Source organism: Gymnoscopelus microlampas (assembly GCF_963454915.1).
Source record: "Gymnoscopelus microlampas genome assembly, chromosome: 17".
Lineage (NCBI taxonomy): Eukaryota > Metazoa > Chordata > Actinopteri > Myctophiformes > Myctophidae > Gymnoscopelus > Gymnoscopelus microlampas.
Window position 1 is genome coordinate 7,455,032 of NC_139954.1, and position 127,956 is coordinate 7,582,987.

General features: G+C 43.2%; 6 protein-coding genes across 13 annotated transcripts in view; 5 read left to right on the forward strand and 1 right to left on the reverse strand.

The window, feature by feature from the left end:
* Positions 1-17,513, forward strand: part of LOC311065027 (titin-like) — a 223,490-nt gene extending 205,977 nt beyond the window's left edge. For all 7 annotated transcript variants that reach the window (XM_084085185.1, XM_084085189.1, XM_084085191.1 and 4 more), the window contains 15 exons: positions 209-496; positions 884-1,183; positions 1,479-1,784; positions 1,918-2,220; positions 2,486-2,767; positions 2,950-3,133; positions 3,436-5,933; positions 6,164-6,463; positions 6,603-7,178; positions 7,499-7,804; positions 7,999-8,381; positions 9,158-9,368; positions 9,701-15,463; positions 15,616-15,942; positions 16,191-17,513. In XM_084085185.1, the coding sequence (XP_083941311.1) occupies positions 209-496; positions 884-1,183; positions 1,479-1,784; positions 1,918-2,220; positions 2,486-2,767; positions 2,950-3,133; positions 3,436-5,933; positions 6,164-6,463; positions 6,603-7,178; positions 7,499-7,804; positions 7,999-8,381; positions 9,158-9,368; positions 9,701-15,463; positions 15,616-15,942; positions 16,191-16,483 (12,320 nt within the window). In that variant the 3' untranslated portion in view covers positions 16,484-17,513. The remainder of the gene's footprint in view (positions 1-208; positions 497-883; positions 1,184-1,478; positions 1,785-1,917; positions 2,221-2,485; positions 2,768-2,949; positions 3,134-3,435; positions 5,934-6,163; positions 6,464-6,602; positions 7,179-7,498; positions 7,805-7,998; positions 8,382-9,157; positions 9,369-9,700; positions 15,464-15,615; positions 15,943-16,190) is intronic.
* A 2,570-nt stretch (positions 17,514-20,083) lies between these two features.
* Positions 20,084-22,749, forward strand: LOC311065031 (titin-like). Its single transcript, XM_084085198.1, has 3 exons — positions 20,084-20,222; positions 20,667-22,265; positions 22,403-22,749. The coding sequence occupies exon 2, from the start codon at positions 20,795-20,797 to the stop codon at positions 22,262-22,264; it is 1,470 nt and encodes a 489-aa protein (XP_083941324.1). The 5' UTR covers positions 20,084-20,222; positions 20,667-20,794; the 3' UTR covers position 22,265; positions 22,403-22,749.
* Positions 22,750-29,926: 7,177 nt separating this feature from the next.
* LOC311064253 (GPN-loop GTPase 3-like) lies at positions 29,927-30,730 on the forward strand (the record flags this gene model as incomplete). Its single annotated transcript, XM_084084087.1, has 1 exon — positions 29,927-30,730. The coding sequence occupies one exon, from the start codon at positions 29,927-29,929 to the stop codon at positions 30,728-30,730; it is 804 nt and encodes a 267-aa protein (XP_083940213.1).
* Positions 30,731-32,964: 2,234 nt separating this feature from the next.
* Positions 32,965-49,601, forward strand: creb1b (cAMP responsive element binding protein 1b). Of its 2 annotated transcripts, none has more exons than XM_084084509.1 (8): positions 32,965-33,135; positions 38,136-38,248; positions 42,088-42,249; positions 43,148-43,248; positions 43,761-43,933; positions 44,956-45,138; positions 45,831-45,987; positions 47,031-49,601. In XM_084084509.1, exons 2-8 carry the CDS (start codon positions 38,144-38,146, stop codon positions 47,173-47,175), a joined length of 1,026 nt encoding a protein of 341 aa, XP_083940635.1. In that variant the 5' UTR covers positions 32,965-33,135; positions 38,136-38,143; the 3' UTR covers positions 47,176-49,601. The 2 variants fall into 2 exon arrangements, with proteins under 2 accessions (XP_083940635.1, XP_083940636.1); XM_084084510.1 differs by having other exon boundaries at positions 33,127-33,135; positions 42,092-42,249.
* Positions 49,602-55,872: 6,271 nt separating this feature from the next.
* On the forward strand, positions 55,873-92,507 carry ccnyl1 (cyclin Y-like 1). Its single transcript, XM_084085203.1, has 10 exons — positions 55,873-57,029; positions 65,302-65,376; positions 68,511-68,554; positions 70,979-71,079; positions 73,114-73,149; positions 73,766-73,817; positions 74,507-74,626; positions 76,822-76,988; positions 88,190-88,352; positions 90,653-92,507. Exons 1-10 carry the CDS (start codon positions 56,870-56,872, stop codon positions 90,767-90,769), a joined length of 1,035 nt encoding a protein of 344 aa, XP_083941329.1. The 5' UTR covers positions 55,873-56,869; the 3' UTR covers positions 90,770-92,507.
* Positions 92,508-95,704: 3,197 nt separating this feature from the next.
* On the reverse strand, positions 95,705-101,389 carry fzd5 (frizzled class receptor 5). Its single transcript, XM_084085211.1, has 2 exons — positions 97,665-101,389; positions 95,705-97,357 (listed from the first exon to the last, which is right to left on the reverse strand). The coding sequence occupies exon 1, from the start codon at positions 100,209-100,211 to the stop codon at positions 98,466-98,468; it is 1,746 nt and encodes a 581-aa protein (XP_083941337.1). The 5' UTR covers positions 100,212-101,389; the 3' UTR covers positions 95,705-97,357; positions 97,665-98,465.
* Positions 101,390-127,956: the final 26,567 nt, after the last annotated feature.

The window sequence follows — 127,956 nt, forward strand, 5'->3', positions numbered from 1 at the left end:
GCTGGGGTAGGTAAGGAGGGGCGTTCCCGACCCCCAAATCACCCTGAGTATCCTATAGTGTGAGCCCAGCATTTCTCAGTTTCACCATTAAGCCCATTCTTAGTCTGTGTGCTCGTAATTCAGCATTATAAATATTCATATAAGTGATCATATATCATGGAACTGTTTAGCATTTCAAAACACCCTAACCCTGTTGTTCGTCCCCCAGGTCCTCCCAAAGCAGAGCTATCAGGTCTGATAGGAGAGACAGTGACCGTCACAGCGGGCTCAGACGTGATTCTGGACGCCGCCGTCGGAGGTAAACCAGAACCCAAGGTGTGGTGGTCTAAAGCAGACAAGGTTCTGGACCTGGGAGAGAAATACTCCATGACCTACACCGCCACCAGAGCCATGGTCGTCATCAAGAGCTGTGACAGATACGACACAGGAAGATACATCCTCACTGTGAAGAACGCCGGCGGCATCAAGACGGCTGCCGTCAACGTTAAAGTCCTGGGTAAGAAAAACAACGCAACCTCCTCATGAAAGACAGAAATGGTTTTATACGTTGGTAAATAATAGCAATCCCCTTTGTTGGTCTGGTTGACAAACTACATAATCTTGTTGAGCATTCAATTTAGTGCTTTTCAAGATACTCAAAGTCGCTTCACAAAACTACAGAACTAGTAAGAAACAAAGTGTAAAAACTGAGCAAAAAACATCTAAAATGGTTACAATTAGAAAGTTAAAAAAGGGGAAATTGAATTAAGTGGGGAAGGCAAGTATGAAGAGGTGGCTTTAAAGGAAGAGAGGGTGGAGGCAAGCTTTGATGTGAGTTGGGAGTGTCTCTCTGTCTGTCTGTCTTTGTCTGTGGTCTGACCATGTTTGTGTCCTCTACCTCCAGACACTCCCGGGGCTCCGGCAGACAAGATCGCCATCAGCAGGGTGACTGAGGAGAAGTGCACCGTCACCTGGAAGATCCCCCTGGAGGACGGCGGCGACAGCGTCACGCACTACGTGGTGGAGCGCCGCGAGACCAGCCGCCTCAACTGGGTGATCATGGAGAACGAGTGCAAGACGCTGTCGTGCGTCAGCTCCAAGCTGATCAAGAGCAACGAGTACGTCTTCAGAGTGCGGGGAGTCAACAAGTTCGGAGTGGGAGTCGGTCTGGAGTCCGAGCCCATCATCGCAAGGAATGCATACAGTAAGTTGACAACCTGAGCATTGAAATGGTAGACTCTAGACTGACTGATTGATTCACTCATTCTTTTCTGTTATCCTCTGCCGTACGGACGTCAGATAAATAACAAATAAATATCACCACCACTTCCTACACATAGCAGAACTTAGGCCGTCGCGTTGGGCCATTGGAGTGCCATGGGTGCTTCAAGCAGAAAACACGGCCCTTTATGCTATCATATTAACATTTGAGGTTGAATGGGATGTACATGTAAGTGTACAGTACATGATTGTGACGTGTTGTGTTTGTGTGTTTTCAGCCATTCCAACGCCCCCAGGAGCTCCTGAAGCCACAACCGTAGCTAAGGAGCACGTCATCATCGAATGGCTCAAACCTGAGAGCGACGGAGGAAGCGAGATCAGAACCTACCTGGTGGACAAACGAGAGAAGAGCAGCACCAGGTGGACCAGGGTTAATAAGACCTACACCATCTATGACACTCGTCTGAAGATCACCGGTCTGCTGGAGGGCAGCGACTACCAGTTCAGAGTGACGGCGGAGAACGCTGCCGGCTGCAGCCAGGCCAGCGACATCTCGCCTTACATCCTCTGCAAAGACCCCACCTGTAAGAAGAACAACAATCTTACCTCTTTCATTTGATCATTTCTATTCACGTCAAGGGTAGAACATTCATACCCTAATACCAGCCGCTGAGCACAGATTAAAGCCGTTGTATGTGTCCATTTTTCCTCCCCCAGATACCCCTGCTCCCCCCTCGACGCCCCGCATCACGGACACCACCAAGCACAGCATCAGCATGAGGTGGACCAGACCCATGTACGACGGAGGCTGTGACGTCACCGGCTACGTGGTGCAGATCCTGGAGGAAGGCACCACGCAGTGGTACCGCGCCACCAACCAGGCCATCACCGCCAACACGTACGTGGCGGGCGGCCTGACGTCCAACAAGCAGTACATGTTCCGCGTGGCCGGCGTGAACGCCAACGGCACCGGAGAATTCAGTGACCCCAGTGCCATCACAGAGCCTTTGGAGAAAATCGGTAAGTTGGAAAACATGAAAAAGACAGATTGGTGTTGATTGGTAAAATATAGTGGTTGTAATCAGTGGTTTAAAGTAACAAAGTACATTTTAGCAAGTACTACACTTAAGTACGATTTTGAGTCCTCCTATGATTTTCTTATATTAAATATTTCATAAAAGCAAAGGTTAAAGCCTCAATGTGCAATTTCTTCAACTGTTTGGCTGTATATGTAGAACAGCAAGAACAGAATGTTCATCTCTTCTATCTCTCTGTCCTGAACCAGACATGCCAGACCTGGAGCTCGCAGAGGACCTGAAGAAGACGGTGTGCCTCCGAGCCGGAGGAACCCTCAGGCTGTTTGTGACGGTGACGGGACGGCCCACGCCCGTGGTGGGCTGGAGGAAGGAGGGCGTAGAGCTGCAGACGCGCGGCTTCATCGAGACCACCGACACGTACACCTGTCTGATCGTAGAGAAGGTGGACCGTAACGACTCCGGAAAATACGTCCTGGAGGCCGAGAACCCCTCTGGCAAGAAGATCACCACCATCCTGGTGAAAGTCTACGGTAAGATGATGATGATGATGATAATAATAATAATGTCATTAAACAGCAGCAAAATATGAGTTATCATACATTTTAATTCTAGACTATTAGAATCGTTTCATTTGATAAACTAGAAGACATTATTATTTTTAAACTTCAAAACGAATCTTTTGTAATCCTTGTTGCCCCTGCTCTGCCCTCAGACACCCCTGGACCTCCTAGTTCAGTGAAGGTGAAGGACTATACCAAGGAGAGTGTGGTCATCACCTGGGACGTCCCAACCATCGATGGAGGAGCCCATGTCAGCAACTACATCATAGAGAAACGCGAAGCTAGCATGAAGGGCCACAAGACAGTCACCACAGAGTGCAAGAAGACCTTGTACAGGTAGGCCCCATAGCAATTATTACATACATCACCTGATCGCAGCTATCTTGTTTTCTTGCTACATAATTTCTTTGTATATTTAAGGTATTTGTCATATGCACTGTGCAACTCTTGTTTAAAAGCTTAAAATCCAAAAAGATTTGTTCAGTGCCAAAAACACTTTGTTTTATGAGTTGTAAATCCCTTCTGTTTAATTTGGAAAGCACAATCATGCAGAATGTGTAATGTAACTTACTGACATAAAATGCATTTTAAATGTAGCAATTTAATGAAAACTAATGACAATAATTTAATACAATCAGGATCACCGGCCTGGAAGAGGGGGTCCACTACTTCTTCAGAGTCCTGCCAGAAAACATCTACGGCATCGGGGAGGGCTGCGAGACCGCCGAGGCCGTTCTGACCTGCGAGGTGCCGTCCGTTCCAGTCGACCTGCAGATCACGGACGTTACCAAGTCCACGGTGAGCCTGTACTGGGTGAGGCCGCATCACGACGGCGGCAGCAGGCTGAACGGCTACATCATCGAGGCCTGCAAGGTGGGCACGGACCGCTGGGCCACCGTGGCCACGGTCAAGGCCTCCATGTCCAAGTACACCGTCCAGGGGCTGACGGAGAACGAGCAGCTGCTGTTCAGGATCCGAGCCACCAACAGCAGAGGAGCCGGTCAGCCCATGGACCAGCCCGTGCCTGTCACCATCCAGGACATCACAGTTCTGCCAAAGATCGACATGGCCGCCCTGCCTCAGAAGATGCTGATGGTGCACCATGGCAAAGCCATCGACCTCAACATCCCCATCCAGGCCAAGCCGGCGCCCGTCTGCACCTGGTCCTTCGGAGGCCAGAAGTTGAAGGACAGCCTGGACCGCATCAAGATCGACAGCAACGGCACATACACCCGTCTGGTGGTCAGGGAAACCACCATCAACGACACCGGTAGCTACACCCTGGAGGTGAAGAACGCCCTTGGCACGGCCAGGGAGGTCATCAAAGTCATCATCCTGGACAAACCCGGCCTCCCGCTGGGTCCAGTGAGAATAGACGAGAACGATGGCGTCTCAGTGACGGTGAGCTGGGATCCGCCGGAGAAGGACGGTGGCGCCAACATCAGCGGCTACGTGGTGGAGGAGCGCGAAGCCCACCGCCCCGGCTGGAGAACGGTGTCTGAGTCGGTGACCAGGCCCTGCTTCAAGTTCACCAGGCTGAACGAGGGAACCGAGTACGTGTTCCGCGTGGCCGCCATGAACCGCTTCGGCGTGGGCAGATTCCTGCAGTCTGAGGTGGTGGAGTGCAAGAGCGCCAAGACCATCCCCGGACCTCCCAGCACACCGGAGGTTGTCGACGTCAACCACGAGGGCATGACGCTGACGTGGAACGCCCCGGAGGACAACGGCGGCTCCACCATTGCCGGCTACATCATTGAGCGCAAGGAGGCGGGCTCTGACCGCTGGATGAAGATCAGCAAGAACCCGGTCACCATGACACGCTTCAGGTCATCGGGTCTGATCGAAGGCCTGGAGTACGAGCACAGGGTCACCGCCATCAACTCCAGAGGAGAGGGCAAACACAGCCAGACCTCTGAGATCGTCGTGGCCATGGATCCCATTGAGGCACCAGGCACTCCAGTGGAGCCCAGAGTGACAGACACCACCAGGACATCCGTGACACTGGCCTGGTCGCCTCCCGAGGAGGAAGGGGGCGCCGCGATCACCGGTTACCTCATTGAGATGCAGAGGGTGGACCAGGAGGAATGGACCATGTGCAACACCACCCCCATCAAGATCCTCGAGTACACCCTCACCCACATGCCCCAGGGGGCCGAGTACAAGTTCCGCGTCAGGTCCTGCAATGCCGGAGGAGCCGGCGAGGCCACGGAGGTTCCCGGAGTCGTCAAAGTACAGGAAATGCTCTACTATCCCGACTACGAGCTGGATAGCAAATACGAGGACTGCTATGTGGTCAGACAGGGCGGAGTCATCCGTCTATCAGTGCCCATCAAGGGAAAACCCTTCCCCACCTGCAAGTGGACCAAAGATGGCCGTGACATCTCTCACAGAGCCATGATCGCCACGCACGACGACATAACCGAGCTGGTCATCAAGGAAGCATACAAAGAAGACACAGGAACCTATGACCTACTGATGGAGAACAAATGTGGCAAGAAGACCGTTTACATCAAGGTGAAGGTGATCGGCAGTCCGGACGCTCCCGAGGGTCCTCTGGAGTTTGACGACATCCAGGCGCGTTCCGTCAGGGTGAGCTGGAGGCCCCCATCTGACGACGGCGGCTCCGACATCCTGGGCTACATTGTGGAGAGACGAGAGGTCCCCAAGGCCGCCTGGTGCACCGTGGACTGCAGGGTCACCGAGAGCTCGCTGGTGGTGAAGGGGCTGAAGGAGAACGTGGAATACCACTTCAAGATCACCGCCGAGAACCAGTTTGGCGTCAGCAGATCTCTGAAGTCTGACGAAGCTGTGATGCCAAAGACCCCACTGTGCCCACCAGAACCTCCGGGCTACCCACCAGAGATCATGGACGTGACCAAGACCACCATCTCTCTGTCCTGGGCCCGGCCCAGAGACGACGGAGGCTCCAGGGTCACTGGCTACTACGTGGAGAGGAGGGAGGTGTCCACGGAGAAGTGGGTGCGTCACAACAAGACCCACATCACCACCACCATGTACAACGTCACCGGACTCATCCCAGATGCAGAGTACATCTTCAGAGTGGTGGCTCAGAGTGACATAGGACAGAGCGAGCCAGGTCCAACCTCCGACCCTGTGGTCTGCAAAGATCCATTCGGTGAGTGTTTTTTATTTTTTATTTTTGGAAATCTGAATGAAAGACTTTGAATGAGACATGACAATAAATGTACGCAAGTTATTCTAATTGAGTGTATTAAGCAAGGGATCATTATTTCATTATTGAGAAATAAGAGTGACCCCTTTAGCCATTAGTTTAAACTCTTTAAGCCATTAGTTTTATTTCCACCATGAATCTCATATCTGTATGTGCTAATATGTGTGTTCCAGACAAACCCAGCCAGCCAGGAGAGATCGACATCATATCCATCACCAAGGACTGCATCACGATCCACTGGCTGAGGCCGGAGACCGACGGAGGCAAGGAGATCCTGGGCTACTGGGTAGAGTTCAGACAGGCTGGAGAGAGCGCCTGGAAGAAGTGCAACAAAGAGCGCTCCAAGGACCGCCAGTTCACCATGGGCGGACTGATGGAGGCCACTGAGTACGAGTTCAGAATATTGGCAGAGAACGAGACGGGCATGAGCAGACCTCGCAGGACGGCCATGGGCATCAAGACCAAGCTGAGCGGTGAGTTGACCTCTTATATTTTTTGATTCAAGTACTGCATGGGACCATAGCTTATATATTAGGACAATAAACAAAGGAAATATTAACGAAAAACAGAATAGAGGTTTGTAGTCTAAATCCTTTCAATGCAAACCAACAGTCGGTGAGGCTCCAGCCCTGAAGGAGGATGTCCAGGACGTCACCACCAAACTGGGCGAGTCCGGCACTCTGACCTGCGCCATCATCGGCAGACCTCTGCCCGAGATCAAATGGTACCGCTACGGCAAGGAGCTGATCCAGAGCCGCAAGTACAAGATGAGCTCCGACGGACGCAACCACTCCCTGTCCGTCCTGACGGACGAGCAGGAGGACGAGGGCAACTACACCTGCAGAGCCGTCAACGAGGCCGGAGAGGTGGAGACCAGCGGCAAGCTGCGCCTGCAGGCCGCCCCGGCTTTCCACACCGGCTTCCCACTGAAGGAGAAGTACTACGCCGGAGCGGGAACCAGCCTGAGGCTCCACGTGGTCTACATCGGACGTCCCATCCCGCAGATCATGTGGTTCTACGGCAAGAAGCCCCTCAACGCGTCGGCAGATGTGGTGATCGAGAACACGGAGAGCTACACTCACCTGGTGGTGAGGAACGCCCAGAGGGCCACCAACGCCGGCCGCTACAAGGTGCAGCTCAGCAACGTGTATGGAACCGTCGAAACCACGCTGCGCGTTGAAATCCAAGGTGACTATCTGAAGGCACATGCATCTGTGTGTGTGTGTGCGTGCGTGTGTGTGTGTGTGTGTGTGTGTGTGTGTGTGTGTGTGTGTGTGTGTGTGTGTGTGTGTGTGTGTGTGTGTGTGTGTGTGTGTGTGTGTATATATACAATATATACATACACACTGCCATAAATGTTTGAATATTGCATTGTTTGGTGTAGTTGTAAAACAGAGTTGAATAATATTGCTGATCATACTACTCAGCCAAATCAAAATTCTTTACCTTGATTGAAAAACCTTTCACAAAGCTTTAACAATCCTTTATGTGTGTGTGTGCGCCTCTAGACAAGCCATGCATCCCAGAGGGTCCCATCGTCGTGGATAAAATGCTCAAGAGCTCCGTCATCATCAGCTGGAAGCCTCCCAAGGACGACGGAGGCTCCATGATCACCAACTACATCGTGGAGAAGCGTGAGGCCAAGGAGGGCGAGCTGTGGCACCTGGTGTCCTCGTCTGTCTCCGGTAACACCTGCCGTGTCCCCAACCTGAGCGAGCAGGCCGGCTACTACTTCAGAGTGTCCGCCCAGAACCAGTATGGAGTCAGCGAAGCTCTGGAGATTCCTGCTGTTCTCATCATTAAGAGTCCATTCGGTTAGTGTTCACATTAATTCTAATGGAGAGATGGTTGGCTGTTGTCAAATGATGTCAAATCTTTGCACAGATGATCATTTGTATTTTGATGCCGGAACGGTAATGCTCACAAGCTCCACTCAAATGCGATGCAATTATGGCAAGACCTATTGATGACATGACTGACATTCCTGTTTCATTTCCGGCTTTTTCAGAGAAGCCTGGCATTCCTCAGCAGCCGTTCGTCACCAGTTCGACCAAGGACTCCTGCGTCGTTTGCTGGAAGGCGCCGGCCAGCGACGGAGGAGCCAGGATCACAAGCTACTACCTGGAGAAACGCGAGAAGAAGCAGAACAAATGGATGTCGGTCACCTCCGAGAAGTTTGTGGAGACCACCTACGAGGTCACGGCCATGCTGGAGGGCTTCGAGTACGACTTCCGCGTCAAGTGCGAGAACATGGGTGGCGAGAGCGACTGGAGCGAAAGCTCTGCGCCCATCACCCCCAAGTCGGACCAGGCTCCTCGCGCTCCCGTCTTCAGGGAGGAGATCAGGAATATGAATGTCAAATATCTCTCCAATGCCACCTTCGTTTGCAAGGTGAGTCGTCTTTACTAGGGCTCATTCTGACTGTCTTTCCTATTCATTTGAGCTAAATATCAATACACGTAATAGTATATCGTCACTGCCGGGGGAAACCTGTGTTCCAATTCATCCAATCCAATGTGGTTATTATTTAGTCGCAAGCTCCTATTTTCTCTTGTCTTATAAAACCCACAGACACACTTTTCAGAAATAGCAGTTTGAGCTGTTAAAGGTAGGGTAAGTGATATTTTTTGGTTAAAACAAAAAGTATTTTCTTAAAAGGTTAAAATACTATATTCTGATAGTGATCATTGCTATAGAGTGTTTGTTCAGTAACAGGAGTCTCCCTGTCTCTCCAGCTCTTAATAAACAGAAAATACATTTTTCGGTAGGTGTCAAAATCTCAGCCAATCAGAAGAAAGTACCCATTTTTAAGCTTAATTTGTATAGTGTTCCAGTTCCAATTTTGCATACTCATTTCTTAGTGTCATCACTTCCAATTTCACTTGTTTAATCTGTATCCTGATTGAGTTCTCTGTCCTGGTTGGATAAAATTGGAAATTAAACTGAAACTGAAACGAAAATGTATTTTCTGTTTAATAAAGAGGTGGAGAGACAAGGAGACTCCTAATACTGAACAAACACTCTATAGCAATGAGTACTATCAGAATATAGAGCTATTTAACAATTATTTTAACCAACGCAAATCACTTACCCTACCTTTAAGTACTGTATGTTGAAAGGTCCAATCCAGGAAAAGTGTGTATTAACATTGTTCGTCTCATTCCAAGGTGGTGGGATATCCCAAGCCTCTGGTGAAGTGGTATCGTGGCGGAAAGGAGATCGAGGCTGACGGAACAAAGATCAAGGCCCAGGAGTTCAAGGGAGGCTACTACCAGCTTGTCATCACCACTGCTAACGAGAGTGACGTGATGGCTTACCAGATCAGAGCCACCAACCCTTCAGGATCTATCTCCACTACAGCTCAGCTGGACGTGGAAGGTATGAAAGAATAACATTTATTTCACATTACATTTAAACTGTTAATTTAATCATATAACTGGACTTGTGTTTTCAACTTTTTCCACATATGATTCTTTTACAAATAATGAGAAGGGGTGTGACACACACACACACACACACACACACACACACACACACACACACACACACACACACACACACACACACACACACACACACACACACACACACACACACACACACACACACATATGAGACAAGATGGTAATAAAGAGAAAAGTAGATTTTACATTCACACAGATTTCATGGCACTTAGCTCACTGTGGTCTTTCTCAAATTTTGTCTTCCAGTTCCTGCAAAGATCCATCTGCCCCTAGAGCTCCAGGGCATGGGAGCGGTCAACGCCGTCCGCGGCCAGGTCGTCACCGTCAAGATCCCTATCACCGGCAAGCCTGAGCCAGCCATCACCTGGCAGAAGGGACAGGAGATCATCTCCAACTCTGCCTACCACCAGGTCATCAACACCAGGTCCTTCACATCCCTGGTCTTCCTGAAGGGAGTCCAGAGAAAGGACACTGGCTACTACATCATCCAGGCCAAGAACCGGTTCGGACAGGACAAGCAGACCATTGAGATTGCGGTGGCCGACGTGCCCGATGCTCCCAAGGGAATCGTGATTTCGGAAATTGGCCGCGACTCCATCACTCTGGCCTGGGAAGCCCCCGGCTTCGACGGCGGAGTCCCCATTACCAAGTACATTGTGGAGAAGTGCCCCTTAAATGGTGACAGGTGGATCCGTACGGGTCACTCCGAGGTCTGCAGCTTCACCGTCATGAACGTCTTTGGAAAGACCAAGTACCAGTTCCGCGTCATGGCCGAGAACCAGTATGGCGTGAGCGAGCCTTGCAAACCAACGGAAGCCATCACCACCAAGGAAGACACCTCCATCCTGAGGAACTATGACGATGAAGTGGACGAGACCAGGGAGATCACCAAGGAGGAGGCTCTATTCTACAAAGTGAAGGAGCTGTCCTCTAAATACGTCATCTCTGAGGAGCTGGCTCGCTGCCAGTTTGGAGTGGTCCACCGCTGTATGGAAATCGCAACTAAGAAGACCTACATGGCCAAGTTCATTAAGGTCAAAGGAACGGACCGTGAGCTGGTCCTCAGGGAGATTGAGGCCCTCAACCTGGCTAGGCACAAGAATGTCATCTACCTGCACGAGTACTTTGAGAGCATGGAGGAAATCATCCTGATCTTCGAGTTCCTCTCAGGCGTAGACATCTTTGAGCGTCTAGGCATAGGCAACTTCGAGCTCACAGAGCAGGAGATTGTCCGCTACCTGAGACAAGTCTGCTCTGCACTCCAGTTCATGCACAGCCATAACTACGGCCACCTTGAAATCCGCCCTGACAACGTTGTTTATACCACCAGGAGAAGCACTGAAGTGAAGATCATTGAGATGGGCCAGTCCAGGCTGCTGGTGCCAGGAGAAAACATCAGATTGACGTTCCATAATCCAGAGTACTGTGCTCCCGAGGTTCACCGCCATGACCTGATCACCACGGCCACTGACATGTGGTCTGTTGGTGTCATGGCTTATGTCCTACTCAGCGGCCTCAACCCCTTCGCCGCAGAGTCCACCACTAAGATGATTGAGAACATCTCTAACTGTGAGTACTTCTTCGACAGCGAGGCCTTCAAGGACACCAGCTTGCTGGCCATGGACTTCATTGACAGACTGCTGGTTAAGGACAGAAAGCTCCGTATGACGGCTCAAGAGGCTCTGGATCACCCATGGCTGAAGATGAAGATTGAAAATGTCAGCAACAAGACCATTAAGACACTACGACACAGGAGGTACTACCAGACCTTGGTTAAGAAGACTGAGACCATTGTCTCAGCGTCTCGCGTAGCCTTCGGTGGTGCCTTCAAGAACCAGAGAAGCCTGGCCATCGGTAGAGTGAAGATTGGAACCGAGTACCGTGGCCTGCGTGCTGGCCCAGTTCTGCACGGCTCAGCCGAAGAGGGCGGACATGTCCGATTCACCTGCAACATCTACAACTATGACAAGAGCACACAGGTGTCATGGTTCTTTGGCAACCGTCAGCTACACGCAAGCACCAAGTTTGAGATTACCTACAGCAATGGTTTTGCCAGCATCTATGTGAAGGACATCCAGGAGTCTGATGATGGTGTGTACAGATGCAAGGTGGTCAGTGATGACGGAGAGGACAGTGCCTATGGAGAGATCTTCGTTGAGACAGTGAGGTGCATCAGGGAGTTCTACCTCAACCGCTCTGTCAAGAAACTGAGGAGGAAGGTTGACAAATCTAAGCTGCTGCAGCGGCCACCTGAGTTCACTCTGCCTCTCTATAACCGCAGTGCTTACATTGGAGACGATGTGCGCTTTGGCGTCACTATCACCGTGCACCCAGAGCCCCATGTGGCATGGCTGAAGAATGGCCAGAGAATCAAAGCAGGTGAAAATGACAGCAAATACACCTTCACCAGTGACAAGGGTCTATACCAACTGATGATCCACAACCTGGACATGGATGATGATGCTGAATACACCGTCATGGCCAACAACAAGTTTGGAGAGGACAGCTGCACGGCCCGCCTCACTGTGGCTCCTCACCCCGTGTCAGAGGACACCATGAGACCCATGTTCAAGCGCCTGTTGGCCAACGTTGACTGTGTGGAAGGAGACAGCGTCCGCTTTGACCTCCGGGTGTCGGGACTCCCCGCACCTACTCTGAAATGGGAGAAGGATGGCCAGAGACTGAAGATGAGTTCAAAGATTGCAGTGGTCCAGGAAGAGGCTGAATACCACGTGCTGCACATCAGAGAGACCTTACTGGAGGACTCTGGTGTGTACAAGGTCACTGCAACCAACGCTGCTGGCTCTATTACCTGCCATGCCGCCCTGAAGGTGGACCGCCTTACTTACCACAGGAGAGAGTACAAGAGTGAGGAGGAGAGACAGAGATATGTCCTGAAACAAATTGAGAAGACCAACAAGATGGCAATGCGTATTGCTGCCACCGAGGAGACGGTTCCACTGAACCCCACAGCCCTGGATGCTCTCAAATTTGCTGCAGATATCTACAAGCCTGCAGTGAGCACCAAGAACGTGGAGGGAGAGTTCGATATCACAGAGGAGAAGTCAGAGACCAAGAAGTTGGAGGAAGAGAGGAGGATCTTTATGCCTTATGAGGTTCCTGAACCTGTGGTGCACGATCCCAGAGCTCTGGAAGAAGACAAAACTATCAAACAGTTTGTGCCTCTGTCAGACATGAAGTGGTACAAGAAGTTGAGAGATGAGTATCATGTTCCTGAGAGAATGGAGAAGATTGTGCAGAAGAGACAGAGACGCATCCGCCTATCCAGGTGGGAGCAGTTCTATGTCGTGCCCCTCCCCAGAATCACAGACCAGTACAGGCCAAGATGGCGCATTCCCAAAGTGAGCCTAGATGATCTGGAAACAGTCAGACCTGCCCGCCGCTCCCCATCACCTGGAAGCGAGTCTATGGTCTCGTTCAGATCCAGGAGGAGATCTCTGGGAGACCTGAGTGATGAGGAGGTGATGATGCCCGTGGATGACTACCTGTCCATGAGGAGAACTGAGGAGGAGAAGATGATGCTGGAGGATGAACTGGAGCTGGGCTTCTCTGCCTCTCCTGTCGGCAGCCCTGTCCGCTATGCTGCAGAGAAGGTGGAGAGAAGGCAGGTGGTCAGGCACGAGGTCGAGGAGGTCACAGAGACAAAGAAGAAACGCACTTTATCTCAGTTTATGAGAAGAAGGAGGTCCTTGTCGCCAACATACATCGAGCTGATGCGTCCAGTCTCTGAGCTGATCAGAGCACCACGTGCCCGGCCTACTGTGGAGGTGGAGGGAACAGCAGTGGAGAGGAGGTCCCCCACCCCTGAGAGAACCCGTGCCCGCTCCCCCAGCCCCATCAGGTCTGTGGAGAGATCCTCTCGCTCTTCCTCGAGGTTTGAGAGGACTGCCCGCTTTGACATCATGTCCCGTTATGAGGCCAGGAAGTCTGCTCTGAAGGCAGAGAGGACATACCAGGTGGTTAGCCAGACACCCTTCAGCCTGGACCACGCTCCCCGCATCACTGTCAGAATGCGCTCCCACCGTGTACCGACTGGCCAGGACACCAGATTTACCCTGAACGTCCAGGCCATGCCCGAGGGCGAGATCACCTGGTACCACAACGGCGTTCAGATCTCTGAGAGCAGCAAATACGTCTTCACCAATATGACTGGGGTCTTGACCATCGCTATCCTGGATTGTCAAGCAGAGGACAGCGGCACCTACCGCTGCATGTGCACCAACGCCAAGGGAGAGGCCTCAGACTACGGCACCCTGGATGTGACCAGAGGAGAGTTCACCACCTACTCATCCCGCCGCAAGGATGAGGACTCTGCAAAGGCATATGTCCCTGAAATGACCAAGGTTGACCACTACCACCACTCTCAATTCAAGGCTGGCTACTCCTCCAAGACTGAGTTTGCAGTGGAGGAGACCAAGACGAAGATGACAGAAACATATGAGACGCGTGAGAGATACTCCTCTGATGAGAGGTTTGGCTCCGTCGAGAGGTATGGCTCATCTGTTAAGTATGCCTCCGCTGAATACCTGTCCTCCGCTTCCTCCTATTCTGCCTCCTCTGAAAAGTTATCCCTGACTGAGAAACAAAGCTTGTCTGAGACTAAGGTGAAGTCTACTACTACTACCGCTGCCGTGAAGTCTACTACCGCTGCCGTGAAGTCTACTACCGCTGCCGTGAAGTCTACTCTCGCAGCCAAGATCCTCACCAAGCCCCAGTCTCTGGTCCTGTCGGAGGGAGAGACGGCTCGTTTCTCCTGCGACATTGACGGGGAGCCAGCACCAACTGTCGCTTGGATCCAAGTGACAGGCAGATCTATTGTAACCTCTCACCGCATCCAGGTCACCACCACCCAGTACAAGTCCACCCTGGAGATCTCCTCTGTGACGTTCTCTGATGAGGGTGACTACAAAGTGGTGGTGGAGAACTCAGAGGGCAGGCAGGAAGCTCACTTCACCCTGACCATTCACAGACCTGCTCCCAAAGAGGCAGCCAAGGCTACGGTGAAGTCACCTGAGCCTTCAGTCACATCACCTGCTCCCTCTGTAACTTCTCCAGTGCCCAGTGTCAAATCACCTGAACCTAGCATTAAGTCCCCTGCACCGAGTAGTGTAGCATCTCCCGTTCCGAGTGTGAAGTCACCTACGCCAAGTGTGACATCTCCCACTCCAAGCGTGAAGTCACCTACACCCAGCGTGAAATCACCTGAACCAGAGGGAGTCAAATCTCCAGGGGTGAAGTCTCCTGAGCCATCTGTGACCTCTCCTGCACCCAGTATCAAATCACCAACTCCAAGCCTCAAATCCCCAACTCCTAGCGTGAAATCCCCTGAGCCTGAGGGACTCAAGACACCCAAGGGTCTCAAGTCTCCTGAACCCATTGCGTCTCCTCCCAGAGTCAAGTCCCCTGAACCTGAGGGAATCAAATCCCCCAGGGGGCTCAAATCACCAGAGCCTGCAGGACTTAAATCACCACGAGGACTCAAGTCCCCAGAACCCTTCGGCGCCAAGAAGCCAATGGGTCTCAAGTCACCAGAACCAGCCGGAATTAAGTCCCCCAGGGGTCTGAAATCCCCTGAGCCCGAGGGACTTAAGTCACCCCCGAGGATGAAGTCGCCTCCCCCCATCATGTCGCCCAAGAGGGTCAAATCCCCAATTGCCAAACCTCCCAAGGTGCTGAGCCAGGTGACCGCCGAGGCTTCCGAGGACACCGTGAGAATGTCATGTGTGTGTGAGAGCAGCGTGAGGGAGGTGACATGGTACGTCAACGGGCGAAGGCTGTCCCAGAGCAGCCGATTTGAGATGCATTACTCTGAGGGCTCCTGCAGCCTGGTGATCCACGAACTGGCGGACAGCGACCAGGGAGAATACACCTGTGAGATGACGGCAGAGGGAGGAGTCTCCAAATCCGTCTTCGCCTTCACTGGCCAGACGTTCCAGTCCATTCGCATGAAGGTCACAGCGTACCAAGAACAGAAAGTGGCACTTAAAGGTAAGAGACATGTCTAGTGACATCTAATGATGTAAAACAGAAAACTGCTTTGTCACAAAGTATTTAAACAGAGAACAAGAATTAAATATAACTGCCCAACTCTGTTGTTGAGCTCCTCTTAATCCTCTCTTCCTCCTCTTCTCCTACTCCAGGATCAGGATCGATGATGATGAGCCAGAAGGAGTCATCATCATCATCCATGATGATGAAGAAAGAAATGCACATGGAGGAGAGCTCCTCCGCCTTTTCGTCCTCCTCCTCCTCCGCCCAGCAAGCTATGATGTCCTCCTCCGCCCAGCAAGCCATGATGTCATCATCCATGATGGAGTCCAGCTCCTTCAGCAGCATGGCGGCTGAGATGAAGTGTGAGACAATGTCCATGTCCAGCATGTCCTCCATGACCTCCGAGACGTACGCCATGAGCTCCAGCAGCCATGAGATGTCCGCACTGATGGAGGGCTCCACCTTCAGATCAATCAGTAAGCGCTTAAGATTAACTCAACACGATGAAAGAGACAGGAGTCATACAGGAGTCAAAACATCAACTCTTATTTGTTACTTTACCTGTTATCTATTGTATGAACACCGTTGCGATGGTTTATTATGTCCTTTCATATTGGGTTTAGGTTGATTGGTTTAGATTTCCATGGCCACACACAGTGCGCTTGTGTGTGCACCATTGGTCCAGCTTCATATTTTCTAACGTATTCTTGTGTTGTGTTTCCAGGCTGTGCACCCAGGATCGAAGCCCTGCCTGAAGACATCAGCATCGAGACGGGCAAAGTCCTGACGGTCACCTGCGCCTTCTCCGGAGACGCCAGAAACATTGAGTGGGCCCGGTCTGGCAAAAGCATAGAGGTGACGCCTGGCGGACGCTTCCACATCGAGACCCAAGAGGACCTGACCACCCTCATTATCACTGGCGTGAAGCAGGAGGACGCTGGAGCCTACACCCTTAGACTGTCCAACGAGCTGGGATCCGACTCAGCCACTGTTTCCATTAGTATTCGATCAATGTAAAAAAAAAAATCGTATCTTCCAATCTCGACCCATCCCCTTTTCCCTACTTCCACAACTTTTTATTTATTAATTTAAGCAAGCTAATCTTACTTGACAAAGACATGGATTTTTGTAAATATGAACTATTTTTATACCAAACTTGACATTAATTTATGCCAAACTAGACTAAAGTCGAAAGTTGTTATAAAATGTGCCATATTGGATAAATATGACTTAGGATTTTTGATCCATTTTTCTGTGACATGTACATAATGTATATAGCCGAATTTAACGGTTATGGGAAATGTATGAATTGTTATTTATGACAATATTAACTGAAACAAAATGAAACAAAAGGAGAAAGTTTCTCGTGAAACGAATACCCTGTTACTAAAACACTGTGCCTCAACGGTATGTTGAAGTCTAAGATTGCCTCAGCAGGTAGAGAGGCTCCCTGCTGAAGTTTTACTAAATCAGCGAGACAATATTAAGCACTGTATATAAAACGATGCAGTGCTGTTTACGGTACTCCTATGAATTATAACACGACCATAAGACCCTGAGTGCTGTTTGCATAATACCCTCATGTAAGCAGCATGAACTGGTCTTGTGTTCTGACTTGACTATGTCATACCACCATTTTGATGACATGCTCACAGTGCGAGCGGCCTTTGCACTCCCTGAGCACAAGTGTTCTTTTTGTGCTTCGCTTCTGGCAAGTGACCGCTTGTCGTGGACTCTCACCTGGCCAAATAAAAATGAGAGTCCATCATGCGCTTGCTTGCAGAGGCGGGGCCATCTCTTGGAGGTGTTGCAGTGTGTTTGTGTGTTAGCATTAGAAGTTCACCGGTCAACCATCAGGGCGCTGCTTAAGTGTTAGGACCACAGCCGCAACAACTAGCTGTGTTTAAACCAAAACATGAAGGAGACAGGAGTGTTACAAGCAGTCTGCCCTGCACTGGTTTGATCGAATTTAGATTTGTAGCGATTTTCCGCAGCCTCCTCGAGCTTTATCCATTATTGATTTAATAAAGCATGATTATCAGCACTATACTACTTTTCTGTGTGTTTATTATTTGTGTCCATTCTTTGTATCAATGATTTCACATGCATTAAGTATATACACTAAGGCACTGGATCTCGCCGACCACCAGGGGTCCAAATTGATCTGTAACGCAGAAATTGTAGAAGTAGAGCCTTACGGGTACATTTAGTTCCATTTGTACAGGGTTGCCACCTTTCAAAAATTGAAATAAAGGATACTTATTCCGGCCACACGGCTTTGCCCCGCGGGCAAACATTTTTGGGGGGAGCCAGGCCCCTGAAAAAATGCATAGAAAGCTATGCATTTCGAAACAGTTATACCTATAACACACAACAACACAAACGCTACAGGTTTTACACCTGCATTACTGCATTACATTTTCTGTAACATGGTTGTAACAAGTCCAATTCATACCATAATCACAAGGAAATGCAGTGCTTCAGCCATACATCACACAGGTATTGTGTGTTTTGCAGTTTGAAATTGGTAGTCCAAAATCCAGAATATAAAAAAGTTAATAAAAACAATGCTTTGGAAAATTGTATGAAATAATGTCAAATATGCATGATTTGAACCTGCAGAATTTACCCTTCAACTTGTATAGTACTAGAAGTTCGGGCCGCTACGCGGCCCGAACGTCTAGCGTGACGCGTCGTTCACTTTGCAGTGCCACCTTACAGGCACCTCACAGTGTGAGAGAGAGTTTTGTGCTCTCCTAAATCCACGGCAGGCTTTGAAAGTACCCACTTCAGAAAGAGGTGACGTGCATCACCTCTCCAATGACCAAAACCCACTTTGTGATTACTCAGACCTGGTATGGCAGACCTGTGGGGAGTGTGCAGTGGTGTACAATGTGAAAAGATAGTTGAAATCGCAGGAGATGAAGTTAGCAGTTTATTTGTGTAAAGGGTCGTCGGCGTGGGTTGTGTTGAGGATGGAAGCCGTCGAACTGGTGCATCCTACCTATTTATAGGTAGGATGTGATGTCATGCTGTCGTGAGATTACGTCACACTGGCGTGTCTCATCGTGATGTCACGACCGTGATGTCATATGACGTCACACTGGCTACATACATACATACATACTGACAACCGACATGGCGCAGGATTCAAATTGTATATATAGATAGTTGAAATTAGGTCTTAAATGTAAAATGTTTTAGCATGTTCAAATCATGTATACTTTGCCTTATTTCAGACCATTTTCCAAAGCATACAGGCTTCTCAGGTGACCACTCTTCTGGTTACCCAGGAGGAGTTTAACCAGTCATATTTGCATACTATATAGGTAACAACAACCACAGTTGGGTTTTAAAAACAAAATGCCTTGATTTAATTGACATGATTTCACATACCAAGCCATTTGGGGGTTCCCTTGTCGCAGACAAGGGAACTGTGTCAGTGTTCCCTGGGCCACAGAAAACATTCGCCGACATACTTTACAGTACACTTTGTAATCATCTCCACTGACGCTGTCAAACCAAGGGTTATGCTGAATAAATGAATGAAAGGAGAAAGGCAGAGACAATGACAGGAGAAATATTTGTTCATTGGTGGGTCATTAATCATCAGAGCCCATCTCAGTTACATGATCACAGTATGAAGCTTTCACTGTCAGTGGTGGAAGAAGTAAAAGTAGCATATACCAATGGTTCTCAAACTTTTTCACATCAAGGACCCCTAGATTAATGTGTATTTGGCCGCAGACCCCTTTCTGAAAAGATTTTGTGGTGTGAACATTTTCAAAAATATGCAGACATTTTCAAAGAATGTCAAGATGTTTTGAAAATAGCTGATATAGGGCCATGGGGGACCCCACTTTTAGAACCCCTGCATTAGACCACCGGACCATCATAACTCTGAGAGTGTACAAATGGAACCAAATGACCGAGAACCAATGGCATATACCACACTGTTACAAGTAAGAGGCATAATATAATATATTGAAAATAGTGTTTTCAAGCAATATTTGCCTCTGAGATATGTATACAGTATTGAAGACTGGAAATACTCATGTAAAGTAAACAAACAAAAAAAGAAACTGTACTTGAGTACAGCTAGCTTTCCACCACTGGAAGCTAAAGCAGACAATTCAGGACATGTAAGGTTGAAAATACCTGATTTCATTGGCAGGACACATGACCACATGACCTCCAAAACCTGTTGCCTAACTGATATAAATAGAACTCCAGAGGGTGGCTCCAACTTGCTGTGGCCAGTCAGACTTATTTTGTACTGCTTGACTACGTTTTAAAACATTATAGTCTTAAGAAAAGGTATCACAATGAAAGATACTGGCCAGCTTATACAGTAGTAGACCTTATCAAAGACTACAAAAAGAAAATATTGATAGAATGATCAAGAGTCAAGACATTGGCCAGTTTATAGGCTACAGTAGACCTTTATACTACAAAAAAACTAAAACAGTATAACAAAAATGTATTGATAGAAATGTTTTAGAGACACACTCACAGTTCTCATAGTATACCCCTTTAATGGAACTTGACCCATCTATTCATGCAGTTCAAATGAGTCACACGCCCCAAATGTAATCAGCTGTCAGCCTGCTTTGGTACCAGTGAGGCAGGCAGTAAACAGCTCCCGGCACAGATCGGTGAAGTTGTACCGTCTGAAGGCGCATAGGAATACATAACTAATGAATTCTACAAAATCCAAACAAACTATTATTTTTCCTGTTACATCTACAAATACTGGGTGAGTTTAAATTAACATTATTACTCAAAAGCTCTCAACTGACTACTTCACAAGAGCAAAATGCATTTAGCCAGCTGTTTTACATTTTAATTAGAATGTTTTATGTTTACCTAAGAGAATGTTAGCCTCCAACTCTCAGCTATCAAACAACAAGCTCAATCAGGTTTTATTTTTTTTATTATAATCTCTAAACAGTTGTCAGAAAGCCCATAGTATTAATGATGGCCATTGGGGGGCACTGTTCAGACTGCAGTCTCCCAAACAAGAACAACAAAGTGAAAATAAATTGGGATAAATTATGAAGGAAATCTAACAAAGGATCAAATACACTTTGTGGACAAGAAAGCATGCAGGAAAACCATAGTTTCTGGGTTTATGACAGACAACCAGATAAGAGACATGTCACAACAACAGGTAGTCTTCATATTGTCTGTTTGTCTTCAGTTTTTCACAGCGTGGCTCTGAGAAGCTGCTGATGCCTGTGGATGACCTTACTTACACCAGGAGAGAGTAAAAGAGTGAGGAGGAGAGACATAGTTACATCCTGAAACAAATTGAGAAGACTTAACAAGATGGCCCAGCGCATTGATGCCACTGAGACGGTTCCACTGAACCCCACGGCCCAGGCTGCTCTCGATTATGCTGCAGAGCTCTACAAGCCTGCATGGAGCACCAAGAACGTGAAGGGAGAGTTCGATATCACAGAGAAGAAGTCAGAGACCAAGAAGGTGGAGAAGATGAAGATCTTTATGCCTTATGAGGTTCCTGAGCCTGTGGTGCACCATCGCAGAGCTCTGGACGAAGACAAAACCATCAGACACTATGTGCCTCTGTCAGACATGAAGTGGTACAAGAACAAGTTGAGAGACCAGTATGACCAGTATGAGGTTCCTCAGAGAATGGAGAGGACTGTGCAGAAGAGACAGAGACGCATCCCTCTGTGTGGGTTGGAGCAGTCCTACGTCGTGCCTCGCCCCAGAATCACCGACCAGTACAGACCAAGATGGCGCATTCCCAAAGTGAGCCTGGATGATCTGGAAACAGTCCGACCTGCCTGCCGCTCCCCTTCACCTGAGTCTGGGGCCTCCTTCAGATCCAGGAGGAGATCTCCTGGTCCGGAGGATGACTACCTGTCCATGAGGAGAACTGAGGAGGATGAACTGGAGCTGGGCTTCTCTGCCTCTCCTGTCGGCAGCCCTGTCCGCTATGAGCGCACCGCCCTGCGTGCTGCAGAGAAGGTGGAGAGTAGGCAGGTGGTCAGGCACGAGGTCACAGAGCCAAAGAAGAAACATACTTTGTCTCAGCTCATGAGGAGAAGGAACAGGTCATTGTCTCCCACATACATCGAGCTGATGCGTCCAGTCTCCGAGCTGATCAGACCACCACGTGCCCGGCCTCCTGTGGAGGTGCAGGGAGAAGCAGTGGAGAGGGGAGAGTCCCCCACCCCTGAGAGAACCTGTGCCCGCTCCCCTAGCCCCATCAGGTCTGTAGAGAGATCCTCCCGCCCTTCCTCCAGTTTTGAGAGCTCTGCCCACTTTGACAGCACGTCCCCTTATGAGGAGGCCAGGAAGTCTGCTCTGAAGGCAGAGATTACGTACCAGGAAGTCACCCAGACACCATTCAGCCTGGACCACGCTCCCCGCATCACTGTCAGAATGCGCTCCCGCCGTGTAGCGACTGGCCAAAACACCAAATTTACCCTGAACATTCGGGCTAGGCCTGAGGCCGAGGTCACCTGGTGCCACAACAGCGTTCCGATTTCTCAGAGCAGCAAATACGTCTTCACCAATATGACTGGGGTCTTGTCCATCGCTATCCTGGATTGCCAAGCAGAGGACAGCGGCACCTACCGCTGCATGTGCACCAATGCCAAGGGAGAGGCCTCAGACTACGGCACCCTGGATGTGACCGGAGGAGAGTTCTCAGCCTTCTCATCCCGCCGCAAGGATGAGGAAGCTGCAAAGGCATATGTCCCTGAAATGACCAGAGTTGACCACTACCACCACACTCACTTCAAGGCTGGCTACACCTCCAAGAGATAGGGTCAGAACATGTTATTTAACAACTGTTATTTCAATGTATTAATTTACCTTTTATTAGATTACCTGTTATAGGCTACTCTACTGTATTCACCTATGCAATGATGATGATTCTACCATAACCTTATGTTTTACTTCCAGGCTGTGCTCCCCGGATCGAAGCCCTGCCTGAAGATATGAGCACTGAGATGGGTAAAGGTCAACTGGTACTAAAGTATAATCGGTGCCTTGTTTGGAGAAGCCAGAAACCCTGAGTGGGTCCCGGTCTGGTAGAAGCAGTGACGAGCTGCAAATCCAACAGAGTGACTGTTTCCATTAGTGTTTGATTTGATTCGATTTTTTAAAAGCCTTATCATCTTTTTTTAAGCCTTATCATCTTATCTCGACCCTTCCCCTTTTCCCTACTTCCATCACAGTGCAGTTTGCCCTGCACTTTCATTTGATTGAATTTAGATTTGTGTAGCGATTTTCACAGCCTCTCTGAGCTTTGTCCATTATTGATAATAATAATAAAGCATGATTATCAGTGCTATTGAACTGATTGATGTTTTGTGTCAGTTGTTATGCACAATATTTTGCACAAAACATGAGAATTTGCTGAAAGTTGTGTGATTAATTTGCTTTAAATCAAACGTTTGTCATGTTTGTGTTCTTTACAAATAGGGTACCATTTTAAAGAAAAATAAACAGACTTTCCAACAGTATTTAAACGTTATTGCCAAACAAAACATTGCTACAATAGAGAAATAATCTATCAAACACAAATTTACAAACTTTTTGATGTGTTTTCAGATGTGTCTCAACCATAACATGCCAACTCCGCAACCGCAAATCCTTCTAAATCCAAACTAATTTAAAATGATGGTTAATTTTATTTTTATTTTATTAGCATTAAGAGAACATTTTGTCAACTCCATAAGACGTCAACTTTGTCAGAAATGCCATCTTATGTAGTTGTGGGAGGTTCATCAGAGGTTGGCCCATGCATTACATGGTTTAATAGTCAACACTTTGATCTTTTAAAATATAATTTCCAGACTTAATTAAAGAGTTTTCTTTTTTTTTGTATTTGAGGTTTTGTCCTAATGCGAGAGAGAGAGAGAGAGAGAGAGAGAGAGAGAGAGAGAGAGAGAGAGAGAGAGAGAGAGAGAGAGAGAGAGAGAGAGAGAGAGATCCCATAGCTCATGCCAATTAAGGTAATTAGACAGATCACACAGCTGATCCCAAACAAAGCTAACTGGACAAAACAAGAGCGAGTGGACCATGGAATAAAAAATAAGTAGCCTAGTGGACAGGTCTGGGAATCGTTGCATCGAAATGTCAGTCACTCTTATTTCTACCATCACCTTAACGGAAAAAAGGCTTTAATTGTCCGAGCTGCACCCTTATTTTTAACTCTATGGCTGCACCAGACAGTGTGAATTCTCTTCTACAGCTGCTCCTGTGATGACGCACTGTGGGGGACTGACTCTTTCTTCTATTGTCTGGTGAGTGTGTCAGCCTGGAACTTCAACCTGGTGTTTGCACTTTTCCCTTTTTGGCCCGTACGATCTACATAAACGTTCATATTTCAAATATAAAGTGCTTACCCCATGGCCACGGATGTTACAACTATATACAGCCCCTCAGAAGTACCCTTATATTACGTATTGTTCAATAAAAAAGCATTTTAATCCGACCGGTGGCCATTTCTCCGTATTCTCTCCATATGCTTTCAACTACGTGCCCCTATCGGTTGGGAGGTGTATTGTACTCTGATACATTATAACTCTATGAGAAAATGGCCACCGATCGGATTAAAATGCTTATTATTGAACAATACGGAAGATAAGGGTACTTCGGAGGACCCGTACAGAATTGTAACATCAGTGGCCATGGGTAAAGCACTTAATATAGAGAAATGTTTAAGGGCCATTGAGGTTCTAATCTGTCGTGTTGGTGGTTTGTGTTGGTAGGGTGGTGAAAGACTTGTAGCGTGGGAAATTAATAATATAAAACCATAATTTCATCCCCAAACCTCTAATTTCGTAATCTTGGACTCACTTTTAGGTCAAGTTCTCAATTTAAACATCTTGATGTCAAGGACCCTCGTCCAAATTATACATGTATTTGGCCCCGGGCCCCCATTTGAAAATAGTGTGCCAGGGACCCCATTAAAATCAAGATTTGTCCAAAAAAAGAAATTAAAAGGCAGATGCAATGCTATTATATGCTTGGAACAACGTTGCCACCTTGTGGGTGCATAAAGACATGACATGGTTAAGAGAACGAAAAGTCACCCTTGTCAACCTGTGATGTGACAAAGATGATTCTGAGTAATTACAAAACGCTTATCACTATGAGGGTGGATTATTATTACACGAAATGACTTGTTTTATGGCTGAATTATCCTTTTTTCAGGATGTTGAGGTTTTGTTAATGAAAATGTGATTGTAGCCTACTTGTTTTGGTGGCTTTGTAACCCCCCCCCACCCCCCCTCTCCTTTTTTTTTGTTGTTGCTTTACTTAGACACAAGATGAGGAGCCATATACACCCAGAGAACTTATCTATGAATAATGATGACGTTGATGAGGTTGGGTTCTCGAACCATCAACATGGAAGATTTTGATAGCTTGGTAGTGGACACACCATCTCCAGTGCCTATTCCTGCGCCACGTCCAGCTCCAGTTACAGCTCCCACTCCACCTCCAGGTTCATGCACCTGCACATGCACAACTCCAGCTGCGGCTCCAAAGGAGGCGGGGCTCAGAACTAGGCCTTAATTTGGACAATGTGCTTGACAAGCGAAGGGAGGCTGGACCGGTGAGAAAGGGATGCTATCATTGAGAGACTATCTGGCGAAAATGACGCCTGTGGTCTATGTCCTCCATCCAGAATCTATAGGCACAGAGGTATTCCAAGACGGCTGCGAGGTAAACCGGAGAACCTGATTCAGAATCTCGGCACAGAGGTATTCCAAGACAGCTGCGAGGTAAACCGGAGAACCTGATTCAGAATCTCGGCACAGAGGAATTCTAATATGGCTGCAAGGTAAACCGGAGAATCTCAGCCAGAATCTCAGCACACAGATACTTAAATACAGCGGCGAGGTAAACTGGAGAGTCTGAGCCAGAATCACAGCAGTCATGTAAACCGAAGAATCTGAGCCCAAGAGAGTGGCCATATTTTTATGTCAACCACGCTATCATGTGCTGTGGTGGATTTTGGGCCAATTCGTAGGCAAGAAACGTGTGCACTTACATTGCGCCACAGGGTTTCAAGCGAGCCCTAGACTCCTTGGTCCGTGTTTCAAGACAGGTCTGGTGGGTAGCCGACATCGTCGCCGACCCTTAGCACCCACTGTACGAGGGCCAGTCCCCGCAGGACGCACTGGGGGCAGTCCGTCCAGGTGGACAGTCGCACCGGGGGCGGGGGGCCCCGCGCCCGACCGGGCAGGACTCAGAGATACCTCAGTCCACGGCCCTGAGGGGAAACGGCGAAGTCTGGGTCGGCCAGAGCCGGTCGCGACGCACCGCCCGGCGGGGCGCGACACGCCCAAGGCGGGGTCCCCCGAAGGGGATCCTCGGCAGCCTAGTTATAGCTTAAATGGCTTTTAAGTTAAGACTTACACATTAATAAAATGTAAGTTGTTGCACTACACACATTAGTAATAACGTATCTCTAACTAGAGATACTCACTCCTACAGTAGGAGTAACTATTAACATGGCAGACCGTATTTATTTTATCGATAAATTCATTGAATATAACGAACAACCCCATCCTCACCAACGCATTTTGCGAGACAGATTACATCTACTGGACAATTATGAAGATGACATCTATGCCAGACTACGCTTTAAGAGAGACGGCATTATGAAAATAACAGACATGCTAGCGGCAGACCTACAGCACAACTGCGACTTGAACGGTGCGCTTCCCCCGAGTCTTCAAGTGTGCGTTGCCCTGCGTTACTTTGCAACGGGGTCCGTGCAAAATGTAATTGGTGATACCATCCAAATACACAAGTATACCGTGTGCAGGGCAGTGCGCAGGGTTGCGCTCGCCCTGTGCACGCGCAATGATTTTGTGTACAAGCCAGTGGATAACAAAAAAACAGAATTACACCAGACACAAGTTCCATACTGTGGCAGGCTTTCCAGACTTGATTGGATGTATAGATGGGACCAAAATAAAAGCGTCAGTGGATGAGAATGCATACGTGAACCGAAAGGGTTTCCATTCAATCAATCCACAAGTGGTTTGTGACGCTGATCTTCACAAACAGCTTAATCCTAAAACGATCCAGCATATGGGATGAATTTGAGGCTGAACAGTTTTCAGGGATGCTACTGGGGGACTCCGGCTACCCACTGAGAAAGTGGCTCATGACACCTTACTTGAACCCATCCTACAGGGCAGAGGAGAAATACAACTATGCCCACTGCAGCACTAGATCTGCAGTTGAGAGGAGTATAGGAGTTTTGAAGTGGAGATGGTCGTGCTTGCACAGGGGTATCAGGTTTAATCATGCATGTCAACTATGCTGGCAAATTTGTCATTTGTAACTTAATTTGTAAATAAAGAAATATATATTTGTTGTACGATGTCAAGCAGTCTCAGGTTTTGTCATGTATTAATTGTTTAACTTTTAATTGACGTTCTCACTACGAAGACTTCATGCACTAGAGATGTAAGGGCAGTTCTCAAATGGGCTCTAGGAGTTACCCTGCACAAATTGGGAATGGTTAAGTTCATCTATTTCACTGAATGTACAAAGTGTATGGGGTCCCATGGCATGTTAGTACAATTCTTTCCTCCAATGGGATGGCAGCCTGAAACCATTAATAACTAGAAAAAGTGCTCCTCGGAGCACAGGTCTCCGCCAGGTCAGGTAGGCTATTGTGGCCTCCTGGTGGCGCTATAATAGGCCAACATGAAAAGGTTGCCATTTCTTCTTAGGCCTTGCACGACAATCGGACACTGACTGCATTCATGATTTGAGGCATTTTGTTAAAAACATGTTTAGCTAAATTAGACCTGTTGGTGGCGCTATAACAGGCCAATGTTAAAAGGGTGGCATTTGTTCCTCAACTTAGTGTGTATGTGCGTGCAAAGTTTGAGCACAATTGGACGGTGCGTTCATGATTTGCGGAATTTTGTTCAAAACAAGCCAATAATGCAAACTTTAGATGTCAATCTTAGCCAATCAGTATGGCATATGAAAAATCAAACACATCCGTCGTGATCACATGACTATAGAGATCATGTGTACCGATTTGCGTGAAATTTTGATAAAATTGGAAGGAGTAGTATAAAATAATGTGTTTTACATAAGTCGGCCTCCTGGTGGCGCTATAAAAGGCAGATGTGAAAAATGCAGGGCAAAGGTTTTTCCTTGACCTCTAGGGAGTGTGCATACAAAGTTTTACACAAATCGGTGCAATTATAGGTAAAAACACGAACCGGCCTGTTATAGCGCCACCATGAGGCTGATTTGAAAATTTTCAAATGGTAGTTTTTCCTCGGCCTAATGGGAATGAGCGTGCAAAATTTCACGGAAATTGCATGCTGTGTTCATGATTTGAGGCATTTTGTTCAAAACGGAGCACTCCTGCAAACTTTGGAAGATATTTTTAGCCAATCAGGATGGAATATGAGAAATCTGAAAGACCCGTTTCGTTTAATGACTACAGAGATACTGTGTACCGATTTGCGTGATTTTTGGACAAAATCTGTAGGAGTACTGTGAAAAAAATGTGTTTTGCACAAATCGGCCTCCTGGTGGCGCTATAAAAGGCCCATGAGAAAAAATTGGGGCAAAGGTTCTGAATTGGCATCCAGGGAGTGTGTGTGCACAGTTTCGCTGCGATCAAGCCAACGGTGCCGGAGATTAGCTGGTCACAGACGGACGGACACACACACACACACACGGACACACGGACGGACGGACGGGGTGGAAAACATACTCTCTCGCCATGCCTTTCGGCCTGGCGGAGACAATTAACTTTATGTGCAGAGTGAACTGGAAAAGCATATTGTTCTACTGTAAGTTTACAAGATCCAGTAAGACACCAAAGAGTTTACTTTTACATTTTATTAAAGTGTACTAGCATGGACCTCTTGTGTCGTATAGTTCAGGTAGAGGCAAATCATTCAAGGGTGAAATCTTATTCTCAAGACAAAATGGAAATGCATCTGCTATAGTCAGTGGGCCCAAGCCAGGAGAAACTGCAATAGTAATGTCATAGTCTTTATTGGTCCTTAATACCCTACTACATAGTAAAAGTTTACCTTCATGGATTTATTCGAACATTATTTTGTTCAGAGGTAGGGGTCTGGCTAAAATGGTGTTAATTATTGGAGGGTTTATGCAACATATTGTTGCTATCAGGCAGAAAACATTGGATCTCCATATTTGTCATCATTGTGTAGCACAAAAGTAGTGAAGTTAGCAGATCTACAAGCTCACAACACGTTGCGACGGGTTGTGAGCTTGTAGATCTGCTATTTTCACTATTTCAAAATGTTTTTAAAATGATATAAAACAGTTTTGGACATACAAGGTTTCCACCTATGGTATTCAGTGTCAGTGTCAATCTTTCTAATGAAACATTTGCAGAGGATATTTTAACGTCTGATGCCTGTGTTTGGGTTACCGCTTTTCTTTTTTTGGCGATATTTTGTAATTAGTTTGTGCCACACTGCTCCTATGGGTGTAAAATGGTGTAAACCTGGTATGTAAGTTGTTCCTTAATAGTCATTCAAACTATATCAGCAGTGTAGAAGTGTGTCATTCAGGTGCATATTTTTGTGGTTCCTTCCCACCACTGAAAAGTTGCCTGCGTCCGTTTTTACAGCATGGCTCTGTGTGTGTGTGTGTGTGTGTGTGTGTGTGTGTGTGTAAGTGTGTTTGTCAATCTCGCAAACCACTTTTATTTTGCTGCCAGTAGGTGAAGTACCTCCATGTGTCGTTGCTGTTGGGTGGAAACCTTGTGTATGTAGGGTAAGGTAATTACGTGAGCTTGTAGATCGGATGTGCGATTCTCTTATGAAGTAGGGCCTTAATTCATGGAGGAAAAAAACATAAAAAGTTTAAATATGGAGATAAAGGTTTCTGCCTGACAGCAATGACATGTTTTTCTTTTTCTTTTAAATGTTTAACTTTAATCTTATAAAAATAGAAGTCAGTGAAGGTCGTATCAGGCTGAAACCTCATGCAAGTATGGAGTCACCCAAATATGGAGTCATGATGTCATAGATACGTCATAGACAACTGACATCACACACTGGCCTCATTGAAGTTGGAGGTCCCACATGGGAGCCTCGACAAAACAGCAGGATGTCTGAATGTGCATAGTAGAATAACATCTAACTTTGTCACCGCTAAATCTGTGACATTACATTACATCACAGTCATTTAGCAGACGCTTTTATCCAAAGCGACTTACAATAGGTGCATTCAACACAGATAGGCAAGAAAACTACTAATCACCATACATCTTAAGTGCATTCTCTTCTAAGAGTATACCTAGCGCTAAGGTAAAAGTGCAATATATCAGCTACCTACTTTCTTAAACAGATGAGACAAAGAGGGAAATCAAATGAGCAAGAGTTAAAACTAATAAGTGTATCAAATAAACAAGATCCAATAAAACAAGAGCTGTGAGGAGGAAGAAGAGGCAAGATGCCTCGTTATGCACAACTAGTGATTGGACCAGCCGGAAGTGGAAAGAGTACCTACTGTTCCACCATGATCCAACACGCAGAGGCCATAAAACGCTCCGTTCAGGTGGTGAACCTGGACCCGGCGGCCGAGCACTTTGACTATCCGGTCACGGCGGATATCCGCGAGCTGATCCGGGTGGACGACGTGATGGAGGACGAGTCTCTGAGGTACGGCCCCAACGGGGGCCTGGTCTTCTGCATGGAGTACCTCGCCCAGAACTTTGACTGGCTGGAGGAGAACCTCGGCCAGGCGGAGGACGACTACATCCTCTTCGACTGCCCCGGTCAGATAGAGCTGTACACCCACCTCCCCGTGATGAGGCAGCTGGCGGAGCAGCTGCAGCGCTGGGAGTTCAGGGTGTGCGGCGTCTTCCTGGTCGACTCCCAGTTCATGGCGGAGCCTTTCAAGTTCGTCTCGGGAGTCATGGCCGCCTTGAGTGCCATGGTGTCGCTGGAGATTCCCCAGGTTAACGTCATGACCAAGATGGACCTGCTCAGCCCCAAGGCCAAGCGGGCCTTAGAAAAGCACCTGGAGCCCGACACGTACTCCATGATGGGGGTCGACTCCGTCACGCTACGGGGCAAGAAGTTCAGGAAGCTGACTAAAGCTATCTGTGGTCTAATCGATGACTACAGCATGGTGAGATTCCTGCCGTTAGATCATAGAGAAGAGGAAGAGATCAACGATGTGCTGCAACACATTGACTTGACAATACAGTATGGAGAGGATCTGGAGGTCAAGGAGCCAAAGGAGGCTCCTTGACCTCATGAAACCAAACCACTGGGTTTGAGAACCCAGTGGTTCTCAAAACTTTTTCATGTCAAGGACCCCCAAATTGATATGTATTTGGCGGCAGACCCCCATCTGAACACATGTGCCAGGGATCCCCATGCATTTTGGTTTAACCATTGTGTTAACCACATGAACTTGTGATGTGCTATGAGCTTGTAGATCTTCTGTTTTAGCTGTTAAGGTCATTACACACCGGCGATTATGCGAATATACGCAAAATTCGGACTCGTTCCGAATAATTAAAAGACGCTTTTTCGCTCCATGGAAGCTTGCATTGACTTTATAAGGTTTTAAAAAAAACGTATTATTCGCATGAAAAAAATCGCCCCCGGTGTGTAAGGAGCTTTAAGATTTGGTGTAGAGGGAAAAAGGAGGGGCCTGGTATAGACCCCTGGGAACTCCGGTCAATGTAAAGAGAACTCTATATTTAGGCAAGTGACATCTGCCATCTATGACGTATCTACTGTGCAGTATAATGCCTGGAATGCCTTGTATGGGATGAGGAGGGTGTGCAAACTTGACATGGTAGATGAACTCAAGAGGATGTTCCTCGTGGCTACAATCAAGAACAAGCAACCCCCCGCCCAGAGATTTTCAGCTACTACTTTCAACGGTGTGACCTGACCACGTTCTCTTTCTATATATAGAATCAGAACTGCTGTAGGGGGCCGAGACATAGACAGTAGACACTCAAAACAGGCCTACAGCAGGACAAGGCCCTGGATAGTGTGATGAGTAGGTCTACTTTTATTTGAATTTTTGTACTGCTTTTGCCTTTGTACTTTTACTAAAGTAAAACTTTGAATGAAGGACTTTTACTTGGAACAGAGAGTATAAAAACTGAGTAGCCTAGCCTACCTCTTCCACCACAGCAGCCCCCCCACACACACACACACACACACACACACACACACACACACACACACACACACACACACACACACACACACACAAGGCACTAGACCAGTTCTACCTCAATGCTAAATTGACTATTCTTTTACCAAAAAAATAAAAATAATCAATAAATTAAAAAAAGTAGTATACATGATGAGAACATTTGACATTCGGCCTATAATATTTCTACAATTGCTACAAATGAATACAAAACCTGTCAGTCATTTTGGGCATAAACAAGAGATAATGAATGATATGATGTACTGTGCATGTTCAAAATCATGTATGCTTACCATTGACCATTTTGCAAATGTAACATTGAGGTGCCCACTCTTCCTTTTATCCCTCCAAAGTGCCCAGTTTTGTTAATTTTCAACTGCCCACCCCCACCCTCACAAGCACTTGGATTTGTAGGCATTTAGTTTGACTCAGTTCCACAGATAAATAAATATTGTGAAATATTGTGAAAATAGCCCACACAATGCCTCACTGCCAGGCGTTGTTGTTATTCAGGTATTTGTTGTAACAAGCCTGAGCTTTTACAACAAATAACTTGTTATTCGAGTTGTAGATAGGCTATTTTCAGAATGTTTGCCTCTTTCTTACGTAATATTTGACTATTTGGTTTTAAAAAGGTCTTAAGTCATAAAATTGTCACTTTAGAAATGTGCATTATACCCCTACATTAATACTGTATGTTGTATGTTGTTGTTTGTTTACTGTTGAGTGAGAAAACAATGTTGCACAATGCACAATAAGTAGTCTCGCGTAGCCAGACAACTATTCCACACAATCTCCAAAATGCTATTTGAAAATTGTGGGAGGCAACAGTCTGACTCTGACCACGCGAGACTACACATTAAGCTAATCATTGGGGACCCCACTGCGCCCCCTACAGATCTTGTCAATAGAAGAATTCCATTGACCAGATCTGTAGGGGGCACGGTGGATGTTTTCCTTCCGGTGAAATGTTTTTCTTTTCTGGCCAAAAAGTGCATGTTAGACGTGAGGTGGGGGGCTCCGAGGGTTCCCACTAAGGAAAGTAGGCTTTCAACATCTTAAAACCGTCATTGTTTTGGTGAGTACCGAACGTTTATTGTTTAGTTTTTACTACAGACGCAGCCTTTGCTTCCGGGGGGTGTGCGGGCAACGGCATGAAAGTAACGTAGCGTTCTAACGCTATGAACCAGCGTTAAGTAGACCAGGGCGTTTCGGCACAACTCGTCCAGCTTCGGGGGGAACCTTCGTCTACTTCCGTAAACGCTCGGAGCTTCGCGTAGCCCCCTCGTCAACGTCATTCGGCTCTTCCCGCCTGCTAGTGACTGTGCCGCCTGAGCCTCTCCAATCGTCCGTGTTGTTGTGAGTTCTCTCGGTGACGCGGCGGAGGTGTAACAGCCTGACGCGGGCTCTTACGTGTCGGCCGGAATAAAAGTGGAGCTCCGGAGGACCGGGAGTGACGAAGCAAAGGGGAGTCCGTATCGGTAAGAGAAGGATCGGATCGTCCGGGGTGGAGGGATAAGGAGAGAGAAGCCTACCCGGGCCTTTAGATTGCGGGGCTAGTTTGCTCGGGTTCGGCCCGGTGGAAACAAAGAGATCATGGCGTCTCGGTGGGCTTGTAGTGTTAGGATGGAGGGGAGGCTGGCTGAGCTGCGGCTGGCTGGGTGGGGGGAAAAAACACACTATGCCCAGATTGAACCGTCATTGAGGCAGACGGAATGGAAGCCTCCCTCCTGCATGTTTAGACAGTGTGTGACGGGCGGCGTGATTTGACGGTGAAATGATGATGAGGATGATGATGAATGGAGGGGCTTCTTCCTCTGTCTCAGTCTTTGTGCGGCTTGCTGCGGCCACTGTCTGCCGGCTAGGGCTTCTTACATTTGGCGCATTATTTTTTGTTCTCCATTCTTTCTACCAATCGCGCCTTAAAATGCAATTGGACTGATTCCATTAGCTGTGCGCCTGACTCCCATCACTTTATGTATATATATTTGTTTAAATACGTTTAAATCTCTTACGTATGCCCCTTTTGATATAAGTCTAGATGTTGTCTTGTTATCTTGCCCTGATAAATTGTAGGCTATTTGTGGGCTTGATCGACACCGAGGCTTATTATACAGGCCTATTAGACTGTGGGGGAAAGGAACACCATAACACAATGGACTGGATGTGAGATATTGTCGTTCTGTGGTCATATAGTAGACAGTAGACACTGTAACAGCCCAGACCCAGACAGACGGAGTGAAGATGAGAATGAGTGAATTGGAGGGAAAGGCATGACTGCCGGGGGGCGTTGCTCCACCATGTGCTACACATGTTTAAACATGTAGTGTACAATCTGAAACTACTGCCTCATTCTTTCAGTGCTGGTTGTCAAAGTGAGGTTCAGGGACCATCTGGGGTCCTTGAGGGGGGTTCCAAATGGACCCTTGAGGCCTGCAACTCTTGAGAGTGTGCATTTGTAAAAAGGGTTCATACTGAGATTCCCTGACTCATAAAATATCACATTGTTGAGATCAGACTTTAAGAGATGAGTCATTGTTGGCACATGCACAGGTTCACTGATTCTTCTGGTGAAAATAGAACATTTGTTTGCACATTAAACTGGGCATAGTACAGTGTGTGACTTTGCACTGTGTTTACATAAAAAACACAATAAATGCATTCTATAACCAATCATTTCACTCTATAGTCGATATGCCAGCAGTTCTCAGCTAGTGGACTGGAGTAGTGTAGTGGTGTTTACTTGCTGAAACACATTGCCCTCTCTGTAATTCTTCTCTTTTGTTTTGGTTGCCCAAAAACATCCTGTCTACCAAAACAAACGGTGAAAACACCAAAATACAGTGAGAGAGCAGTGTGTTTCTGCAGGTACATGTCAGATGTGAATTAATGACATCAATAAACAGAGGAAACTTCTCATTATAATAGTATTTGGGTTTATTTCAGGGAAGAGATCTTACAAGTATCGGAAAAGTATGGTTCCAGATATATTCTTCTGAAGTTTTAACAGATACATAGTTTTATACAGATAACGTGGGGTGGCGCCTTCCGTCATCATGTCAGCCGTGTCCCAACTTGCTCCGTTTCCTGGGCAACCAGGGTTGTGATGACATTTATGCACAATGTTTATAACAACAAATCTTTGAGGCAACAAGGTTAACCTGCCATCTAATATTGACTTGACTTATACTAGGAGCCATCAAACAAAAACTAAGTTTCAGGCACTGCCTGGGGTACCTTGGAAGTTCAACAAACCTGACACACAATGTCACACAGCTAGTTAACTTGACATTGTATTGCATTTTGCAATGTAATTCATCTACGTGCAGACTTGTGTTTATAGTGTCCGTATGGATACATTTGGTATCCCAGCATGCAATTTTCTGTTTAATAGAGAGCTGGAGAGAGAGAGAGAGACCCCTGTGACTTATCAAACACTATAGCAATGATTACCATCAGAATAGAGCTCCAGGGTGGGGGGTGGGGGGTAGTTATCAGTGAGACCCCATCGTAAAAACAGGTTTATCAAGCTGTGGTGGGCTAGCTCACAGAGGGCACTTGGAGACATTTTGCATTGAAATGGCTGGGATTCAACAAAAGAAAAGGTGGGTGGTGGGGGAATGACATTAACATTGAGGTCAATGAAAGCACCTGGGTGCAAATCAAGTCAAGGACCCCCACATTGATATGTATTTGGCCGCAGACCCCCCCCCCCCCATCTGAAAAAGTTTTGTGCCAGAGACCCAGAAGAGAAGATTTATGTAAAAAATATTGATATTTTAGTGCGGCACGAATTGACACACTGTGAGCTTGCACATCTGCTATTTTTGAATAGCCAACATATAAGTGGATAAAGTGGTTAAAATGATTGTGACGCAATGTTAACTACTTTGCCTGGAGACCCCTTGGAATCCCCACAAGGACCCCTGGGGGTCCCCGGACCCCACATTGAGAACCACTGTACTAAGCGACAAAGTGCAAGATCAGAGTAAAGGGCATTAACCCTAGTCAACAAGCAACACGGTTAATAGTCATGTAAATGGAGTGCAATCGTCAAATCTAAGCCTCCGTTTAATCTGATCTACAAGCTGAGATTTGTAGATTTGCTATTTTCACTAGCCTGGGTCCTGGGGAGACATCAAATGTCTCTTTTGGTTCTCGAGATAAAAGGTTTGGGAGCCACTGGTTCTGAAGAGGTGTGTGTTCACTGTTCAGACTGCATCGGAGCCAGTCTGACCTCATAGGCTTCATAAGGGAGTATTATTACCCTGCAACACACATCTGTTAGACACATTTAATGAAGGCTACACACACACACACACACACACACACACACACACACACACACACACACACACACACACACACACACACACACACACACACACACACACAGACTATCGCACAACATATCACACAATCCTCTTTGAATTGGTTTAATGATCCAGTCCAGCATGGCAATATGAGTTTCCTTTTGGAAACGTTCTCCCTCCCCGACTGTTTAGGAAAAAGATGGTCATTTAGCTATTGTTAGCCTCAGCAGTTTCTCTGCCCCTTCTGTGTCCACTTGTCCCTGTTTGAGCAATCTGTCTATGTATGTGATGAATCTACATCTGTCTATCCATTATACAGTTATCAGTGATATTCTCCTTTCCTTGACTGTCTCCTCACCGAACGGTTAAACCATTCCAAACATACTAGCTTGTGGTTAATCGCTGCCACCCAGCAGTTATACATTACGTTGACAAGTTGTCAGAACATGTACAGTGGTTGCCTGGCCTGGCACTACATTTACATTTGAGGGCCTCACATTATAAAGCTGCCGATGTATCACTTTAAGTTGAAAGTATGTTTGATGAACTATTAAATGTACATCATTTTCAGCAGGGACATATTGCCCAGGCCATTGCTCCCTGTGCCTTAACCACATGAACCCTAAAATGTACAATTTAGGCATTAAGCAGACGCTCGTATCCAGAACCACTTAGGAAGTGCAAGAACAGAGTAAATATGACATGAGCCCAGGTCACAGGTCAAATGGTCACGTAAAATGGAGTGCATAGAAAATATTTCATTGTTACAAAGTGGGGTCCGAGAACCCCCAGGAGTCCTTGAAGGGTTCCAGGAGGTCCCCTGCAAAATGAGCTATTATTGCATCAAAACCAGTTTAACAAATTCAAACGTAAATACATCGCACCGTGAGCTTGTAGAGCTGCAAAAAATATTGGAGAACATTTTCAGATGTGGGTCGGTCCAGGGGGGTCCCCAGCAAAAGCAGTTCATGGTTCTCGAGTGTCACAATCATTTTAACCACTTGATCCATGTATATCTATGTTGGCTATTTTTTGAATAATTTTGAATCTTCTCTTCTGGGGTGTCCCTGGCACATTTTCAGATGGGGGGTCCACGGCCAAATTGATATCATTTTGGGGGTCCTTGACATGAAAAGGTTTGAGAACCACTGCTCTCTAGGAGCCAACACTTGGAGTGTTGGCCGGGGTGTGGTAATGAAGGGAGGAATGCTTGTCCTGTTTTAGCTGATCTATAAGTGTTCAGGAAGAGGTGTAGGGCTGTGACTCATGTCCTGAAACTAAGGGATTCAACATTGGTAACATATAAATAAATAAATTACATTTCTGTTTGCTTTTGGGCTTTGTAAACACATTAAAAAGGGTTGATAAGCAATGTAAATATCGTTGCTGTCGGGCAGAAACCTCTTATCTCCATCTTTTATAACTTTTTGTGTTTTTTCGTAAATTAACGCCATACTACAGCGTCACACAAAAGCTTCAAAAGTAGCAGATCCACAAGCTCTAAGCGCAGTGCGAAGCGACACGCTTTGAGCTTGTAGATCTGCTACTTTTGCTATTTTTGAATTTGAATGCTGAAAAGTAAGTTTTGGACATATGGGGTTTCCACCCGACAAAGACGATATTAAAGGTATGGTAAGTGATATCGTTTTGTTAAAATAAGTGTTAAATAGCTCTATATTCTGATTGTAATCATTGCTATAGTGTGTTTGTTGAAGTAACAGGGGTCTCCCCGTCTCTCCAGCTTTAGTGAACGGAAATACATTTTACATCCAATCAGGAGAGAGAACCCATGCAAGATACAGGAGGATAAATCATTGAAATAGAACATATAACACAAAGAAATGAGCAGACCAAATTAGAACCGGAACTCTCCTGATATGTATTTTCTGTTTACTAAAGAGCTGGAGAGATGGGGAGACCCCTGTCACTGAACAAACACTCTATATAGTAATGATACTATCTCACAATATAGCGCTTTAACATTTTAACAAAAAACATTTTGTTTTAACTAAAAAATATCACTTGCCCCACCTTTAACCATACTATTTATAATATTATATAATATTCCACTATGTGAATGTGCCAGTGATGTTCTGTAGGCCATCGTAGGGATCTGAAAGGCCTAAAAAAAACTTGGTTGGTGATTTTAACGACACATCTCTCCACAGCTCAGCCAATGAGGATGGAGTCCGCAGTAGAGGCCCAGCAGGGGGTGGAGACTGCTGTGTCAGAGACAGAGACCCAACAGATCACACAGGCCCAGATCGCCACGCTGGCACAGGTGACTACTTCTAATATTACTACTGGTACTTTTACTGGTACATACTGTTAATACTACTACCACTACAGCTACGCAGCAAAAATTTAGCACTCTCAGTGTTAAACTAACACTCAGTCACTCAGGCTACTGTTGTCAACGTGAAAACCCGGCGGCGCTGTGATTGGTCAGTAGTCGCTGTGATTGACAGTTCTCGTTTTTGCTACTATGCCTATACCTAACCCTAACCCTAACCCTAACCTCAGTAAGACTATGCCTAAACCTAACCCTAACCCTAACCCTAACCTCAGTAAGACTATGCCTAAACCTAACCCTAACCCTAACCCTAACCTCAGTAAGACTATGCCTAAACCTAACCCTAACCCTAACCCTAACCTCAGTAAGACTATGCCTAAACCTAACCCTAACCCTAACCCTAACCTCAGTAAGACTATGCCTAAACCTAACCCTAACCCTAACCCTAACCTCAGTAAAACTATGCCTGCCAGGGAGCCAATCAGACACGTAAGGCGGGTCTAAATCCTGGAGCGTTGGTGGAATCCATAATCAGGCGACCTGGGCGATATGACATCAAATTAATATCACGATAACTTTTGCCTAGATTACAATTAATTAATAAAAAATCACACCCTGTGTGAAGGTAGCGGCGCCTTTGAATACATTATGTCATCGATATGTGTTTATAATGTGTTTATAGCCATGTGTCATGTGAAGCTTGACCAATCACTTTGTTGACGGGTCTGACCAATCAGAGCGTCGACGACAGATAAAGTTAAATTGAGGATCTAACTTTAAATAACTTACCTAGAAGGAGACTTTAGCCAAATAAAAATATATACAAAAAAAAACATGAGGAAATAAAAAATAAACCTTGACATCATAGTGATGTCATGAATAGTCCCCTTGCCTGACAAATCACAACCTTGACGGGCCTGACCAATCAGAACCTTGACGGGCCTGACCAATCAGAACCTTGACGGGCCTGACCAATCAGAACCTTAACGGACTCTTGGATTCTCGATCGTCTCTATCAAACCATTCTGTCATAACGGATGACTGGGTCCCGAACTCAGACTTTCTATACATTCACCCTTCATCTGTTCTTGTATCTTTCTCTTTCTATTCGTCATATTAACTTTAAATAACTTACCTAGACGGAGACTTTAGCCAAATGAATAATAAGATGAAGTCATTGTCATCGTTTATATAGACATCGAATTCTATATTCATGACATCATAGTGATGTCATGAATAGTGACCAATCACAACTTTGGCGCACCTGACCAATCAGAACGTTGACGCACCTGACCAATCAGAACGTTGACGCACCTGACCAATCAGAACGTTGATGCAAAAGCCAGGCATAGAGGGCTAATATCCGCTCTATACCTAAAGGTATAGAGCGGCTAGCGCCGCTAAAAAGAAATATATATATATATATATATATATATATATATATATATATATATATATATATATATATATATATATATATATATATATGTGAAAATAGCGTACCATTGTACAACAGTGGTTAATCGGACTAATTGGTTTAGCCAATTATAGAACATTTATATTAAAATAAATATTGATATATAAGACATTAAAAAATATATATATCGCAAAAAACCCTGCTTCTCGATTAATCGATTAACCCACATTGAGCACGATTAAGCCGGTTATTGGGTTAAAATTTCGTTTTTTATATATTTTTGGTGAATTCCCCAGCCGTAGTGCAGTAACCAGAGGAATGTGCCTGCCAGGCAGGTCATGCCAGGCTAGCAGTGACAGAGCCCTGCTGTGTTGATGCTGGCAGGCAGGGCCCACACTCCCCACCTTCCTACCAAACACATGCTATTTATATCCTGGTTCTTCAATAACGCTGTGTGTCTCCACGTAGGCTGTAATGACTGACTGACCTTACTGACCTACTGTCTGCCTGCTGAGTACAGGAACGCGCTGACAACGCACGCACGCGCACGCACACACGCACGCACGCACGCACGCACGCACGCACGCACGCACGCACGCACGCACGCACACACACACACACACACACACACACACACACACACACACACACACACACACACACACACACACACACACAGGTGTTTCAGAAGAAAAACTAGGTTGTGGCAAAAAAGTGTAATATATAATATTTATATGGCACCATTTTGGTCTATTCACTCTGCCTCAGAGGAGGGCTGTGCCTGTGGATAGTTCAGAAACCTGCCTACCAGTGACATCATCGATGGGGAATCCAAGCTAATAGAAACTGCAGGCTTCCTATTCCTGGAAAGTTAGCATGCTATTAATGGAAGCCATTGTTCTGGCGTTACAAAAAAATTCTGTCTGAAAAAAAGTCTGAAAGCTTGTAGATCTGCTATTTGTCACCATTTAAAAGACAGTCCAGGACTCCACACCAATGCAACTCCTTGCTACTCCTTGCAACATGCAACTTAAGTGTCAACTACTTCCAAGGACTTGCGACTAGTTGCACTGGTGAGGTCTGGCCTTAAAAGAAATGTTTGAAAAATGCGTATGACCAAAATAGGGACACCAGGTTGAAAGTGATTAATTAATGTGTGTTTGCACACAAGAAAACATGTAACGTGTGTCACGTGTCACGTGTAGATGGATGACTGTGGATAATATAATTGAGATTAATCTACAAAATAATATATACATAAAATAACTGAATTTGAGGTTAAATGCAAACTATAGGGGGTGGCATTTGCCATCGCCTGGGACCCCAAATGACACACGCACGCATGCACGCGCGTGTGCACACACACACACACACACACCCAGCCAGGCTCAATCTGTCCCTCCATCTACAGTCTCCCCACCTGAACCTCAATATCAAGTTTGTCGAGTTATGAACTAACTGTGACATGATAGTAGGAAGTGTATTTGTGTGTGTGTGTGTGTGTGTGTGTGTGTGTGTGTGTGTGTGTGTGTGTGTGTGTGTGTGTGTGTGTGTGTGTGTGTGTGTGTGTGTGTGTGTGTGTGTGTGTGTGTGTGTGTGTGTGTGTGTGTGTGTGTGTGTGTGATTCCAGAAATAGCCATACTGTAGTATGGAAGCCTAGCCCTAAAGCCAAGAGAAGTGGATTACTGCTCGTATGACTAAAGCAATATGTACAGAATATGTTATTGATACTTTTATATTCATACCTGTTTTTATACCTTTTTCATGTATGTGTGTAGAGTTGAATCATGCTGCATTGATAGTTGGGGATTTGTTTCATGTACCACTGAGGGGTCGGACAAAATGTCATTGTACACTGTGCAGCGACTCTAAAGGCATTCTATTCTATATGACGAGACTAATCAGGCCTATCTATATGATATAGATGTTATTGAACAATTTAATTAAAAGGTTAAAGGGATCGTTTACCCCCCAAAAAATGTTTTGTTTTTGTCGCATTCCTAAGCCAATAATTTGATGACTGCCGGCGGCTCCGGTAGGACACTTAACTCTCTCAGTGCCAAACCCCGAGTTATCCCGAGTTTTTAAATAAAAAAAAATAATGTTTTTTTTAAATAAATGTTGGCACAGTTCGCAATAATGTTTTTATTTCATTGGCACTGAGAGAGTTAAAGTGTCAACTTTGAGTCTCCTACCGGAGACATTAGCATCTTTCCGCCGGTCCCACAGCAACAATAGTGTAGCAAGTATTATTCTTGTAAGATAAGTTTCAAATATATTAGACAAATACAGGTACTCACAGACCAGAAGTATAAAAAAAGGGAAATTGTTAAGATTGTCTGCACCGTTTTTTTGTTGACCTGAATGTTGGCCCTGATATGATACTAAACACTGTGAATATGGATGAAAGGAAGGTTGTATGTTTCAGGTGCAGATGGCGGCCGGCCACGGCGCGGCGACGGGCCCCATTACGCTGGTCCAGCTGCCCAACGGGCAGACGGTGCAGGTCCACGGCGTGATCCAGGCGGCGCAGCCTTCCGTTATCCAGTCACCGCAAGTCCAGGCCGTACAGGTGACCACACTTCTTCTTTTCTCTCTTTGACCACTTACTGTAAGTAAGCCTGTCACAGTTATTACATAATCGCCTAATCCAGGGGGTCTTCAACAGGTGCCCCTTAGGGGGTCCTCAGAGCTACTTTAGGGGGTCCGCCAAATCTTTGTGTGATAGGATTTAGTTTTTTTTACATTAACCACTTGAACCCTAAAATTCCTTTTCTGAGGGGAACATTAGCCGAAAATAGCAGATCTACAAGCTCTCAACGCCTCGCGCTGCGAGGCGTTGAGAGCTTGTAGATTGGCTATTTTTGGCAAAGAGGCTATAGGTGTAGAGGGAAAAAATAGCAGACTAAGTAAACAAAAAAAGTATAATCTGAAACACAATTTTATACAATATAGAGTAGGGGATCCCTGCTTCATCTTTCTCAGCTAGGGGGTCCTTGGCCTGAAAAAGCGCAAAGCGACACGTTTTGAGCTTGTAGATCTGCTACTTTTGCTATTTTTGAATCTGAATCCTGAAAAATAACAGACATTATGAGGTTTCCACCCGACATAGACGATATATTTCTATGCTTTGTTACTCAACTCGGACTGAGGATGTTTTTTTGTGTACTGCTTTTGCCCACAGTCTGAAAATGTATTTTGGGATGATATTGTACCCAAAGATGATCAGTTACAGTGTTTACAGAGGGGGCTGCACTCACATGCACATGTCCATACAGTACACATGTACACTCACATGCAGATGCACAATACATACAGTACATGGACACTTACATCCCGCAGCGCCAGTTCTTCTTACCAAAAGTGGCTCAGTGTCCGATTCCATACCATTTAAAGTTTTGACTCCAAGAACTATAATCATTCTCATGTGTAATCATTGTGTGTGTGTGTGTGTGTTGTGTCCTCTCCAGATCTCCACCATAGCAGAGAGTGAGGACTCACAGGAGTCGGTGGACAGCGTGACAGACTCTCAGAAACGACGGGAGATTCTTTCGCGGCGGCCCTCCTACAGGTAGACAGATATGTGTGCATTTATATGCGTGTGGAACCGAGTCCGAACCATAGACCGTAAAAAAAATATGGACAACGTTACGACCATTGGTTTCTGTATGAGCCTATTTTTCAGCGATTTCAAATCCGCCATCTTTCTATATCCGGTCCGAAATGCAACCGGAAATTAATGCTATTGGCTGCAACCGCAGCGAGGTCTTCACTCGGTAGAACCAGTAGAAACCCTAGAAACATACCCTATTTTATCATTAATTAAAAACATTTATGGGATCATACTTTACTATTAATTAGCCAATAATTTGATGACCAGCGGAGCGCTGCCGGTCATCAAATTATTGGCTTAGGAATGTGACAAAAACAAAAATTCAAGTCTCCATGGGGTGAATATTTACAATTAAAAAAAAATGTTCAAAGAAAAAAGTTAAATATTAAAGAATGTCAAGCAAAATGTATAGTTTTTTTCGTTAATCCATTAAATCGATTGGTTCAATGAATTGTTGTGCCCCTAAACAGGAAGATCCTGAACGACCTGTCATCGGACGCCCCCGCGGTGCCTCGCATCGAGGAGGAGAAGGCCGAGGAAGACGCCAACACGGTCGCCGTCTCACAGCCCACCATCGCCACCGTTACCGTGCCCTCCTCCATGGCGTCCATGCCCATCTACCAGACCAGCAGCGGCCAATACAGTAGGTCACTGGCTTCTCACTTTGGACACCAGAGGGTCCACAAATGGACCATTTGGTTCATTCTGTATACACTCTCAGAGTTAAACACTGATATGGAAGATTGAGGATTGATTGAATACTTTATTAACAAGTTCAACAATTCATCAGTAATACATGCACACAATACAATACAGTACATTATCGTAAAAAAAAAAACTCTGTAGCATCGAAAGGAACATTTACAGAGAAAGGACGGGTTTGGTAGGGGGCAAAGGATACTATTACCAAAGGGCTCAAAGGTGTTAAACTAATCCTAATTTTATATTTTAAGGTCAGCCACTCTTTTAGGTTAGTTTTGAGTGTGGGTTGGGAGGTTAGATCTTTAATAGGGCATACTGTACCACATTTTGGTAGCAGCATAGTAGAATGCATTTTTCCCCAGGTTTGAGCCAAAATTTGGGGGAACGAGGTCAGATGTGCTCCCTCTGGTGTTATGTGATAGAAGAATGGCAGTAATGTTGTTGGGATGGAGGAGAAGGAGAACAAAAGGCTTCTTTATCAAATTCAAATAAAAGTGCTAGAGAACAGAAGGTACACAGGAGAGAGGAGGTCATCATTAGCAGCAGTAGTAATAATAATAGTAATTCTGTCCCCACCGCTTTGGGGTATTTCTGTCACTGTATATTTGCCCATACGTGAGATTTCTCCTCTGCATTTTAGACCATAGTACTACTGTTGTCTATACAGTTTTAAATGGTTTAGGGCCTAAATACATTTGTGATCTTGTGCGATCTCATGAACCATCCAGGTCCTCTCAGGTCATCTGGGAAAGGTCTGCTTTATGTCCCTAGAATCGCTGCCTTTCATTTAGTTATTTGTTCTTCTGCTCTGTAATTTTATGATGTTTTGTGTAAAGCACATTTGAATTGTGCCATACAAACAAACTGGCCTCGCTTTGCCTAAAGAGCACTGTGAGTACTATTCTGCTCACCTCTCCTCACCTCCTCTAACCCCCCCCCCCCCCCCCCCCCCCCCCCCCGCAGTTGCTATCACCCAGGGAGGGGCCATCCAGCTGGCTAACAACGGTACCGACGGGGTCCAGGGCATCCAGACGTTAACCATGACCAACGCCGGAGCGGCCCAGCAGGGCACCACCATCCTCCAGTACGCCCAGACCAGCGACGGACAGCAGATACTGGTGCCCAGTAACCAGGTGGTCGTCCAAGGTGAGAACGCAGCAACATATTGTGTCTTTGGATGTATCTATCTACATGGATTCATTGATTGAATACTTCATTAACAAGATGGTCAACAGTACAGGACTACAGGTAGGACAGTAACGGTAAAAGCTCCAGAGAAAGCAGGGGGACGGGGGAGGGGGCGGTAGAAATCGAAGACCGGCTGTAATTTGAGGTCAGCCATGATTTTTAGGGTAGTTTTAAGAGTACATACACAGTCAGGGGAGTCAAGAACCTTAATGTCTGCATGCAGGATGCACTACATGCAGGATATATCCCATTACGGTTCATGAAAAAGGTCATGGTGATAGTTTCATCAGAGCGCTTACATAGTTGGGAATACACCCCCCCCGCCCTCTCTCTACTGCTTCTGTACAGTAGTATCGTTTAACTTTTCGATGAATTGAACAAACGAGAAGCGATTTAAAAAAAATATATCATTTATATGAATCAACGTGCTAAATATTGTAATATTATCTGCGATACTGTTTGCGGTGATTTTATTATACGCAATGCAACATGTTAGCTTGCTGTTACCTTGCCTGTGGTATATTTAATATTTCTGTTAGTTGAAGTGAGCTGAAGTGCTTAAAATTCACCACACGTTTGGATGGAAACACACAGTTAATGAAGCCACGTTTTTAATTGAACCACCTTGATTCATCTCTCCGCCTGCCCAGCTGCGTCCGGTGACGTCCAAGCCTATCAGATTCGAACTGCCCCGGCCAGCACCATCGCCCCCGGGGTGGTCATGGCCTCCTCCCCTGCCCTGCCCGAACAGGGCAGGGACACCGAAGTGGTCACCCGCAAGAGGGAGGTCCGCCTCATGAAGAACAGGTATGAAAATGACTTATACTGTAAGCTTAGGCTTATACTGTGACATATAGCACCTGACGAAGCGCAAGGTGAAACACGTCGTGGCAATAAAGCCACATTGAAGTAAGTCCATCCTGTGATTATGAGGGCGCAGTCCTTTCCTAAAAAAGTTGTGGAAGGTTGATTATTTTTATAATGCTTTCTTGGCACACACACACACACACACACACACACACACACACACACACACACACACATTTATCATTATTTATGTTTTAACCCATTGAGACCTGTAGCCGATTCTACATGTCTACTAAATCCCAACAGTATTATGAAAAACGTATGTTTCTATATCAGTGGTGCTCAATCTTTTTCATGTCAAGAACCCCCAAAATTATATGTATTTGGCCGCGGACCCCCATCAAAATATTTTGTTCCAGGGACCCCCAGAAGCAAAGATTTGAGTTAAAAATGTTCGCTTTAAAAATATATATATTCAAAGATTTGCACACATTTTCACGAATTTTCAAAAATAGCAGATCTACAAGCTCGTAGCGCGGTACTCGGTGCCACGCTATGAGCTTGTATATCTGCTATTTTTGAATAGCCCAAAGTGTAAAATAATGCTTTTTAGCTGAAATCTAAAAATGACACAGTTCCAGGTCTTAATGGGTTAATGAATGGCTGTTAGAACAACAATATAGGCTAATACTACCGTACAGTAAATGGCCATTGATTTATTGTCAACACTGCTGGATGGTTGATATTACATCCTTATGTACACTGCCACTAGGCTAATTTAGAACTACACTCTTTTGTTTTCTTGTGTGTTGGAAATATTTAACTTTTAGATCATAGCTTAAAATAACGTAAACTTAACAGAACTTAAAAAGGACCCGAAATATGTAGTAAAAAAAACGGTGAAGTACAGATAACACGGGAAGTAGGCTTAATAAAGTAAACGCAAACAAATAAAGAAGATGGATAAACTACCACTACACCTGTGACAAACGTGTCAAGCGTTATGTGTGTGTTTAAAATGTCGTGTTGTTACTTCCCTGCAGGGAGGCAGCCCGCGAGTGTCGTCGGAAGAAGAAGGAGTACGTCAAGTGTCTGGAGAACCGCGTGGCCGTGCTGGAGAACCAGAACAAGACCTTGATCGAGGAACTGAAAGCCCTCAAAGACCTGTACTGCCACAAGTCTGAGTAGAAAAACCCACCCGGACCCAAGTACCTCCACACATCCTTTCAAACACACTGACTGATGACCGCTTGCCTATCGTCATTACTGTTGTATGGGGTTACCTGGATGATTGGGTGGGTGCGTGCGTGCGTGCGTGTGTGTGCGTGCGTGCGTGCTTGACAATGACTGTTGTCCTTTCTGAATTCTGTTTCTAATTCCTTGCTGTTCACTAGTATAGCATTGTAGTACAGTGTACTGTATTATGCAGTATTTTACATTATTTTATATACATTTCTCCCTCCAGTAAAATGGCTTTAAGTAAGGAGTGGCTTTTTTTTTAACGTTTGGCAAGTTAAAGGTGCAAAATACCGTCAAATAATAACTGGGGGGGAAAAGCCTACCAACAAATATGTGCATCTTGACATAATAGTAAAACAACAATGTAATGTGAGCAAAGTGTGTCTTTGCTTCAGCATTGTTTGAATATAACATAATTGAACACTGGACACTGCAGTCCATAGTAGAGTATACTGAATTACACAGATACAGTATCTCGCTTAACGTTGTTCTAATTTGGCGACCCCGTAGGAACAAATCATGACTTACTTTTGGGTCTTGACCCTCTGGTTGAAAAAACATAATACTTAGTTTTGTGCCGGTCGTCGCACTCGAAAATAGCCAATCTACGAGCGCAAAACTCATCGGCGCGTGTTGGTAGCTTTTAGATCGGCTATTTTATTACCTTTCAGTCAAGAGATGAGAACGGAATTCAGATTTGGACGCTGTGTGTGTGTGCTCTCGGCAGTCATGCAAGCTCAGTCGATTAACAGAAAAAAAAGGATTCTTCTGGATGGATTTGACGTTGCTACTTGACCCAGCGTTTTGTTGCAGTCGCATCCTAACCTGAAGACGTTTTGTACGGGGGGCTCGGTCAGACCGGTGGCGTTTTATTTTCAGCACAGACTCTCTGTTTTTTCTAACCGTTTTTAAAGGATGCTACAAACTGCCTGCCTACCCGGAAGGAACAACGATACTCACAGTAGAGGATCGCCACGGCCAACATGTGTTTCAACTCACCTGTGTCTTTTTATAGTAGAACATACTCATTACATTAGTATGACATCAGACCTTTCATCTCTGTTGTGGACAGTAGTGCGTTTTACTTCAGTGCTGTACATTTTTGTTTTTAGTATCTGTACTTTACTTGAGTATTTGTACCCTTGGATACTTCATGACTTTCACTCCACTACATTTCAAACACAAATATTCTACTCCACTATATTTCTAGGAAGGTAAAAATTATGAATTAGCCACTTGATATCTTTTGAAGATTTCTGGAAAATCTTCTGTGGGGAAAATGTCAAAATTTCAATATACTGTAGCAAGGCATTGACATAAAAAAAGTAATTTGTACTTTTGAATACTTAAGTATTTTTAAAAGCATGCACTTATGAATACTTAAGTATTTTCTTTTTAAAGCAAGTTCTCCAGTACTTTGACTCAAGTACAAATTTGTCAGAGCAACTTTCATTTCGTCTCTGTCGGGTGGAAACTTCATATGTCCAAAACCTGTTACTTTTCAGAATTTAAATTCAAAAGCAGCAAAAGTAGCAGATCGACAAGCTCAAAGCACGTCGCTTCGCGCCGCGTTTCCAGCTTGCGGATCTGCTACTTTTGATACTTTTACGTGAAAGCTGTAGTATAATCAAGTAGGGCATTAATTTACAAAAAATCACAAAAAGTTAAAATATGGAGATAAGTTGAGTAATATTTGACCAGGAGTACCTATACTTTGACTCAAGTACTGGGGTTGAGTACTTGTGTCCACCACCGATCGTGTTCTGCTTGGTCAGTAGTGTGCGTATACCGTCAGCAGGGGGCACTACACACTCTTTTACGCTCATGAAATGTCTGTGTATAAATGTTTAAAGTTGAGGTGTCTGCACATCGTTGCTGTCAGGTGGAAACCTCATATGTCCCAAACTGTTACTATTCAGGATTCAAATTCAAAAATTGCAAAAATAGCAGATCTACCAGCTCGCAGCGTGTCGCATGGCAACATGTTGTGAGCTTGTAGAGTGGCTATTTCCACTATTATAGTTTTTTTTTCATAGTAATACGAAAGAAACGGTTTGAGACATACTCGGTTTCCATCCGACAGCAACGACATCGTAGTAAGATGAAAGAGAGTTCGAATCATGTTATTTTTTTACTCTTGAAATTAAGGCTCTGCTCAGCCACTCATTTAATTTCTCTCATTTTAGTTTTTCTCCTTCATGTTTTGAAAGCGAACATGTGTCTCTGTCTTATGATGTGTGATCACGGTGAACGGTAGTCAGATCTGAATGGTGTGGACCTTTATCACGTTACATTACGACAGTATGTATGCGATCTGCATGTCCATTGTTGCTACTAATTCATCAAGAGATGCATGGTTTTAAAAAACCCACAACGCTGTGGGGCGGGGCGGGGGCGGGGCTCTTTGTGTTTTGTTTCTGAAAACTGACATGGTGTTTCATTTTGGATTATGGTTTCTTTTGATGTTATGGACTCTACAGCATGGGTAGATCTTATGTATTTCTGTTAATTTTGATATGTATATTGTTATTATAGTCTACAGTAATATGGAACCAGTTTTGCATATCTGTATCATATACATCAGTGTATAATATAGGATATTGTACAAGTGTATTTGTTTAAATCTACCAGGCCTAACACAATTGTGGCAGCTATATAAGACGAGGGTCTTCGTTCCAAAGTTACGTTTCGGGATGTCGTGCTATCAGTGGACTGTAGTCTGGGGCGAGAGAGTGTTTTTTTTTAGGGGGGAGAAACGTTGGTTGAAAATTATGGTAATCCAGAAGATATGTCGGTTCAAATGAGTGGCCCTGGTTTCACTGAGTTACAGTAGATAAAATGGCTGTTTTTTTTTATTTACATATTGGCAATGTGTCAATGAGCACGCCACATACATGCGTGCACACAAATTGGACTTTTTTTAGGGGGTAAAATGACAACTCCAATTACTGCAGTAACCAGTCCAGTCCGGTGCAGATATTTCTGACTCCAAGAAGGGCAAAGAATATGAATTGTATTTTTTATGTTATTAATTGTTGTTGTGGTCAGATCATCAGCACATATTAGCTCTGTTTGTTATTTTTCTACATGACTGAAATGTTGATAATGTACAGTAGTCATCCATTAAGATTTGTAATATAGGCGGGGTTTAAAAGTTTGGCCTAGAGACTAGGGGATTTAAAAAAAGACTACATAAATCAAGTATTGAGAAGATCATCTCCTCTCATATTCAGCCTGGACACATGATCATGAACCATTCGCTGTACTGTATAGTTTACTCACTCTCAAGTATCTTACTTACTCCGGCTCACACCTTTTCATGTAGATGTGTTGTCATTTGTACAGCTCAAGCATAAAGCCCTTATTTTTTACTTCCCCTTGCGACGGTGTTGCTCCCAAAACGTCACATCACTAATCACGGTACCTTTTCAGGGCACCATGGGCACTGGAAAACAAATTCTGTTTGTGAGAGCATTCTTCAGGAAACATTTTCCATTTTCCCCCAACAAATCCAAGCAGAGCTGGTCCATGAGTGGCCCCATCTGTGACCTCTCCCTGTGCTGTAGCTCCAGGACTTGGTCACATATCGTTGCCATCCGGGATCTTTTGACCTATTTCCCAACGTTGCATCGCAACTTCTAAGGTATTGACATGTTTTCCTACGGATGTCTGTAGCAGAGAATGGGGTGGTAAAATTACATTCCACTGTGAAACAGTTCTTTGACAGTGTGGGCAGAATTTCATTAACGCGTTTCCTGACAGCACAGCGGAGGGTGAGGGCACAGATGGCATCATGACCTTAACATGAATGTGTTGGATGGAATTTGTGATCATGTGAGGATGATTTAACAGCTTAACCACTTAAACCCCAGCATCTGTATTGTGGGCAAGGCTTTCGCTGAAAATAGCCGATCGACAAGCTCACAACGACGCTTTGTGAGCTCGTCAGGTCGGCTATTTTCAGCTCTTCCCACAATAACAGAAAACTGAAAAGACAGCCCTGAGGGACTCCGGGTTTAAGTGGTAAAGCCCTGTACTTCGTCGTACGGCAAACAGCGAAAATAGTCGATCTACAAGCTCACAACAATAAATATAAATATGTATATTTAAATCATTTGAAAATAAATGCCAATTTTCCCGAAATGGGGACGCCAAGATAAATGTGGTTAATTTTGGAGCTGAACTGTCATTTGAACCGTTTGTAACTGACAGCTAGTTCGCTGGTGCTGACAAACAAAAAAAAAGACTATAGTTAATAGGCTGCTCATGTTTACTAGGTATATTGAGCTCAATGATGTGGCGTGAATGCAACGTTTGTTTTCCTTTTTACAGACCGTGTTTTGATTTCTGTGCCAGAAGATGTACATAATATAACCCAGGCTTCAGTTTGTGCATGATGATTCTACATGCGTCTTATGTATATGTAAAATTTCTACAACTATACCAATAATCATTTTTCTAACTTTTGTGTGATCGGTTTATACAGTATTGCCATTTTTACAAGTTGTCAACTTTAGATGCCATTTATTGTATAGGACATAATAGAGACGAGGTCATGGTGTTTTGCTATGAACCTAACGGTGTATTATTGTATACTGTTTGAGCAACATTACCTTATCAAACTATACCAGCCTCTTGTATAGACTATTGAAGTGCTCTGTAACTCTTACATTGCATCAGCCTTTTGTAAACACTTAATACTGTATGCTACAATAAATTGTTCTTAAAGGGTTTTTTCCGTCATCATTTCATGGACTAGACCAGTGGTTCCCAAAATGGGGGTACCCAAATTATTTTGGGGGGTTCCCAGATGATTAGCTTAATGTGCAACATTGTTTTCTCACTCAACAGTTAACAAACCAACGTACAGTGTAAGAGCAGGGTATCTGCACATTTCTAAAGATACAATTTAATGACTTTCAAGACCTTTTAATACCAAATTGGCCAAATTGTCAAATATTACGTAAGAGGCAAACATTGTGAAAATAGCCGATCTACAAGCTCACAACGCCTTGCAGTTATACACCTACCAGTATCTCCATTAAGACCTGGAACGCATCTGTGTCACTTAAGATTTCTTTGGCTATTCAAAAATAGCAGATATACAAGCTCATAGCGCGGCACCGAGTGCCGCGCTATGAGCTTGTAGATCTGCTATTTTTGAAAAGTCTTGAAATCTTTTATTTTTTTATTTTTTTCCAAAAACTTATTAAGAACACAAAGCAAAATACACAATATAAAAGGACACTTGAATACAGTCAAAACTAAATATGTAAAAATCAACCAGAAAGATATGAGTAATTTAATAATTGGAAAGATCACAATGAAAGGTGTCGGTAGTCAGTTTTTTTTTTGTTGCTGTGATTTAAAAGAACTAAGAGTTGCAGCAGACCTGCAGTTTTCTTGTCATTTGATCCAGATATACCATATGTGCTGCATAAAAACAGAACACTCTGCTTCTCCATGTTTAATTTGGATTCTAGGGACAGAGAGCAGACCTTGCCCAGATGACCTGAGAGGTCTGGATGGTTCATGATATTGGCACAAGATCAGACATTATATTTTGGCCCTAAACCATTCAATGCTTTACAAACCAACAGTATAGTATTTTGAAATTGATTCCTTGGCATACGGGCTACTTTCTTGGTATTAGTATTAGGACTCGGGCATCAGCATTCTGAGACTATGGGCCCCTGGGCATGTGCTCGTAAAGCCCCCCCCCCCCCCACACACACACACACACACACACACACACACACACACACACACACACACACACACACACACACACACACACACACACACACACACACACACACACACACACACACACACACACACACACACACACACACACACACACACACACACACACACGCACACACACTGACTGGTACACTAATTTACAGCCAACAGCACAATAACTACCTTTACCTGTACGTGTGTTGATCAGTTATTTTTTACAAGTCGTGACACAGTTGAGTTATGACTTAGTATAAATCAGGCTTACTAAACACTAACCACTCACTTAAAGGCTATCATGATGGCTTGTTTCTTGTGACATCTTCAAAGTGAATGGTAAGGCTATTCCTTCTAGTGTTAGGACTTTTGGGGCTGTTATTTACATGAATGACTAAGCGCTTTGACAAGCAATGTTAATTTAATAACCGCCACAATTCACCCAAAGGCTTTGGCTCAGGGGGCCCCCTGAGCTTATGGGCCCTTAGCCCAGGGGTCATCAATATGTCCGTACATGGACAAATGCGTCCGTGGCAAAGACTTGGTCTTGTCCGTAGCAATTTTTTGATTAGATTTTTTACACACCATTATAATGTTCTAATTACTGAATGTCAGTCTCCAGGTTTTCTTCAGAATGTGTATAGACCCCTTAACAGACGACGTCACGCTGGTTGCAAGCGTCATACTGCGCAAGCGTCAAACCCATTCTGTCAGGTCTCGCAAGGGCGTGCAGCACTAGCCAACACACACATTGGGGTGTGCTGAAACTAGCGCACCCCGAAACAACAGGTTGAGAATTGATTGCATGAAACAATCACATGTGCATCCAGTCTCAATGTTGGTAAACAAATAATTGGTCTATATGACACTGATTTACTATGACACTATCTATGTATGGCACATTAGGAGTCCACTAGTACTAGTGGTTCTCAAAGGTTTACTTTCAAGGACCCCCTTAACTCTGAGAGTGTACAAATTGAACACGGTCCATTTGGTTTCATTTGTACACTCAGAGTTACAGACCTGTTATGGTCATTCAGGGATATCCCTTTATGTGTTTCTGGTAATATTATTGTCCACTCATTTTGTATGTCCGTGGCAAAAATTGAATTTTTGACAAAAATGTCCACCACAAGCCAGCATGGCGATGACCCCTGCCTTGGCCCGTTCGGTAATCCACACCCCTGATTGGCACCCTTGTGAAATTTGTAATCCACTTTCAATCCAAAAGATAATAACACAATAATCCCTCTATTAAATGTATTCTTTGTCTGGGGTCCCTGTCAAAACATTTTGTAACCAAGCCAGCCACTGGTTGAGTGTTTTTTGCAGTCCCAGAAGAGCTGGCTTGGGCTGCACTCATTAATCACTTGTCTCCTCCTAGCCCCCCAGACTTGCTGAGGAAGCTACTGAACCTGTGACAGCTGTGTTGACAGTGGCACTGCAAATCAATTGGGTTGATTACCAGCTGATCTTTTGCACCAGAAGCACATCCATCAAATGCCAGGAGCAGAGCCTATTTTCTGCTGATTTTCCATGAATTGACTGAAAGTGTAAGCACCTTGGATTTGTATTGCATCTTTGTTTAAGTTTGTTGGGATGATAGTGGAGTAAAAAGTACAATATTTGTCTCTGAGATATAGTGGAGTATTGAAAATCGGAAATACTGAAGAAAGTACTGTACTTGAGTAAATGTACTGAGTTACTTTACACCACTGGAAAATAGTAGCATTTCAACTACTTCCATTGGTTTAAATGGCTTGCGACAGACAGCCAATTCAGCCAATGGCCGGCTGATGAATATCTTTGTTTAAGTAGGCGGGTCCCGCCGGCAGCGTTCGTAAAGCCGAGCCCCCGTCCTCATTTTTTTTAGCCGATCTACAAGCTCACAACCCGTCGCGTACGCGACCCTTTGTGAGCTTAGATATCGGCTATTTTCGTTGCGCGACACCGGCGTGCAGCCAATTATAAACCAAACATGATAGCGTCTAAAAAAATCTCTCGCATTGTCAGAGTCCCGAGTTCGCGCGAGACCTCTATGGTGTCTGGGAAGCCAACCCGTGTTGCCATGTCTGCTGTTCTAAGCGACTTTGGGCTTGTTTTTCTGTAGTGGCTTGTAAATATTGGTAGTAGTTGCGGGTTGTGTTTGTTTTGGGCTTGTTTTTAAAGTGTAGTTGCTTATTTGGGCTTGTTTCTAAAGTATAGTTGCTTATTTGGACTTGTTTTAAAGTGTAGTTGCTTATTTGGGCTTGTTTCAAAAGTGTAGTTGCTTATTTGGGCTTGCTTACACATGTTTTGATTATTGTTTAAAGCAGTGGTTCTTCCCCATCTGAAATTGTTTTATGCCAGGGAGTCCTGTACCAGATTTGTGTTGTATGTTTCAACAATCTTCCAAAATATTCCACATTTTATTTCAAGATTTTTTGAAAATAGCATATCTAGTCTACAAGCTCACAACACGTAGCGAGCTTGTAGGTCGCCTAAGGTCGGCTGTTTTCAATGTATACAGTATAGACCAATTATTTGTTTACCAACATTGAGACTGGATGCACAGGTGATTGTTTCATGCAATCAATTCTCAACCTGTTGTTTCGGGGTGCGCACCCCAACGCGTTGTGAGCTTGTAGATCTGCTATTTTCAAATATTTTAGTACTTTAAGTACATTTTGATGCCAATACTTCTGTACTTTTACTCAAGTACATTTTGAATTCTGGACTTTTACTTGTAACAGAGTATTTTTATATTGCAGTATTGGTACTTTTACTTAAGTAAAGAATTTGAGTACTTTTTCCACCACTGCTCATAGTGGCCTAGTGCCCTAAGTTGCTTCTTTTGTTTTCCTAGAACAGGTCGCTTGTTTCTCCCCCAAAACCTGGCAACCCTGAAGCCAACAGATGGTGGAGGGGGGGAACATCCCTGATTTTTCCAACCCGACGGGCAACGCACGGGATCCGGGTTAAAACTGTCCTGACGAGCACGGTACTAACCACCGACATGAACGCACAAGAAGCCCAACCAGACTTTTAACCTGGGCGTTCCTATTTAAATGTAATAGATTCCCCCCCCTCATTTTTTTTTATCAAACGGTTGGTTATTTTATCCGCTAAAGAAGAAGGAGGCGAGCGGACTGCGTTTGGGTTTCGATGGAGGCCGGAGGAGAAGCCTCGGGCTAGAGTTGGCGACGCGTCGGCGTCTTCTTGGGGCGAGTATTAGCGACCAAGAAAGGCGTCCGGTTGGCAGTCAAAGAATACTGTACATACCTGACACACAACATGTGTTATACAACACATAAGAACCTCCTAGGATACCAGCAGTAATACACATTCGTGCGTAAGAAGAAGTATAAAACAACATAAAGCGGTGCTAAAAAAAAGAAGAAGAAGCGAGCTCGGTAGTGAAGGAATGAATGAACAAACAAACAGACACACCGTGGGGACTGTTGGATAAAGAATGCCCGTTGAAGAAGCTGCTGCCCAGTATCTCTAAAGTGTTTTTTTTTGACCGTCGACGTTAAGGCTTGTCCGGCTTGTCCTGACAAAGTAATTAATCTTCAAGGACAAGTCCATTTATATTAACACCTAACATTGATTTCCCTCTCCCGCCGGCAAGACTGTGACTGCCAAGGCCGGCCTGTTGGCTCCTCCTGACGGGGAGAGAGGAAGCAACCGTCGGCCCGCACACACACACACACACACACACAGATGGACAGGAATGCGGTTCCTCCCCGGTGCTGCTGGGCGGCGGAGAAGAAGCTGCAGAACTAGAAGAAGCCGGCAAAGATAACGGCGTGTGTTCCTTTTTTGAAGTCGTCCATATTAACTATTTGCACTAATAATTAATACCCACCCACCCCGCCCCCCTTTAACAATAGCACCAGTGTTGTTTTAGAATACTACTATAACAATGGGGAACACGGTGACGTGCTGCGTCTCTCCGGAGGGGAGTCCCAAGCCGTCCAGGCAGCCGCCGGAGCGGCTCCAGGAGTACCAGGTCAGCACCGACGTGAGCGACGACAACACCGGGCCCTACCTGCAGCACATCAGCGACAGAGAGTTCCCCGATGGTAAGCCCGCCAGAGCAGGGGGTAGCTAAGCCAACAATGGCACAGGGGAGGGTGATCACACTGGCATGTGTGAGAGAGGGTATTTAAAATTATTCTTTCAAAAATAGCAGATCTACAGCTTGTATATCTGCTATTTTTGAATAGCCAAAGAAATCTAAAGTGACACAGATGCGTTCCAGGTCTTAATGGGTTAAATTAAGTCCCCTCACATCTATACACATGACACCCTGCACATAATTCTACATTCATTCAAACTTGCTCTGAGTTTAATGATCATGCGTCCTGTTATGAAGAAAATATTTCTGAAGAAGAAAAATAAATAGGTTATGTATAGCCTATGGACACTCTTGATGTGGTGTCATAATTCAACTTAATATTGATATGGCACACTCACTGACCCAATAAAATAAACATGGCTCTTCATGTCAAAAAGGTTGCTGACCCCCTGAGCCAGACATGCCTCCCTGAGCACTTGTTACTTACACCAGAACCAGTTATTAGTGTGGTGGGTGGGTTTTACTGCACTGATTGTCAACCTTTTTTGATTTAAAAAGCCTCTCCAGTTTGATAGGCAATTTGATACAAACTACACTTGCTGTGCATCCCATGCCTATAATGTGTTATAAACATACTTATAATGCATTGCAATCTGCTTTAGCCTGGGATCAACACTATCATAGATGTATCTTATCCTGTCTGACTTTTGCTTTCGCATCATAGATACGAAAGCAAAAGTCGGACTCAGAAGTATAAGCAAGGATTAATAAGTCATTATACATGTATAATGTGTTATGATCATTGTTATAAAGTATTATGCAGATTTATGAGTGCTTATATCTAACGTGTTATAAGCAGATTATAATGCTTTATATCTATGCTTAACTTATAACAACACAATATAGACATGGGATGCATAGAAACTGTTACCCAAACTTTTTATCTCTTTGATCTATTCTACACTGTAAAACCCTCAGTGTTTGTGTAACTCTGAGAGTGAACAAATGGGGGTCTATATAGTCTATGTACCCTTTTGTACACTCTGAATTACAGACCTGCAAGGGTCCAATTGGGCCCCTGGGGTCCTCGGACCCAACCTTGAGAAGCAGCAGATCACTGAACGTTTGTCCGCTTTTGAAGACACCTGGAAGGAGGGGCTGGACTCTTCTCTACATAACAGCACTCCTTAATTTAGTGTTGTGCCGAAATGGATGGGAATTCTGTGACCTCAGAGGTCGGCTGTGAAGATGCTTAGCTGATGAACTTGAAGTCTATCAACATCAAGCTCTACACACAGTCAAATCATCAGTGTTAATTTAACTCTGACAGTGGTTCCATTTGTAAACTGTCAGAGTTAAATTCCATTTGTCCACTTAAATGAATGATTTTATGGTGTTACCACCAAACGAGATGCTTTCAGGTGGAAAAGCCGCTGGTTTTTGTTTTACGAACTGACTAGTGTGATTCGTTTTAGGCCACACCTGCCCCCCAACTAATATCAGTTATATATCTGGTTGGGTGGCGCAATGTTATCGTTCCTCCACATGAAGGCCGAATCAAATAGCCTCGTCTCGCCAGTCGCTACAAGACAGAATAAAACATGGACATACCAGTACACTCACATTTATAGTTATTTTTAAAGATGAGTTGATGTGACTTGCACCACATCACAGGTTTTGTGTGTAGGCCACTCTTGACTGAGGGGAATCATTTTGGGGAGCACAATTTGCAGCAGCACAGGCTATGTCGATATCCGCTCTAGTCTCCGCCGCCCCGTGACGCAAGGTTACGTATATCCGCTTTAGACCGGATCAGAAGTCTCCAAAACCAGTTGATCCCAGTCTAGTAAGGCATTAAGACATTGACCCCCTGCCTGGAGTCGGTCACAGATTCTGACGAAACAACCGTGTCAGATAATGTAATGTTTTTTTCCGCATACAGAGATTCATGGACATGTGATCCAGATCCTCTGGGGTGCTTTCAGAGCAGCAGGGTTTGATGAGGACAGTCATAAACAGCTCTTTACTTCAGTTGACTTGACCTGGGCCTTCCCCTGTAAACAAATCTCTCTCTCTCTCTCTCTCTCTCTCTCTCTCTCTCTCTCTCTCTGTCTGTCTGTCTGTCTGTCTGTCTGTCTGTCTGTCTGTCTGTCTGTCTGTCTGTCTGTCTGTCTGTCTGTCTGTCTGTCTGTCTCTGTCTGTCTTCTGTTGGTTACATACAACAACTAGTTTACTATCCCGTCAGCTGAGCACACACACACACTCTTTGGCTATTGCCACTCTTGCTTGCCAGTCAGTCCCACTGCCACATGCCACCACTGATCTACTAACAAATTCCATTTGGCGGGTTCTTCTTCAGAAAGGCATTTTGATCCCAACGGATACATTCATATGCATTATATAATATAAATGAATAACTGCTACTTAACAGAAATGTGTGCTCAGTTTCTTAAATCAGCTGAACATGTAGCAGTGACTTATATGGATTAAATGTTAGTTTTACGGTATGTCATTTCATTCTGACCTTTTCACTCCACGGTTCTTTATTGTTACATCTTGTGCTCGGGTACATAAGAGTAAAACATAGTTCTGACAATGGCAGGTAATAATAAGTTATTATAACAATGTCAATCTAATGTACCCTAATCACACAATTTAACAATTTAGAATTGGACGCAACAGAGATGGAGAAGGGGAATTGTTTTTGTTTGCCCTGTTGAAAAAGATGCAGCATAATTTCCATAAATTCCATATCTAGATATAGAATCTTTTATAATTTTCATGATAATATATTCGAGGCTTTGTTTATATCCCATCTCTAAGGTGACCTTGGATGAAAGACACTTGTCTTTCTGCTTTGCATCCTTGTGTTTGTGTGAAGTGAAGTTGAGAATGTGATAAGTGGTGCAACAGTTAATCAAACTAATTGATTAATCAATTAAAATAATTGGGGGGGGGGGGCTGTCAATGAAGTTTATAGGGTTTAAATGATTAAAACAAAAATGATCCAAATTGTTTTCTTTTTTCAAAAAACGTTGATTTGTTGATGTATATAATAAGACACGCTTCAATTCAGCTTCTCCTTCTAGCCAGTGATATAATATAGACGGGCCTTAATTAATACAATAATTGCTAAGAAAGTAATCAGTAGTTGCAGCCATATTCACCTACTAATCTAGTCAAAAGCCTGTTTATTTATCAGTGGCTGAACAAGAACCAGCCCAAACTTGGATAGTCATGTCCACCTCTTAAATTCCACCGACGGCATTTCTGTGATTTACTTTTTGTTTTATCTAGACGGAAAAGATTTGTCTCCCTAGCTTCGTTTTCTAATAAACAAATTGTGAATGTGAAGTAAAGATAAGATAACTCTTCATTGACCCTTGAGGCGTGGCAACGTTTCTGGCCAGGGATATGATATAGATAGGCCTAATGTTTCAATAGATGGGGTGTGCTCTCCAGCAGCGCCAGGATATCATATTCTCTAGTCTAATGTATGGAATATTGATCCATTTGGGCCATAAATATTCTGATGCCACATTTTAAAGGGGTTGTAAGTGATATGTGTTTTTTCATTTCTTCTTCTTTCTACAAGCTCTGTATTCCGATAGCAGTGTGTTTGTTCAGAAACTGAGATCTCTGCCATTTCTCCTTCTCTTAAGCAAACATAAAATAGATTTTGAGGTTGGAATTCTAATTTTATCAGAGAAAGTAGTACCAGATACCAAATTTGGTATCCTGACCTGAAAATATGTTTTGTGTTACTGTTTAATGAAGAGCCGTACAGGGAGACACCTGTTACTGAACAAGTTTATACTCTATAGTCTATAGCAATGTGATCACTAACAGAATATAGAGCTATTCATCACTATTATCACTTACACTGCTTTTACTTGTATCACACACCTAGACTATTTTAACTAGTTAGTTTAGTGTGGACCAAATTAGTGTGGACCAGTTTAGTGTGGACCAAAATATGTGTATTTATTTGATATGATAATCTATGGTGTGTGCTGTGCGGGGGGAATTGGGAATTGGCATAACGCCTAAATTAATTGGGGTTAGGGTGATAATCTATGGACTATGGGCCCTATCGTGCTGCCTCACCCCTTAAGCCTAAATATAGGCATATATATATGCCTAAATAGCCGATCTACAAGCTCCCAACGTGTCGATGTAGATCGGCTATTTTCAAGATAGGGCCAAATATTATGTAGATAGCAGAATGACTCCAGAATCCTTTTTTTATCATGACCCAAAGGGAGGTAATCCCAGCCTTGGAAGAGCCTCACTTGGCCATGCTATGGAAGGCACTGTGCTATTTCTAGCCCAGTCAGTTTGGAGTCCAAAGGTCTGCTTATGAAAGACCCCCCCTTCCCCCCACCCCATCCCCAGGAATCTCCCCTGAGTATCTGGACTATGCAGACATCCAAGGCAGCTGCTGACCTCTTAAAGTATCTCACATATTTAATATAAGCAAAACCTACTGATGGTGTCTATGCATAGCAGTGTCAGAAATGGTGCAGGGGGTAAAGGGAGAAAGTGCCCCTGTAATCTCAAAGTGACTGAAATTAGTTTACATGTACTGGCTCAGGTAAATACTGTTACTGGTATCCTGCCCCTAAACTGCATTTTCAAGGTGAAAGGTTAAAAAAAAATATGTACACAAGCTAACACATAATACTATATTATAAGTGCTCAACACATTTTATTCATATATTTTGTATTTGTCCATCAAAAATGTAGTGTCTCTATCTCTCTCCCAAGTCTCCCCCCCCCCCCCCCCCCCCCCCCCAAGAGCTTTGGAATCCAAAAGAACTGGTCTAATGGAGTGTCCGGCCGTTAAAACGTCAGTCTGGCCTTCTGTGATGTGTGGAGGCAGATTGCGTTTGCAGTCCAAAAAGACGATAAAAGCATCTGCTCTGATTTTCACCTCTGATATATTCGGAGTCTGGAGTAGACGGGGGCCAGTGTGAGTCAAAGTGTGATTGTTTGCAGGAGTTCAGTCGTAGTTGTCGGCTCAGCTCGCCTGGCTCAGGCTCAGTGAGTGTAGTCCTAGTCATTTAATTTACGTCTGAGGGGATGATCACACCAACACATAAACCCTCCCTCCGGAAATCTCATTTGTAATTTATTTCAGGAGTGAGTCTGGCATGATCGTCCATTTGGCAATTTGGCTGTGGGCTGGAGTTGGGCGGGAGTAATACCGTTGACTGACAACCCCTTCAGCCAATCAGCAGTGTTCCCCTTCAGCCAGTGCATTTTTACCACCTCCAGACTAATGTGACGCAACGGGTCTTTTGAGACGGCCATGCCCAAAATAGGTTGACTTATTCGGATACATGAGTGTCACTGCCCGCCCCTGCCGGTTCTCTGAATTTCTATTTTTAAATAGGCTCCGTCATGATTAATTGCCCACATATATGAAGTTAAACAACTAAATTCTATCCAAACGATATCTTAAAAGTAAATTCCGTGCCTCAAAATAGAAGTCTGAGAGCGTTTTGAAGTTTAAAAGAGAGTAGAAAACACTGTTTTTGGTCGGCTGCACTCAGGCTGCACTTGGTTCCATTCGGGCTCCTCGAACTCACCACCTGACCTGATTGGCCAACTTTCGCTGTCAATCACAGAACGATGCGCGACGGCGCTGATAGGCACGTCCATTTGGTGAACGGGCTAGAAACGCCCAGACAAGCCTTCAAGGGTCTACACCATGAATTTTTACTTTTTCTTAATTTTTGTGTGTTTTTGGTCTCCCCCGCCTCTCTTCTGTTCCAACAAATACCCGACTTCGAGCATGCAGGCTTTCATAGGCTATCTGTGGTTTTTATGTAAATTGGTCTGAAAACAGTCCGTCAGATTTGTTCCCCCACCCTACGTCACGTCTGGGAACAATTCCTCCCGTTTTTCAGTTCTAACAAAAAAAAAAAAAAATCATTTTAATTTTTTTTTAATTTTTTTCTTATTTTTTTTTTTTACTTTTTCCACACAGAACCAGGACATAACATGCATACAAACTGGCTCAATTGCGCCCCGTGCCAAACAGGACAATGTGGTATTGCAGGTGAAAGTGCTTTATAAGCCAGAGAGAAGTTAGTTGGAATGAGTATATCTGAGGCTTGATTTAGGCTCAAACCTTTTGAAAAACGTTTGAGGGACATAAACAATATGATATCAAATATTATTATTATTTTTTAAATTCATGGTGTAGCTCCTTTCAGGCCAGACTCCTTCCTGAAATCAAATGGAAATGAGATTTTCCGGAGGGAGGGGCTTTACCAGGCTACATCACACCCAGTCGCTTGAAACACGCCCACGTTTTTCTAACATTTTATAGACGCACATAAAAGTTTAATATCCTCAACTTTTCAAGCGCATGGTGTGGAGTAATACCACTGTTTTGATGCTGGTAGATGTGGTGGTGGTAGGAACGGTGTGACAATGGCAAAATGAAGTCAAAAGTCAGCTTGAATACATTTTTTCCACATATCAGTCAGATTGAATTGATCACCGGGTTATGCACAGAGGTCCGCTCCACAGGCCCTGGTGCTATAATGTAATGTTTAGGCGTTTTTGAAGCGTCTGTCCTTGTATCAAAGCGTCTCTGGGAGTATAAATGTGGACCCGTGAGGCCATTAAAAATAGAGATTTTCAAAGGTCAACATTCATTATCTCCATGTTGTGGTGTTCCTGTGGTGTTCCTTAACCCATTAAGACCTGAGGCCGATTCTACAAATGCCTTCTAAATCAGTAGTTCCTAAACTTTTTTTGTGCCCAAAATGACATAATTCAACAACGTAGCTCCATGTCTTATGACTTAATTTACCGGTTAAATTGTTTTTATTTTCAGTTCTTTCGTTTCTATCCATCTCAGTTGTTGTTGTGAATTCTAAGTGATCTTTTTCATGAATTATATCTTTTAGTTTTTTGCATATTTGTCCCTCTTGTATTCAGACTTTCTAAGGAGTAGGGTATTTATTGGACGTACAGTAGGAGACATGTACTGTAATGTAGGCACAGAATTGCATAGACCTCTTACCTACCTGTAGGCTATATTTACTCATATGTAAAGTTTATCGTATATCGTTGCTGTCAGGCAGAAACCTCTTATCTCCCTATTCTAACTTTTTGTGTTTTTTCGTGAATGAATGCCCTACTTGAACATACTACAGCGTCACACCATGTTTTGAGCATGTAGATCTGCTGCTACATTTGCTAATTTGAATCCTGAAAACAGACATATGAGGTTTCCACCCGACAGAGACGATATAAATAAATTCACACACAAAACGTTTTAAGTGTTTCCACACTTTCCGCTTTGTCCAAGAACTTTCATTTTGGTGCATCACTACTGTGTGTAGTTTGATGTCTGTTGAATGTTGATGGCACAGGAAGCTGCTGCCAGTGCATTTGTGGCGCTAACAGAAACGAGAGCCATGATGCAGATGGCAGAGAAAGTGGAATCCAATTCACACCTGTCGCTAAATTTGCAATCCATATTCCGATATGTGGTCTGGGGGAAACTAGCGATCCGACCAGGCCTGTTTCATTTACACCTGGTAATTCTATGCGTTGCCAACTTGCCACTGTGTTGTGTCAACATTGCGATCGGATCTCACTTGTAATGCACACTATGCAAAACAGGCATGTAAGGAGGAAGAGGTGGCGAGTGTGTCTGCATGCATTGCCAATAGAAACAAACATGGCACAGGGTTCTCAGTTCCCACGGTCATGGAATTCCTGTAAATATTTTGAAATGAGAAAATCGGGTTTCCAGGCCTGGAAAAGGTTTGGAATTAATTGAATATTTTGGAAAATGTTTGGATATACGTACAGTACATAGTTTTTGTCTAACATTATGTGAAATCTATAACATGGTAGAATGTAGTGCTGTGCTGCACGAGCTGCGCGAGTGCGGCCTAATGTATACAGGACATCACGTGACAAAAAAAGAGTAGATCTACGAGCTAACAACAAATTGCACTGTGGTACGTTGTTAGCTTGTAGATCTGTTCTTTTTGTCACCTGACACCCTCGCTCAAGAGCCTCATTAATGCACCGTATGATTGCTGTAGGCCTGGAAATAGGATAAAATACTTTAGGAAAAGTTATGGAAAAGTTTTGAAAGCTCATTGTTAACAATGTGTGGGAACCCTGAATTGGCAGGTGTATGGTAAACTTAGTTGCAGTGGTGCTACAGTTAATCAAAGTAATCGATTTAATCGATTATAAAACATAATCTATAATCATTTTACAACGTGTGTGTGTGTTCACAGAACTGGCATGCGAGTCGAACCCGTCGGACCACGCCTGTGCTAGCACCATCTTCCTCAGCAAATCCCAGACAGACGGTGAGTTGTCCCGACACGAGAGAGAGAGAGAGACACACACACACACACACACACACACACACACACACACACACACACACACACACACACACACACACACACACACACACACACACACACACACACACACACACACACACACACACACACACACACACACACACACACACACACACACACACACACAGAGAGAGAGACATGAGACACTGACGCACACAATCTCACACAATCCCTCGACAAGGCAGCAGTGATTCACCCAGGCCGGGGGGAAACTTTAGTGTTTGATCCCATGATGTTCGCCTGACACTCGACACCCCCTGAGCACCATGCTAACACAATGGCTACATGATGTTATTCTCACAACACAGGTATAGGGCTGGCTGTCACCATTACAAAATGTAAGTTGATGGATGGTTAATTGTCATACAAATGACAATTTGTCATTCGCGATTTCATTGTGGTGTTTGGCCCTTAAGGCTCGTAATCAAAAATGTACAGATAACTGAAATTTACAAAGACTGCTGACCTATTTTATATATTAAAATAAAAATAAAAATAGTGGAAATAGCTGACCTACAGTACAAGCTTACAACGCATGTAATTATGTAATAATTGTGACAAGCCTAAACACAGGTTGTTTGTGTAGCCCACTTGTGACTTTAGTTGCTTTAACAATTACAAATATAAAAAAATTGCCCCACCCTCCAATCCTTCAAAACAGCTCTCAAAAGCTCAAACCTAGGAAGCCCTCACACAGGCAGTCAGGCACTGCCTCATAGCTCCCCCATTCTATTACTGTCTTACACTGCTAGAAACAATTGTACCTCCTGCCACCTCTCAGGGACACTGGAGCACACCATTCACTATACTATTGTATTGATAAGATGTAAACCTTATCGTTTACACCTTCTACATGAAATAGTAGTGAATGGGTGTGCTGCCGGTATCTTGTTTTGTGCTCGGTCATTGAGAAGTGGCCTGTAGAACTGTTTATAGCATAGTCCTATTATAAAGTGGTTTTATGGGGGGGATTTTCTGAGCCTTTATTGGATTGTCACAGTGGCGAGAGACAGGAAACGGGGGAGGGAGCAGGAGAGTGGCATGCAACAAATGGTACTCTGGCTGGCCCGGGAATCGAACCGGGGACTCGCTGTCGGGCATTGAAGCCTATCTGGGTCACCCAGCTATCGTGTCACCCAATATTGTCCTATTCTGAAAGCACCCATCGCCACCGACTCTGAACGTTTGAATTTCTGTGAATAAATTCGGAGGACAATGGCAATCATTTTCATACCCCTATATATTTGTTTTCCCAATGGTGTTGCGTGTTGAAAATGGCAGATGTACAAGCTCACAACAGATCGCATCGTGACACGTAGAGCAGAGGTCTTCAACAGGGGGTCCGGGACCCCTAGGGGGTCCTCAGAGCTACTATAGGGGGTCCGCCAAATCTCAAATCTTTTTTTTTTTTTACATGAACTCATTCACTGCCACTGACGTAATTAACCAATACTGCCACTGCCACTTTTTTTTTTTCTTCAAATTTGACCCAAAGACCAAGGAGATATGATTTTTCGAAGATCTAGACTCCCATCCTCTTCCTTGTTAACTTAAAACTTAAAACTTCTGTATCTCGGCTCCTGAGTACTTTTTTCTTTTCAATGAAAAATCTCTGGCAGTGGGCAAACGCAAAAAAAAAAGTTCTGGCAGTGCATGAGTTAACCACTTGAACCCTAGCATCCCTATTCTGAGGGGGAACATTAGCAGAAAATAGCAGATCTACAAGCTCACAACGCCTTGCAGCGCGAGGCGTTGTGTGCTTGTAGATCGGCTATTTTTGGCAAAGAGGTGTAGAGGGGAAAAAGAAAAAAACAAGTTTAATCTGAAACACACTTTTCTACAATATAGAGGGGGTCCCTGCTTCATCTCTCTCTCAGCTAGGGGGTCCTTGGGCTGAAAAGGTTGAAGACCCCTGACGTAGAGAGCTTATAGAAGTGCTATTTTCGTAATTGGTATTTCACAATGCTTGCTCATTCTGATGATGACAAAAGCCCAACATTAGGGACGCCAGGTTTAAAGTGGTTGAAAGACCCTTTTATTTCTGCTTTATCGGAGGACACGGACAGCACCAGAAAAGAGAGAGTGGATGACACCTGACACGCTGGGACCTGTGGTGGCCTGTGTGGTCAACTAGTTGAGCCTCTTTCATTTTGTATGAAGGCAGGCGTATGGGAAACACCTTATACACTCACACAGTACATATCGTTGCTGTCGGGCAGAAACCTCTCATCTCCATATTCTAACTTTTTGAGTTTTTACGTAAATGAATGCCCTACTTGATCATACCACAGCTTCACACAAAAGCATCAACAATAGTTTTGAGCTTGTAGATCTGCTACTGGTGCAACTGTTTTATTTGAATCCTGAAGAGTAACAGTTTTGGACATATGAGGTTTCCACCCGACAGACGATAGATTGTTGCTGTCGGGCGGAAAACTTGTATCTCCATATTATCTTCATGATTTGTCGTAAATTAATGCCCTACTTCATCAAACAAGAGTGTCGCGCAAAAGTAGTGAAAATAGCAGATCTAACAGATCTTGTAGAGCGGGTATTTTCACTATATATATATATTTTTTCTTTTCATAATAAAAAGGAACGGTTTGGACATGAGGTTTTCACCCGACAGAAATGATATACTGTATGAGAACAATCACTGCAGTGGTTGGTGAGGTTCTCTCATCATTCATGGGGGTGTGTGTTAGATCACTAGTTTTAGAAGTAAGTGGGGTTCGCAATTGGAAAGGAGAGGAAAATAAATAGATACAATTAATACCACCTCCAAATGTACGAATGAATGAACCATAGTAAAGTGCTTTGAGTAAGTGAGTACTTACTCTATTTAAAAAAAGCATTATTAATAATGATAATTATAATGTACATTTCAATTTCAAGATACCATTTTTGTGCTAGTTTAGCCACTTTGAACCTCCTGTCCTTCTTTTGGACATGTCATCATTGCCATAATTCGTCATAATAAATAAGTCGAGGCTAAGCGAGTGTTCAGCGACATAACAGCTCTGCATGCCTTTTTGGGTGAATTTTGACCAAATATTTTTCTTTCCCTTTTTCAGTACGAGACAAGAGGAAAAGCAACCACATAAACCACGTCAGTCACGTAAGTGTCCATATATAAACAGCTGTGTTACTCTTGGCTCTCGTTAGGACCGCCTAGAGATTTAATTTGAACCATGTAAGTTGTTTTTTGAGCTTGTAAACCGACCATTTTCACAGTGTAGCCCAAATACAATGTGTGATGATGATTTCTATATATATATTGTGTGTGTGTGTGTGTGTGTGTGTGTGTGTGTGCAGTGGTGTAAAGTAACTAAGTACATTTACTCAAGTACTGCACTTAACTACAATTTGGAGGTACTTTTACCTTACTGGAGTATTTCCAATTGTCTATAATTTGACCTCTACTCCACCACGGAGGCACTACATCTCGGACGCAAATATTGTACTTTAACTCCACTACAATTATTTGAAAACTTTAGTTACTAGTTACTTTGCAGATATAGATTATTACATTATAAAACATACATTAACCTCTTAAGCCTTATTTTATACCTAGGCTATTTGAAAATAGGCGATCTACAAGCTCACAACGCGTCGCATCACCAAGCGGTGTGAGCTTGTAGATCTGCTATTTTCAAACATTTTGATACCAATACTTTTGTACTTTTACTCAAGTAAATTTTGAATTCCGGACTTTTACTTGTAACAGAGTACTTCTACATTGCAGTATTGATACTTTTACTTAAGTAACACATTTGAGTACTTTTTCCACCACTGATATTGTGTGTGTGTGTGTGTTTATATTTCCATATTATTTGACCACCAGGCTACAGTATGCGTCCTTTGACCTGACAGTTTGTCCTGGCCTGTGGTGTTGAGTAGGGATTAGCTGTGTCGCTCTCTTTGACCTACTGACCTCCATTCCACTGTCTCCTCTCCTAAGCTCGGCTCAGCTGTTCGGCTAGCTCTGCTCTTTTTATTACAACCTTCTCACTTTGCATGCACAAGGACTCTTCAGCTCACTCACTGTGGTACATGCACACATACGAGTTATGGTTTTCCATTAACAAGCTTTTGTTGAGCTGGAGAGGCTGAATGGATACGATAAATTCCTCGATATTGCAAAAAAAACTAGTTTCCATGCTCGCTTTAGGTGGATGTTTTTGTTAGTCATGGAGGTTATGTTAATGGAATGGAAATTATTTCTTTGTCAGTTTTTTATACAGTTTTTTCTTTATTTATTAAAAAGGAAGCTATGGGTAGAAACCTGGAATTTGTATGTGGATAAATAATGATGCTGAGATGGGAGTTATGTATTTGAGACGAGCTGACTTGTTGTTATTGAGTTAAATAAAAGACCATTATTGGAGAAATTAAGCCTTCACAGCACGGAACTCTTTGAAATGAATGCCAGCATGGATGACTAGCTGTGTAGGAAGACAAACATAAGCGTCTTGTATTTGGGAATATATAGGTTTATAGAAATGCCAAAAGTTAAACAAACGATCAATTTAATTACAATGTGTGTGTCCTCTATATTCAAACAACAGTTTACTTTTAAAAGTATATGTGTGGGCTTGGTGCAGTGACATCGCCCTCCTTTTAACATTTTATCTTTAATGTCACAATCCAAATCATATCCATAACGTTACTGTCACAGTGTCTTTAGCCATAATTTGCCTTTGTTTCGTTTGCATAATAGCTCGTCATTTGGAAGCCAAACGAAGCTATTGGCCTTCACAAGATACATTCTCACTCTTTTCTCTTTACGGGGCGGCAGTGGCTCAGGGTTAGAGTGGCCGGGTAGAGTGAACTCGATCCCGGGCTCCCCCTGAGTTAGTGTCGAAGTGTCCTTGAGCAAGACACTGAACCCCTAATAGCTCCCGATGTGCAGGTTGATACCTTGCATGGTTTCCTCCGCCATCGGTGTGTGAATGTGTGTGTGTGTGAATGGGTGAATGTAATGCACAATCTATGTAAAGCGCTTTGGATAAAAGTGCTATATAAATGCACCATTTACCATTTTTCATATCGTCTCTCTATTGGAAATTGCAACTATCTGCTTCCATAACTCGTATATCAGGAATTCTGATTTGAGTGTTTGTATTTTATGTATATATCGCAAAAGGATATACCTGTATCAATAAAGGTCTAAAACAGGTTATGAACTAAACCATACTGGGACCCCTAATCTGCACTGTCAAATCCTCAGTGTCTAACTGAGAATGTACAATTGAACCTCGGTTCCATCTTTTTTTGGGGCCATTTCTGCCTTTTATTGGATAGTATTAGTGAAGAGAGACACAGTGAATGACACGCAGCAAAGGCCATCGGGCTCGGGACTCAAACCCTCAACGCGCTGTCCGGCTACATTGAGCCTAAGTGCCCGGACCGCTAGGCCTGCTTGTGTACTCTTCAAGAGTTCCAGACCTTTGTACCCCTGGTGGTCCCTGGACCCCCGCCACGTTGAGACGCAGTGAGGTAGATGAATAATAAAGTTGTGTTTTTTGTTGTGTGTGTGCAGACGTCTCCCGGTCCGCTCTCCAAGAAGTACAGCTCCTGCTCCACCATCTTCATAGACGACAGCACCGTCAGCCAGCCCAACCTCAAAAGCACAATCAAATGGTGGGTGGTTCGCATGAACGCATGCGCACGCACACACACACACACACACACACACACACACACACATTTTTCAAAAAATAGCCAAATAAATCTGAAGATGGCACATGTGTTCCCATTCTTAATGGGTTAAGCCAGCTTTATAGTGGCACTTATTCAGGCGGTAGAGAGTCGGTGTCTGGGAACAAAAATATCCCAAGGTTTTGATCCCCGGCTTCCTCCTGGCATGGTGTGAAGTGTCCTTGAGCAAGAAGACACTGAACCCCTAACAGCGAGCAGGTTGTGTGCCTTGCATGGCTGTCTCTGTCGTCCGTGTGTGAAAATGGGAGTAAAGAAAATTCAGAAAGACAAGCCTAGAAAACCACAGAATAAATGAACAGCCATGCCCTGAACCAGGGTTTCTCAAAGTGGGTGCCTTGACGCAAGTCCAGGGTTGCCTCAGGATACTTGATCATATTTGGAATTTATCAATGTCACTTCAGTTTCCCATTAAGACCTGAGGCGATTCTTTAATAAAAATCTAAATCCTAACAGTTTTTTGAAAAAATACCAAAAAAAAAAGTTTAAAGATTTTTCAAAACTAGCAGATCTACAAGCTCATAGCGCGGCACTCGGTGCCGCACTATGAGCTTGTAGATCTGCTATTTTTGAATAGCCAAAGAAATCTAAAGTGACACAGATGCGTTCCAGCCAGGTCTTAATGGGTTAACCACTTAGAAACTCTAAACGGACCTGAGTTAAACTGTACTTGGTGCGTTCTCTTTCAGTACACCAAGTCTCTTCACCAAAAATAGCAGATCTACAAGCTCACAACGCGTCACAATGTGACGCGTTGTGAGCTTGTAGATCTGCTGTTTTTGGTGAATGTTCCCCCCCAGAATTGGAATCCTGGGGTTTTAAGTGGTTAAACTCCAAGTATAAAAGTTATTTTCAGTCTGTCCTAATGGAAACAAATATTCTCTTCAGTTTTCCTCGTGACATACTGTATCTTTTGGGGGAAAGATTTACATATTTACGTACCGTTAATATGACAAAAGGTGCTATAAAGTAACAATGTAATTCAGGGGTGCCGTAGATGAAAAAGTTATTTACAGGGCTGACCTGAGCCAAAAATGTTTGAGAACCACTGCCCTAAAAACAACCGTGGTACCACACAATGGTCATGATCCAGTGTAAGGCCAGTAATCCCTGGCAGTCACACCTAATTTGACAAGTGCTCTGATCTCTGGTGAAAGTCTTTGATTATTCATCACGAACCTTGTGTCTCCATATTTCATCTTTTTAACGTTTTTTTCATAAATTAATTACATTAACCCATTAAGACCTGGAACGCATATGTGTCACTTTAGATTTCTTTGGCTATTCAAAAATAGCAGATATACAAGCTCATAGCGCGGCACCTAGTGCTTGTAGATCTGCTATTTTTGAAAAATCTTGAAAAAATATTTTAGTTAGGATTTAGAAAACATTTTAAAGAACCGCCTCAGGTCTTAATGGGTTAATACACTTCGTCGAATGACAGTGTTGCGCAAAAGTAGCACAACATTTTGCCAGTCTACAAGCTCACAATGCGTTGTGACGTGTGCAGCGTTGTGACCTTGCAGATCTGCTATAGTATTTTTGGAATAACTTTGCCTATAATGACATGCCCAAAATAGAGACACGAGGTGAAAGAGAATGTGAAAGTGGAACTTAAGTGTGTCTGTGTGGGTTTTTCTAAATATTTAACCAATGACAAGTGTTAACAAGAGCTTGTGAATAAATAATGACTACATTTGTTCCGGTCTCCCTACACTCTCCTATCTAAAAGCATAAAATGCCAAAAAGGTAAACTTTTAAAAAGATCACTGTGCATCAGCCAATGAGGAAGATTTTTTTTCTCATATATTTATATTATTTATATATTAAATAAGTCTTGTATTAATCAGATGGAGTTATCCAGAACTCTTAATCATGAATGGTTTGCTTTAGGGTGAAGTCACATGAAAGTGGAACCTGACCTGGACTAACTTGTTTGCTCTTCTTCTTTGCCCACAGTGTGACATTAGCAATATACTACCACATAAAAAACAGGTAGGTCCTTATTTTACCCTCATCTGTATTGACGTGTCATATGCATCACATTGTATGGGTATATTGACCCATTGGGTATATGGAGCTGTGATTTTGTGTGGCTATGGCCTTGTTCAGACTCAAGTACTGTTCTTAAGTACAGTTTTGAGTTTTTTTTTACTTTACTGGAGTATTTCCAATTTTCTGTACTTCTACTCCACTACATCTCAGAGGCAAATATTGTACTTTTACTCCACTACATTTATTGGAAACTTTAGTGACTAGTTACTTTGTAGATTTTGATTATTATTACAAAACATACCTTACCCACTCAGCCCTATATACATCTCAGCCATTTGAAAATAGAGCTCACAACCCATTGTGAGCTTGTAGATCTGCTATCTTCAAAAGATTTTTATACATTTGAAAACTTGTGAAATGGGACATTCTGCATAATGAGTACTTTTACTTTTGTACTTTAAATATATTTTGATATCAATACTTTTATACTTTTACACAAGTACATTTTGAATTCCAGACTTTTACTTGTAACAGAGTACTTCTACGTTGCAGTATTGATACTTTTACTGAAGTAAAACATTTGAATACTTTTTCCACCACTGGTTGTCTCCTATAGGGACTCGGACAAGTCACTGGACATCTTCGATGAGAAGTTACACCCTCTCTGTGTGAGTATCTAATTGCCTCCATTTCACCACCATCCTAATCACAGGACTGCTAGAATACAACACAATGATGATAATAAACTTGATTTGTATCACAATATTACACAATTTGCTAATATAAAGTTCCCATAACATTTTGGGGAATTATAAAGTAAGGAACAACAAAGCAAACACACCGATTCAGAAGGGATTCCATAGATAAGACGAGGTATAATCAAAACTTTAACCCATTAAGACCTTAAGCCGATTCTACAAATGTCTTCCCAACAGTATTCTGAAAAAAAAAACGTATGTTTCTATATCAGTGGTGCTCAAACCTTTTCATGTCAAGGACCCCCAAAATTATATGTATTTGGCCACGGACCCCCATCTAAGATATTTTGTTCCAGGGACCCCCCAGAAGCAAAGATTTGAGTTAAAAATGTTTGCTTGAAAACAATGGAGCCACACTAGAAACATGAATTTATTTTATTTTATAATAATGACAAGCATTCACATTCGGGGGATGCTGTAATGTAATATTGCCAATTTATTTTGAATTTTTTACCCCCAAATGCAACACAGCACTGTCCTGTAGAGCCTATACGCTCTTTTTGTCATCGTCATGTAGTTTCATGACATTGGAGAACGGTTCAAAACCTTATAAAACATCTCTCTCTCTCTGTGTGTGTGTGTGTGTGTGTGTCCTGTAGAGAGACCCAGTGCCAGAGGAATACGCCCGTGTAGATCCGGAACACAAGCTCATCTACCGTTTTGTCAGGACACTGTTCAGCGCCGCGCAGCTCACTGCAGAGTGTGCCATCGTCACTCTGGTGAGTGGTCCTCTGTGTGTGTGTGTGTGTGTGTGTGTGTGTGTGCATAGACATATAAAGGTAGACGCCTCCTCTGGCTCTGAAACGCCCGTATGGCGGGCGTGCTTCCGCTTCTGGGGGGGGGGGGGGGGGGGGGATTTCCGCGTGCGTCACAGAAGGGGGACAACTAGATTCTGACAAGTCCTGGAAAAGACGCGCTGTGAGTGGCCAGTAGTCAACACGCTGTGATTGGCCAGTGCCCGTGCCCTCCGGAAATATGGCGGCCACCACACGAAACAGGTCGCTCCAATGAACAGCAGAGGCCAATGAGGTATCTAGGTTTCTATATCTATGTGTGTGTGTGTGTGTGTGTGTGTGTGTGTGTGTGTGTGTGTGTGTGTGTGTGTGTGTGTGTGTGTGTGTGTGTGTGTGTGTGTGTGTGAGTGATAGAGTGTCTATGCGTGTGTCTGTGCAAGTCTGTGTGTCTGTTAGGGTTATTTAGTGGTGAAGATATTGTTCTGGCTCCTAAGTATTCATAGTGATATATCTACAATTGAATCTGTGGCTGATATGATGCTTAAATCAGTGGTTCTTTCATGTCAAGGACCCAACTTGATATGTATTTGGCTGCGGACTCCCATCTGAAAAGGTTTTGTGCCAGGTGACCCCCAGAAGAGAGGATTTATGTTAAACAAATGTTGAGAACCAATGGCTTAAATGTGTTCTGGTTTGTCAGTAATATATTTTCATTATTATTTTACTGAACATACTTCTTTTAACAACGTCCAGTGCATTTGGTTCAATAATGGACCGATATTAATTGTCTTGAACAAATGAAAGGTGAGTAAGTAATCCAATCACTTTCTGAGCTAGTGCCATTGATGTATCTGTTGACTTTCACCTACTGGCCACCAGAGGGCGGTAAATTCATAAAAATACAACCAGTGACATTAAGGTCAGGAAGACCTTTTGTCTTTTGCTGTGGGGGAAAAAAAGTTCTTTATGATTTTTATCAATAAGAACCAGTGGTGTGTTCTACCGTTATACGCTGTATACACCGTATACAGTCCAGATCGTATCGTATAGTATACCCTCCGAAAAAAACTAGAACACACCGCTGATAAGAACTACATGTGTATTTGTTGAAACTACGTCTCCTGAAAGCTGTGAACATAAGCTGTTATCTGTTTATTTATTTCCGTTCACGAAAATATATTTTTGTATTTTCATTTCCATTTCTGCCAAGCAGGTTCCATTTGGTTCCATTTGGTTCCATTTGTACACTCTCAGAGTTACCAGACCTGTAAGGGTCCATTTGGAACCCCCTATAGGAATCGCTAAAAGGGAACCGTTAAAGGAGAATTCCGTTCATTTTAAGTGTTATGTTTGATGTGCGTCAAATCACTTACCAACGTAGAAATGAAAATCGCGTGACTCCACAGATCCCCCTATCGACCCCCACCGTTGGCATGACAGTAGGATAGTGGATAGCCCAAATTCGCCTATTTTAACAAATGCAAAGTCTGTTTTTTTGCTTCTAGTACTCATTGTTGAGTCCCATGATAATGTAACAGGCGCTAAAACTCCGAGAAGCTAACGGCTAATAACAGAACGAGCTAATGCTGGGGCTGCTTATTTCTCTGCATGGCAGCCCCAGGTTGCCAGGTCGGGAGAGAAACCGGCAACCAGCATTAGCTTTCAATTTTCAGTACTATTACTTCTACTCTACAACATCTCAGAGGCAAATATTGTACTTTTACCCCACTACAATTATTTGAAAACTTTAGTTACTTTATAGATTTTGATTATTATTACAAAACCACTTCAGCCCTGTATGCATTTTGGCCATTTAACTAGCAGATCTACAAGCTCATCGCAACGCATTGTGAGCTTGTAGATCTGCCATTTTCAAAAGATTTGTATACATTGTATGCATTTGAAAACTTGTGAAATGGGACATTCTACATAATGAGTACTTTTTACTTTTTGTACTTAAATACATTTTAATACCAATACTGTTGTACTTTTACTCAAGTACATTTTGAATTCCGGACTTTTACTTGTAACAGAGTATTTCCACGTTGCAGTATTGATTCTTTTACGTAAGTAAAAAATGTGAGTACTTTTTCCACCACTGGTTAAACTCCCAGAGGATCCCAAACCCTAGTCCCCAGTGGTCTCATCATCTCCATCATCTCTCATCATCAAACCCCCAGGTGTACCTGGAGAGGCTGCTGACCTACGCCGAGCTGGACATCTGTCCGTCCAACTGGAAGCGCATCACGCTGGGAGCCATCCTGCTGGCCTCCAAGGTCTGGGACGACCAGGCGGTCTGGAACGTGGACTACTGCCAGATCCTCAAGGACATCACGGTAGAGGACATGTGAGTTTTGAGGTGGAGGAGTGTGTGCTATTAAAATGTTTCCAAAAGATTCTATTTTTCAAATTTTGTCAAGATGAAAAACTAAACAAAGAACAGATGTAGAGTGTGCTTTCAAACTCTGGAGAGACCTGAGCCACTGAACTCATCTGGTGTAGTCTTAAGTATCGGGTTTTCTTATCTAACAGGTTGCTATTAGTTGTACTTTGAGTGCTTAAGTATATTAGTGCTTTAAGCAGTAGGCTGTTGTTAGTTTGTATTTGTGTTTGAAGCAGTATAGGCTTAAAGCAGTTGAGCAGTTGAGCAGTTAAGCAGGCTAGCCCAATCAAGTGTCTGGGAGAAGGCCCATCACATCTCACGGACTATAAAGGCAGCCCTGGCAGTGTTTTCTCCAGTAGTGGTGGGAAAAAAAGTTAATTTCAGTGAACAAACGATTTTGTTCACGTTCACGGCAATGATTCGTTCAAATGATTCGTTCACGTTCTCGTTCAGTAGTGCTATTTTCTAGTGTTAAAAATGTACTTGAGTAAAAGTACAATAGTGTTGTGAGCTTGTAGATCTGCTATTTTCAAATAGCCTAGGTATGAAATAGGACTAAAGTGGTTAATGTATGTTTTATAATGTGTGTAAAACACCATCGTGGGAGCGTTTTTTTTTACGTCGCGAGTGAACGTAACAGTTTCAGAAAGTGAACGAGCTCGTTCACGGCAAATTAACTAGTTCTTTTGAACAAATCGATCATGAACGACACATCACTATCCTCCAGTGTGCTTTCAAACTGGAGAGACCTGAGCTACTGAACTCATCTGGTGTAGTCCAAGTATAGGATTTTCAGGTTGCTATTAGTTGTACTTTGAGTGCTTAAGTATATTAGTGCTTTAAGCAGTAGCCTGTTGTTAGTTTGTATTAGTTGTATTTGTATTAGTATTTGTGTTTGAAGCAGTTGGCTTAAAGCAGTTGAGCAGTTAAGCAGGCTAGCCCAATCAAGTGCCTTGCTAAGTGTCTGGGAGAAAGGCCCATCACATCTCATGAACACGTCTGAGCGCTAGTTATACTCTTAGTTGCTTGTTTTAGAAGAGAATGCACTTAATACTTCTGGTCATTGGTAGTTTTCTTGCCTACTTATGTTGAATGCACTTATTGTAAGTCACTTTGGATAAAAGCGTCTGCTAAATGACTGTAATGTAATGCAGTGGTTCTCAAACTTTTTCATGTCAAGGACCCCCAAATGGACACTTATTAGCCCGCGGACCCCCATTTGAAAAGATAAGCCAGGGACCCCCATAAGAGAAGATTTTTACGGCTCTAGCAGTGATTCTCAAACATTTTAATTTAAAGGACCCCCAGTTTGACATGCATTAGGCTACGGACCCCCATTTAATGGCATTTCTATCTCTGGGACCCCAATTCATATTGTAAAATCAATGTTAACTTAACTCTGAGAGTGTACAAATGGAACCAAATGGGCCCGTCAGGGTCCATTTGGTTCCATTTGTACACTCTCAGAGTTACAGACCCATAAGGGTCCATTTGGTTCCTATCCATCATTTAGCTGGGGACCCCCTGGAACCCCCTCAAGTACCCCTGGGGGTCCCCGGACTCCACTTTGAGAACCAATGATGTAATGTAATGAAAGTAGCAGATCTACAAGCTCTAAACGCGTCGCTTCGCGCCGCGTTTAGAGCTTGTAGATCTGCTACTTTTGATGCTTTTTGTGTGATGCTGTAGTATGATCAAGTAGGGCGTTCATTTACGAAAAAACACAAAAAGTTTAAATATGGAGATAAGAGGTTTCTGCCCAGACAGCGACGATAAAGGAGGTAGGCTATTTCTGAGACTTTCCCAAAACGGGTACGCCAGGGTTAATGTGGTTTCGTGTTCTCACCATTATCTATTGATAATATTAGACGTGACGTTTGAATTGGCTCCATTATTGTCACTCCATCCTCTGTCTTTATCCACTGAAATCAGACTCCTGAATAACGAGGTTTACAAAGATAAGAGAGGAGATTATTTTGCTGTATTATTATCCTTTTTTTCGATGTGAAAATACAAACATTTTCAGTATCTCTAGAGTGGAGTTTCTTTTTCCTTTCATATTGGTTCATGTTGGTTCAATCTTATCAGATTGAAGAACATTTTTAAAAAGCATCACATAGTGCAGCGTGCTTGTTTGCTTGGTGAATGAGGTGGATGCACGCTGCAAAGAGGAGATTTAGACGTCTCTGACACACAGAGAGAGAGAGAGATGGAGATGAAAGAGTGATGCAGGTAGGCCAACGGGAATACAAGTGTTTGTATAGGGTTCCAATCTAAAAGCAATTGAAGAGCCTCTATTCTCTGTTTCTCATTGTGTGAGCTGGTGGAGAGAGCTGGACTATAGGCCACAATCCTTATTGCCTTTTAACCCATTCATTCCGGGAACGCATACTGTGTCATTTTAGCTTTTTTTTTTTTTTGCTATAACCATTCATTTATACTTTGGGCTATTCAAAGATAGCAGATATACAAGCTCATAGCGCTGCACAGACTGCCGCGCTACGAGCTTGTAGATCTGCAATTTTATATATGATTTTCAAAGATAAAGCAAAGATTTTAGTTAAAAATGTATATACTGTATATATTCAAAGATTTGCACACATTTTCACGATTTTCTCACAAAAAAAAATATTTTTTTAATAGCCCAAAGAAATCTAAAAATGACACAGATGCATTCCCGGTCTTAATGGATTAAAATGGCTTTGTTTGTTTGATCCATGCCAGTGTCCTCAGTACCCCCCTTTCCATGATTTCTGTACCCAAGCTTCTACCCTCTTTACCCGGCTACAACATTTTTGCTGAGAAAACCTTGTGGAAACCATAGCTAGCGTATGATGCTATGAATGAATCATGACCCACCTTTAAGAGTTGCAATTATTAGTGCCTCCTGAATAGGTTTATTTTAAACTGGCCATAACGTTTCAGTAAAAGTTCAGCTTTCATGTCAATATGTTTTTTTTATTGTCTCTGTTGGGGGGAAATGTCACATGTCCAAAACCGTTACTTTTCAGGATTCAAGCTTGTAGGTCTGCTACTTTTTTTTTTGCTACAGTGCTGAATTTTAGATTGATTTTATGTTTCGTTTTCCTAGTGGAACCAGCTCCTCCTTCATGGAAACACTTCAAAGACTGAAACCCTTAATTTGTCCGGTTTTATAGACCAGGATACACCCCTCTGATAAAGAAAGAGGCAATCGGTTTATGATTTCAGATGATTTATTAGTTTGTAGAGCAGGATATGCCCCTCTGATAGAGAAACAAGACGATTGGTTTATGATCTGAAATGGTCCTAAACACTTCGACGCTGACTTAAGGCAAACAATGGTGCAAAAGGTATGGCAGGGAATTTCATCTGAGCACCCCACATAGATGGATACTTGATGATTTACTGTCAAATTCATGAGGTCACAAATTCTAATAGGCAAAAATATTTGAGCAGGCTGCTCTTTTTATTGTCGCAAGTGTTATGCTGCGTTCACAATAGCTGCGACAAAGCAGCTATTTGGACCGAGCATTGCCAGCTGCATTGCTGCCGAGTCGCCGTTGAAGTGTGGCTCAAACCACTGCATAGAACAGGGGTCTTCAACCTTGTTCAGCCCAAGGACCCCTTGGCTGAGAGAGGGATGAAGCAGGGACCCCCCACTACATATTGTATAAAATTGTTTTGCAGATTGAACTTTTTCATAGATCAATTAACGTTCTTTTGTTTACAAATTATAATTTATTTTAAATAAAAATAAAGCCTCACTATGTAACTTTTTTTAAATGAATGAAATGTAATTTTGTCCAATCTGTATGGTAGAGTATGTTAATACAATATAACTGTTGTAGATTAAACATTTTCATAGATTTCATAGATAGTTGGATTCATGCTAATGTGTATTTTCAGACAGTTTAAACCCTCAATATTTAGTCAACTTGACTGTTGGCTCTGTACTTGGTCTGCTCTTTCCCCTCTACACCCACTCTCCGAAAATAGCAGATCTACAAGCTCACCACGCCTCAGCACCAGGTGTTGTGAGCTTGTAGATCTGCATTTGGCTAATGTTCCCCATCACACAAAGATTTGTGTGAACCCCTGTAGTAACTCTGAGGGGTCCCGGACCTCCTGTTAGAAGACCCCTGACTTATACAATTTGAGGGTGGTTGGGGTCATACTAATTGCCCAAAAGTACCCAAAAATACCCAAAAGTATCCAAATGTACCCAAAAGTACCCAAAAGCATACCCAAAAGTACCCAAAAGTACCCAAAAGCATACCCAAAAGTACCCAAATGTACCCAAAATTACCCAAAAGTACCCAAAAGCATTCCCAAATGTACCCAAAAATACCCAAAAGTACCCAAATGTACCCAAATGTACCCAAAAGTACCCAATATTACCCAAATGTACCCACAAGTACCCAAAAGCATACCCAAATGTACCCAAAAGTACCCAAAAGTACCCAAAAGTACCCAAAAGCATACCTAAATGTACCCAAAAGTACCCAAAAGTACCCAAAAGCATACCCAAATGTACCCCAAAGTACCCAAAATGACCTAAATGTACCCAAAAGTACCCAATAGCATACCCAAAAGTACCCAAATGTACCCAAAAGTACCCAAAAGTACCCAAAAGCATTCCCAAATGTACCCAAAAATACCCAAAAGTACCCAAATGTACCCAAAAGTACCCAAAAGTACCCAATATTACCCAACTGTACCCACAAGTACCCAAAAGCATACCCAAATGTACCCAAAAGTACCCAAAAGCATACCCAAATGTACCCAAAAGTACCCAAAAGTACCCAAAAGCATACCCAAATGTACCCAAAAGTACCCAAAATGACCTAAATGTACCCAAAAGCATACCCAAATGTACCCAAAAGTACCCAAAATTACCTAAACGTACCCAAAAGCATACCCAAATGTACCCAAAACCATACCCAAATGTACCCAAAACTACCAAAAAGCATAAACAAATGTACCCAAAAGTACCCAAAAGTACCCAAAAGCATACCCAAATGTACCCAAAAGTACCCAAAATGACCTAAATGTACCCAAAAGTACCCAAAAGCATACCCAAATGTACCCAAAAGTACCCAAAATTACCTAAATGTACCCAAAAGCATACCCAAATGTACCCAAAACCATACCCAAATGTACCCAAAACTACCAAAAAGCATAACCAAATGTACCCAAAAGTACCCAAAAGCATACCCAAATGTACCCAAAAGTGCCGTGAGTAGCTTATCATATTCTAATAAAATTGTCTATTTGTGCATGACAGAAACAGTCTAATATCATGTGGAGTAAACAGGATGTAGATCCTATTAAATCAGGGCTCATCTAAATGAATCACCTGATTATTTTGAAGGAAGTGAGTCTTGTAATGTTAATTTAATGTGAGTGAATTGTTTTAGCAATCTTCTATCTATAGCTATATTTGAGTCCTCTCCCACTCCGTGGTTCAACCCGCAGGACCTGCGGGCTACGGGTCGGCCCGCACATCACTACTATATAGGGTTTATGGATAAAGATAAAGAAAAACAACGGTTAAAATTATATTCCAGTGGGTTACAGGGTTTAAGCAACCAATGACCAAATAATAATAAAAAAATCACACCCAGTGTGAAGTGGGTGGTGTGGTCACATTGGTCATTACAGTGACACTAGCTGGTGATGACACTAGCTGTAATGTGATTGGCTGATATTACAGCTAGTGTCATGCGAATCAAAAAGTATCGATTTGCATTAACAATGGTAGAGTTTTACTGTGTACATAATTGGCCTATCACGGTGCAGGATTGGCCGGTGTACAGAATTCTCGGTGTATACAAATTGCAAAAGTATCGATTTGCATTAACAATGGCAGGGTTTTGCAGGGTACAAAATTGGCCAATCACGGTGCAGGATTGGGCGGTGTACATAATTGCCAAAAGCCACTTATAGAGGGTGGTTACACCACCCTAAAAAGTAAAAACAAAAACAGGAAAATAGTAACAAATTGATGCCAGTCTCATTCTTGATAAAGGCTAATACATAGAACAGCCCTGTGAGGTCAATGTTGCCTTTTATCAAACATGGGGAAGCATAAATGGTAAAAGCATACATATACATAGGTGCAGCCTTGAGGATCTGGAAGCCAGTTTTAAGAGCTAATATGAGGCCCCACTTCCACCATGGGCAGCTATAGATAGAAGATAGCAAAAACAATTCACTCACATTAAATTAACATTACAAGACTCACTTCCTTCAAAATAATCAGGTGATTAATTTAGATGAGCCCTGATTTAATCCGATCTACATCCTGTTTACTCCACATGATATTAGACTGTTTCTGTCATGCACAAATAAACAGTTTTATTAGAATATGATAAGCTACTCACGGCACTTCTGTTATCAAATAAATGGGCAAAAAGATGATAGTCCATGAACACACCAAAACACATCACTGCAAGAGATTCACAGAGGGTCTACAAGTCTGCCACACAGCCTGCCGTTCCAACAAGCAGTGGTGGAAAGTAACTAAGTAAATGTACTCAAGTATTGTACTTAAGTATTGTACCTCCATTTTGAGGTATTTTTTACTTTACTTGAGTACTTCCAATTTTCAGTACTTTTACTTATACTCCACTACATCTCAGAGGCAAATATTGTACTTTTTTTCTCCACTACAAGTGTTTGAAAACTTTAGTTACTAATTACTTTGTATATTTTGATTATTATTATTATTAGTATTATTATTGGGGGCACGGTGGCCCTTGCGCAGTCGGTAGCGCTGTTGCCTCACAGCTAGAAGGTCCTGGGTTTCATTCCCACTGGGGACTCTGTGGGCACTAGGGGCGTGTCTTCTCCTCCGCGTCATCAGCATGTTCTCCCCATGTCTCCTAGGGTAGTTAAAGGGACATTTCGCCGATTTTGCATCAAACCCCTATTTTTATCTAGGTCTACGACCCATAAACATGATCCTGGTGTGTTTTTTGTGTTTTATCTGTATTTTTAGATTTGTATCCATATCCAGAGACTATGAGTCATTTGACTCATAGTCTCTTTATCTCACCTTATTTCCTGACTACAATGTAGACCACACCCCCACGCAGCCTCCCCTCCCCACAAGGAAGGGCAGTGCCCCAAAGCATTATGGTCATTGTAGTAATGCAGCAGTCCAGTCAAACAAAAAATATGACAATGCTGTATCCTTTATAACGACAGGGCGAGAGAGACAGAGGGCCCCGGTGCGAGGGAGAGGGGGAGGTAGAGGCCCGTTTCAATTGAAACGGGTGAAACATAGTAAAGGCCGTCTGCATATACAGTAAACTTACAATATAACTTTTGGGTATGCTTTTGGGTACATTTGGGTACTTTTGGGTACATTTGGGTACTTTTGGGTATGCTTTTGGGTACATTTGGGTACATTTGGGTACTTTTGGGTATGCTTTTGGGTACTTTTGGGTACTTTTGGGTATGCTTTTGGGTACTTTTGGGTACATTTGGGTATGCTTTTGGGTACTTTTGGGTAATTTTGGGTACTTTTGGGTACATTTGGGTATGCTTTTGGGTACATTTGGGTATGCTTTTGGGTACTTTTGGGTACATTTGGGTAATTTTGGGTACTTTTGGGTACATTTGGGTATGCTTTTGGGTACTTTTGGGTATGCTTTTGGATAGTTTTGGGTAGTTTTGGGTAATTTTGGGTACTTTTGGGTACATTAGGGTATGCTTTTGGGTACTTTTGGGTACATTTGGGTAATTTTGGGTACTTTTGGGTACATTTGGGTATGCTTTTGGGTACTTTTGGGTACATTTGGGTATGCTTTTGGGTACTTTTGGGTACATTTGGGTACTTTTGGGTACTTTTGGGTACATTTGGGTATGCTTTTGGGTATTTTTGGGTACATTTGGGTAATTTTGGGTACTTTTGGGTACATTTGGGTATGCTTTTGGGTACTTTTGGGTACTTTTGGGTAATTTTGGGTACTTTTGGGTACATTTGGGTACTTTTGGGTATGCTTTTGGGTACTTTTGGGTACTTTTGGGTATGCTTTTGGGTACCTTTGGGTACATTTGGGTACTTTTGGGTATTTTTGGGTACTTTTGGGCAATTAGTATGACCCGAACGGGGATGTGTAGTGCATCACGCAATAAAGCCCATCTATTTGGAAGCTCACAGCTAGCTTGTCGATGAGATGGTAGATCTGCTATTTTCATTAGGAGGACAATTTCCCCGGCCCTCACCAGAGAAATGGTTGTTCCATGGTTAAAGAAAAAAAAGGTTTCTAAAGTTAGGCTTATACAGTTGGGAAAAGATGCCTGATCTATTACCGATGCGACGTTGCCGTTCTGTAATGTTGACGTCCTCATAAGTATAGTAATACAAGTGTGTGTGTTGCCACTGTATGTGTGTATATGTGTTTTCTCTGTGCATCAGACCAGTCTTTCTTTCTTTGCCGTGTTTTCATCCGCTGTATTGAAGTGCTCTTTGTCAGCCCGACCGCAGGGCCCATGGATGGATGGATGGATGGATGGACGGACGGATGGAAGGCTTGAGAGAAGGGGGGGGGGGGTCATGGCGGGGTGGTTCTCAAGTGCTCTCCACGGTCCTACATAATGGGCTGTGGCTCTCGCCCACTCCATTAGTTGCCCTGGGAAACCAGACATCACACACAAATGCGCGCACACGCACACACACACACACACACACACACACACACACACACACACACACACACACACACACACACACACACACACACACACACACACACACACACACACACACACACACACACACACACACACACACACACTGCCTCTTCTGACCAAGAGAATACCTGGATGCGGTCTCCATGGCGACCACCTCCCCTATCTCTTCTCATAGCGCTGATGTTCATCATGATCTCGTTGCTGTCGGACAAAATCATTGTATGTCTGTATTTCAACTTTTGATGTTTTTTTGTGGGGTAAATTAATAACCTACTTCGTTGGCACAACAGTGTTGTGCAAAAGTAGTGAAAGCTGCTGATCTACAAGCAAGTGAGCTTGTAGATCAGCTACTGTCTCTACTTTTGAAGAGCTTGTGACTATATGACTATTGACTACTACATTGGATCCATTAGAGCACATGGTTCTTTATCCCATTTCCTGAAAAGTGGGATATGATGTGGAAACCTCAACCTCAACTGTTACATTTCAGGATTCAAATTAGAAAATGGCAAAAGCAGCAGATCTACAAGCTCAAAACGTGTTGTGCCGCGTTTCAAGCTTGTAGATCTGCTACTTTTGATGCTTTTGTGTGACGCTGTAGTATGATCAAGTAGGGTGTTGATTCATGAAAAAACACAAAAAGTTAGAATATGGAGATACACGGTTTCCACCTGTCAGCGACAACCTGTTAGTGATCTGTGTGTGTGTGTGTGTGTGTGTGTGTGTGTGTGTGTGTGTGTGAGACATGTTGCACTCTGTAGGGTGAGATCTGATCAATTTCTCTAACTATACAACATATACAGTCATAATGAACTATCTAGTAGTAGTAGTAGATCTACAAGCTAGAAACGCAGTGCAAAGCGACGCGTTTTGAGCTTGTAGATCTGCTACTTTTGCTATTTTAATCCTGAAAAGTAACAGTTTTGGACATATGAGGTTTCCACCCGACAGAGACGATACACTGTATGAATAGACAATGAATGTAAAAGAAACCACACATTTTTGAGCGACCCCGGTAGCTGAGTGGTTAGGGCGTGTACCACATGGGCTCCAATGTCTGACAACGAGCCCCCGGTTTGATTCCCTCACCCTGTTTCCTGTCTCTCTCAACTGTCTTTATCAAATGAAAGGCTTACAAATGCCCCAAGGGGTGAAACAGTGGTAAAGTACCTGCTCACCACGGCGGAGGTTGTGGGTTCAACTCCACCGCGGTGCATCTGGCTTTGTCGTGCGTCCGTACTAACACAATAGGCTCTATGCACAGCAGCCATATTGGACAGAAATTGGGCCCCTTCCTTGCTTCCTTCACAGGTGTTACCAATGACACTAATGAAGGCTCTGTTCTGTTTAGTGTAGCACAGTGGTTTTCAAACTTTTTAATTTCAAGGACCCCCATAACTCTGAGAGTGTACAAATGTACATTTGTACACTCTCGGAGTTACACCCCCTCAAGGAACCATGAGGGTCCCTGGACCACACTTTGAGACCCACTAGTATTTCTAGTGAGCCAACATGCACACTATCAGCACCCTGACTCTGTTTGACCAGAATGGAACAGAGCCTTCATTAGTATCATTGGTAACACCTGTGAAGGAAGTAAGAAGAGGCCCAATTTTTCTCCAAAATGGCTGCTGTGCATAGAGCCTATTGGCCCGTGTTCGGGGGCGAGGGAAGCCGGGCAATGAGGAGGAGGGTGATATTTGTCACTGCAGGTAATCTTACGGGCTGGGGGGCGGCACCTGTCAGCTGGGAGTGTTGGGCAGGAGGAGTAGGACTAAGGTTTTATGCCCTCCCGGTGGGGGCTCCTCACTGGCAGGTGAGCCAGTAGGATACAACAGCAGTGACAACACACATAATGTGTGTGACTCAATTGGCATAACGACTAAATTGGGGAGAAATATGGGTAAACATAAAGAAGTAAAAGCTCCACAAAATAACTTTAACAAACAAACTTTTTGGCTTGTAGCTTGGTTTGGCAGCTTGAGCTGGTCAATAAAATTTGTACTTGATGAATGAAACATTAAAACTTGACCTGGGATCTGGTACTGGCACACAGTCAAATCTAGAGTGTTCATTTGACCTCCAATTATCTAAAAGTATATATGAGTACGATTTTACAGTCCAGAGAGTCGGATGAACACTGTTGGATTTTACTATACAAATGCATCCAGTTCTCCAGTATAATGGATCTATGACAGCAGGGCTAACCAAAGATTTTCAGCTCCAGAACCAAATAAAAATAGAAATGTCTCTTGATGCCTCCCTGGGACCCAAACTATGAATTCACCACTTAAGCCCTATTTCAAGTCCTATTTTTTTCTGGAGGGGAAACAGTTGTAATTATTGACAATCTTTTGTTGTTATTTTTATGTTGTAGGAAAGGCAACAACTGGATATTTACAGGGGACACATACACGGGTCCCTGTGTTTGGGTAACAGTGATTTACGTACAGTGTGTTAATGTGTGTGTGTGGTCCATGCAGGAACGAGATGGAGCGCCACTTCCTGGAGCTGCTGCAGTTCAACATCAACGTACCGGCCAGTGTTTATGCCAAGTACTACTTTGACCTGCGGCAACTGGCTGACGACAATAACCTCAGCTTCCCTCTGGAGCCACTCGACAACCAGCGCGCTCAGAAACTAGAGGTACCACAGTTATTGTCTCCGCCGGGCCGAAAGGCATGGTGAGAGAGTATGTTTTGCACTCTGTCCGTCCGTGTGTCCGTCCTTCTGTCTGTGACCATCTCCGGCACCGTTGGCCCGGTCACTGCGAAACTGTGCACAAACACTCCTTGGATGCCAATTCAGAACCTCTGGCGCAGGTTCTGTTGGCTGAATCTAAATTTTTCAGATTGGCCTGTGATTTTGTCCAAACATCACACAAATCGGTACACCTCATTTATCAACGCGGTGCAGACCAAATAATGGGCGTACGGCGAGATCACCGCAACTTTCGGCATTTATCAATATATCCTGACGTTGGTTTCAGCCTACAGTACGCTAAGATCTCACGTCGGTCGATAGCAGTTGTTGACGTTGGCTGCGCCCGTTTATTCCATTCTAGACCTGCGGAGCAGCATTGTCTGACAGGCATCTGCACACATAATCCACTCCAAAATGTATATCTACACTAATAAATAATCCCTGTGAAAATATAACATTTTATAAAGTAATTTAAATAAACTGCTTTAACAGTCATTCAGATAAGATTACAGATCTGGCTGCATTGAAAATAGCAGATCTACAAGCTTTGTGAGCTTTTTCTGCTCTTTTCAAAATATACAAGCGCTTTTGCGAGAGCATTTTCCAGGAGTCGGGACTCCCGACTAACCTTTCATGGACAATGAGGTCTACAAACTTACAGTAGCCTGTCCTATGGTATGGAGTTATGTCATAGAGAGTTATGAAGGCTAAAACCTGGCTGGGTTAAGGATATAAACCCGACGCTCCAATCTCTTATTAACGTGGTGGCACGGGATCACTGCAGCCCGCCCGAGTCTCATGGGGAATAGCCTACATGACTGCTTTATTTTAGTGTAACTCGAATGCGCACTGCTTGGTATGGGGTAAATAAATATACAAACGTATTCCATTCATGGCGATGTGATTGGTATCATAATATGTCATTCATGTAGGCTACAAGCCTACGTGACAAAGATTGTACCGTAAAGACACAGTTGGGCGTGTGTGTTTGTGTGAGAGAGAGGCGTGTGTGTGTGACTTGACAGGCGGCGATGCAAGCCGGCGAAACTCTTTATTATTGGCTTTCCATGCTTTGTTTGGTCGTGTTCTGGTTCTTCATGTCGTAAAATCGGGGTGTTTCGAGAATATTTAAGGGTGTGTTATTTAAATGACGCACGTTTTCAGAGGTGAGATTTATCAAAGCTCCGACCTGATATACGCTAGGATTGGCTGTATAGGATTCGTTGATAAATGTGACTTCGACGTTGGTGTACGGCCGCATTTATGGAAAAATATAAGCCGTTTTTTACGCTCCGTTGATAAATGAGGGACAGTATCTCTATAGTCATGTAATCAACACGGATCTGTTCGATTTCCCATACTCCATCCTGATTGCCTAAGATTGGCTTCCAAAGTTTGCAAGATTGGTTTGTTTTGAACAAAATGCCTCAAATCATGAACGCAGCATGCAATTTCAGTGACATTTTGCACGCATATTCCCACTAGGCCGAGGAAGAAATGCCACCCTTTTCACATTGGCCTGTTATAGCGCCACCAGCAGGTCTAATTTAGCAAAACACGTTTGGAACAAATGCCTCAAATCATGAATGTAGTGTCGATTGTCTTGAAAGGCCTAAGAAGAAATGGCACCCTTTTCACATTGGCCACCAGGAGGCCACAATAACCTATCTGACCTGGCGGAGACCTGTGCTCCGAGGAGCACTTTTTCTAGTTTCTTTATTGTTATTTGTTAAAGGTGGCGTAACCACCTTTTAATAAATTTGTAAAAACAATAGCTCTATATCATGATGCTAATCATTGCTATTGAGTGTTTTTCAAGTAACAGGGGTCTCCCTGTCTCTCCAGCTCTTTTAACACATTATCGGCCAGGTATTAATTAATGAATTCATCCGCTGCTGCCAGCGGTTTTGACCTTATTTTGACGATCCACGGAGAGCCAGGGAAGCTACGATGTGATCACGGATGTAAACAAAGCTGTCTGGGGGGGGGAGGGTCTCGTCTATCCACCGGAACCATTTTTTTTTTACCGCGATCGTCCATTCTGTTGTTATCGGCAGTTGAATATGGTTGGTTTTCACCAAAAAAAGAAGAAATCCTGAAAGCTGATCTGCAAGCTGTAGATCAGACCAAGAGACGAGGTATAAAATAAGGCTTATTTGCTTAATGTATGTTTTGTAATCGAAATTTAGGAAGTAACTTGTAACTGAAGTTTTCAAATAACAAATGTGTGTGTGTGTGTCCAGGCCATTTCCAGACTATGTGAGGACAAATACAAGGACCTGAGTCGGGCGGCCATGAGGCGATCCTTCAGCGCCGACAACCTGATCGGCATCCGCCACTCCAACGCTGTGCTCTCATAGACCATGAAGACTCGGCCCGCCACCACCCCGAACGAAGGAACGAAGCCACGAGCGAGCGAGCGCCCCCGGACAAACGGAGAAAACGCCTGCAACCACGCTGGTGGAAACGGGACATGTATCAGTACTATGACTCTGATTGGCCTGATCCGTACCGCTGCCATAATAAGTGGGCTCTACGGTTATCACTCACCCTCCCTCCCTCCCTCCCCCCAAAAAAACACACAGAACGAGAACATCCCAAATCCCCAGTTCAAAGGTAGTCGTAAGTGATATGTTTTTGGTTAACCCATTAAGACCGGGAACGCATCCGTGTCATTTTATATTTCTTTGGCTATTCAAAAATAGCAGATATGCAATGAGCTTGTAGATCTGCTATTTCTTTGAAAAATCGTGAAAATCTGAGCAATCTGGGGGGTCCCTGGAACAACATATGTTTGGATGGGGGTCCGTGGCTAAATACTTTTAATTTTGGGTGTCCTTGACATGATTTTTTTTTAGAACCACTGATATTATAGCAACATAAGCTTTTCAGAAAACTGTTAGGATTTAGAAGACATTTGTAGAATCCCCAGAAACAAAGATTTGAGTAACAAATGTTTGTTTAAAAAAAATATATATATATATATTCAAAGATTTGCACACATTTTCACGATTTCTCAAAAAAATTTGAATAGCCAAAGAAAAAAAAATGACACTGTCTAAATGGTCTCTCCAGCTCTTTAACACATTGAGTGCCAGGGGTTTTTCAAAACAGGGTACCTCCAGTGCCTGGATTTTTAACCATTTTTGGACCTTTTTCAAGTAGTCACAAAACATTTTCAGTGATCACCGTCCTCACGGTGATACCCTCATTACACACATAGAGGTCTCGTACAATCCGGGGAAAAAGATTAAAAACATTCGGTAATCCGTTCCATAGTTGCGGCCAGTTGAAAATAGTCGAAAATACATCGTAAAAACAAAAAGTACACAGGAGCTGAGATACAGGCTTTTGAAGTCATAACTTAACAAGGAAGTGGATTGGAGTCTAAATCTTCGTAAAATGATATCTCCTGGTGCTGTGAAGGAAAAAAATAATAATAATTGAAAACTTTTTCCCAAAAACGGCCATAACCGTTTTTGGCACACCTTGTTTGGATTATGAAAAACGGTCCGGACCGTTTTTGGCACTCAATGTGTTAATAAACGGAAAAATACGTTTTCAGGTGGGTTCCCAGTTTCAGGCAAACAGGAGAGAAGAGAACACCTCATTTATCAGCTTCATTTCCATAGTGTTCCAGTTGCACATTTTGTCTGCTCATTTCTTTGTGTCATCACTTCCAGTTTCACCTGTTCATCCTGTATCCTGTATGAGTTCTCTCTCCTGATTGGATAGAAATCGGTATCCTGACCTGAAAATGCATTTTCTTTATAGCAGTGATTACTATCAGAATACAGAGCTATTTAACGCTTATTTTAACAAACGAAACGGAAAAAGATCACTTACTGCACCTTTCAACACCTCAGAGAGCCCATCAACAGCCCTGTGCAAGACCCTCCCCTACCTACCGCCCCTTTCCAGCCCCGCCCCCGAGCAAAACACATAGAGATTAAGACTGAATCACACAACCTCCCCCACCCCCGACCCGACCCCCTTTTTTTGCTTACTATGTAGGCTACTAGCTGTGAACTTTGTTTTTAAATGGAGAAAATCATTTGCAGATGGAGTATTTTAAATAAACAATAATCATGTAACAAAGCGGCGTGGTGCTCATTGCCGGTACGTCTCATCTTTTTGTGTTCCAGGAAAGAAGCCAGTTTTTCTGGTAGCTCAGACAACAACACTACGAACACCATGTTTCATGTTTCCTTCCTCCCTGTAGACGAATCCACAGAGCGAAGGCCTGTAGCCGTGGTGTCGCGGTGCGGAGCGGCACTCGTTTGACACCGCAGTTATGATTGCCGCTCTGTGGATTCATCTATATCAGAGGTGTGAACTTGAGACTTGGACTTGAGACCCGACTTTGACTCGAGTCACAAATTTGATGACTTTACTTACTTACCAAATCAAAACAATGCTTTGACTCGACTTGGACTTCAGCGCCAATGACTTGGACTTGACTTGAGCCCTCTCTTGATCAGTGGTGTAAAGTAACTAAGTACATGTAGTACAGTTGAGGATTTTTTACTTTAGTGGAGTATTTTCAATTTTCAATACTTTTACTTCTACTTCACTACATCTCAAAGGCAAATATTGTACTTTTACTCCACTACAATTATTTGAAAACTTCAGTTACTAGTTACTTTGTAGATTTTGATTGTTATTACAAAACATACATTACCCACTTCAGCCCTATATACATTTCGGCCATTTGAAAATAGCAGATCTACAAGCCCACAATGCGTCGCGATGCGACACATTGTGAGCTTGTAGATCTGCTATTTTCAAAAGATTTCTAATACATTTTATACATTTGAAAAGTTGTTAAATGGGACATTCGGCCTAATGTGAACTTTCTGCTTTTGGTACTTAAATTACATTTTGATACCGATACTTTTGCACTATTACTCAAATACATTTTGATTGCAGGACTTTTACTTGTAACAGAGTATTTCTACATTGCAGTATTGATACTTTTACTTACTAAAATATAGTACTTTTTCCACCACTGCTCTCGACTCCCAAGTCGCTTGATACCTTTTATTGATACTTTAATTGGGCACTTGCAAGACTTGAGACTTCTACTACTTGCAAAACAGTGACTTTGTCCCACCTCTGCCCTATATACTTTGTCATATGAGGAATAGCAAAGAAATAGCCGATCTACAAGCTCACAAGTATGTCCATTCATTTTTCTTGCTATGTTTGAATAGTTTTTCCTATAATGACATGCCCAGAATAGAGATGCCAGGGTAAGTGGTTAATACCAGACATGGCATACGGTTGCTCCTAAATTGGACGGTAAAATGGGGCTTTTGACTGTGGTCAGCAGTCTATGGGCCGGCTTTGTGATGGAGGAATGACACACTTAATGAGAAATGTGAGAAGTCCCCGACAAGACAGTGGCACATACTGTTACTGTCGGGCAGAAACCTTTGTATCTCCATATTTCAACTTTTTATAATATTGTAAATTAACCCATTAAGACCGGGAAAGCATCTGTCATTTTAGATGTTAAGTTACCACTTTAACCAGTATCTTATACTTTGGCAATTCAAAAATCGTGGCACAGAGTGCCGTGCTATAAGCTTGTAGATCTGCTATTTTTTGAAAAAACATACATTTGTGCAAATCTTAACTTAACTTTCTGTGCATTAGAAAAAAGGGAGCATATGTTTTTTTTTACAGACATTTAAATATCTGGGTATTAGAAAAAAGGTGTGCCTCAAGTTTTCTTTCTTTCTGCATCTACAGTACCTGAACATAAGTTAAAGTGCGTGAGAAACATGTATTTTACACCTGAAAGATGTGAGATAGGCAACTGAACAGATAACTAAATCTTACACATATCACTGGATACCAAATAACACACAGTCCCATGTTGACGTAAAGGTCCATACACATTTATTCTTGATCGTTCCAGCCAATGAAACCAGAACCGAAAAAAACACGCATGTTTTTTTTCTTCATAAATATCTAGAAAAGAAAATAATCTTAGCAATGGATTGGATGTCATTTCATTTAACAAAAAAAAATATTCATCTTGAAACGAGGACCACAGAAAGCTGCCTCATTCAGACAGGTGAGTACACTGTATACATCTGGACCCTTTCAAGTTCATTCCTACAATGGTGAGTTACATTCACTCCAGTGGTGAACACTACAGTACATTTACATTTACTTGAGTGCTTTTTTTCCTGTAGTGTATCGTTGCTGTCGGGCAGAAACCTCTTATTTCCATATTCTAACTTTGTGTTTTTTCGTAAATGAATGCCCTACTTGATCATACTACAGCGTCACACAAGTATCAAACGTAGCGGTTTTTAACTTGTAGATCTGCTACTTTTGCCATTTTTTAAATTTGAATCCTGGAAAGTAACAATTTGACATGTATGATGTTTCCACCCGACAAAGACGATCAGTACTTTACTTGAGTATTTGTATTTTTGGATTCTTATGACTTTCATTCCACTACATTCCAAAGAAAATATATTGTCCTTTTGACTCCACTACATTTCTAGGAAGGGGAAAAAGTACGAATGAAAATCTAGTGAAAATAGCAGATCTACAAGGTCACAATGCGTGGCGATATGACGCGTTGTGAGCTTGTAGATCTGTTATTTTCCCTAGTGATGGTTTTTGAACATTTCTGGGAAATATTTGAATTTTGAGGGAAGATATCTGCATTTAATTCAGCAATGCATTGATTACTAATTATTTTACTAATTATTGTGGTACTCCAGTACTTGGTAAGTACAGATTTGCTCTCACTTGTAGTTAAATAATATTTTGACCAGGAGTATCTGTGCTTTTAACTCAAGTACTGTGTTGTCGAGTACTTTGTATCCACCACTGGTTAAATGTACTCAGGATTTGCACACGCATTCACTTCTACTCACACACGTGCACACAGCGAATAGGGCTAATAAATTAGATAAGAGATGACACTGATGGAGACATTTTGACACAATAGTCTAAAAAACAACAATGAATTACCCAGCGATCACAAATCAAACACAGTGAAGCAAGAGAACGGGACGGTTCAGTGTGCACTGACTAATGTTCTCAGACATTTCCATGTCAAGGACCCCCGCATTGATATGTATTTTGCTGAATATATTTTGTGCCAGGGGACCCCCCATAAGAGACGATTTGTGTTTTGTTTGTTTTTTAAATCTAAAAATGTTTTTTTTTCAAAAATAGCAGATATACAAGCTCATAGCGCGGCACTCGGTGCCGCGCTATGAGCTTGTATATCTGCTATTTTTGAATAGCCAAAGAAATCTAAAGTGACAGAGATGCGTTCCAGGTCTTAAAGGGTTAAGATCTTTCAAAATGATTCTACAGCTTGTAGATCTGTAAAAAAATGTTTAAGAACTGAGGTATAAAATAGGGTTAAAATAGTGAAACAAATTTGTATGCGATATTCACACATTTTTTCAGGGGCCCCTCATGGAACCCTCTCAAGAACCCCGGGCCCCACGTTGAGAGTGGGGTGGACTGTACCTTTTAAGCTCACCTGAAAAAGACTAATAAGATGTCATTTATTTCCCCTTATTGTAAACCTTTTTACAACCTAAGATTTGGTGGTCCCCCTGTAGTCACTCTGGGTCCCGGACCCCCTGTTGAATGAAGACCCCTGGTCTAGTGTTATGGAGAACTGCAGTTCCGCAGTGTACCAGGAGGTGGGAGTAGAGCCCATTGGCATGGATGCTTCAGTACAGCTCTTATTATGAAAATCAACCCTGTTGCTGTACTTTGTGCCAGAACAGTAAAAACAAGAGAAGAAACAAAATTATTAGACATGTGCGATTCCTTTTTCAGAGGCAGGGTTTTTATCCACTTAAAGCATTGTAATGACACCGTTCCTGTACATGGAAAGGATGTGTAGGCGGGCTCAACAGCAGTGGTGGAAAGTAACTAAGTACATTTACGTAAGTACTGTACTTAAGTACAATTTTGAGGTATTTGTACTTTACTTGAGTATTTCCAATTTACAATACTTTTACTTCTACTCCACTACATCTGATAGGCAAATATTGTACTTTTACTCCACTAAAATTATTTGAAAACTTTAGTTACTTTTCAGGTATAAATTATTACATTATAAAACATACATTAACCACTTTAGCCCTATTTTATACCGAGGCTATTTTCAAATATTTTAGTACTTTTACTTTTGGTACTTTAAGTACATTTTGATGCCAATGCTTTTGTACTTACAACATTTTTAATTCTGGACTTTCACTTGTAACAGAGTATTTTTATATTGCAGTATTGGTACTTTTACTTAAGTAAAGAATTTGAGTACTTTTTCCACCACTGCTCAACAGTTATATGGCATTCTTGTAAGGATTAAAAATCATTGTCCCCTCTTTGATGCCAACAGTTTATCTTGTTCTATTTGCTGTAGGTATGCGTTGGGGACAAGAGAACACCTATCCAGTTTCCAAATAGGTTAAAAGTCTGACTGAGACATGGTTTTAAATACTGGTAAAGTACACCTACAGTCCTACACACATTTCTTATTAGTACGATTTTATGTACAAACTTTCACCCTAAATACACCATAGATCACTCACTCACTCACTCACGCTGAGCACACTTTTTGTACAATGAGTATTAATCAACTTAGAGAGTTCCCTTCTTAAAAATCCATACCGATAGCTAGCATGGAGTCTTGGGAGAGAAACTAAAAACATTATACACATACTTTTACAGTAAATCTATACACATGTACAGGAATAAATACGTGTCTGTCCTCTCTCGGTCCTCAGAGATGACTAGACAGAGCTGTGCAGTTTTCCCCTCAATTCATGGCTTCACACCCCCTTGTAGCTTTTCTTTTTCTTTTGAATAAGTCATAATTACGCACAAAAGCGCGCACAGTGGCCCGGAGGCAGTTCTTTCTGTAAAAGGTGTGATTCCACTCTCTCTGGTGCAATAGGCTCTATTCACAGCAGCCATATTATGAAGACAGGTGTTACCAATGATACTAATGAAGGCTCTGTTCCATTCTGGTCAAACAGAGTCAGGGTGCTGATATTGTGCATGTTGGCTCACTAGAAACCTTCCAAATGGCCCCTTACAGGTGTGTAACTCTGGGGTCCATTTGGTTCCATTTGTACACTCTCAGAGTTATGGGGGTCGTGGAAACCACTGTGCTACACTAAATGGAACAGAGCCTTCATTAGTATCATTGGTAACACCTGGGAAGGAAGTGATAATATGGCTGCTGTGCATAGAGCCTATTACAATAGAATGAATGAGTAGGTGATGTGCAGTGAAGCAGGTTGGTTTGGTGGTCAAATGTTTGAGGCTGTAGATGTTGACTTTGCTCTGCTGCAGACAGCTATGTGCAAAGCCTGCTGTTCAGAAAATGGGATTAAACCGTTGGACAAACACTCACTTGTTTACTTGCTCACCCATCGACCCTCATTGATACACGTTTGCAAAGGTTGGGCCTGTTCTTTTAACCACTTAACCACTTAACCCATTCAATCCAGGAACGTGTCTTTGTCTTTTCAGATTTCTTTTGCTATTCAATATTTTTTGAAGCAAACATTTGTAAAATATTTTGTTCCAGGGACCCCCCAGAAGCAAAGATTTGAGTTACAAATGTTCGCTTTAAAAATATATATATAAAGATTTTCAAGATTTTTCCAAAATTGCAGATCTACAAGCTCTATGAGCTTTTATATCTTATATTTTTGAATAGCCAAAGAAATCTAAAAATGAGACGCGTTCCCGGACTGGGATCCCCCAGGGGTCTACACTTGGTCACCTCCTTTTTTCCCCCCTCTACACAATCTCACATGTCTTCGTCGAATAGCCGATATACAAGCTCACATTACAGCGTGTTATGAGCTTGCAGATCTGCACTTTTATCACGTGCCCAGAACAGGGGCGTGAATGTGGTTAATCACACCTACTGTAGATCTAGACACTGGAGGGTGGGATGACGGCCTAAAAGCGTCCCACCGCAGATAAAAACGGAAACTGACCACATTGCCACGTCATTGAATCCCGTCAGTCCCAACCTGCGAGACCGTCCAGTCATATGTGAGAGGGCGGGGCGGCCTTGTGGTAGATGCCGGGCGCCAGCACGGTGCCCGTGTGGCCGGTCAGCGCCGTGCTGGCCTCGCTGTACATGGAGGGCGGCGCGGCGGCCTTCTGCGGCCAGCAGGGGCAGCAGCGAGCCACGAACCTCCGCCACGACTCCAGCGTCTTGCCCGACCAGATCCACACGCCCGACGTGATGCCCACCACCAGGCACATGAAGTACTTCAGCATGAACACGGCGTAGTCCGGCCCCACGCCCAGCCGCTGGCGCTCCGTCAGGCACGAGCAGGCCAGGGCGCGCTCCCAGCCCGGCCGGTAGTGCTGCTCGTACACCAGGCACGCCACCACGATGGTGGCGGGCACCGTGTAGAGCACGGTGAACAGCCCGATGCGGATCATCAGCCGCTCCAGCTTGTCCGTCTTGGTGCCGCCCTGCTTGATGATGCTCCGGATGCGGAAGAGGGAGACGAAGCCGGCGAGCAGGAAGAGGCAGCCGGTGAAGAGGTAGACCACCAGGGGCGCCAGCACGAAGCCCCGCAGGTTCCTGAGGCTCTGGTTGCCCACGTAGCAGACGCCGGCCACGGGGTCGCCGTCCACGGAGCTCAGCGCCAGCACCACGATGGTCTTGACGCTGGGGATGAGCCAGGCGGCCAGGTGGAAGTACTGCGAGTAGCCGGCGATGGCCTCGCTGCCCCACTTCATCCCGGCCGCCAGGAACCAGGTGAAGGAGAGCACCACCCACCAGATGGAGCTGGCCATGCCGAAGAAGTAGACCAGCAGGAAGACCAGGGTGCAGAGCGCCGGGCCCGTGGTGTCGTACAGGATGTGGAGCTGCTCGCCGCCGCCCGCGTTGCCGCTGGCGCCGCACGCCACCCGCTCGTGGCCCGCCACCAGCCGGATGATGTAGCCCAGCGAGACGAAGAGGTAGCAGGCGGCCAGGAAGATGATGGGCCGCTCGGGGTACTTGAAGCGCTCCATGTCGATGAGGAAGGTGGCCACGGTGGTCAGCGTGGAGACGAAGCACAGCACCGACCACAGGCCCACCCAGAAGGTGGTGAAGGCCCTCTCGTCGGCCGAGAAGTAGGGCTGGTGGCACGGCTGGGCGCAGTTGGGCAGGGGTCCCGTCTGGACCCGGCCGTACAGCGGGTGGGTCTCCTTCTTGATGGGGACCAGTGGGTCTCGGCAGCGGCAGTCCCTGTCGCACTGTGGCGGGCTGGGGGGGCGGGTGCGGCCCTTGGGCGTGGGCTTGGGGAAGGGAGGGGACAGGGTGGTGGTCTCGCTGTTGTTCTGGTCCATGCACAGCCGGGTCTCGTCGGCCTGCTGGGGCAGCTGCTCGCAGCTCATTCTCTCGGGCCACTCGAAGCCGTACTGGCTCATCAGCGGCGAGCAGCCGCGCTTCGCCCGCTCGCAGACCGAGCGGCACGGCGGCAGCGGCTGCTTGTAGTCGGGCAGGCAGATGGGCGTGTACATGCTGCACAGGAAGAACAGCAGGTCGGGGGAGCAGCGGATTCGGACCAGGGGCCAGAACTGGTGCACCTCCAGGCCCACCTCCTCCTGGGTGTCGTGGTTGAACTGGTTGGGCATGTAGGTGAGGTTGTAGCCGATGCCCTTGCACATGGGCACGGTGATGGGCTCGCACACGATGTCCTTGGAGGCGCCTCGCGCCAGAGGAGCCGCCTGGCACAGGAACAGCGCCAGGAGCCACCGACGGGGGGCCATGCCGAGCAGGGGCCCCTTCATACTGACTGACTGACTGGAGGAGCTCTGCCGTGGAATAACAATTGCTTTGGGTTTTTTGGTTCGACAAGTTTCAAATAGTCATATCATCTTCAAATATTTTCCAATTTCAATGAATGATGCATCATATGAAAGCTTACATTCTGTACTGTAAGAAAAAACTGCCCAAAGCATTGTACCCTGTCACATGTCTTCAGAAAAATCACAAGGAATTACAAATGTTTCCCTTTGCTCTCTCTCTCTCTCTCTCTCTCTCTCTCTCTCTCTCTCTCTCTCTCTCTCTCTCTCTCTCTCTCTCTCTCTCTCTCTCTCTCTCTCTCTCTCTCGAGTCTTTTTAATTTATGACTGCATCTCGGAAATATGAAATCCCCAGAGGATACAGTAATAGCTCCAGCAGCATGTTCTTCTCCTGTTGGATAAATCAAGACAACAGTTTCATTCCAGACCTTCTGTTCCAGCCGCAGAAAGCACCTTGCGAACAGGACGGACCATGATGGGTAACGCAGGTCTATAACAGCAGAGCTCTGATGATGATGATGATAAAAACAAAGTCAAGGTTCAGTGAGCAGCTCTTCTCTCTCTGAGGACCAACTCTGACTGATTTAAGCCAAGTCCGCAAAAAAATAAAAGAAATAGTAGCAAAGTGATGTCAATCATTCACCAGGATTTAACATTCACTAGAGTAGAAAGTTCATTTCCTCGGTGTTTCACGGGCCAATGCGTTTAACAACATAGTTTTTTTTTACAGACGTTAATTCCCTTTTCCATCCGTTAATTAATCCACATGACCGGTTGAAGAGGTGATAAAATAAAGTTAGAAAAAAAATAAAAATAAAATAAAGGGGGAAAAAGTTTTTTTTTTAAGAAAGTAAATAGCAATAAAATACTTCTCCACCGTGCGCAAAATGGTGCCAAATATCCACTTTTTTTTACGCACGAATAAACCTCATGGCTCCACCAGGCAGCAGAGTCCTCAGTCTGCAGATCTCAACACAAATCCCTGTTATTTTCTATCAAAGTTCCAAAGTTACTCTACTGTGTCTGCCGATGGGGGTCCATTATATCCCTCTGTCTCGAAAAGATAAATAATAAAAAATCCGATCTTCTTATATTTCCAGACTTCCACGTCTTTCCCCCCCAAAAACAACTTGTATAAAGAGTGAGATTTGGGTCTAAATGGATACAAGTGGTCCCTCACTGAGCGAGCAAGACGTAATGAGCGAGTCCGCTGCCAAAATGACAGAGTCCTCTCTCTCTCCCTCTCTCTCTCTCTCTCTCTCTCTCTCTCTCTCTCTCTCTCTCTCTCTCTCTCTCTCTCTCTCTCTCTCTCTCTCTCTCTCTCTCTCTCTCTCTCTCTCTCTCTCTCTCTCTCTCTCTCTCTCTCTCTCTCTCTCTCTCTCTCTCTCCAGTCCAGTGCGCTCAGAACGCCCCCTCCATCCCAGCCACCAGTGGTAAGTACATTTACTCAAGTACTCAGTGGTGGAAAAAGTACTCACATTTTTCACTTAAGTAAAAGTACCAATACAAAAATACTCTGCTACAAGTAAAAGTCCAGAACAAAAAATTGACTTGAGTAAAAGTATTAAAGTATTGGTATCAAAATGTACTTACAGTACCAAAAGTAAAAGTACTAAATATTTGAAAATAGCAGATCTACAAGCAAATGTTGCACTTTTTTACTCAACGCACTTTTTTACACAGAGTGTAATTATAAAACATACATTAACCACTTTAGTCCTAATTGTATACATAGGCTATTTGAAAATGGCCAATCTACAAGCTCACAGTGAGCTTGTAGATCTGCTATTTTCAAACATTTTTAGTATACTTTTACTTTTGGTACTATTAAGTACATTTTGATGCCAACACTTTTGTACGTTTACAAAAACACAGGCCTTTTATTTTTTTGTAACAGAGTATTTCTACACTGTGGTATGGCTACTTTTACTTTATAAAAAGTAGTAAAGTAGTAAAGTAAAAAAATATCCTGAGTACTTCTTCTTCCACTGCCTTCAACCATTGACCAGTAGGGAGTGTTTCGTGTACCCTCCGCCCACACACACTCCTGAGCCCCGCCCCCTCTGTCTCATTGGCTGAGCCCCATAGCTTTATTATAACCTTAACCGGTTTCCTTTATGGACAAATAATACAGACATGTACCGGATGTTTAAGAGGCTGAATTAGAGAGAGAGAGAGAGCACCTGATGTGGGTTCAGTTGAATTATTACTGTGTTGGTTTTGAACCCTCTCTCTCTCTCTCTCTCTCTCTCTCTCTCTCTCTCGTTAATTGTGTCTTTTAATTAATTAAATTAATATCTACTTTTTTTTCAGTCCAAGGACCTCTAAGCTGAGAGAGAGATGATGCAGGACCCCCTACTACATATTGGATTCATGTTAAATGTGTGTTTTCAGACATTTAACCACTTAAACCAGTGGTCCGGGGACCACCAGTGGTCCTTGAGGGGGTTCCAGGGGGTCCCCAGCCAAATGAATAGTTAGGAACCAAATTGACCCTTATGTGTCTGTAACTCTGAGAGTTAAATGAACACTGATTATAATGATACAGTGTAGATTGGGACCCCCAATAAATGAAAATGGTTGAGTCCCTGGCGTATCTTTTCAAACGGGGGTCCGTGGGCTAATATGTATCAATTTGGGGGTCCTTGACACGCAAAAGGTTGAAAACCACTGACTTAAACCCTCAATAATTGTAAACTTGACCTTTTGGCTCTGTACTGTAGCCTACTTGGTCTGCTCTTTTTTTCCCTACACCATATCTCTTCGCCAAAAATTGCCGAATATTGGCTCGCTAAATACAGTAATGGGAACCATCATGATGTAAACCCTATTGATTGTACCCATGTCCAGCTGATGAAATAGAATAGAATAGCCCCCACTCCTTTGGGGTGTTATTTTGTCACTGTATATAAATATGCACATACGTGAAATTCATCTTCTGCTCTTTACCCATCCTATAACAACTATAGGAGCAGTGAGCAGCCATTTGCTCAGAGAGCCGGCGCCCGGGGAGCAATTCAGTCCATCTGAGGTAAGAGGCCTGTTTATGTACACACACACACACACACACACACACACACACACACACACACACACACACACACACACACACACACACACACACACACAGAGTGAAGTTGTTGATTACCTATCAGTCTCTGGGCCAAGCCTCAAGTTTTCACAATCAGTGCAGGCAAAGGTAGACAACGTCGATAGGAGATAAGGTAAACACAGTTCCTGCTCTGTATGTGTGTGTGTGTGTGTGTGTGTGTGTGTAATAAGGTAGAACAAGAACATGCTAACATGTGCACTCATCGTAATTGTCACCGCACCCAAACAGTAACCAATAGCCATGTTATCAACATTTACTGTACATGATATTCAGAATGGTGTTTACAGACACGTGTGTGTGTGTGTGTGTGTGTGTGTGTGTGTGTGTGTGTGTGTGTGTGTGTGTGTGTGTGTGTGTGTGTGTGTGTGTGTGTGTGTGTGTGTGTGTGTGTATACATATATATATATATATATATATGTATATGTGTGTGTGTGTGTGTGTGTGTGTGTGTGTGTGTGTGTGTGTGTGTGTGTATGTATGTATACATACACAACATCCTGAAAAGTAACAGTTTTAGTTTCAGCGATATATATGTGTGTATTTATTTATTCATATATATGTGTATTTATTTATTTATATTGAATGTATTATCACATCGTACATTGACATGAAACGCATAATAGGCCAGTCTCCAGGTGTGGAAAATACAATTTGTATTTTATTCTATTCTAGGAAATATCCTGTCATGAACTTGGATGCTAACCAGAATTTCTCTCTCTCTCTGTCTCTGACACATGCTACTATGTCACACAAAGGTCCCAACGTTTTCTCCGGTACAAAGGTCTCATAGGGTGTGTGTGTGTGTGTGGGTGCGCGAGCGCGCTACATAACCTCAGCCCCCACCGTTCTGTCTATGGCTTGTTAACACTTAGATTACATTGGTTTAAACCGCATGTTAACATGATAGATGGTCATATGGAAGCAAGGAGCGAGGACTGCATTCCTATTAGGCCCATGTGCATCAATCACACTCACACACAGCACACACACACACATAACATACACACACACGCACACACACAGATGACTGGTGGTGATTTTCCCTGGTGCCAGGTCTGTTTGACTAAGACTTAAACAGCAAATGTAAGGACTCATTGAGCTGTGACCTGGTTCATTGGCCAACAAGGTAACCAGGGGTTACATGTCAACGAGATCTGACACACACACACACACACACACACACGCACGCGCGCGCGCGCACACGCACTCACGCACACGCACACACACTACAAGCTCACAACGCGTCGCGAGCTTGTAGATCGGCTATTTTCAGATAAAATCTTGAGGGGAAATTTTAATAAGCAGATCTAGCAACCCTGATTATGACATGCCCAAAATAGGGACACCAGGGTTAGCGGTGTTAATTGTAATTTAAAGATATACTATCAGTAAAGGTCTTATCTTTTGTTATAAAGATACAGTATATGGTATGGAGAGCTCGCCGCCTTGTCGATCCTTGTAGAAACACTGGTTATGTTTGGAAATGTTTTCTGAGATCCTGCAGGCACACAACTGTCTGTCTCTTCTACACTCTTCCCTCTCAGCTTTCCTACCGTCTGTCTCTCCTACACTGTCTCCCTCTCAGCTTTCCCACTGTTTGTCTCTCCTACACTGTCTCACTCTCAGCTTTCCCACTGTTTGTCTCTCCTACACTGTCTCCCTCTCAGCTTTCCCACTGTTTGTCTCTCCTACACCGTCTCCTTCTCAGCTTTCCAACTGTCTGTCTCTCCTACAGTCTCCCTCTCAGCTTGACTGTTTTTCTCTCCTAAATTTCTCAGCTTTCCTACTGTTTGTCTCTCCTACACTGCCTCCCTCTCAGCTTTCCAACTGCCTGTCTCCCCTACACTGTCTCCTCAGCTTTACTACTGCCTGTCTTTCCTACATTGTCTCCTTCTCAGCTTTCCCACTGCCTGTCTCTCCTACAGTCTCCCTCTCAGCTTGACCGTTTTCCTACATTTCTCAGCTTTCCTACTGTTTGCCTCTCCTACACTGTCTCCTTCTCGGCTTTCCCTCTGTTTTTCTCTCCAACACTGTCTCCCTGTCAACTTCACACTACTGTTCAAACCTTTGAGTCTCTCTCTCTCTCACATGCCTGCACAGGTGTCTCAACAAAGCCTTTATCAGAGGGCTTGTTCACCCTCCATTATAAAGATGACAGAAGCTCACGAGAGAGAGAGAGAGAGAGAGAGAGAGAGAGAGAGAGAGAGAGAGGACACTCTTGAATCCGTTCTGTTGATGACACAATAACAGATTTTTCATGTCATTTCATTGCCAGCATTGTGTTTAAACCCTGCTTTATAATTTATTTCCTCCTTGAAAATGACAAACAACAAAACAAAAACAAATTAAATGTGACCAAAATTACGATTCCGTTCAGTAGACCAGCTGATGTTTTCTCAGAAACAATTTGACCAACTTATCTGTCAGCATGAACTAACTCTCCTCTCCTCTCCTCTCCCTCTCCTCTCCCTCTCCCTCTCCCTCTCCCCTCCCTCTCCTCTCCTCTAGGTCACCGAGAACACCAGGTTCCAGCAAGCTTTTGTACTGTGGCTTGCTGAATGTCATGGGGCCACTGTGTGTGTGTGTGTGTGTGCGTACGTGCATGTGTTTCTGTTTTGTGCGTGCACGTGTGTGTGTGTGCGTGGAAGAGGGAAGCAGACAGTGGGGCCAGGTCAGAGCCCCCCTCCCCCCTATCCATAAGAGCAGAGACCCCCATGTTCCCCCCTGTGTGACCGTTGTCCAACCCTCCCCGTTCCCTCCCCTAACTAACTCTCTCTCTCCCCCTCTCTCTCTCTCATCGTCTTTTTCTCCTTAAACTGTCTTTTGTTTTCATTTTCCCCCCGATGGCATTTTGTGCTGCCTCGTTGTCGGGCCTCCCAAATGAGTCTTGACTGGCCCCGCGGGGCCACTGGAGCGGCATAAAGGAGCGCCTTCCACTCGCTACAGTTGAGCCATTGTCGGCGGTCCAGCGACGCACTAATTGGCGATGACAATTAAGCACGGTCGACACTCAGCTTCAATTTGCAGAGCGCTCAATACAAATCGCGGGCAAATGAGTCCGAGCTACATGCTCGCCTCACTCTGGCAAACACACACACACACACACACACACACACACACACACACACACACACACTAACTCATATGCATATTGTCGCTGTCGGGCAGAAACCTCTTATCTCTATATTTTAACGAAAATGAATGCCCTACTTGGTCATACTACAGCGTCACACGAAAGCCTCTAAAGTAGCAGATCTACAAGCTCGAAACGCGGCGCGAAGCGAAGCGTTTCGAGCTTGTAGATCTGCTACTTTTGCTGTTTTTGAATTTGAATCCTGAAAAGTAACAGTTTTGGACATATGAGGTTTCCACCCGACAGAGACGCTGTTGAATCACGCACACACATCGCATCCATCTCCTGTCTTTACACCAGTGGTTCTCAGATGACAAGGACCCCCACATTGATGTGTATTTGGCTGCGGGACCCCCATCTGAAAAGATTTTGTGCCAGTGACCCCCCCCCCCCCCCCCCCCCCCCCGTAAGGGAAGACTGGTCAACATTTTCCCAAAACAGCCTGAGTCTAAAATAGGGTTAAAGTGTAAAGTACTGTCTGTAACTGTTCCTCATTTTGCCCGGGGACCCCCTGGAACCCCCTCAAGGACCCCTGGACTTTGAGAACCACTGCATAAGGCCATGGACCCCCCCACAACTCTGAGTGTGTGCACATTTTGCAGTTACAGACCTGTAAAAGTCGATTTGGTTACTAACAATGAATAATTTAGCTTGACACCCCCCTCAAGAACCCCTGGGTTTGAGAACCGCCCCGTTTGCACACGACCGCCGTTCCGCTCCCCACGCGAGACATGAGGCCCGTAAGGAACAGGAAGCCCAGGGAATGAGCTCACATCCTGTCAGACGGGCCCGCAAAAAAAAGAAAAGAAAATGGACACAGTATCTTTTGTTGTGTCAGCGTAACCGCCGCGTAGACATTGGTAATTGTTTCTAATTCCTGTCCTAGCCCCCCCGAAACAATAGGAATGTGATAAAAGCCTCCAAATATGTCTCCTCGGCCGGTCCTTTTAGTTTTGTGGTGATTATGGAAGAATGTGTCTCCGTCATCGCTGTGTTGTGGCTGAAACGTGATTCAAAACACTGACGTGGTGTGTGTGTGTGTGTGTGTGTGGGGTGGAGGGAGGGGGGGGTCAGCAAACAGCTTCACACTAAAGTACAAACGAGAGTTTTACACTAGATTTATATTCCATTGCACTACGGTATCACACGCTCAAAATAGCCGTTCCTCAGTGTGAGTAAATCAGCTATTTCTGGCACGCAACACCATTGTACAACAAAGTAGAAGTTAGGCATTACAATGACTCCATGTCTCTCTCGCTCTCTCTCGTATGTGTGTAATGGACATCAGTCACCGTTTCACAAAAGTATAAAAGTATAGCGTGCGTGTGTTGGGCGGAGGCCGCATGTGATGCATTGACAACTTAATGGAACATAATGGAGTCTGGAATCAACAGCTTGGCCCAAGGAAGCTTCAGAATGAAAACAAAGCAGCAGTGCAGTGCCGTACGTGCGTGAGTGCGTGCCTGCCTGCCTGTCTGTCCACGTGCGCGCGCCCGTTGTGGAGGAACTGTAGTCCCGCGTTTCCAGAAGGTGACACACCCTTTTTCGTGTTCCGGTTCAAACACACATGTCTCTTATCTTCTCTGTCGGGTAGAAACCTCTTATCTCCACATTATAACTTTTTGAGTTTCTTCATAAATTAACGCCCTACTTGATCATACAGAAAAGCATCAAAAGTAGCAGATCTACAAGCTCGAAACGCCAAGCGACGTGTTCTGAGATTTTGGATCTTCTACTTTTGTTATTTTTTTATTTGAATCCTGAAAAGTAACTGTTTTGGACATACGAGGTTTCCACCCGACAGACGATATGTGTTTTCTGGTTCAAATCTGCCGCTGTGCAAATCGAATGAAATGATGGGAAACTGAACAGGCACAGGAAACAGGTATGCCACCTTGTTTGACCACTTAATGGAACATAATGGAGTCTGGAATTAACTGAGGGGAGAGTTTGTCTAAAAATAGTAGATCTACAAGCTCACAACATTGTGAGCTTGTAGATCTGCTATATTTGGCGACGAGATTTGGTGTAGATCATGGGTGTAGTTGCGCCATTGGATTTGTGTCACGGCACCCACTTTGAGAAAAAAATGTGGAAAAGCCTGCCTGTTACTGAGCTATCACTCTGTAGCAATGATTACTCACAATATAGTGTGGAGTCTCGCAAGGGTAGTGGTTGTGGTTCTCAAACTTTTTCATGTCAAGGACCCCCAAAATGATATGTATTTTGTCAAATATGTCCATCAGGATACGGCCAACATCAGTGGTCAGCGTATACGAGCCTCCAACGCTGTCCGTGTCGGCCATCCCGCTTGTCAGTAGTGTAAGGTAACTAAGTAAATTTACTCAAGTGCTGTATTGAAGTACAATTTTGAGTTCTTTTTTTTTACTTGAATGTTTCCAGTTTTCAGTAATTTTACTTCTACTCCACTCCAATTATTTGAAAACTTTAATTAATAGTTACTTTGTAGATTTAGATTATTGTGGCATCGGCATAGCGATCACACTAATGTTATTGTCACTATTTATATACAATTTATTCTTCTATACCATACTTTCGCCTATTTTTTGGCCCCTACATTATTGATCCATCATACTTTTAGTTACAAACATACAAGGTTCTGCTTACTGAGGACATATTAGCAACCATTAATATTTTTGAATTAATTTGAATTTTTAGCGATATTAAGTTCAGAAAGTCTTAAAGGTTCTAAGGGCCTAAAGTTCTACAGTCCTATAGGTTTTAAAGGTTCCTAAGAATGTCTAAAGTAATTTTAGTAATTCAAAGTGAAATATCTGTAAAACTACAATTGTTTTTAAAAATGTAAAAGATAGCTAATATGTCTTATAGTCCGGGCGTTTCGGGCCATATTTTGATGGAATCGTGCACTTTATGATACAAGCATGAAATTTGGCACACAGCTAGGGCATGCCATAAGGAACATTTTTGGCTATAGGGCCATTATTTGTCCTGTAGTAACCATGGCAGCCATTTTCCAAAATGGCCTCCATCTGCTGTTATTTTGCCAATAACTCAGGTTCTAGACCACCTAGGATCTTTATTCTGGTGACTAATCCTACATTTTCAAGGATGAGGAATACAGTGGTACTATTTAGATTTGTCCTGTGGTAACCATGGCAGCCATTTTTCAAAATGGCCGCCACCTGCTGTCATTTTACCAATAACTCAGGTTCTAGACCACCTAGGATCTTGATTCTGGTGACTAATCCTACATTTTCAAGGATGAGGAATACAGTGGTACTATTTACAACATGCTACTACCTAACTAAATATAGTTAATTAAATAATAGTAAACCCATCAAAATATGTAATGATGTAGTACAGTACATGTTTTCAAACTGACACGTGAGAGTCAAGAATGCAGTACTTCACTGAATATTTTATTAGTAGTAGTATTGCATAATTATTTTCAATGGACTATAAGACACAGCAAAGGCAGAGTACTCATGAGTCATAGCCTAATGGCATATAGACCAATTATTTGTTTATTATCAACATTGAGACTGGATGCACAGGTGATTGTTTCACGCAATCAATTCTCAACCTGTTGTTTTGGGGTGCGCTGATTTAAGCACACCCCAACCCCTCTTGTGTGTTGGCTAGTGAGGCGCGTCCTTGCGAGACCTGATAGAATGGGTTTCATTGTGAGCATACTGGTTCCGCGCATACTGGTTCTTATCAGTGTGACGTCGTCTGTTAAGGGGTCTATTCAATAAAGCCAGATAATCTACACAATGTTAGTTGCACAGTCCACCACAGTAGCAAAGGGCAGTACACTGCAGTGCTGCCTTGACACATCTGCATTGTCCACTGCATCCCTTTTTGCAACCACAGCGGAGGAGTTCCTGACATGCCAGGCTCGCTTCAGTGTGGTCCAGTGCACTTCCCATCCTCCTGTCAAAATTAGAATCAGCTTTATTGTCAGATCACAGGTTTACAAGTGTAAAAAAGTGGATTAATTTTTTTGTATTCACCTGTCTCCTTCCTCTTCCAACCCCATTCACCTGGGGATGGATGCAGGGGCTGCAACCATCGCCTGTCCCCAGCAGTGGCCAGCTTGGTAGGCTGCCCTCTTTATATGTTGAATCAGTGCAGATCGTGTTGGGGGGAGTCCATCAATTGTTCTGCCCTTCTGGGTGAATGGCTGCTTCCATGCCTGATTCACTGATGCCTGGCCGCTAGTGCGGTCATAGAGCAATACCACAATTGTCTGGGGTGGCAGCTAAGGAACTGAAGGCACGTGTGACACCATAGGTTTTCCAGGTCTCCCATGCCTTCTTCTTGCCGCTGCCTCCAAAAGATGACACTGTGTCACATCCAGTAAAGGCATGGAACATGGGTAAGGCTAAGCATCGATCTGGGCCTAATGCCCTTGCCATCTCATGAGCTGCTAAATTACGGAAACTTTTCCCAGTTCCAAAAGCAACCCACAGCTCAGTCAAGTGGAGGCGTTGGGCTGCCGTTACTGCCAGGACCAGCACATCCGTGTCTACTGTGCGTATTGTCACCTTGCTATACCCTTCCTTCAGCATCTTCTACATGTAGGTGTAATGACGCGAGTATCAGCCTTCTCATGTTAGGTAGTTACTAGCATGTTGTAAATAGTACCACTGTATTCCTCATCCTTGAAAATGTAGGATTAGTCACCAGAATCAAGATCCTAGGTGGTCTAGCACCTGAGTTATTGGTAAAATGACAGCAGGTGGCGGCCATTTTGAAAAATGGCTGCCATGGTTACCACAGGACAAATCTAAATATTACCATTGTATTCCTCATCCTTGAAAATGTCGTATTAGTCACCAGAATCAAGATCCTAGGTGGTCTAGAACCTGAGTTATTGGTAAAATAACAGCATATGGAGGCCATTTTGGAAAATGGCTGCCATGGTTACCACAGGACAAATATGCGATGGCCCTATAGCCAAAAATGTTCCTTATGGCATGCCCTAGATGTGTGCCAAATTTCATGCTTGTATCATAAAGTGCACGATTTTTGCCCGAAACGCCTGGACTATTAAGTAGGCCAAACGTTGTATTAGTTAGAACGTAGTTTAGTTAGAACGTAGTTTGTAATTAAAGGTATGAAGGACTAGTTAGGGGTCAAAAAACAGGCAGAATAAGTAGTGGCAATAATATCAGTGTGCTCGCTAAGAATATACTGTTACATGTGACCTCTGTACTTTAACAACTAGCAGCCTTAAATTATTCTATGGCACACACTTTCACATTGTTGACCTGAATTGTACTCAAGACATCCAGGACCTCTGTTTACTAGGCAGGCCCACTAATCACTCAGTTATGATTTTCTAATCTAGGTCAAAATTAAGCCTAACTAAATGTAAGTCATTAGAAAAGGAAATTGTCTGACCATCTAAATTGTTAAAAAATGAAAAAAGATAGACTATATCTTATTCAGAATGACAAGTTTACAAAATGTACTAAAATAGTGCTGTTTGTCTCTATCATTGAAAATAGCATACATGTAAACAGATATAAAACTGCTGTCCTGTGCAGTTGGGTGGAATAACATTACATTTCACTCCTAATAGTAATACCTAATTTGATCCTGCAGCTTTTAACCCTCAGAGTAGCAGTTAGAAATGTTTTCCTTAGGGACAGCGTGACTTGATGTAGAGGATGAGCCTTGAATGAGGTTTGAACCTGCTACTTTCCGCTCTGTAGTCAGTCTCTCTATCCATTCAGCTACAGCTGTTTACTTGAAAAGTGTGGTTCTAAAGCAGTTTCTTATCAAATTAACTTGTATTTGGCAGTGGACCCCAATGTGAAAAGATGTAGTGTCAAGGCCCCCCCCATGAAAAGTATTATATTTAAAAAGAATATATCTATATAGTAAATGTATCAAAATTTGACACAATGTCAGGGTTAAGAATCGAACTCACAACCTTCTGTTTCACAGTCAAGCGCATACACCAGTGGGCCACCACTGGGTCTGTGGTGGCCCACTGTAAGTGCCAAGCATTGAAGGCCAATAGATAGCTGTAGAAAAACACACACAGTGTCACCAATCACTCAAATCACATGACACAGATCAGTCACACCAGTGATTGCAATTGGCAATCACCAGCCACACCCTACAAAACACAGTCAGTGTGCAGTAGTGAGTGTGGTGCACACCACTCTGAAGCTGCTGCAGGTCTGTATCATATTCCACCATACTCTACATTTCCAAACTTTATATGTTGATCAATTGACTAAACCAGTTATATTGTGTCTTTTAGATATCTACCATACTGATGTTTGTATGCTGGCACAACCTGCTGGCTATGAGAATCAGATTGGTAAGTGACCATGAGGTTCAAATGTTTGTTGTTTTGAAATGTTTGTTCTCATTTGTTTTTGGTTGGAATGTATTATTTTGAATGTAATGCAAGCTGTTTTTGTTTATCGGTGATGTTGTAGATCTGCTGTTTTTGTATTCATTTGGCCTTTTTGTATTTATCCAGGCCTTTTCCACATGATAAGAAAAAGGATCCTGCGGGCCAACCAACCCGATCCCAACTTGAATTGGTGAGTCATTTGTTTTTGTTGATTATCGGTGATGTTGTTATTGATATGTTGTTTTATATTAATTTGGCCTTTTGTATGCATCCAGGCCAGGTTTTTTCCACATGATAAGAGAAAGGATCATGATGGCTGGCCAACCAACCCGAACCCAACTTGACTTGTGAGAATCAGATTGAATGGGTGAGTGACCATGAGGTTCAAATGTTTGTTGTCATTTGTTTGGAATGTATTATTTTGAATGTAATGCTTGTAGATAAGCTGTTTTTTTTTAAATTAATTATCGGTGATCTTGTAGAGCTGTTGTTTTATATTAATTTGGCCTTTTTGTATGCATCCAGGCCAGGATTCTCCATATTAGAAGAAGGCTAATGATGGTCAGCCAACTACCCCAACTTTAATGAAGTTTATCCTATCCTACCAGGACGGGTAGGCCAAAGAGCAGCAGCCACACACTCATGCCCCCCCCCCCCCAATTTACACTACACTGCCATTTCCCTCTGAACATTTACAATACACTACCAGCTTGAGGACTCTGTTGGACTTTGATGAAACTTATTGTATCTTTTGTTTCATTTGATCAATACATGGTACATTTTGCTTAAATCCTGTCTCCTGCCTATTTAATGTAATTTAATTCCTCCACTTTTCACCTACCTCTGTCTGCAGTATACTGGTCCTATTATCATATTATGCTTTGTTCACACTATATATATATTTATAAAGCTTTTCGCTTAATATATATAAAAATGGTACTGCTCTGGCTTTATAAGCTCATTTATAAAGCATATCGTTATGAATATTTATAATCATGTATAACGTATTATAACCGCTGGTGATAATGCATCATTATAACTACCCTAACTTAGTCAGTTGTAAAGGCTCATAGAGAAGTGCTGTAATGTGTCATAATGTCTTATAAAGATCAATGATATGCTATAACATGACTTTGAGACCTAAAAGTGGCCACATATTCATGCGTTATTAGACATGCTATAATACCCTATAGCACAACACAGTGACCTTAAGTAAAGTGGAAACATTCTTTACTAGTCATTTGCATTTGTACCATACTATAACTTGACGTAGAGAGAAGGAATGAGTCCATATCAGTGTGTTTTGAGTTTGTTCAGTTTACTCGACATTATGGAACTGCAACAAGACAGTTAAACACAAACAATGAATTTCTGTCCAGTCTTCATTACATAACAGGATGTATTGGCTTCCCTTTTAATTTATAGACAAACCCTGGACATCAACATAATAATATTTAAGCAGCCAAAAAAATCCTTGTACAAAAATATAACAAATGCACCTGGACATGAACATAATAACATTTAAGCAAAAAAAATCCTTGTACAAAAATATAACAAATGCATGACACCAAATGGTTCTGTTTCCAAAATAGTATTACTATTACAATTGGCTAGAATTAATTAATCACAACAGTAGCAGCTTGGGGCCTCTGCAGTCATTACTTCAGTACAAGTTAGCTAGCTGCTCAGCATGGAGGACAATACTACACTTTCCCACCATTAAAATACCCCCTTGTCATATGGTACTTTGTGTCTATGGTATTTGTGTCTATTTGTGTCTACTATATCATCTGCAAGCATGTTTCTGTGATTTCTGTGATGTATTATGTCCAGTTACAGTATGGCTATCAAAAAGAAAGCCAATACATCTTGTTATGAAGCATTGTCTCCGCCAGGCCGAAAGGCATGGCGAGAGAGGAGAGTATGTTTTACCCTCCGTCCGTGTGTGTGTGTCCTGTCAACAGCTAATCTCCGGCACAGTTGGCCCGGTCGCTGCGAAACTGTGCACACCCACTCCTGGATGCCAATTCAGAACCTCTGCCCCACATTTTTCACATGGCCTGTTATAGCGTCACCAGGAGGCCGATTTGTGCAAAACCCATTTTTTCTAATTACACCTACAGCTTTTAACCAAACATCATGCAAATCGGTACACAGTATCTCTATAGTCATGTGATCAACACGGATCTGTCCGATTTCCCATATTGCATCATTCGCTAAGGTTGGCTTCCAATTGCAGGATTCGTCCGTTTTGAACTGCCTCCAATCATGAACGCAGCTTGCCATTTCCATAAAATTGCACACACACATTCCCACACACACATTCCCACTAGGCCGAGGAAGAAATGCCACTTGAACATTTTCAAATCAGCCTCATGGTGGCGGCGCCATAACTGGCCGATTTGCATTTTTAACTGCACGGATCTGCGTGAAACTTTGCACGCACACTCCCTAGAGGCCAAGGAAAAACATTGGACTGCATTTTTCACATCTGCTTTTTACAGCGCCACCAGGAGGGGCCGATTTATGTAAAATACATTTTTGGAGATTATTCCTTCAGATCATGTCCAAAAAACACGCAAATTGGTACACTGCATCTCCATAGTCATGTGATTCTGATGTCTGTCCGATAGTGGCTTGGTCAGTTTTAAACAAAATGCCTCAATGAATGCAGTGTGTCATCCCATTGAAAGGCCTAAGAATGCCTCACATCTGCTTTTTACAGCGCCACCAGGAGGGGCCGATTTATGTAAAATACATTTTTGGAGATTATTCCTTCAGATCATGTCCAAAAAACACGCAAATTGGTACACTGCATCTCCATAGTCATGTGATTCTGATGTCTGTCCGATAGTGGCTTGGTCAGTTTTAAACAAAATGCCTCAATGAATGCAGTGTGTCATCCCATTGAAAGGCCTAAGAATGCCACCCTTTTCAAATTGGCCTATTATAGCGCCACCAGGAGGCCACAATAACCTACCTTACCTGGCGGAGACCTGTGCTCCGAGGAGCACTTTTTCTAGTTTATTATGTTTAACTCTTCCATAATGTCCAGTAAAATGAACAAACTGATTCCTTCTCTCATCAAGTTATAGAGTAATATGATGCTAATGACTTATAAAGACAGAATGTTGTCACTACGTCATACTATAGGGCATGATGTTAATGACCATTGAAAAATGTTTCCACTTTACTTAGAGGTCACTGTGTTGTGCTATAGTATAAACGGTACTGTGCGGCACCGCTATGAGCTTGTAGATTTGCGATGGCTCAGTGTCATATTTAAAGGACATCCAGTCATTTTAGGTGTTTGCTTGTTTATCACTCACCAAGATGGAGTTGTGTATAAACAAAACAAAAAACGCCTATTTTAGCAGTTACCGAAAAAACAAATTTCCCCACTAATCCTCATTATGCAGTGTCCTGACACTCAAACATACTTACACTCTTCACATACTAGTATACACTCTTCACATAGATGTCAGAGCTTAAAACGACATGTAAATAAACGTGTAAAGTATGAGGTTAGACAGAATTTTTCCATCCAAACACAGCTATTTCTACCAGATCGTTTTGAAAGGTATCAGGTAAATATATCTTAATCATCCTGCCAGCATACTGATATGATAAATGTTTCAGAAAGAATCAAGATCACCACCACAAGCGTTTCTGTTTCACACGCGTGTACACTACACTATTGTCTCTTTCACCTACCTAGTCAAGCTATATACCAGTGTAAAGGTACAGCTTAAAATGATGCAAACTCCCAAGATCGCATCAAAAATCAACGCCAAAGGTACAGCTTAAAATGATGCAAACTCCCAAGATCGCATCAAAAATCAACGCCAAAGTCGAATATAGACAAGGCAGATCTGTTGTGTAAAGGTACAGCTTAAAATGATACAAACTCCCAAGATCGCATCAAAAATCAACGCCAAAGTCGAATATAGACAAGGCAGATCTGTTTTGAAAATATATTCTTTTAAAGGAGACACCCATCTAAGAATTTACAGTACAGTACAGTACTCAATGTTAATATTTGTAGTAGACTGCATGCTTTGGGGCCCTCCTTGTGGGGAGGCGGAGGCTGGCTACAACATCAACACGTGCTGGTGATGTCACTCTATATAGTCTGGACATCTATGGTGAGGCATAGTCAATAATATAATAAACGTACACTCTTCACATACTAGTATATCTAACATAGATGTCAGAGCTTAAAACGACATGTAAATAAACGTGTAAAGTATGAGGTTAGACAGAATTTTTCCATCCAAACACAGCTATTTCTACCAGATCGTTTTGAAAGGTATCAGGTAAATATATCTTAATCATCCTGCCAGCATACTGATATGATAAATGTTTCAGAAAGAATCAAGATCACCACCACAAGCGTTTCTGTTTCACACGCGTGTACACTACACTATTGTCTCTTTCACCTACCTAGTCAAGCTATATACCAGTGTAAAGGTACAGCTTAAAATGATGCAAACTCCCAAGATCGCATCAAAAATCAACGCCAAAGTCAAATCAACGCCAAAGGTACAGCTTAAAATGATGCAAACTCCCAAGATCGCATCAAAAATCAACGCCAAAGTCGAATATAGACAAGGCAGATCTGTTTTGAAAATATATTCTTTTAAAGGAGACACCCATCTAAGAATTTACAGTACAGTACTCAATGTTAATATTTGTAGTAGACTGCATCTAAGAATTTACAGTACAGTACTCAATGTTAATATTTGTAGTAGACTGCATGCTTTGGGGCCCTCCTTGTGGGGAGGCGGAGGCTGGCTACAACATCAACACGTGCTGGTACAACATCAACACGTGCTGGTGATGTCACTCTATATAGTCTGGACATCTCTGGACATCTATGGTGAGGCATAGTCAATAATATAATAAACGTTTCATATCATGTGATTCCTTATTATTTTTAAAACAGTTTCATGCTTCAATTCGTCTATGGATATTTAAGTTTTTCTATAGCTTATTATATCTAAGACAAGTAAAGTTGAATCCGTGCTCCCAGAAAAATAGTGATTACATTACAGTCATTTAGCATAGAAGTAACACTAACAGGTGCAAAGTGTTTTTCACTATTACAGTCATGCACTATTACAGTCATGTACTGCCAACCATCTCCTATCATGAAACAGTTCAAAGGAACCCTTATAAAATTGGGTATACATACAAAAGTAAACGTTTTATTTAGAAATCTGCTGCAGTTTCCATTGGAAAAAAGAGACATGTAATTGGAAAAAAGAGACATGTAATTTACATGGGTATGATCTGACGTGATAGCTAGCTAATTTATTCTTATTTGAATGCACACTGAAAAACCTACACGCTCATGAGTAGCTTTGAAACATGACAGTCATGTGGAGCTTCAACCTGGTTTTGTACATCTACATAAACGTTCAGATTCAAATATATAGTGCAGAACTCATGCCCGGATGTTACAATTTGAATGGGGGTGGGTCTACCAGTATCTTCTAATAAAACATTTTCAATTGCACAACCAATAACCAATATCTTGGTATTGCACTCTGATACTAAGAGAAAATGGGCCACTCGCATTTAACCATGTAGAACGTGAACTATTAATTCCAAAATTTTGTTTGTTGTATCATATTTGCCTCCCTGTGCGTGCCGCGCCTGGAGGGGAATAACCAATATCTTGGTATTGCACTCTGATACTAAGAGAAAATGGGCCACTCGCATTTAACCATGTAGAACGTGAACTATTAATTCCAAAATTTTGTTTGTTGTATCATATTTGCCTCCCTGTGCGTGCCGCGCCTGGAGGGGAAAGGAACTGGTTAGGGGAAAGGAACTGGTTAGAATAAAGTGTGGTTAGAATAAAGTGTTCCTTCCACGCACACGCTACGTCCAAAAATGGAAACTCTCCTCCCTGTCAGGTGATAAGAAGGTCAGTTGGCTCTCAGGCATTGAAGGATGCATGAGCTCGACCCTGACCCTAGGTTGGCAGAGGGGAGTCTAGTGCCCAGGATTACATAGAGATTGGCACTTGGTGTACTATAGGGTTACAAAATCATGGGCTAAAAATTTGAAAAAAAAAACTAGTCGGTTTTAAGATTACAAAAAGGTCCACTTGACCTTGCACAGGCCTTATCCTGAAGGGACAAACGTGGCATCTTTCCACGGGGCAGTGTTGCTGCTTGGCTAAACAAAGTTGCAGAACCCCATGTTCAGGTCAGTCACGTCACGCAACTGTTCAAAACAAGAGTGATTACGAACAGAAGCATCTTGGAAGCTACCCACACGTTTAGCTGTGTTACTCATTCTACAAATGCCAGATCCTTACAAGTTTTAAAGTTGACTAATCAACTCAAAAAAGGATATAAAACAATACCAGTTGTTATGATCAAAGGGTAGATATACAGTGGGTTCAGAAAGTATTCAGACCGCCTTAGATTTCTCACTATTCATTACAGCATTTGCTAAAATCATCTGACTTCATTTTTTCCCCTCATTCATGTACACACAGCACCCATATTGACGGGAAAACTGAAATATCACATGGTTATAAGTATTCAGACCCTTTGCTGTGGCACTCGTATATTTTAACTCAGATGCCGTCCATTTCTGATCATCCTTGAGATGGTTATACACCTTCATTGGAGTCCAGCTGTGTTTAATTATATTGATTGGACTTGATTGGCAAAGGCACACACCTGTCTATATAAGACCGTACAGCTCAAAGTGCATGATAGAGGAAATGAGAATCATGAGATCGAAGGAACTGCCCGAAGAGCTCAGAGACAGAATTGTGGCAAGGCACGGATCTGACCAAGGTTACCAAAGAATTTCCGCTGCACTTAAGGTTCCTAAGAGCACAGTGGCCTCCATAATACTTAAATGGAAGACGTTTTGGGACAACCAGGACTCTTGAACTGGCCGTCCGGCCAAACTGAGGAGAAGAGCCTTGGTGAGAGCGGTAAAGAAGAACCCAAAGATCAATGTGGCTGAGCTCCAGAGGGGAGATGGGAGAAGTCCACCAGAGAAGTCCACCAGTCAGGGCTTTATGGCAGAGTGGCCCGACCGACGGAAGCCTCTCCTCAATGCAAGAAACATGAAAGCCTGCCAAAAAAACAGATGAAGGACTCCTAGAATATGAGAAATAAGATACTCTGGTCTGATGAGACCAAGATAGAACTTTTTGGCCTTAATTCTAAGCGGTATGTGTGGAGAACACCAGGCCCTGCTCATCACCTGCCCAATACAATCCTAACAGTGAAGCATGATGGTGGCAGTATCATGCTGTGGGGGTGTTTTTCAGCTGCAGGGACAGGACGACTGGTTGCAATTGAAGGAAAGATGAATGCGGCCAAGTAAATAGATATCCTGGACGAGAAACTTTTCCAGAGTGTTCAGGACTTCCGACTGGGCCGAAGGTTCACCTTCCAACAAGACAATGGCCCGAAGCACACAGCTAAAATAACGAAGGAGTGGCTTCGGAACAACTCTGTGACTGTTCTTGAATGACCCAGCAGAGCCCTGACTTAAACCCAATTGAGCATCTCTGTTCTTGACTGACCCAGCCAGAGCCCTGACTTAAACCCAATTGAGCCTGACTTAAACCCAATTGAGCATCTCTGAAGAGACCTGAAAATGGCTGTCCACCAATGTTCACCATCCAACCTGAGAGAACCTGCCAGGAGGAATGGAAAATGATTCCCAAATCAACACTTGTTGCATCATGCCCAAGAAGACTCATGCTTGTATTAGCTCAAAAAGGTGCCTCTACTCAATACTGGGCAAAGGGTCTGAATACTTATGGCCATGTGATATTTCAGTTTCTTTTTTAATAAATCTGAAAACATTGTGTTTTTCTGTCTATGGGTGCTGTGTGTACATGAACGAGAAAAAAAAATGAACTTAAATGATTTTAGCAAATGGCTGCAATATGACAAATAGTGAAAAATGTAAGGGGGTCTGAACACTTTCCATACCCACTGTAATTGACTTAAATGATTTTAGCAAATGGCTGCAATATGACAAATAGTGAAAAATGTAAGGGGGTCTGAACACTTTCCATACCCACTGTAATTGACCGAAGTTACATTTCAGAACTTTTTTTTTTAGCAGATATATCTATATAGTGTGAACGAAGCATAAAATGATAGGACCAGTATACTGCAGAGGTAGGTGAAAAGTGGAGGAATTAAATTACATTAAAGAGACAGGATTGAAGCAAAATTTACCATGTATTGATCAAATTAAAACAAAAGATACAACAGTTCAATATAAGTTTCATCAAAGTCCAACTGAGTCCTCAAGCAGGTAGTTAAATGTATTGTAAATGTTCAGAGGGCAATGGCAGCGTAGTGTAAATTGGGGGGGGGGGACATGAGTGTGTGGCTGCTGCTCTTTGGCCTACCCGTCCTGGTAAGATAGGATAAACATCATTCAAGTTGGGGTAGTTGGCTGGCCATCATGATCCCTGGTTACATACAAAAAGGCCAAATTAGTATAAAATAACAAAAACAGCAGCTCTACAAAATCACCAATGATTAACAAAAACAGCTTATCTACAAGCAAGCATTTCATCCAAGATAATAAATTCCAAACACAAATGAGAACAAACATGTGAGCCTCATTGTCACTCACCAATTTAATCTGGTTTTCATAATTCAAGTTGGGATCAGGTTGGTTGTCCTGGACGTCATGATCCTTTTTCTTATCATGTGGAAAAACCCTGGCCTGGATAGATACAAAAATGCCAAATTAATATAATTAACAAAAGCAAGCATTATGTCCAAAAACAAATGAGAACAAACATTTGAACCTTATTGTGACTCACCGCTTCAATCCGATTCTCAGCAGGTTGTGCTCCTGGTAGGACGGACTTCATTCAAGTTGGGTCGATGAGCTGGGCATCATGATTCTTTCTCTTATCATGTGGTTTGGGATGCAGGCAAAATTACACAACATCACCGATAATTAATAAAAACAGCTTATCTACAAGCATTACATCCAAAATAATTCATTCCAAAAACAAATGAGAACAAACATTTAAACCTTATGGCTCACCACTTCAATCAGATTCTAAGCAGGTTGTGCTCCTGGTAGGACAGACTACATTCCAGTTGGCTGGCCGAAAAAAAATGAGAACAAACATTTCAAAACAAACATTTAAACCTTATGGGTCACCACTTCAATCAGATTCTAAGCAGGTTGTGCTCCTCACTTCAATCAGATTCTAAGCAGGTTGTGCTCCTGGTAGGACAGACTACATTCCAGTTGGCCGGCCAGCCATCATGTTCCTTTCTCTTATGTGGAAAAAACCTGGCCTGGATAGATACAAAAGGCCAAATTAATATAAAACAAGAAAAACACCAGCTCTATAAAATCACTAATAATTAACAAAAACAGCTAATCTACAAGCATTACATCCAAAATTATACATTCCAACCAAACACAATTGAGAACAAACATTTGAACCTCATGGTCACTCACCAATTCAATCTGATTCCCAAAGCCAGAAGGTTGTGCCAGCTTACATACATCAGTATGGGTAGAAATCTAAAAGACACAATATAACTGGTTTTAGTCAATTGATCAATATATAAAGTTTGGAAATGTAGAGTATGGTACAGACCTGCAGCAGCTTCAGAGTGGTGTGCACCACACTCACTACTGCACACTGACTGTGTTTTGTAGGGTGTGGCTGTGATTGCCAATTGCAATCACTGGTGTGACTGATCTGTGTTATGTGATTTGATTGATTGGTGACACTGTGTGTGTTTTTCTCCAGCTATCTATTGGCCTTCAATGCTTGGCACTTCCAGTGGGCCACCACAGATCCAGTGGTGGCCCACTGGTGTATGTGCTTGACTGTGAAACAGAAGGTTGTGAGTTCGATTCTTAACCCTGACATTGTGTCAAATTTTGATACATTTACTATATAGATATATTCTTTTTAAATACAATACTTTTCATGGGGGGCCTTGACACTACATCTTTTCACATTGGGGTCCACTGCTATTTACAAATGAATTTGACAACAAAGTGTTTTAGATCCACAACTTACAGGGAGTCAGCTGTAGCCCAATGGATAGAGTGATTGACTTGAGAGCAGAAAGTAGCAGGTTCAAGACTCATTCAAGGCTCAACCTTGGCAGAAGTCAGGGTGTCCTAGAGGAAAACATTTCTGAGAGGGCAAACATCAATTGTGTAAACTGAAAGCTGCAGGATCAAAATAGGTATTGTTAGGAGTGAAATTAATATAATATATGATTGACTAGAGAGCAGAAAGTAGCAGGTTCAAGATTCATTCAAGGCTCAACCTTGGCAGAAGTCAGGGTGTCCTAGAGGAAAACATTTCTGAGAGGGCAAACATCAATTGTGTAAACTGAAAGCTGCAGGATCAAAATAGGTATTGTTAGGAGTGAAATTAATATAATATATGATTGACTAGAGAGCAGAAAGTAGCAGGTTCAAGATTCATTCAAGGCTCAACCTTGGCAGAAGTCAGGGTGTCCTAGAGGAAAACATTTCTGAGAGGGCAAACATCAATTGTGTAAACTGAAAGCTGCAGTTGTGTAAACTGAAAGCTGCAGGATCAAAATAGGTATTGTTAGGAGTGAAATTAATATAATATATTATTTCACCAGCTGTTTTATGTCTGTTTACAGTTCTTTTCAGTGATGAAGACAAACCGCACAGACAGACATTCATTGTATTTGAATACACTTTGTAAACTTGTGGCTCTGTGTAAAATATAGCCTAACTTTTTAACAAATTAGATCATCAGACTTTTCTTCTCAAAATTTACATTTTGTATTATAGTGTTCCAGTTCCAATTTTGCCTGCTCATTTCTTAGTGTCATCACTTATAATTTCACTTGTTTAAACTATGTCCTGATTGAGTTCTCTATCCTAATTGGATAAAATTGGAAATTAAACATTTTCATCATGCATTTTCTGTTTTATAAAGAGCTGGAGAGACAAGGAGACTCCTTTTACTGAACAAACACTCTATAGCAATGAGTACTATCAGAACATACTGCTATTTAACACTTATTTTAACCAAAGAAAATCACTTACCCCACGTTTAAGAATCTCTAGATATTTCACTTTTAATTACTATAAATATAAATACTTTAGACTTTTAGAGTGTAGAACCTCAGGCCTTTAGAACTTTTAAAAGCTTCTGAACTTAATATCTCTAAAAGTGCAAATTATTTCAAAAATTCCAATATAGCCAATATGACCTTAGTAGGCCGAACATTGTATATTTGGAACAGAGTTTGTAGCTATAAGTATGAAGGACTAGATTTGGGGCCAAAACACAGGCGGAAGTATGGTATAGAAGAAAAAAATAGGTATAAATAGTGGCAATAACATTAGTGTGATCGCTAAGGCGATCCCACAATAATCTAAACTACAAAGTAACAAGTAACAAGTTTTCAAATAATTGGGGTGGAGAAAGTAAGTAAAAGTACTGAAAACTGGACACACTCAAGTAAAATAAAAATACCAAATTTATACTTAAATACAGTACTTGAGTAAACGTACTTAGTTACGTTACACCACTGACAAGAGGGATGGCCGACACAGACAGCGTAACCATAGATGGTGGAGGCTTGTATACGCTGACCACAGTTGTTGGCTGTATCCTAGTGGACCGTTTCTGTCTGTGTCTCAGAGGAGAGCTGTGGGAAGTTCAGAAGCCTGCTTACCGGTGACATCATAGGCAGGTTTGGTCAAAGATCTGAAACATATTTTTCTTTTACAATGGCTTCTATTATAAGCATGCTAACTTTAGGCAGGTTGAATTGTCCACAGCCCACCAATGAGACACAGAGTGAGTAGATAGACATTGTGCCGTCTGATGATGACTGAGCATTAGTGAGGACCAATTATAGGAAGATAAGGTTGACAATGGGTGACGTGCTGCTAAGTCAATTACACAGGGAAAAGGGGTGTAAGTGATATTTTTGTCAGTGGTGTAAAGTAACAAAGTACATTTACTCAAGTATTGTACTGTATTTAAGTACACTTTTGAGGAATTTCTACTTTACTAGAGTATTTCCAACTTTTAATTCTACATCTTACAGACAAATATAGTACTTTTACTCCATTACAATTATTTGAAAACTTCAGTTACTTTGTGGATTATTATTACTACAGAACATACATTAACCATTTGCCATTTGAAAATAGCCGATCTACAAGCTCACAATGCGACACATTGTGACACATTGTGAGCTTGTAGATCTGCTATTTGCAAAAGATTATTATACATTTTATACATTTGAAAACTTGAGAAATTCTGCATGATGGGTACTTTCTACTTTTGGTGCTTTAGACAGGAAGGGTACAAACCCATATATGAGTATTTATCTAGAATTCAGCACAGAGTTCGGGGAATATAATGCAAATCATAAGATAAATATTTGTTTCAAAACAGATTCTTCCTAGGCTCAGGGAATTGTCCATGCAACACAATTCAGGTACAGATGTGCCATTTCAAAACTTCAAATGTCCTGCCATCGCCAAGACAGTAAATTTTCAGGGGATTCCCAGGGCAATAAGAGGGACAAAGAAGGGCATTTAAAATGCTGAATTATTTTGATGATCACTGCTTTTATGATGCTAATTAATTTGAGCAACTGGTCAAGGACCTCTTCAAATCACCTTTCACCTCATAATGAGTCTGACACCTTCTTCAACACACATCCTTTTGTTCTCATGTATATGGATGTCTGTTGAAGGGAAAAACGGGGGTGTGTAGTGACAACTTCTTTTCAGGGGCAAAACAGTGCAATTTTAAGGGCAGAACAGGGAGGAAACAATGCATTTCAGGGCACTTTCAGGGAAAGAACAGTAACGTGTGAAGTTTTGAAGTGGCACATCTGTAAGTGTTCACGTTCCATACGGTGCCTATAAAGAAAAAGAAACAGTATTTTAGTATTATGTTTCACCAGCAATGGATCCTTCGCTAAACCACACCCCAAAAGAGATTGTCCAATGCTAGCTAAGCAACCGTTGTTAGCCTGGCATAGGTCTGGCAAGCTTTCGTCACCTGCCATAGCTGTCAATATTATTTCGCCTGCACACACACAATCATTTGCAACATAATAGCAAGAATAGGAATACCACGATAATGCAATGGTGACTATGAACCACGTACCCAAACCCGTTGGAGGATGCTTTTCCCAAGCTGAAATCTGCACTTAAACTGCAAGGCTGCATGGCTGTGTTGTTGAACACATACACAGATTAACGTCAGGAAAGTTACACGACTCACTCGCCCAGGTGGTGTCAATAATAGGCTACTAATCACCGTAATCATAACAAAATTCAGAATCACAGTGCTGCCTGTTTCGGATTCCGCACTTTAAAGTATATTAATTAATTTGTTTGTCTATTTATTACCTGCTACTGCAGTCTTACCCTGCGGTGCATGAAAACTCCTGTTACAGTACAGTCATGTATCAACTTCAACCTGGTGTTTGCACTTTCTCCATTTACGGTCCGTACATCTACAGTATATAAACGTTCAGATTTCAAATATAAAGTGCTTACCCCATGGCCACGGATGTTACAATTATGAACGGGACTCTCAAAAGTACCCGTATATTCTGTATTGTTGAATAAAAAGCATTTTAATCCGATCAGTGGCCATTTTCTCAAGATGTATCAGAGTGCAATACACCTACCAACCGATAGGGTCGCTCAGTTGAAAGCATATGGAGAAAATGGCCACCAATCAGATTAAAATGCTTTTTATTGAACAATATGGATGATAGGGGTACTTCTGAGAGCCCGTACATAAATGTAAGAACCATGGCCATGGGATACGCACTTTATATTTGAAATATGAACGTTTATGTAGATGTATGGGCCTCTAACATTTCCCATGTTTTTAGTTTATTGAAATAATGTCATGCACATTTGTCCAGTGCATAGCCTACTGCAGGCCTTGTTGACTAGATTTAGAAGAGATTTTGAAGCTCTTGCTCCTGAAATGATCGATTATTTTTAAAGGAGAATTCCTGTCATTTTAAGTGTTATGTTTGATGTGTGTCAAATCACTTACCAACGTAGGAATGAAAATCGCGTAACTCCACAGAGCCCCCTATCGACCCCCACCGTTGTCATTATAGGAGGATATAGGATAGCCCAAATTCGCCTATTTTAACCAATGCAAAGTCTGTTTTTTTAGTACTCATTGTTGAGTCCCATGATAATGTAACAGGCGCTAAAACTCCCGACAAGCTAACGGCTAATAACAGAACGAGCTAATGCTGGTTGCTGGTTTCTCTCCCGACCTGGCAACCTGGGGCTGCCATGCAGAGAGATAAGCAGCCCCAGCGTTAGCTCGTTTGTTATTAGCCGTTAGCTTGTCGGGAGTTTTAGCGCCTGTTACATTATCATGGGACTCAACAATGAGTACTAGAAGCAAAAAAACAGACTTTGCATTGGTTAAAATAGGCGAATTTGGGCTATCCTATATCCTCCTATAATGACAACGGTGGGGGTCGATAGGGGGCTCTGTGGAGTTACGCGATTTTCATTCCTACGTTGGTAAGTGATTTGACACACATCAAACATAACACTTAAAATGACCGGAATTCTCCTTTAAGGGGAAAAGCCATCCTTTAACATGCAAGTCAATGGGTGAGAAGCAGAGCATGCCAGGCACTGCCAGGCCTGGGTGTGACTAACTTCACACCACCAGTCACAGAGTGGAGTGGGTGGGGCTTAGCGAAGGGTCCATTGCATTGAAGGGGAAATAGTGGAGTGTTTCGCTTACCGCCTGAGCACCCGTACGTTCACCAAGGAGAGCCAGTGAGGAATGAGACAGAGTGGCCGAGTGTTTGTAGTGGAGGTACCACACTTAGCCGGTCATCGCAGGTGCGCTCAGTTGAGGTTGATTCAGCATGAAGATTGGTAGGTACCGCCCCTCGATGGTGGCCTAGGCTGGTGCGCTGTCTGCTGGGCCTCTCTCCCACTGCTTCTCCATGGTGTGGTGCCTACCTAGCAGGCGTCCCCTAGCGAGACTCCACACTATATTGTGAGTAATCATTGCTACAGTGTGATTGCTCAGTAACAGGCAGGCTTTTCCACATTTCTCCAGCTCTTTAGTAAACAG

Coding starts and splice junctions, on each gene's coding strand:
- LOC311065031 (XM_084085198.1), top strand. CDS start 20,795: ATGGCCCAGCGCATTGATGCCACTGAGACGGTTCCACTGAACCCCACG.
- creb1b (XM_084084509.1), top strand. CDS start 38,144: ATGAGGATGGAGTCCGCAGTAGAGGCCCAGCAGGGGGTGGAGACTGCT. Junction 42,250..43,147: donor CGCAAGTCCAGGCCGTACAG/GTGACCACACTT, acceptor TGTCCTCTCCAG/ATCTCCACCATAGCAGAGAG. Junction 43,934..44,955: donor GACCAGCAGCGGCCAATACA/GTAGGTCACTGG, acceptor CCCCCCCCGCAG/TTGCTATCACCCAGGGAGGG.
- ccnyl1 (XM_084085203.1), top strand. CDS start 56,870: ATGGGGAACACGGTGACGTGCTGCGTCTCTCCGGAGGGGAGTCCCAAG. Junction 57,030..65,301: donor CGACAGAGAGTTCCCCGATG/GTAAGCCCGCCA, acceptor GTGTGTTCACAG/AACTGGCATGCGAGTCGAAC. Junction 65,377..68,510: donor CAGCAAATCCCAGACAGACG/GTGAGTTGTCCC, acceptor TCCCTTTTTCAG/TACGAGACAAGAGGAAAAGC.
- fzd5 (XM_084085211.1), bottom strand. CDS start 100,211: ATGAAGGGGCCCCTGCTCGGCATGGCCCCCCGTCGGTGGCTCCTGGCG.